This window comes from Neolamprologus brichardi, chromosome 8, assembly GCF_056152115.1.
Source record: "Neolamprologus brichardi isolate AB-2024 chromosome 8, ASM5615211v1, whole genome shotgun sequence".
NCBI classification, from domain to species: domain Eukaryota; kingdom Metazoa; phylum Chordata; class Actinopteri; order Cichliformes; family Cichlidae; genus Neolamprologus; species Neolamprologus brichardi.
Genome location: NC_142111.1, coordinates 5,934,950 through 6,079,128, shown reverse-complemented (window position 1 = coordinate 6,079,128; position 144,179 = coordinate 5,934,950). Strand labels below are relative to the sequence as shown.

The window sequence follows — 144,179 nt, the reverse complement described above, 5'->3', positions numbered from 1 at the left end:
AAGATTTGGTTTGATGAAATATTATTATAGGAAATGAAAAGTGAAAAATGAACAATTTAAATACAATTGAAGGTGTTGAACATCTGGGTGTGCCACTGTTGTTATAGAAAAGCTCAAACTTGGTTTAATCAGGTTACAAAGTGAAAATGGGATGATCTGACATGAATGTTGCAAATTTGCTGTGTTTTGAATCTGCACAATGATTTTGGTCTATGCTTATGTCTTGACTGACAAGTTCAGGATTTCACATGAGAAACTGACAGTAGTTAACACAATGTACCACTGAAACACAGCAGGTATTATTGCTGAAACTGGGCCTCTGTATACCTATGTAGATATTCCACTGAACCTCATTCATCAACTGTGATCAATGTCACTTTTAAACATTCATATTTCTTGACATTTTTGATTAATTTAACAAAAGTATGAACATGTTTTTCAGTGTTTTTAGAAAATCAGATTTTTCTGATGCACTTCAAACTTTTGAGCTGTAGTGTAGATGCAATGATAGTGTATGGCTCTTGATTATAGCAGATGATATAGGAGCATGAGGACAGGGAGAGACTGTTAAAACGTTATGAGCTGTCTTGCTGCAGAGAAAGTGGAGTCTGTCATCCTTGAAATGCTACCAAGATAGGCAGCTGGCAGGATTGAATGATGCTCTGCCTCTGTGGTCCAGTACAGACATAGGCTTTAAGCAACCATGAGCCACTGATAAGTGTGACAGATTAGGAAGCATGCAGAAAGTGGACTAGTACCTATGAGCCACTGATAGGAGAGAATAAATGAGCACGCAATAAAGTGGACTTGTTAGGGAGAGTTTCCCATCAGCCTTGAAACACTTGAAGTCACTTTTTAAAGAAGGATACAGTTTAAAAATGTAGCCTTGGATTGGAAGTGAGGAGAAAATCCTGATCAGATACAGACAGATACATGCATACAATACACACTACTGCTCAACAGTTTGAAAAGTCCTTGTTTAAAATACAAATTTCCGTTGGTTTCCATGTAATATTACATGAGGTTTGACAGAAATGTTTGCACAGATGTTGTTTTTTACATAAATCAGTTATGTTGTTTTAGAAAATCTCTACACAGTAATACAGGGGCCCACTTTTCAGTAACAATGACTCCTGTATTTAAAGGTCACTTGGTGGTACTTAATGCAAATGTATCAGGTCAGATGGTTAATATATGATTCGAATCATCTTACTGACAAGCAGAGCTGAAAACTACTCTGCAGCTTAAAAAATACTAAATTTGGTTAGTTGGGGTCTGGAAATTCAACTTTATGGGTTCAATCAGTCTGAAAGTGAACGAAAGAAAAAAATTTTTTTTAAAAATTTGGTTCGATGAATTATAAGAAATGAAAAGTGAAAAAAACAGTTGAAGGTGTTGAACATCTGGGTGTGCCACTGTTGTTATAGAAAAGCTCAAACTTGGTTTAATCAGGTTACAAAGTGAAAATGGGATGATCTGACATGAACGTTGCAAATTCTGCTGTTTTTAATCTGCACAATGATTTTGGTCTATGCTTATGTCTTGACTGACAAGTTCAGGATTTCACATGAGAAACTGACAGTAGTTAACACAATGTACCACTGAAACACAGCAGGTATTATTGCTGAAACTGGGCCTCTGTATACCTATGTAGATATTCCACTGAACCTCATTCATCAGCTGTGATCAATGTCACTTTTAAACATTCATATTTCTTGACATTTCTGATTAATTTAACAAAAACATGAATACGAATTTCAGTGTTTTTAGAAAATCAGATGTTTCTGATGCACTTCAAACTTTTGAGCTGTAGTGTAGATGCAATGATAGTGTATGGCTCTTGATTATAGCAGATGATATAGGAGCATGAGGACAGGGAGAGACTGTTAAAATGTTATGAGCTGTCTTGCTGCAGAGAAAGTGGAGTCTGTCATCCTTGAAATGCTACCAAGATAGGCAGCTGACAGGATTGAATGATGCTCTGCCTCTGTGGTCCAGTACAGACATAGGCTTTAAGCAACCATGAGCCACTGATAAGCGTGACAGATTAGGAAGCATGCAGAAAGTGAACTAGTACCTATGAGCCACTGATAGGAGAGAATAAACGAGCACGCAATAAAGTGGACTTGTTAGGGAGAGTTTCCCATCAGCCTTGAAGTCACTTTTTAAAGAAGGACACAGTTTAAAAATGTAGCCTTGGATTGGAAGTGAGGAGAAAATCCTGATCAGATACAGACAGATACATGCATACAATACACACTACTGCTCAACAGTTTGAAAAGTCCTTGTTTAAAAGACAAATTTCCGTTGGTTTCCATGTAATATTACATGAGGTTTAACAGTAATGTTGTTTTTTTTTTTTACATAAATCAGTTATGTTGTTTTAGAAAATCTCTACACAGTAATACTGGGGCCCACTTTTCAGTAACAATGACTCCTGTATTTACAGGTCACATGGTGGTACTTAATGCAAATGTATCAGGTCAGATGGTTAATATATGATTCGAATCATCGTACTGACAAGCAGAGCTGAAAACTACTCTGCAGCTTAAAAAACACTAAATTTGGTTAGTTGGGGTCTGGAAATTCAACTTTATGGGTTCAATCAGTCTGAAAGTGAACGAAAGAAAAAACTTTGTTTTTAAGATTTGGTTTGATGAATTATAAGAAATGAAAAGTGAAAAAACAGTTGAAGGTGTTGAACATCTGGGTGTGCCACTGTTGTTATAGAAAAGCTCAAACTTGGTTTAATCAGGTTACAAAGTGAAAATGGGATGATCTGACATGAACGTTGCAAATTCTTCTGTGTTTTGAATCTGCACAATGATTTTGGTCTATGCTTATGTCTTGATTGACAAGTTCAGGATTTCACATGAGAAACTGACAGTAGTTAACGCAATGTACCACTGAAACACAGCAGGTATTATTGCTGAAACTGGGTATCTGTATACCTATGTAGATATTCCACTGAACCGCATTCATCAACTGTGATCAATGTCACTTTTAAACATTCATATTTCTTGACATTTCTGATTAATTTAACAAAAGTATGAACATGTTTTTCAGTGTTTTTAGAAAATCAGATTTTTCTGATGCACTTCAAACTTTTGAGCTGTAGTGTAGATGCAATGATAGTGTATGGCTCTTGATTATAGCAGATGATATAGGAGCATGAGGACAGGGAGAGACTGTTAAAACGTTATGAGCTGTCTTGCTGCAGAGAAAGTGGAGTCTGTCATCCTTGAAATGCTACCAAGATAGGCAGCTGACAGAATTGAATGATGCTCTGCCTCTGTGGTCCAGTACAGACATAGGCTTTAAGCAACCATGAGCCACTGATAAGTGTGACAGATTAGGAAGCATGCAGAAAGTGGACTAGTACCTATGAGCCACTGATAGGAGAGAATAAATGAGCACGCAATAAAGTGGACTTGTTAGGGAGAGTTTCCCATCAGCCTTGAAGTCACTTTTTAAAGTAGGACACAGTTTAAAAATGTAACCTTGGATTGGAAGTGAGGAGAAAATCCTGATCAGATACAGACAGATACATGCATACAATACACACTACTGCTCAACAGTTTGAAAAGTCCTTGTTTCAAAGACAAATTTCCGTTGGTTTCCATGTAATATTACATGAGGTTTAACAGTAATGTTTGCACAGATGTTGTTTTTAACATAAATCAGTTATGTTGTTTTAGAAAATCTCTACACAGTAATACAGGGGCCCAATTTTCAGTAACAATGACTCCTGTATTTACAGGTCACATGGTGGTACTTAATGCAAATGTATCAGGTCAGATGGTTAATATATGATTCGAATCATCTTACTGACAAGCAGAGCTGAAAACTACTCTGCAGCTTAAAAAACACTAAATTTGGTTAGTTGGGGTCTGGAAATTCAACTTTATGGGTTCAATCAGTCTGAAAGTGAACGAAAGAAAAAAATTTTTTTTAAAAATTTGGTTCGATGAATTATAAGAAATGAAAAGTGAAAAAAACAGTTGAAGGTGTTGAACATCTGGGTGTGCCACTGTTGTTATAGAAAAGCTCAAACTTGGTTTAATCAGGTTACAAAGTGAAAATGGGATGATCTGACATGAACGTTGCAAATTCTGCTGTTTTTAATCTGCACAATGATTTTGGTCTATGCTTATGTCTTGACTGACAAGTTCAGGATTTCACATGAGAAACTGACAGTAGTTAACACAATGTACCACTGAAACACAGCAGGTATTATTGCTGAAACTGGGCCTCTGTATACCTATGTAGATATTCCACTGAACCTCATTCATCAGCTGTGATCAATGTCACTTTTAAACATTCATATTTCTTGACATTTCTGATTAATTTAACAAAAACATGAATACGAATTTCAGTGTTTTTAGAAAATCAGATGTTTCTGATGCACTTCAAACTTTTGAGCTGTAGTGTAGATGCAATGATAGTGTATGGCTCTTGATTATAGCAGATGATATAGGAGCATGAGGACAGGGAGAGACTGTTAAAATGTTATGAGCTGTCTTGCTGCAGAGAAAGTGGAGTCTGTCATCCTTGAAATGCTACCAAGATAGGCAGCTGACAGGATTGAATGATGCTCTGCCTCTGTGGTCCAGTACAGACATAGGCTTTAAGCAACCATGAGCCACTGATAAGCGTGACAGATTAGGAAGCATGCAGAAAGTGAACTAGTACCTATGAGCCACTGATAGGAGAGAATAAACGAGCACGCAATAAAGTGGACTTGTTAGGGAGAGTTTCCCATCAGCCTTGAAGTCACTTTTTAAAGAAGGACACAGTTTAAAAATGTAGCCTTGGATTGGAAGTGAGGAGAAAATCCTGATCAGATACAGACAGATACATGCATACAATACACACTACTGCTCAAAAGTTTGAAAAGTCCTTGTTTAAAATACAAATTTCCATTGGTTTCCATGTAATATTACATGAGGTTTAACAGTAATGTTTGCACAGATGTTGTTTTTTACATAAATCAGTTATGTTGTTTTAGAAAATCTCTACACAGTAATACAGGGGCCCACTTTTCAGTAACAATGACTCCTGTATTTACAGGTCACATGGTGGTACTTAATGCAAATGTATCAGGTCAGATGGTTAATATATGATTCGAATCATCTTACTGACAAGCAGAGCTGAAAACTACTCTGCAGCTTAAAAAACACTAAATTTGGTTAGTTGGGGTCTGGAAATTCAACTTTATGGGTTCAATCAATCTGAAAGTGAACGAAAGAAAAAAATGTTGTTTTTAAGATTTGGTTTGATGAAATATTATTATAGGAAATGAAAAGTGAAAAAACAATTGAAGGAGTTGAACATCTGGGTGTGCCACTGTTGTTATAGAAAAGCTCAAACTTGGTTTAATCAGGTTACAAAGTGAAAATGGGATGATCTGACATGAATGTTGCAAATTCTGCTGTGTTTTGAATCTGCACAATGATTTTGGTCTATGCTTATGTCTTGATTGACAAGTTCAGGATTTCACATGAGAAACTGACAGTAGTTAACACAATGTACCACTGAAACACAGCAGGTATTATTGCTGAAACTGGGCCTCTGTATACCTATGTAGATATTCCACTGAACCTCATTCATCAACTGTGATCAATGTCACTTTTAAACATTCATATTTCTTGACATTTCTGATTAATTTAACAAAAATATGAACATGAATTTCAGTGTTTTTAGAAAATCAGATGTTTCTGATGCACTTCAAACTTTTGAGCTGTAGTGTAGATGCAATGATAGTGTATGGCTCTTGATTATAGCAGATGATATAGGAGCATGAGGACAGGGAGAGACTGTTAAAACGTTATGAGCTGTCTTGCTGCAGAGAAAGTGGAGTCTGTCATCCTTGAAATGCTACCAAGATAGGCAGCTGGCAGGATTGAATGATGCTCTGCCTCTGTGGTCCAGTACAGACATAGGCTTTAAGCAACCATGAGCCACTGATAAGTGTGACAGATTAGGAAGCATGCAGAAAGTGGACTAGTACCTATGAGCCACTTATAGGAGAGAATAAATGAGCACGCAATAAAGTGGACTTGTTAGCGAGAGTTTCCCATCAGCCTTGAAACACTTGAAGTCAATTTTTAAAGAAGGACACAGTTTAAAAATGTAGCCTTGGATTGGAAGTGAGGAGAAAATCCTGATCAGATACAGACAGATACATGCATACAATACACACTACTGCTCAACAGTTTGAAAAGTCCTTGTTTAAAAGACAAATTTCCGTTGGTTTCCATGTAATATTACATGAGGTTTAACAGTAATGTTGTTTTTTTTTTTACATAAATCAGTTATGTTGTTTTAGAAAATCTCTACACAGTAATACAGGGGCCCACTTTTCAGTAACAATGACTCCTGTATTTACAGGTCACATGGTGGTACTTAATGCAAATGTATCAGGTCAGATGGTTAATATATGATTCGAATCATCGTACTGACAAGCAGAGCTGAAAACTACTCTGCAGCTTAAAAAACACTAAATTTGGTTAGTTGGGGTCTGGAAATTCAACTTTATGGGTTCAATCAGTCTGAAAGTGAACGAAAGAAAAAACTTTTTTTTAAAGATTTGGTTTGATGAATTATAAGAAATGAAAAGTGAAAAAACAGTTGAAGGTGTTGAACATCTGGGTGTGCCACTGTTGTTATAGAAAAGCTCAAACTTGGTTTAATCAGGTTACAAAGTGAAAATGGGATGATCTGACATGAATGTTGCAAATTTGCTGTGTTTTGAATCTGCACAATGATTTTGGTCTATGCTTATGTCTTGACTGACAAGTTCAGGATTTCACATGAGAAACTGACAGTAGTTAACACAATGTACCACTGAAACACAGCAGTTATTATTGCTGAAACTGGGCCTCTGTATACCTATGTAGATATTCCACTGAACCTCATTCATCAACTGTGATCAATGTCACTTTTAAACATTCATATTTCTTGACATTTTTGATTAATTTAACAAAAGTATGAACATGTTTTTCAGTGTTTTTAGAAAATCAGATTTTTCTGATGCACTTCAAACTTTTGAGCTGTAGTGTAGATGCAATGATAGTGTATGGCTCTTGATTGTAGCAGATGATATAGGAGCATGAGGACAGGGAGAGACTGTTAAAACGTTATGAGCTGTCTTGCTGCAGAGAAAGTGGAGTCTGTCATCCTTGAAATGCTACCAAGATAGGCAGCTGACAGGATTGAATGATGCTCTGCCTCTGTGGTCCAGTACAGACATAGGCTTTAAGCAACCATGAGCCACTGACAAGCGTGACAAATTAGGAAGCATGCAGAAAGTGAACTAGTACCTATGAGCCACTGATAGGAGAGAATAAATGAGCACGCAATAAAGTGGACTTGTTAGGGAGAGTTTCCCATCAGCCTTGAAGTCACTTTTTAAAGAAGGATACAGTTTAAAAATGTAGCCTTGGATTGGAAGTGAGGAGAAAATCCTGATCAGATACAGACAGATACATGCATACAATACACACTACTGCTCAACAGTTTGAAAAGTCCTTGTTTAAAATACAAATTTCCGTTGGTTTCCATGTAATATTACATGAGGTTTGACAGAAATGTTTGCACAGATGTTGTTTTTTACATAAATCATTTATGTTGTTTTAGAAAATCTCTACACAGTAATACAGGGGCCCACTTTTCAGTAACAATGACTCCTGTATTTACAGGTCACATGGTGGTACTTAATGCAAATGTATCAGGTCAGATGGTTAATATATGATTCGAATCATCTTACTGACAAGCAGAGCTGAAAACTACTCTGCAGCTTAAAAAATACTAAATTTGGTTAGTTGGGGTCTGGAAATTCAACTTTATGGGTTCAATCAGTCTGAAAGTGAGCGAAAGAAAAAATTTTTTTTTAAAAATTTGGTTCGATGAATTATAAGAAATGAAAAGTGAAAAAAACAGTTGAAGGTGTTGAACATCTGGGTGTGCCACTGTTGTTATAGAAAAGCTCAAACTTGGTTTAATCAGGTTACAAAGTGAAAATGGGATGATCTGACATGAACGTTGCAAATTCTGCTGTTTTTAATCTGCACAATGATTTTGGTCTATGCTTATGTCTTGACTGACAAGTTCAGGATTTCACATGAGAAACTGACAGTAGTTAACACAATGTACCACTGAAACACAGCAGGTATTATTGCTGAAACTGGGCCTCTGTATACCTATGTAGATATTCCACTGAACCTCATTCATCAGCTGTGATCAATGTCACTTTTAAACATTCATATTTCTTGACATTTCTGATTAATTTAACAAAAACATGAATACGAATTTCAGTGTTTTTAGAAAATCAGATGTTTCTGATGCACTTCAAACTTTTGAGCTGTAGTGTAGATGCAATGATAGTGTATGGCTCTTGATTATAGCAGATGATATAGGAGCATGAGGACAGGGAGAGACTGTTAAAATGTTATGAGCTGTCTTGCTGCAGAGAAAGTGGAGTCTGTCATCCTTGAAATGCTACCAAGATAGGCAGCTGGCAGGATTGAATGATGCTCTGCCTCTGTGGTCCAGTACAGACATAGGCTTTAAGCAACCATGAGCCACTGACAAGCGTGACAAATTAGGAAGCATGCAGAAAGTGGACTAGTACATATGAGCCACTGATAGGAGAGAATAAATGAGCACGCAATAAAGTGGACTTGTTAGGGAGAGTTTCCCATCAGCCTTGAAGTCAGTTTTTAAAGAAGGATACAGTTTAAAAATGTAGCCTTGGATTGGAAGTGAGGAGAAAATCCCCATCAGATACAGACAGATACATGCATACAATACACACTACTGCTCAACAGTTTGAAAAGTCCTTGTTTAAAAGACAAATTTCCGTTGGTTTCCATGTAATATTACATGAGGTTTAGCAGTAATGTTTGCACAGATGTTGTTTTTTACATAAATCAGTTATGTTGCTTTAGAAAATCTCTACACAGTAATACAGGGGCCCACTTTTCAGTAACAATGACTCCTGTATTTACAGGTCACATGGTGGTACTTAATGCAAATGTATCAGGTCAGATGGTTAATATATGATTCGAATCATCTTACTGACAAGCAGAGCTGAAAACTACTCTGCAGCTTAAAAAACACTAAATTTGGTTAGTTGGGGTCTGGAAATTCAACTTTATGGGTTCAATCAATCTGAAAGTGAACGAAAGAAATTATTTTTTTTAAGATTTGGTTTGATGAAATATGATTATAGGAAATGAAAAGTGAAAAAACAATTGAAGATGTTGAACATCTGGATGTGCCACTGTTGTTATAGAAAAGCTCAAACTTGGATTAATCAGGTTACAAAGTGAAAATGGGATGATCTGACATGAATGTTGCAAATTCTGCTGTGTTTTGAATCTGCACAATGATTTTGGTCTATGCTTATGTCTTGACTGACAAGTTCAGGATTTCACATGAGAAACTGACAGTAGTTAACACAATGTACCACTGAAACACAACAGGTATTATTGCTGAAACTGGGCCTCTGTATACCTATGTAGATATTCCACTGAACCTCATTCATCAACTGTGATCAATGTCACTTTTAAACATTCATATTTCTTGACATTTCTGATTAATTTGACAAAAATATAAACAGTAATTTCAGTGTTTTTAGAAAATCAGATTTTTCTGATGCATTTCAAACTTTTGAGCTGTAGTGTAGATGCAATGATAGAGTATGGCTCTTGATTGTAGTAGATGATATAGGAGCATGAGGACAGGGAGAGACTGTTAAAACGTTATGAGCTGTCTTGCTGCAGAGAAAGTGGAGTCTGTCGTCCTTGAAATGCTACCAAGATAGGCAGCTGACAGGATTGAATGATGCTCTGCCTCTGTGGTCCAGTACAGACATAGGCTTTAAGCAACCATGAGCCACTGATAAGTGTGACAGATTAGGAAGCATGCAGAAAGTGGACTAGTACATATGAGCCACTTATAGGAGAGAATAAATGAGCACGCAATAAAGTGGACTTGTTAGGGAGAGTTTCCCATCAGCCTTGAAGTCAATTTTTAAAGAAGGACACAGTTTAAAAATGTAGCCTTGGATTGGAAGTCAGGGAGAAAATCCCGATCAGATACAGACAGATACATGCATACAATACACACTACTGCTCAACAGTTTGAAAAGTCCTTGTTTAAAAGACAAATTTCCGTTGGTTTCCATGTAATATTACATGAGGTTTAACAGTAATGTTGTTTTTTACATAAATCAGTTATGTTGTTTTAGAAAATCTCTACACAGTAATACAGGGGCCCACTTTTCAGTAACAATGACTCCTGTATTTACAGGTCACATGGTGGTACTTAATGCAAATGTATCAGGTCAGATGGTTAATATATGATTCGAATCATCTTACTGACAAGCAGAGCTGAAAACTACTCTGCAGCTTAGAAAACACTAAATTTGGTTAGTTGGGGTCTGGAAATTCAACTTTATGGGTTCAATCAGTCTGAAAGTGAACGAAAGAAAAAAACTTTGTTTTTAAGATTTGGTTTGATGAAATATTATTATAGGAAATGAAAAGTAAAAAAAGAACAATTTAAGAACAATTGAAGGTGTTGAACATCTGGGTGTGCCACTGTTGTTATAGAAAAGCTCAAACTTGGTTTAATCAGGTTACAAAGTGAAAATGGGATGATCTGACATGAATGTTGCAAATTCTGCTGTGTTTTGAATGTGCACAATGATTTTGGTCTATGCTTATGTCTTGACTGACAAGTTCAGGATTTCACATGAGAAACTGACAGTAGTTAACACAATGTACCACTGAAACACAGCAGGTATTATTGCTGAAACTGGGCCTCTGTATACCTATGTAGATATTCCACTGAACCTCATTCATCAACTGTGATCAATGTCACTTTTAAACATTCATATTTCTTGACATTTCTGATTAATTTAACAAAAACATGAATACGAATTTCAGTGTTTTTAGAAAATCAGATGTTTCTGATGCACTTCAAACTTTTGAGCTGTAGTGTAGATGCAATGATAGTGTATGGCTCTTGATTATAGCAGATGATGTAGGAGCATGAGGACAGGGAGAGACTGTTAAAACGTTATGAGCTGTCTTGCTGCAGAGAAAGTGGAGTCTGTCATCCTTGAAATGCTACCAAGATAGGCAGCTGGCAGGATTGAATGATGCTCTGCCTCTGTGGTCCAGTACAGACATAGGCTTTAAGCAACCATGAGCCACTGATAAGTGTGACAGATTAGGAAGCATGCAGAAAGTGAACTAGTACCTATGAGCCACTGATAGGAGAGAATAAATGAGCACGCAATAAAGTGGACTTGTTAGGGAGAGTTTCCCATCAGCCTTGAAACATTTGAAGTCACTTTTTAAAGAAGGACACAGTTTAAAAATGTAGCCTTGGATTGGAAGTGAGGAGAAAATCCTGATCAGATACAGACAGATACATGCATACAATACACACTACTGCTCAACAGTTTGAAAAGTCCTTGTTTAAAAGACAAATTTCCGTTGGTTTCCATGTAATATTACATGAGGTTTAACAGTAATGTTTGCACAGATGTTGTTTTTAACATAAATCAGTTATGTTGCTTTAGAAAATCTCTACACAGTAATACAGGGGCCCACTTTTCAGTAACAATGACTCCTGTATTTACAGGTCACATGGTGGTACTTAATGCAAATGTATCAGGTCAGATGGTTAATATATGATTCGAATCATCGTACTGACAAGCAGAGCTGAAAACTACTCTGCAGCTTAAAAAACACTAAATTTGATTAGTTGGGGTCTGGAAATTCAACTTTATGGGTTCAATCAGTCTGAAAGTGAACGAAAGAAAAAATGTTTTTTTTAAAGATTTGGTTTGATGAATTATAAGAAATGAAAAGTGAAAAAACAGTTGAAGGAGTTGAACATCTGGGTGTGCCACTGTTGTTATAGAAAAGCTCAAACTTGGTTTAATCAGGTTACAAAGTGAAAATGGGATGATCTGACATGAACGTTGCAAATTCTTCTGTGTTTTGAATCTGCACAATGATTTTGGTCTATGCTTATGTCTTGATTGACAAGTTCAGGATTTCACATGAGAAACTGACGGTAATTAACGCAATGTACCACTGAAACACAGCAGGTATTATTGCTGAAACTGGGTATCTGTATACCTATGTAGATATTCCACTGAACCGCATTCATCAACTGTGATCAATGTCACTTTTAAACATTCATATTTCTTGACATTTCTGATTAATTTAACAAAAGTATGAACATGTTTTTCAGTGTTTTTAGAAAATCAGATTTTTCTGATGCACTTCAAACTTTTGAGCTGTAGTGTAGATGCAATGATAGTGTATGGCTCTTGATTATAGCAGATGATATAGGAGCATGAGGACAGGGAGAGACTGTTAAAACGTTATGAGCTGTCTTGCTGCAGAGAAAGTGGAGTCTGTCATCCTTGAAATGCTACCAAGATAGGCAGCTGACAGAATTGAATGATGCTCTGCCTCTGTGGTCCAGTACAGACATAGGCTTTAAGCAACCATGAGCCACTGATAAGTGTGACAGATTAGGAAGCATGCAGAAAGTGAACTAGTACCTATGAGCCACTGATAGGAGAGAATAAATGAGCACGCAATAAAGTGGACTTGTTAGGGAGAGTTTCCCATCAGCCTTGAACCACTTGAAGTCACTTTTTAAAGTAGGACACAGTTTAAAAATGTAACCTTGGATTGGAAGTGAGGAGAAAATCCTGATCAGATACAGACAGATACATGCATACAATACACACTACTGCTCAACAGTTTGAAAAGTCCTTGTTTCAAAGACAAATTTCCGTTGGTTTCCATGTAATATTACATGAGGTTTAACAGTAATGTTTGCACAGATGTTGTTTTTTACATAAATCAGTTATGTTGTTTTAGAAAATCTCTACACAGTAATACAGGGGCCCACTTTTCAGTAACAATGACTCCTGTATTTACAGGTCACATGGTGGTACTTAATGCAAATGTATCAGGTCAGATGGTTAATATATGATTCGAATCATCTTACTGACAAGCAGAGCTGAAAACTACTCTGCAGCTTAAAAAACACTAAATTTGGTTAGTTGGGGTCTGGAAATTCAACTTTATGGGTTCAATCAGTCTGAAAGTGAACGAAAGAAAAAAATGTTGTTTTTAAGATTTGGTTTGATGAAATATTATTATAGGAAATGAAAAGTGAAAAATGAACAATTTAAATACAATTGAAGGTGTTGAACATCTGGGTGTGCCACTGTTGTTATAGAAAAGCTCAAACTTGGTTTAATCAGGTTACAAAGTGAAAATGGGATGATCTGACATGAATGTTGCAAATTTGCTGTGTTTTGAATCTGCACAATGATTTTGGTCTATGCTTATGTCTTGACTGACAAGTTCAGGATTTCACATGAGAAACTGACAGTAGTTAACACAATGTACCACTGAAACACAGCAGTTATTATTGCTGAAACTGGGCCTCTGTATACCTATGTAGATATTCCACTGAACCTCATTCATCAACTGTGATCAATGTCACTTTTAAACATTCATATTTCTTGACATTTTTGATTAATTTAACAAAAGTATGAACATGTTTTTCAGTGTTTTTAGAAAATCAGATTTTTCTGATGCACTTCAAACTTTTGAGCTGTAGTGTAGATGCAATGATAGTGTATGGCTCTTGATTGTAGCAGATGATATAGGAGCACGAGGACAGGGAGAGACTGTTAAAACGTTATGAGCTGTCTTGCTGCAGAGAAAGTGGAGTCTGTCATCCTTGAAATGCTACCAAGATAGGCAGCTGACAGGATTGAATGATGCTCTGCCTCTGTGGTCCAGTACAGACATAGGCTTTAAGCAACCATGAGCCACTGACAAGCGTGACAAATTAGGAAGCATGCAGAAAGTGAACTAGTACCTATGAGCCACTGATAGGAGAGAATAAATGAGCACGCAATAAAGTGGACTTGTTAGGGAGAGTTTCCCATCAGCCTTGAAGTCACTTTTTAAAGAAGGATACAGTTTAAAAATGTAGCCTTGGATTGGAAGTGAGGAGAAAATCCTGATCAGATACAGACAGATACATGCATACAATACACACTACTGCTCAACAGTTTGAAAAGTCCTTGTTTAAAATACAAATTTCCGTTGGTTTCCATGTAATATTACATGAGGTTTGACAGAAATGTTTGCACAGATGTTGTTTTTTACATAAATCATTTATGTTGTTTTAGAAAATCTCTACACAGTAATACAGGGGCCCACTTTTCAGTAACAATGACTCCTGTATTTACAGGTCACATGGTGGTACTTAATGCAAATGTATCAGGTCAGATGGTTAATATATGATTCGAATCATCTTACTGACAAGCAGAGCTGAAAACTACTCTGCAGCTTAAAAAATACTAAATTTGATTAGTTGGGGTCTGGAAATTCAACTTTATGGGTTCAATCAGTCTGAAAGTGAACGAAAGAAATTATTTTTTTTAAGATTTGGTTTGATGAAATATGATTATAGGAAATGAAAAGTGAAAAAACAATTGAAGATGTTGAACATCTGGGTGTGCCACTGTTGTTATAGAAAAGCTCAAACTTGGATTAATCAGGTTACAAAGTGAAAATGGGATGATCTGACATGAATGTTGCAAATTCTGCTGTGTTTTGAATCTGCACAATGATTTTGGTCTATGCTTATGTCTTGACTGACAAGTTCAGGATTTCACATGAGAAACTGACAGTAGTTAACACAATGTACCACTGAAACACAACAGGTATTATTGCTGAAACTGGGCCTCTGTATACCTATGTAGATATTCCACTGAACCTCATTCATCAACTGTGATCAATGTCACTTTTAAACATTCATATTTCTTGACATTTCTGATTAATTTGACAAAAATATAAACAGTAATTTCAGTGTTTTTAGAAAATCAGATTTTTCTGATGCATTTCAAACTTTTGAGCTGTAGTGTAGATGCAATGATAGAGTATGGCTCTTGATTGTAGTAGATGATATAGGAGCATGAGGACAGGGAGAGACTGTTAAAACGTTATGAGCTGTCTTGCTGCAGAGAAAGTGGAGTCTGTCGTCCTTGAAATGCTACCAAGATAGGCAGCTGACAGGATTGAATGATGCTCTGCCTCTGTGGTCCAGTACAGACATAGGCTTTAAGCAACCATGAGCCACTGATAAGTGTGACAGATTAGGAAGCATGCAGAAAGTGGACTAGTACATATGAGCCACTTATAGGAGAGAATAAATGAGCACGCAATAAAGTGGACTTGTTAGGGAGAGTTTCCCATCAGCCTTGAAGTCAATTTTTAAAGAAGGACACAGTTTAAAAATGTAGCCTTGGATTGGAAGTGAGGAGAAAATCCCGATCAGATACAGACAGATACATGCATACAATACACACTACTGCTCAACAGTTTGAAAAGTCCTTGTTTAAAAGACAAATTTCCGTTGGTTTCCATGTAATATTACATGAGGTTTAACAGTAATGTTGTTTTTTACATAAATCAGTTATGTTGTTTTAGAAAATCTCTACACAGTAATACAGGGGCCCACTTTTCAGTAACAATGACTCCTGTATTTACAGGTCACATGGTGGTACTTAATGCAAATGTATCAGGTCAGATGGTTAATATATGATTCGAATCATCTTACTGACAAGCAGAGCTGAAAACTACTCTGCAGCTTAGAAAACACTAAATTTGGTTAGTTGGGGTCTGGAAATTCAACTTTATGGGTTCAATCAGTCTGAAAGTGAACGAAAGAAAAAAACTTTGTTTTTAAGATTTGGTTTGATGAAATATTATTATAGGAAATGAAAAGTAAAAAAAGAACAATTTAAGAACAATTGAAGGTGTTGAACATCTGGGTGTGCCACTGTTGTTATAGAAAAGCTCAAACTTGGTTTAATCAGGTTACAAAGTGAAAATGGGATGATCTGACATGAATGTTGCAAATATGCTGTGTTTTGAATCTGCACAATGATTTTGGTCTATGCTTATGTCTTGACTGACAAGTTCAGGATTTCACATGAGAAACTGACAGTAGTTAACACAATGTACCACTGAAACACAGCAGGTATTATTGCTGAAACTGGGCCTCTGTATACCTATGTAGATATTCCACTGAACCTCATTCATCAGCTGTGATCAATGTCACTTTTAAACATTCATATTTCTTGACATTTCTGATTAATTTAACAAAAACATGAATACGAATTTCAGTGTTTTTAGAAAATCAGATGTTTCTGATGCACTTCAAACTTTTGAGCTGTAGTGTAGATGCAATGATAGTGTATGGCTCTTGATTATAGCAGATGATATAGGAGCATGAGGACAGGGAGAGACTGTTAAAACGTTATGAGCTGTCTTGCTGCAGAGAAAGTGGAGTCTGTCATCCTTGAAATGCTACCAAGATAGGCAGCTGACAGGATTGAATGATGCTCTGCCTCTGTGGTCCAGTACAGACATAGGCTTTAAGCAACCATGAGCCACTGATAAGTGTGACAGATTAGGAAGCATGCAGAAAGTGAACTAGTACCTATGAGTCACTTATAGGAGAGAATAAATGAGCACGCAATAAAGTGGACTTGTTAGGGAGAGTTTCCCATCAGCCTTGAAACACTTGAAGTCAATTTTTAAAGAAGGACACAGTTTAAAAATGTAGCCTTGGATTGGAAGTGAGGAGAAAATCCTGATCAGATACAGACAGATACATGCATACAATACACACTACTGCTCAACAGTTTGAAAAGTCCTTGTTTAAAAGACAAATTTCCGTTGGTTTACATGTAATATTACATGAGGTTTAACAGTAATGTTGTTTTTTTTTTACATAAATCAGTTATGTTGTTTTAGAAAATCTCTACACAGTAATACAGGGGCCCACTTTTCAGTAACAATGACTCCTGTATTTACAGGTCACATGGTGGTACTTAATGCAAATGTATCAGGTCAGATGGTTAATATATGATTCGAATCATCGTACTGACAAGCAGAGCTGAAAACTACTCTGCAGCTTAAAAAACACTAAATTTGGTTAGTTGGGGTCTGGAAATTCAACTTTATGGGTTCAATCAGTCTGAAAGTGAAAGAAAGAAAAAACTTTTTTTTAAAGATTTGGTTTGATGAATTATAAGAAATGAAAAGTGAAAAAACAGTTGAAGGTGTTGAACATCTGGGTGTGCCACTGTTGTTATAGAAAAGCTCAAACTTGGTTTAATCAGGTTACAAAGTGAAAATGGGATGATCTGACATGAATGTTGCAAATATGCTGTGTTTTGAATCTGCACAATGATTTTGGTCTATGCTTATGTCTTGACTGACAAGTTCAGGATTTCACATGAGAAACTGACAGTAGTTAACACAATGTACCACTGAAACACAGCAGGTATTATTGCTGAAACTGGGCCTCTGTATACCTATGTAGATATTCCACTGAACCTCATTCATCAACTGTGATCAATGTCACTTTTAAACATTCATATTTCTTGACATTTCTGATTAATTTGACAAAAATATGAACATGAATTTCAGTGTTTTCATAAAATCAGTTGTTTCTGATGCACTTCAAACTTTTGAGCTGTAGTGTAGATGCAATGATAGTGTATGGCTCTTGATTATAGCAGATGATATAGGAGCATGAGGACAGGGAGAGACTGTTAAAACGTTATGAGCTGTCTTGCTGCAGAGAAAGTGGAGTCTGTCATCCTTGAAATGCTACCAAGATAGGCAGCTGGCAGGATTGAATGATGCTCTGCCTCTGTGGTCCAGTACAGACATAGGCTTTAAGCAACCATGAGCCACTGATAAGTGTGACAGATTAGGAAGCATGCAGAAAGTGAACTAGTACCTATGAGCCACTGATAGGAGAGAATAAATGAGCACGCAATAAAGTGGACTTGTTAGGGAGAGTTTCCCATCAGCCTTGAAGTCACTTTTTAAAGAAGGACACAGTTTAAAAATGTAGCCTTGGATTGGAAGTGAGGAGAAAATCCTGATCAGATACAGAGAGATACATGCATACAATACACACTACTGCTCAACAGTTTGAAAAGTCCTTGTTTAAAAGACAAATTTCCGTTGGTTTACATGTAATATTACATGAGGTTTAACAGTAATGTTTGCACAGATGTTGTTTTTAACATAAATCAGTTATGTTGTTTTAGAAAATCTCTACACAGTAATACAGGGGCCCACTTTTCAGTAACAATGACTCCTGTATTTACAGGTCACATGGTGGTACTTAATGCAAATGTATCAGGTCAGATGGTTAATATATGATTCGAATCATCTTACTGACAAGCAGAGCTGAAAACTACTCTGCAGCTTAACAAACACTAAATTTGGTTAGTTGGGGTCTGGAAATTCAACTTTATGGGTTCAATCAGTCTGAAAGTGAACAAAAGAAAAAATGTTTTTAAGATTTGCTTTGATGAAATATGATTATAGGAAATGAAAAGTGAAAAAACAGTTGAAGGTGTTGAACATCTGGGTGTGCCACTGTTGTTATAGAAAAGCTCAAACTTGGATTAATCAGGTTACAAAGTGAAAATGGGATGATCTGACATGAATGTTTCAAATTTGCTGTGTTTTGAATCTGCACAATGATTTTGGTCTATGCTTATGTCTTGACTGACAAGTTCAGGATTTCACATGAGAAACTGACAGTAGTTAACACAATGTACCACTGAAACACAGCAGGTATTATTGCTGAAACTGGGCCTCTGTATACCTATGTAGATATTCCACTGAACCTCATTCATCAACTGTGATCAATTTCACTTTTAAACATTCATATTTCTTGACATTTCTGATTAATTTAACAGAAATATGAATACGAATTTCAGTGTTTTTAGAAAATCAGATTTTTCTGATGCATTTCAAACTTTTGAGCTGTAGTGTAGATGCAATGATAGTGTATGGCTCTTGATTACAGCAGATGATATAGGAGCATGAGGACAGGGAGAGACTGTTAAAACGTTATGAGCTGTCTTGCTGCAGAGAAAGTGGAGTCTGTCATCCTTGAAATGCTACCAAGATAGGCAGCTGGCAGGATTGAATGATGCTCTGCCTCTGTGGTCCAGTACAGACATAGGCTTTAAGCAACCATGAGCCACTGATAAGTGTGACAGATTAGGAAGCATGCAGAAAGTGGACTAGTACATATGAGCCACTGATAGGAGAGAATAAATGAGCACGCAATAAAGTGGACTTGTTAGGGAGAGTTTCCCATCAGCCTTGAAGTCAATTTTTAAAGAAGGACACAGTTTAAAAATGTAGCCTTGGATTGGAAGTGAGGAGAAAATCCTGATCAGATACAGAGAGATACATGCATACAATACACACTACTGCTCAACAGTTTGAAAAGTCCTTGTTTCAAAGACAAATTTCCGTTGGTTTACATGTAATATTACATGAGGTTTAACAGTAATGTTTGCACAGATGTTGTTTTTTACATAAATCAGTTATGTTGTTTTAGAAAATCTCTACACAGTACTACAGGGGCCCAATTTTCAGTAACAATGACTCCTGTATTTACAGGTCACATGGTGGTACTTAATGCAAATGTATCAGGTCAGATGGTTAATATATGATTCGAATCATCTTACTGACAAGCAGAGCTGAAAACTACTCTGCAGCTTAAAAAACACTAAATTTGGTTAGTTGGGGTCTGGAAATTCAACTTTATGGGTTCAATCAGTCTGAAAGTGAACGAAAGAAAAAAACTTTGTTTTTAAGATTTGGTTTGATGAAATATTATTATAGGAAATGAAAAGTAAAAAAAGAACAATTTAAGAACAATTGAAGGTGTTGAACATCTGGGTGTGCCACTGTTGTTATAGAAAAGCTCAAACTTGGTTTAATCAGGTTACAAAGTGAAAATGGGATGATCTGACATGAATGTTGCAAATTCTGCTGTGTTTTGAATCTGCACAATGATTTTGGTCTATGCTTATGTCTTGACTGACAAGTTCAGGATTTCACATGAGAAACTGACAGTAGTTAACACAATGTACCACTGAAACACAGCAGGTATTATTGCTGAAACTGGGCCTCTGTATACCTATGTAGATATTCCACTGAACCTCATTCATCAACTGTGATCAATGTCACTTTCAAACATTCATATTTCTTGACATTTCTGATTAATTTAACAAAAACATGAATACGAATTTCAGTGTTTTTAGAAAATCAGATGTTTCTGATGCACTTCAAACTTTTGAGCTGTAGTGTAGATGCAATGATAGTGTATGGCTCTTGATTATTGCAGATGATATAGGAGCATGAGGACAGGGAGAGACTGTTAAAACGTTATGAGCTGTCTTGCTGCAGAGAAAGTGGAGTCTGTCATCCTTGAAATGCTACCAAGATAGGCAGCTGGCAGGATTGAATGATGCTCTGCCTCTGTGGTCCAGTACAGACATAGGCTTTAAGCAACCATGAGCCACTGATAAGTGTGACAGATTAGGAAGCATGCAGAAAGTGGACTAGTACCTATGAGCCACTGATAGGAGAGAATAAATGAGCACGCAATAAAGTGGACTTGTTAGGGAGAGTTTCCCATCAGCCTTGAAGTCACTTTTTAAAGAAGGACACAGTTTAAAAATGTAGCCTTGGATTGGAAGTGAGGAGAAAATCCTGATCAGATACAGACAGATACATGCATACAATACACACTACTGCTCAACAGTTTGAAAAGTCCTTGTTTAAAAGACAAATTTCCGTTGGTTTACATGTAATATTACATGAGGTTTAACAGTAATGTTTGCACAGATGTTGTTTTTAACATAAATCAGTTATGTTGTTTTAGAAAATCTCTACACAGTAATACAGGGGCCCACTTTTCAGTAACAATGACTCCTGTATTTACAGGTCACATGGTGGTACTTAATGCAAATGTATCAGGTCAGATGGTTAATATATGATTCGAATCATCTTACTGACAAGCAGAGCTGAAAACTACTCTGCAGCTTAACAAACACTAAATTTGGTTAGTTGGGGTCTGGAAATTCAACTTTATGGGTTCAATCAGTCTGAAAGTGAACAAAAGAAAAAATGTTTTTAAGATTTGCTTTGATGAAATATGATTATAGGAAATGAAAAGTGAAAAAACAGTTGAAGGTGTTGAACATCTGGGTGTGCCACTGTTGTTATAGAAAAGCTCAAACTTGGATTAATCAGGTTACAAAGTGAAAATGGGATGATCTGACATGAATGTTTCAAATTTGCTGTGTTTTGAATCTGCACAATGATTTTGGTCTATGCTTATGTCTTGACTGACAAGTTCAGGATTTCACATGAGAAACTGACAGTAGTTAACACAATGTACCACTGAAACACAGCAGGTATTATTGCTGAAACTGGGCCTCTGTATACCTATGTAGATATTCCACTGAACCTCATTCATCAACTGTGATCAATTTCACTTTTAAACATTCATATTTCTTGACATTTCTGATTAATTTAACAGAAATATGAATACGAATTTCAGTGTTTTTAGAAAATCAGATTTTTCTGATGCATTTCAAACTTTTGAGCTGTAGTGTAGATGCAATGATAGTGTATGGCTCTTGATTACAGCAGATGATATAGGAGCATGAGGACAGGGAGAGACTGTTAAAACGTTATGAGCTGTCTTGCTGCAGAGAAAGTGGAGTCTGTCATCCTTGAAATGCTACCAAGATAGGCAGCTGGCAGGATTGAATGATGCTCTGCCTCTGTGGTCCAGTACAGACATAGGCTTTAAGCAACCATGAGCCACTGATAAGTGTGACAGATTAGGAAGCATGCAGAAAGTGGACTAGTACATATGAGCCACTGATAGGAGAGAATAAATGAGCACGCAATAAAGTGGACTTGTTAGGGAGAGTTTCCCATCAGCCTTGAAGTCAATTTTTAAAGAAGGACACAGTTTAAAAATGTAGCCTTGGATTGGAAGTGAGGAGAAAATCCTGATCAGATACAGAGAGATACATGCATACAATACACACTACTGCTCAACAGTTTGAAAAGTCCTTGTTTCAAAGACAAATTTCCGTTGGTTTACATGTAATATTACATGAGGTTTAACAGTAATGTTTGCACAGATGTTGTTTTTTACATAAATCAGTTATGTTGTTTTAGAAAATCTCTACACAGTAATACAGGGGCCCACTTTTCAGTAACAATGACTCCTGTATTTACAGGTCACATGGTGGTACTTAATGCAAATGTATCAGGTCAGATGGTTAATATATGATTCGAATCATCTTACTGACAAGCAGAGCTGAAAACTACTCTGCAGCTTAAAAAACACTAAATTTGGTTAGTTGGGGTCTGGAAATTCAACTTTATGGGTTCAATCAGTCTGAAAGTGAACGAAAGAAAAAAACTTTGTTTTTAAGATTTGGTTTGATGAAATATTATTATAGGAAATGAAAAGTAAAAAAAGAACAATTTAAGAACAATTGAAGGTGTTGAACATCTGGGTGTGCCACTGTTGTTATAGAAAAGCTCAAACTTGGTTTAATCAGGTTACAAAGTGAAAATGGGATGATCTGACATGAATGTTGCAAATTCTGCTGTGTTTTGAATCTGCACAATGATTTTGGTCTATGCTTATGTCTTGACTGACAAGTTCAGGATTTCACATGAGAAACTGACAGTAGTTAACACAATGTACCACTGAAACACAGCAGGTATTATTGCTGAAACTGGGCCTCTGTATACCTATGTAGATATTCCACTGAACCTCATTCATCAACTGTGATCAATGTCACTTTCAAACATTCATATTTCTTGACATTTCTGATTAATTTAACAAAAACATGAATACGAATTTCAGTGTTTTTAGAAAATCAGATGTTTCTGATGCACTTCAAACTTTTGAGCTGTAGTGTAGATGCAATGATAGTGTATGGCTCTTGATTATTGCAGATGATATAGGAGCATGAGGACAGGGAGAGACTGTTAAAACGTTATGAGCTGTCTTGCTGCAGAGAAAGTGGAGTCTGTCATCCTTGAAATGCTACCAAGATAGGCAGCTGGCAGGATTGAATGATGCTCTGCCTCTGTGGTCCAGTACAGACATAGGCTTTAAGCAACCATGAGCCACTGATAAGTGTGACAGATTAGGAAGCATGCAGAAAGTGGACTAGTACCTATGAGCCACTGATAGGAGAGAATAAATGAGCACGCAATAAAGTGGACTTGTTAGGGAGAGTTTCCCATCAGCCTTGAAACACTTGAAGTCACTTTTTAAAGAAGGACACAGTTTAAAAATGTAGCCTTGGATTGGAAGTGAGGAGAAAATCCTGATCAGATACAGACAGATACATGCATACAATACACACTACTGCTCAACAGTTTGAAAAGTCCTTGTTTCAAAGACAAATTTCCGTTGGTTTCCATGTAATATTACATGAGGTTTAACAGTAATGTTTGCACAGATGTTGTTTTTTACATAAATCAGTTATGTTGTTTTAGGAAATCTCTACACAGTAATACAGGGGCCCAATTTTCAGTAACAATGACTCCTGTATTTACAGGTCACATGGTGGTACTTAATGCAAATGTATCAGGTCAGATGGTTAATATATGATTCGAATCATCTTACTGACAAGCAGAGCTGAAAACTACTCTGCAGCTTAAAAAACACTAAATTTGGTTAGTTGGGGTCTGGAAATTCAACTTTATGTGTTCAATCAGTCTGAAAGTGAACGAATGAAAAAAATGTTTTAAAGATTTGGTTTGATGAAATATTATTATAGGAAATGAAAAGTGAAAAAAAAAATTGAAGGTGTTGAACATCTGGGTGTGCCACTGTTGTTATAGAAAAGCTCAAACTTGGTTTAATCAGGTTACAAAGTGAAAATGGGATGATCTGACATGAACGTTGCAAATTTGCTGTGTTTTGAATCTGCACAATGATTTTGGTCTATGCTTATGTCTTGACTGACAAGTTCAGGATTTCACATGAGAAACTGACAGTAGTTAACACAATGTACCACTGAAACACAGCAGGTATTATTGCTGAAACTGGGCCTCTGTATACCTATGTAGATATTCCACTGAACCTCATTCATCAACTGTGATCAATGTCACTTTTAAACATTCATATTTCTTGACATTTCTGATTAATTTGACAAAAATATGAACATGAATTTCAGTGTTTTCATAAAATCAGTTGTTTCTGATGCACTTCAAACTTTTGAACTGTAGTGTAGATGCAATGATAGTGTATGGCTCTTGATTATAGCAGATGATATAGGAGCATGAGGACAGGGAGAGACTGTTAAAACGTTATGAGCTGTCTTGCTGCAGAGAAAGTGGAGTCTGTCATCCTTGAAATGCTACCAAGATAGGCAGCTGGCAGGATTGAATGATGCTCTGCCTCTGTGGTCCAGTACAGACATAGGCTTTAAGCAACCATGAGCCACTGATAAGTGTGACAGATTAGGAAGCATGCAGAAAGTGAACTAGTACCTATGAGCCACTGATAGGAGAGAATAAATGAGCACGCAATAAAGTGGACTTGTTAGGGAGAGTTTCCCATCAGCCTTGAAACACTTGAAGTCACTTTTTAAAGAAGGACACAGTTTAAAAATGTAGCCTTGGATTGGAAGTGAGGAGAAAATCCTGATCAGATACAGACAGATACATGCATACAATACACACTACTGCTCAACAGTTTGAAAAGTCCTTGTTTAAAATACAAATTTCCGTTGGTTTCCATGTAATATTACATGAGGTTTAACAGTAATGTTTGCACAGATGTTGTTTTTAACATAAATCAGTTATGTTGTTTTAGAAAATCTCTACACAGTAATACAGGGGCCCACTTTTCAGTAACAATGACTCCTGTATTTACAGGTCACATGGTGGTACTTAATGCAAATGTATCAGGTCAGATGGTTAATATATGATTCGAATCATCTTACTGACAAGCAGAGCTGAAAACTACTCTGCAGCTTAAAAAACACTAAATTTGGTTTGTTGGGGTCTGGAAATTCAACTTTATGTGTTCAATCAGTCTGAAAGTGAACGAAAGAAAAAAATGTTTTTAAGATTTGGTTTGATGAAATATTATTATAGGAAATGAAAAGTAAAAAAAGAACAATTTAAGAACAATCGAAGGTGTTGAACATCTGGGTGTGCCACTGTTGTTATAGAAAAGCTCAAACTTGGTTTAATCAGGTTACAAAGTGAAAATGGGATGATCTGACATGAATGTTGCAAATTCTGCTGTGTTTTGAATCTGCACAATGATTTTGGTCTATGCTTATGTCTTGATTGACAAGTTCAGGATTTCACATGAGAAACTGACAGTAGTTAACACAATGTACCACTGAAACACAGCAGGTATTATTGCTGAAACTGGGCCTCTGTATACCTATGTAGATATTCCACTGAACCTCATTCATCAACTGTGATCAATGTCACTTTTAAACATTCATATTTCTTGACATTTCTGATTAATTTAACAAAAATATGAACATGAATTTCAGTGTTTTTATAAAATCAGATGTTTCTGATGCACTTCAAACTTTTGAGCTGTAGTGTAGATGCAATGATAGTGTATGGCTCTTGATTATAGCAGATGATATAGGAGCATGAGGACAGGGAGAGACTGTTAAAACGTTATGAGCTGTCTTGCTGCAGAGAAAGTGGAGTCTGTCATCCTTGAAATGCTACCAAGATAGGCAGCTGGCAGGATTGAATGATGCTCTGCCTCTGTGGTCCAGTACAGACATAGGCTTTAAGCAACCATGAGCCACTGATAAGTGTGACAGATTAGGAAGCATGCAGAAAGTGGACTAGTACATATGAGCCACTTATAGGAGAGAATAAATGAGCACGCAATAAAGTGGACTTGTTAGGGAGAGTTTCCCATCAGCCTTGAAGTCACTTTTTAAAGAAGGACACAGTTTAAAAATGTAGCCTTGGATTGGAAGTGAGGAGAAAATCCTGATCAGATACAGACAGATACATGCATACAATACACACTACTGCTCAACAGTTTGAAAAGTCCTTGTTTCAAAGACAAATTTCCGTTGGTTTCCATGTAATATTACATGAGGTTTAATAGTAATGTTTGCACAGATGTTGTTTTTTTACATAAATCAGTTATGTTGTTTTAGAAAATCTCTACACAGTAATACAGGGGCCCACTTTTCAGTAACAATGACTCCTGTATTTACAGGTCACATGGTGGTACTTAATGCAAATGTATCAGGTCAGATGGTTAATATATGATTCGAATCATCTTACTGACAAGCAGAGCTGAAAACTACTCTGTAGCTTAAAAAACACTAAATGTGGTTAGTTGGGGTCTGGAAATTCAACTTTATGGGTTCAATCAGTCTGAAAGTGAACGAAAGAAAAAAATGTTGTTTTTAAGATTTGGTTTGATGAAATATTATTATAGGAAATGAAAAGTGAAAAATGAACAATTTAAATACAATTGAAGGTGTTGAACATCTGGGTGTGCCACTGTTGTTATAGAAAAGCTCAAACTTGGTTTAATCAGGTTACAAAGTGAAAATGGGATGATCTGACATGAATGTTGCAAATTTGCTGTGTTTTGAATCTGCACAATGATTTTGGTCTATGCTTATGTCTTGACTGACAAGTTCAGGATTTCACATGAGAAACTGACAGTAGTTAACACAATGTACCACTGAAACACAGCAGGTATTATTGCTGAAACTGGGCCTCTGTATACCTATGTAGATATTCCACTGAACCTCATTCATCAGCTGTGATCAATGTCACTTTTAAACATTCATATTTCTTGACATTTCTGATTAATTTAACAAAAATATGAATACGAATTTCAGTGTTTTTAGAAAATCAGATGTTTCTGATGCACTTCAAACTTTTGAGCTGTAGTGTAGATGCAATGATAGTGTATGGCTCTTGATTATAGCAGATGATATAGGAGCATGAGGACAGGGAGAGACTGTTAAAACGTTATGAGCTGTCTTGCTGCAGAGAAAGTGGAGTCTGTCATCCTTGAAATGCTACCAAGATAGGCAGCTGACAGGATTGAATGATGCTCTGCCTCTGTGGTCCAGTACAGACATAGGCTTTAAGCAACCATGAGCCACTGATAAGTGTGACAGATTAGGAAGCATGCAGAAAGTGGACTAGTACCTATGAGCCACTTATAGGAGAGAATAAATGAGCACGCAATAAAGTGGACTTGTTAGGGAGAGTTTCCCATCAGCCTTGAAACACTTGAAGTCACTTTTTAAAGAAGGACACAGTTTAAAAATGTAGCCTTGGATTGGAAGTGAGGAGAAAATCCTGATCAGATACAGACAGATACATGCATACAATACACACTACTGCTCAACAGTTTGAAAAGTCCTTGTTTAAAAGACAAATTTCCGTTGGTTTACATGTAATATTACATGAGGTTTAACAGTAATGTTTGCACATATGTTGTTTTTTACATAAATCAGTTATGTTGTTTTAGAAAATCTCTACACAGTAATACAGGGGCCCACTTTTCAGTAACAATGACTCCTGTATTTACAGGTCACATGGTGGTACTTAATGCAAATGTATCAGGTCAGATGGTTAATATATGATTCGAATCATCTTACTGACAAGCAGAGCTGAAAACTACTCTGCAGCTTAAAAAACACTAAATTTGGTTAGTTGGGGTCTGGAAATTCAACTTTATGTGTTCAATCAGTCTGAAAGTGAACGAAAGAAAAAACTTTGTTTTTAAGATTTGGTTTGATGAAATATTATTATAGGAAATGAAAATTGAAAAAAGAACAATTTAAGAAGAATTGAAGGTGTTGAACACCTGGGTGTGCCACTGTTGTTATAGAAAAGCTCAAACTTGGTTTAATCAGGTTACAAAGTGAAAATGGGATGATCTGACATGAATGTTGCAAATTCTTCTGTGTTTTGAATCTGCACAATGATTTTGGTCTATGCTTATGTCTTGACTGACAAGTTCAGGATTTCACATGAGAAACTGACAGTAGTTAACACAATGTACCACTGAAACACAGCAGGTATTATTGCTGAAACTGGGCCTCTGTATACCTATGTAGATATTCCACTGAACCTCATTCATCAACTGTGATCAATGTCACTTTTAAACATTCATATTTCTTGACATTTCAGATTAATTTATCAAAAAATATGAACATGAATTTCAGTGTTTTTAGAAAATCAGATTTTTCTGATGCACTTCAAACTTTTGAGCTGTAGTGTAGATGCAATGATAGTGTATGGCTCTTGATTATAGCAGATGATATAGGAGCATGAGGACAGGGAGAGACTGTTAAAACGTTATGAGCTGTCTTGCTGCAGAGAAAGTGGAGTCTGTCATCCTTGAAATGCTACCAAGATAGGCAGCTGGCAGGATTGAATGATGCTCTGCCTCTGTGGTCCAGTACAGACATAGGCTTTAAGCAACCATGAGCCACTGATAAGTGTGACAGATTAGGAAGCATGCAGAAAGTGGACTAGTACATATGAGCCACTGATAGGAGAGAATAAATGAGCACGCAATAAAGTGGACTTGTTAGGGAGAGTTTCCCATCAGCCTTGAAGTCACTTTTTAAAGAAGGACACAGTTTAAAAATGTAGCCTTGGATTGGAAGTGAGGAGAAAATCCTGATCAGATACAGACAGATACATGCATACAATACACACTACTGCTCAACAGTTTGAAAAGTCCTTGTTTAAAAGACAAATTTCCGTTGGTTTCCATGTAATATTACATGAGGTTTAACAGTAATATTGTTTTTTACATAAATCAGTTATGTTGTTTTAGAAAATCTCTACACAGTAATACAGGGGCCCACTTTTCAGTAACAATGACTCCTGTATTTACAGGTCACATGGTGGTACTTAATGCAAATGTATCAGGTCAGATGGTTAATATATGATTCGAATCATCGTACTGACAAGCAGAGCTGAAAATTACTCTGCAGCTTAAAAAACACTAAATTTGGTTTGTTGGGGTCTGGAAATTCAACTTTATGGGTTCAATCAGTCTGAAAGTGAACGAAAGAAAAAACTTTTTTTTAAAGATTTGGTTTGATGAATTATAAGAAATGAAAAGTGAAAAAAACAGTTGAAGGTGTTGAACATCTGGGTGTGCCACTGTTGTTATAGAAAAGCTCAAACTTGGTTTAATCAGGTTACAAAGTGAAAATGGGATGATCTGACATGAACGTTGCAAATTTGCTGTGTTTTGAATCTGCACAATGATTTTGGTCTATGCTTATGTCTTGACTGACAAGTTCAGGATTTCACATGAGAAACTGACAGTAGTTAACACAATGTACCACTGAAACACAGCAGGTATTATTGCTGAAACTGGGCCTCTGTATACCTATGTAGATATTCCACTGAACCTCATTCATCAACTGTGATCAATGTCACTTTTAAACATTCATATTTCTTGACATTTCTGATTAATTTAACAAAAACATGAATACGAATTTCAGTGTTTTTAGAAAATCAGATGTTTCTGATGCACTTCAAACTTTTGAGCTGTAGTGTAGATGCAATGATAGTGTATGGCTCTTGATTATAGCAGATGATATAGGAGCATGAGGACAGGGAGAGACTGTTAAAACGTTATGAGCTGTCTTGCTGCAGAGAAAGTGGAGTCTGTCATCCTTGAAATGCTACCAAGATAGGCAGCTGGCAGGATTGAATGATGCTCTGCCTCTGTGGTCCAGTACAGACATAGGCTTTAAGCAACCATGAGCCACTGATAAGTGTGACAGATTAGGAAGCATGCAGAAAGTGAACTAGTACCTATGAGCCACTGATAGGAGAGAATAAATGAGCACGCAATAAAGTGGACTTGTTAGGGAGAGTTTCCCATCAGCCTTGAAACACTTGAAGTCAATTTTTAAAGAAGGACACAGTTTAAAAATGTAGCCTTGGATTGGAAGTGAGGAGAAAATCCTGATCAGATACAGACAGATACATGCATACAATACACACTACTGCTCAACAGTTTGAAAAGTCCTTGTTTAAAAGACAAATTTCCGTTGGTTTCCATGTAATATTACATGAGGTTTAACAGTAATGTTGTTTTTTTTTTTACATAAATCAGTTATGTTGTTTTAGAAAATCTCTACACAGTAATACAGGGGCCCACTTTTCAGTAACAATGACTCCTGTATTTACAGGTCACATGGTGGTACTTAATGCAAATGTATCAGGTCAGATGGTTAATATATGATTCGAATCATCGTACTGACAAGCAGAGCTGAAAACTACTCTGCAGCTTAAAAAACACTAAATTTGATTAGTTGGGGTCTGGAAATTCAACTTTATGGGTTCAATCAGTCTTAAAGTGAACGAAAGAAAAAAACTTTGTTTTTAAGATTTGGTTTGATGAAATATTATTATAGGAAATGAAAAGTAAAAAAAGAACAATTTAAGAACAATTGAAGGTGTTGAACATCTGGGTGTGCCACTGTTGTTATAGAAAAGCTCAAACTTGGTTTAATCAGGTTACAAAGTGAAAATGGGATGATCTGACATGAACGTTGCAAATTCTTCTGTGTTTTGAATCTGCACAATGATTTTGGTCTATGCTTATGTCTTGATTGACAAGTTCAGGATTTCACATGAGAAACTGACAGTAGTTAACACAATGTACCACTGAAACACAGCAGGTATTATTGCTGAAACTGGGTATCTGTATACCTATGTAGATATTCCACTGAACCGCATTCATCAACTGTGATCAATGTCACTTTTAAACATTCATATTTCTTGACATTTCTGATTAATTTAACAAAAGTATGAACATGTTTTTCAGTGTTTTTAGAAAATCAGATTTTTCTGATGCACTTCAAACTTTTGAGCTGTAGTGTAGATGCAATGATAGTGTATGGCTCTTGATTATAGCAGATGATATAGGAGCATGAGGACAGGGAGAGACTGTTAAAACGTTATGAGCTGTCTTGCTGCAGAGAAAGTGGAGTCTGTCATCCTTGAAATGCTACCAAGATAGGCAGCTGGCAGGATTGAATGATGCTCTGCCTCTGTGGTCCAGTACAGACATAGGCTTTAAGCAACCATGAGCCACTGATAAGTGTGACAGATTAGGAAGCATGCAGAAAGTGGACTAGTACCTATGAGCCACTGATAGGAGAGAATAAATGAGCACGCAATAAAGTGGACTTGTTAGGGAGAGTTTCCCATCAGCCTTGAAACACTTGAAGTCACTTTTTAAAGAAGGACACAGTTTAAAAATGTAACCTTGGATTGGAAGTGAGGAGAAAATCCTGATCAGATACAGACAGATACATGCATACAATACACACTACTGCTCAACAGTTTGAAAAGTCCTTGTTTCAAAGACAAATTTCCGTTGGTTTCCATGTAATATTACATGAGGTTTAACAGTAATGTTTGCACAGATGTTGTTTTTAACATAAATCAGTTATGTTGTTTTAGAAAATCTCTACACAGTAATACAGGGGCCCACTTTTCAGTAACAATGACTCCTGTATTTACAGGTCACATGGTGGTACTTAATGCAAATGTATCAGGTCAGATGGTTAATATATGATTCGAATCATCTTACTGACAAGCAGAGCTGAAAACTACTCTGCAGCTTAAAAAACACTAAATTTGGTTATTTGGGGTCTGGAAATTCAACTTTATGGGTTCAATCAGTCTGAAAGTGAACGAAAGAAAAAAAATGTTGTTTTTAAGATTTGGTTTGATGAAATATTATTATAGGAAATGAAAAGTGAAAAATGAACAATTTAAATACAGTTGAAGGTGTTGAACATCTGGGTGTGCCACTGTTGTTATAGAAAAGCTCAAACTTGGTTTAATCAGGTTACAAAGTGAAAATGGGATGATCTGACATGAATGTTGCAAATTTGCTGTGTTTTGAATCTGCACAATGATTTTGGTCTATGCTTATGTCTTGACTGACAAGTTCAGGATTTCACATGAGAAACTGACAGTAGTTAACACAATGTACCACTGAAACACAGCAGTTATTATTGCTGAAACTGGGTATCTGTATACCTATGTAGATATTCCACTGAACCTCATTCATCAACTGTGATCAATGTCACTTTTAAACATTCATATTTCTTGACATTTTTGATTAATTTAACAAAAATATGAACATGAATTTCAGTGTTTTTAGAAAATCAGATGTTTCTGATGCACTTCAAACTTTTGAGCTGTAGTGTAGATGCAATGATAGTGTATGGCTCTTGATTGTAGCAGATGATATAGGAGCATGAGGACAGGGAGAGACTGTTAAAACGTTATGAGCTGTCTTGCTGCAGAGAAAGTGGAGTCTGTCATCCTTGAAATGCTACCAAGATAGGCAGCTGACAGGATTGAATGATGCTCTGCCTCTGTGGTCCAGTACAGACATAGGCTTTAAGCAACCATGAGCCACTGACAAGCGTGACAAATTAGGAAGCATGCAGAAAGTGAACTAGTACCTATGAGCCACTGATAGGAGAGAATAAATGAGCACGCAATAAAGTGGACTTGTTAGGGAGAGTTTCCCATCAGCCTTGAAGTCACTTTTTAAAGAAGGATACAGTTTAAAAATGTAGCCTTGGATTGGAAGTGAGGAGAAAATCCTGATCAGATACAGACAGATACATGCATACAATACACACTACTGCTCAACAGTTTGAAAAGTCCTTGTTTAAAAGACAAATTTCCGTTGGTTTACATGTAATATTACATGAGGTTTGACAGAAATGTTTGCACAGATGTTGTTTTTTACATAAATCATTTATGTTGTTTTAGAAAATCTCTACACAGTAATACAGGGGCCCACTTTTCAGTAACAATGACTCCCGTATTTACAGGTCACATGGTGGTACTTAATGCAAATGTATCAGGTCAGATGGTTAATATATGATTCGAATCATCTTACTGACAAGCAGAGCTGAAAACTACTCTGCAGCTTAAAAAACACTAAATTTGGTTAGTTGGGGTCTGGAAATTCAACTTTATGGGTTCAATCAATCTGAAAGTGAACGAAAGAAAAAACTTTGTTTTTAAGATTTGGTTTGATGAAATATTATTATAGGAAATGAAAAGTGAAAAAACAGTTGAAGGTTTTGAACATCTGGGTGTGCCACTGTTGTTATAGAAAAGCTCAAACTTGGTTTAATCAGGTTACAAAGTGAAAATGGGATGATCTGACATGAATGTTGCAAATTCTGCTGTGTTTTGAATCTGCACAATGATTTTGGTCTATGCTTATGTCTTGACTGACAAGTTCAGGATTTCACATGAGAAACTGACAGTAGTTAACACAATGTACCACTGAAACACAGCAGGTATTATTGCTGAAACTGGGCCTCTGTATACCTATGTAGATATTCCACTGAACCTCATTCATCAACTGTGATCAATGTCACTTTTAAACATTCATATTTCTTGACATTTCTGATTAATTTAACAAAAACATGAATACGAATTTCAGTGTTTTTATAAAATCAGATGTTTCTGATGCACTTCAAACTTTTGAACTGTAGTGTAGATGCAATGATAGTGTATGGCTCTTGATTATAGCAGATGATATAGGAGCATGAGGACAGGGAGAGACTGTTAAAACGTTATGAGCTGTCTTGCTGCAGAGAAAGTGGAGTCTGTCATCCTTGAAATGCTACCAAGATAGGCAGCTGGCAGGATTGAATGATGCTCTGCCTCTGTGGTCCAGTACAGACATAGGCTTTAAGCAACCATGAGCCACTGATAAGTGTGACAGATTAGGAAGCATGCAGAAAGTGGACTAGTACCTATGAGCCACTTATAGGAAGGAATAAATGAGCACGCAATAAAGTGGACTTGTTAGGGAGAGTTTCCCATCAGCCTTGAAGTCACTTTTTAAAGAAGGACACAGTTTAAAAATGTAGCCTTGGATTGGAAGTGAGGAGAAAATCCTGATCAGATACAGACAGATACATGCATACAATACACACTACTGCTCAACAGTTTGAAAAGTCCTTGTTTAAAAGACAAATTTCCGTTGGTTTCCATGTAATATTACATGAGGTTTAACAGTAATATTGTTTTTTACATAAATCAGTTATGTTGTTTTAGAAAATCTCTACACAGTAATACAGGGGCCCACTTTTCAGTAACAATGACTCCCGTATTTACAGGTCACATGGTGGTACTTAATGCAAATGTATCAGGTCAGATGGTTAATATATGATTCGAATCATCTTACTGACAAGCAGAGCTGAAAACTACTCTGCAGCTTAAAAAACACTAAATTTGGTTAGTTGGGGTCTGGAAATTCAACTTTATGGGTTCAATCAATCTGAAAGTGAACGAAAGAAAAAACTTTGTTTTTAAGATTTGGTTTGATGAAAAATTATTATAGGAAATGAAAATTATTCCATACATAAAAGTGAAAAAAACAATTGAAGGTGTTGAACATCTGGGTGTGCCACTGCTGTTACAGAAAAGTGCAAACTTGGTTTAATCAGGTTACAAAGTGAAAATGGGATGATCTGACATGAATGTTGCAAATTCTGCTGTGTTTTGAATCTGCACAATGATTTTGGTCTATGCTTATGTCTTGACTGACAAGTTCAGGATTTCACATGAGAAACTGACAGTAGTTAACACAATGTACCACTGAAACACAGCAGGTATTATTGCTGAAACTGGGCCTCTGTATACCTATGTAGATATTCCACTGAACCTCATTCATCAACTGTGATCAATGTCACTTTTAAACATTCATATTTCTTGACATTTCTGATTAATTTAACAAAAATATGAATTTCAGTGTTTTTAGAAAATCAGATGTTTCTGATGCACTTCAAACTTTTGAGCTGTAGTGTAGATGCAATGATAGTGTATGGCTCTTGATTATAGCAGATGATATAGGAGCATGAGGACAGGGAGAGACTGTTAAAACGTTATGAGCTGTCTTGCTGCAGAGAAAGTGGAGTCTGTCATCCTTGAAATGCTACCAAGATAGGCAGCTGGCAGGATTGAATGATGCTCTGCCTCTGTGGTCCAGTACAGACATAGGCTTTAAGCAACCATGAGCCACTGATAAGTGTGACAGATTAGGAAGCATGCAGAAAGTGAACTAGTACCTATGAGTAACTGATAGGAGAGAATAACTGAGCACGCAATAAAGTGGACTTGTTAGGGAGAGTTTCCCATCAGCCTTGAAACACTTGAAGTCACTTTTTAAAGAAGGACACAGTTTAAAAATGTAGCCTTGGATTGGAAGTGAGGAGAAAATCCTGATCAGATACAGACAGATACATGCATACAATACACACTACTGCTCAACAGTTTGAAAAGTCCTTGTTTAAAAGACAAATTTCCGTTGGTTTCCATGTAATATTACATGAGGTTTAACAGTAATGTTGTTTTTTTTTTTACATAAATCAGTTATGTTGTTTTAGAAAATCTCTACACAGTAATACAGGGGCCCACTTTTCAGTAACAATGACTCCTGTATTTACAGGTCACATGGTGGTACTTAATGCAAATGTATCAGGTCAGATGGTTAATATATGATTCGAATCATCGTACTGACAAGCAGAGCTGAAAACTACTCTGCAGCTTAAAAAACACTAAATTTGGTTAGTTGGGGTCTGGAAATTCAACTTTATGGGTTCAATCAGTCTGAAAGTGAACAAAAGAAAAAATGTTTTTAAGATTTGGTTTGATGAATTATGATTATAGGAAATGAAAAGTGAAAAAACAGTTGAAGGTGTTGAACATCTGGGTGTGCCACTGTTGTTATAGAAAAGCTCAAACTTGGTTTAATCAGGTTACAAAGTGAAAATGGGATAATCTGACATGAATGTTGCAAATTTGCTGTGTTTTGAATCTGCACAATGATTTTGGTCTATGCTTATGTCTTGACTGACAAGTTCAGGATTTCACATGAGAAACTGACAGTAGTTAACACAATGTACCACTGAAACACAGCAGATACCTGTCAGGAGACCCAGGGCTCATGTGTCGTTTTTGGGGTAACGAATATTATACATTTTTTGGTCTTTCTGGATTGCTTTGTATGCCTGTTATTGGCTCTTTGCCCCTCGTGTGTGTGTGCGTGTTTGTGTGAGATGTGGTGTGAGAGATTTTATGCCACATCAGGCCTGGAGAGTCTCCCGCCTTTGAGCCAGACTTAGCTGAGGATCGTCACTCATCTGTTGCTGATCTGCATAGTCACGAAGTCCTACTTAAGAGATCAGTGGAGCGGCAGTTGGCGTGCGTTCTTTACACCAGGACTTCAGTTGGTTCTCTGGCTCAAAAGAGAACTAACATGGCACCGAATCACGGCACCGGGGATTGGGAACGCACACGCTGTGGATCGTTGGCACTGTTTGATACTTTTTAAGTGCAAATAAACGCACTTTCTCCAACCAGAGATTTTATGGGTTCAATCAGTGTGAACGTGTCCTTTCTTGTGAGTGGGCCAAAAGAAAGGATCCTGGAGAGTCTCCCAGGGTGTGATTCAGTGGTTCACATCCAAGTGTGTCATGTTTGTCACTGTGGTGTCCTGTTCTTACTTTCATTCATTTTTCAAGATCATCAAGATTTTTAAGCTGTAAGTATCAGGTTTGTTGTGGCTGGCCTCATATTGAAACTGTTCTGGTGTTTGAAATCTCCAGTGCTGTTTGCCGCAGTATTCGTTTATAAATAGTACTTGGTACCCATGCCACAATCTGAGACATAATCTGGTGTTTCGCCCTGAGTGTATAGCAAGAATAAAGCTTTTAAACGTTTTAGACTCAGGATTTTGCTTTTTAAAATTTCAATAGAGACATTTTTACTTTAGTTAAAGTCTTTAAATTTAAAGGTTACCGAAGGTCTGTCCACAGAGCCTAGCAGCCACTCCACGCTGTTCGCAGACAGGGCAACAGTAAGAGTGAACTCGAATGAGACACTGGTGCTGCTAGGAAGCTCAGCTCACTAAGCAGACCCCTGCTGGCTGCATAAACACGCAACACACTGGCAATATGCTAGACAGGGCTCCGTTGCTGGTTGGAGAACTTTCACTTGCTGGCTGACGTATCAGACACAGCAAGGTATGACTGGCGTGTAAACCAGTGAACAGCCTGCAGCAGCTTGGCCACTGAACCTGACTCAAAAGGAAGTCAGGAGGGAGGAGGGAGATGTGCGGCTGGACGATGGCTGAGTCTTGGCTCCACGTCCTGCCCATCTTTCCTGTGTATGGCCACCACATCTGTGAAAGGCCAGCTGGGGCCGAAGATCCGGAGCAGGTTGTGGCACAGAAGTTCTGGGTCTCCCCACTCAGTTGTTCAGTTGCCGAAAGCCTGAGCAGGCCCCGTGACATCTCCTGAGCAATACATCGATTGTCTCCAGCTCACTGCAGAAGCCAGGGCTGCAGGGTCGACCGGCAGCCTCATCAGGTACGCCTGGTCGTCTTGCCGGAGCTGGGACTAGGACAGCCAGAGGTGGTGGTGCGACATCCAGATTGAGGCTTAGGAGCTATCCGTAGCTATGGCATGCTCCTCCATGCTGGCGGAGGCAGCCAGCACCCCTTCAGCACCGTCCGGTTCCATGGAACATGCCTGCAACTGGCGGGCCAGGTGCCGCAAATGAAGCAACAAATGGCTGTCGAGTTAGACAGACAGGCCTGGGAAGCCATGGACCCGTGCAGCCCAACACCCTAGCGTCCCTGCCAGGGCCCATGGCTCTCCTCAGAAGGGAACCCAAGGAGCGGTCAGCGGGGCCAGGTTTGGCTCCACCGCGAGGAAGTGGGCCGTAGGCAATTTGCTCCCAGCCATGCATGGCAGCAAACCATCTCCAGGTGGGGGACCATCAATGCAGGGACCCCCTGTGTCCATCCCCCTTTAATGATACTCTCCGTAAACCAGTGAAGGGTTTGGAAGCGTGATGATGCCCAGTTGGAGATGGGAAATTAGTAGTTCCCATAATCCTCTCCTGTTTGATGAATGACTGTGATGTTTATATAACCATGGCAAAGATTGCTAAGGCTTTACAGTGACATAGTGACATGGACATATATCTTTACACACTAGTCAGGTTGCACTGTGGGTAATACAAATTCTAGATGTGAAATATAAAAATACGAGAGACTTTCAGGTTTTAATCCAGATGCAAGAAAACTTTATTCAGATTCCACAAAAAGCCAGAGAAGGTGGAGCGAAAAGGTCGGCAGTAAAATTTACTTACATCGTCATATTTACATGGCTTGATCTTTATAAAGACACCAAGAAGTTTTAAAAATATATTTAAAAAATGTTTGTGTGATAATTCAGAAGAAAGCAGTGTGACGCACAGCACATATGCTCACACATCCACCTGTACACTGACTAACACAACATTCACAATGTTTCTCTGCAGAAAACAATCTTAGTCTTTCCTCTGTCTGGGTCGTGGGGTTTCTCAGCATCTGTAAGTTATATACACGAAAACCAAAATGGCGACAACAATAGCTGATGCAAAAAGTGAGACAAACAGTTTCTTGGCGGTCGTGTTGACTACGATGACCTGGATGACTGAGAACCTTCACAGACATATTGGCGGTCGTGTCTTCAGACTTCTTGTCCTGCGCAGTTCTAGCTGATGCTACAAAGGAAATTAGAGTCATTTCAACAGGCGCACTGAATACAGTGTTAACTGTATGTCTGAATAAAACACACACTCATTCACACACACATGCTTTCTGTTGATGAAAGATACTTACCAGGGAGTAATTGTATCGGATGTGATTTAGCCATACCACAGTTTGACATGATTTCAACTGTGAGATTTTCCTCTTTTTGGACATTTTGGATGGTCAGAGATACATATTTCAGAGGATCCCATTCACAGATGTATTTAATCAAGTTGCTGCTACATGTTATGGCTCCATTTGTGTTCCTCCAGGTATACTTTAGAATTCTACAGCCTGAGCCATCTTTCCAATTTATTGTACAATATAGAGCCACACTTTGTCTAACTCCTGCAGTCTTGTTGCAGTTCAGTGACACAGCTGAAAGACAAAACATCAACATATGGTATTATTCAATTTGTTACTCTCCCTAATGTTTTTGCAGTGACCAGTTTAACAGTAATTATTACAAGCAGTATAGACATACCTTGACCTGATGAGACACTGCTTTGTAGTGCATAGAACAGACTCAGACATACCCACAGATGGAACATGCTGGAAGCTTCACTGTGTTTGGAAACTAGAGGAAAGAAGAAAAGATATGAGGATCATTCTGAGAGCATCTTTAAAAAAAAATGAAGAAACATACTGGTTGGTTTATTGAAACCTAGTGTTTAATTTCAGCAGGGGAAAGTGCAGTGATTTGTGCCAGCGGGTAAGTTGTGCCACCCCTTGTTTCTAGGGAACCATAGAAGAAATTGGTCATGAGACCGGACATTTTTGAAGATGTAAATCTTTTTTTTTTCTTTTTTTTTTTGCCTGTCCCATTTGGTTCTTTAGCCGTCAGAATTGTTGTCTGAAGACCAACAAGGATACCCAATGGATTTATTTTGCCAAATGGATCATCATGGCATTGCTGTATTGGTCCATTTGATCAACCTTTGTTTTTATTATTTATTTTATTTTATTTTCAGTTGTTACAGACGGGACAGACATGAGTGAGGGATAGGAAAAGGAGAAAGAAAGAGGAAGGAAAAGAAAAACAGAAGGGGAGAGGGACAGTGAGAAAGGGGGGGGGGGGGGGGAAATATCTCCGGGATCCCCTGTTGAGAGAAAAAGAATAGAAATCAAGCAAAAAAAACCAAAACAAAGCAACATACTAAACACAACACCATCGCATTAATCTAGCTAAGTGTAAACAGCAGTAAATACTAAATATTGAATGTTGTTGTGCAGCACGCAGGACAGACAGCGCACAATGTGCTTTGAAGTAGCAGCCAAGAAAGGTGTGATTTAAGTCTACGAACAGTGAACACCCGTGTGCACACCTGTGTGGATCAGCGCGCTTGTATTCAAATGGTTTCCCCATGTAATGGTCTGCAAGAGGATGTAGAGAGCCATAGCCCTGTCCCCCAGGGCATGAAGCAGGCATGGAGGAGATCCAGGCCCCAGACATCCAGAGGCCCCAGAGTCCGAGAGCCCAAGGAGGACCACCGGAGGGGCATCCGTGCCACCTTTATGGGAAGGGCTGAGGATCCCCAGACGAGGGGTCACCCAGTAGCCACCAGGCAGAAGCTAGAGGGGGCTGCACCGGCGTGCCCGCTGGCTCCGCCGGCAGCCAGCTGTGCCAGAGTGAACCGAGCCACAGGCACAGAGAAGATGTAAATCTGAAAGTAGTTGTGATTGTCATTGTGAAGTTCGCATCAAAACCAAATCCTACACCTACGTTGGATTGGTTGATGGTGCTGACACTGGTGCAAAGTTTTTAAGGTGAAGTAGTAATAGGTGTGTGAATTTAAAGCCCATCTTCACTGAAATGTCATCCCTAGAGTAGATGTGCATAAAAACAGCCATCCACACCACACAAACTTGGTGATACTGCCAGAAGAGAGCAGTGGGTAGCATCAACGAGTTCAAGTGTTGTTAGGCGTCGTTTAAGAAAGCTGACTTTTGATGTGCTCATATGGCAGAATTGGCTTATGTAAAATTGGCCTTTGAGGTTTTAAAATAAGTTTAAATAAACCTTAGATAATTAATTTTGTGTTAAATTTGTCCAGCTGTTATATAGCATTACAATTTCTGAGATCAAAGTCTACTGTTTTACTTTCATAATCAATGGCACCCAAGGTATTCTCTCCAAAGGCACAACTTACCCTGCACCAGGGGCAAGTTGTGCCACAAGACCACTTTTTTCAGAAAGCTACATTTCTTAAATACTATATGTGTGATTGTTCCCAGGGATGCACGACATCCTGAAATATATTTACATATTTTATTTGGAAGCATTACAGTCATGGTTTTAAGTAAAACCTGGCACAACCCACCCCATCGCCCCCTCCTACTGTTTTGTTCATAAATTATAGTCACATCAAGTTTTGAGAAAAAGCTGTTATTAAAACCTGCATTTCAACAAAGAGCTGTCAAAGGAGATCAAGGACGAGACTGTAGAGAAAGTGCTGCTCAGATAAAACCTAAATCGAGGAGTATGACCCAAAGAACACCATCGCCACAGTTAAGCATGGAGGTGGAAACATTATGCTATGGGGCTGTTTTTCTGCCAAGGGTAGGGGACGACCTCCAGCACGACAATGACCTAAAACATACCACCAAGGCAACAAAGGTGCGACTAAAGAAGAAGCACATTAAGGTCATGGAGTTGACTAACCAGACCTGAATGCTTGAGGATTTCATTGAACTATTTCATCTTTATGTGTTTTTTGAGTTTAAAGCTGCTGTGTGTATTGTTTCTACATCTCAACCGTAGTTGTCACAATTGGTGACAAATACTTGTGATATTGTGTGATGTCACGGCAATATTATACAGAACCATGCCACGCTGTATTGTACTGTTACTCTTACCAATCATAAGTTTTCTGAGGTAATACAAGCAGTTATAAGGGTGACAAATCTCTCAAGCGGTGAGTAGTTTAAAATAGGGAGGTACAAATACATATCAGCAGATCTCTGAGTTTATTGCTTAACAGAAACTAAATGAAAAACCCACAAGACAGATTACAAATGCTATTTCTGTGTCTCTGCTTATCTTCATCTCCAAGTCCTTACTGCACTAAAGACAGTGTTAACTTTGTGAGAATACTTCATGTAGATCATGAACTGTTGTCATGTGTCCATTCACTTACATTTACACACACATTAAAGTAGAATGACTCAATATAAGTAGGTGTATGAGTTGATGAGGCGTGTACTCAAAGTGATCACATCTGTAATGTTGAACTGGTAAATTGTACAGTGTGTGATAACTGCTGTGTTAACATGCTCAGAACAGCAGCTAATGAAAAACGCTATGGGCGGTTTAGATGTAACAACCTTTCTTGTTCAGTATTGCCCTTTAAGGATGTGGACTGTGATACATGCACAACAAACTAATAGATTAAGATAAGGAAAAGTGATCAAATCCTGAGAAAGTTATGGAATAACTTAAGTCCATATTAAAATCCAACAGGAGTCAATAATGGTCTAAACCAGCGGTCCCCAACCTTTTTTGCGCCACGGACCGGTTTATGCCCGACAATATTTTCATGGACCGGCCTTTAAGGTGTCGCAGATAAATACAACAAAATAAAACTAGTACCGGTACCAAAAAAAAAGAAAATTTATTCATAACACAGGTGAAAAGACCCAGGAAAACAGAGTAAACGATAAAAATGATAACAAAATAACACTGAAAACTGATAAAAACCCTGAAAACTATACATTTCACACCTGAGCCTCAACTCTCGCGGCCCGGTACCGGTCCGAGGCCCGGGGGTTGGGGACCGCTGGTCTAAACAGTCAGATCAAACTAATTCAAATAGGATTTAAATAGGCTGGCTGAAAGGAAAATGCTTGACGTAATAATCAATTTCACTTTTTAGACTCAACGTTTTGCTTTTGTAAATTTGGATCAGCAGGTCTCAGTTACCCTCATGCATGTCTATCATTTGTTAAAATATGAAGAAGCAGCAGCACGCACCTGTTAGAGAGCTTGTTGCTTTAAGAGCATCTGGGGACGACTCAGAGTAACACCACTGATTATAAATACCGTTTTTTTTGGGGGGGGTTTAACCACACACCAGCGCTGCCGGAGAAACATGGTGCTGATGTGAAACTCTTACAAACTTTTTGAAGATTAAAAACACCCCACAAGTGTTTTTTAGATGATTCTAAGAAATGGTATTCATCTGAATTATGCTACTGATGCTGACTGAAAACAAGGGGGATTAAAAATCAAAGGCACGTTTGGCTTTTTGTTGTGATAATTAACTATGTTAATATCTTTCCTTCTTTGAAGCTTGCAATATTGACTTTTTGACTGAGTGAAAACGGATTTGTTTCCTTGTACAAATCAAAAACATGTCCACCAAATGTGTTTTTCTCCCTCCAAGAAAACAATAAATCTCATATTTTGCTTTAATTTGATGCGACTACAGACTGAACAACTTGGCAGGTGTTGGTGAGAAAACGTCAGATGAGCCATTTCCCTTTGACTCAGAGACAACCTGGATCTAAATAATAAGCAATAATAAGTGTGAATATGCATGTTATTTCAACAGTGTCATAACCTTTTTCTTTAAATTGCCAGTTTTAATATTTATTTTGAAGAAATTCAAAGATTAATCCATTTGTTCGCTTAATGACAACACAGAAAATCTAAATATTTTCAGCCATCAATCATCAGTGATGCCTCCTCTTTAGAGCTCCCTCTCGTCTGTGGAGTTCCTAAGGCTCAAATTTTGGTCCCTTCTTGTTCTCTAGTTCTTCTATGCTTCCACTAAGACTATACACATTTCTCCTGTGACCTGTAGTACTGTTTTTCTATCTAGATTATTTGGTGATCAGCCTGGTTTGGAGAGATCAGCATCTTTTGGTTCTCAAAGGACCAAAAAAAAAAAAGTTTAAAAGTTTCCAGAGTGACGTCTCTTTATGTTATGACCAGGTCCCAAGACCAAAACAAAAAACCATCAGCACCAGAATGAGACAAGTCACTTATTTGTGAGAAGCATTTTTCTTTTTGTGCTTCAGATAGGACATGAATGTTTGATCTTGTAAAACAATATGCATAACTTAATAAAAATACTAGTTTGTGAAACTGGAGCAGTGACACAAATGAAACCCTCTTGCAGCCTTAAATAGAAGGAGTGTCTTTCCTCTGGGACGGATAATCTGAATAATGCATCAGACTTACTGTGACTGATTCAATAGGACACTGTTGCATAGTTATCACTGTGTTAGAGAACACGCAGTCTTTCAGCTAGGAACAGTGGAGATGACTTTAGCATGGAAAACTGCATGATTCATACTGGACAACTAAGATTCAAACTCATCAAATATACATTCAGCATCCACAGGTTCGGTTCATGAGTTCCAGTTGTGATAAAAGCTTCTGTTTTCTCAAGGGGTTATTGCTCTGTGACTCGACAGACTGATGGTTCAGACTTGCTACAGATGTCACTTATTAGAACAGCTGGCACAGCAGCTGATCTTGTTTTTTGCCAGTTTAAGAACACCTCACTGCATTCACTGATTCACTCTGTATCATTTCTAAGTGTTTGTTTTTCTGCCCCTCACATATCATCAGGCTCGGCACAATAGATTTAACCACCCCCCTGTGGTTAAATGGAAGAATGATCTATTGAGACGTCAGTCACTGGTCCGTCATTCTGCGTCATCCACAGTTTTTTAGAATATGTGATGGTCCAGGCAGAAGCACAATCGAATAGCTGTCCATTCATGTCTTCAAAGGAAGACGCTCCCTTTCTTCTCACCACTGCATGTGTGGGGGCTGTGCGTGGCCGTGACTCTGATCTCTGTACTCTGTGTGCAGCAACTTTCTGGCCTGTGACGAGTCCTGACCCTCCAGCCAGTCCTGATAGAGGGTGTGCAGGGTAGGGTTGAATTCTGGGAGCCGGACTGGAAGGCTGCTGTAGATCTCCTCCATCTGGTTGACCAAGGCTTTGTCCAGCCGGCCTGCACCTCCCTCACTCTCAGCCTGACCGCGGCCGCTCAAGCACCCTGAAGGGAAACATAGGAGGAATGTTAAGGGTCATAAATCTTAAAGAGCTGGCAGCAGCATGTCTGAGCTCATGGGCCGTGATGGGCGTTACCTCCGGGGCAGGACAGCACCTCCACCAGCTGATAAGGCACGCGTCCCTTTCTCATACGGTGAACCAGAGTCTGGATGTTCCTGAAACCATAGACAGCAGCAAACTGCAGAAGTGTTTCACCATCCCGCTCTAGTGTCACTTCCTGGAAGTCCCGATTCCTGTAAAGTCACCAGCAAAGGGATGATACACAGATAATCAAAGAAAAGGGATCTTTAACTAATCCCAGCCACTGCCGTGTTTTAAACACCCACATCACACTGCTAAGCTGTTTAAACTGGTTTTTCACCTTTACACAGACAAACTAGCAGCTCTTAAGTACAGGTTGACACAGCAATGTGGGGAGTGTAGGATCACAGGGTCAGTCTTAGTTCAAAGTTAGCTCACAGTGAAGTTGGTGTGACAACAAATTTTGCATTGCTCATTGTTAATAATTGAATTGAAAGGAAATTAAAAGCAGCAGATGTGCATAAAGTTGACAATGAAGAAGGAAAAAAAACACCTTCGGCGCATCAACAGATGCGCCAAACGTACAAACAACCACAGTAGTGTCATAATTTTACATTAACAGATGGACAAATGGATTAAAACCCTAACACCATCTCCAGAATGACACAACCGTGAGGTATTAGAACAACTATGCCGACTGGGCCGTCTCTCACCTGAGGGTCTTATATGTGATCTCCTGGACATCCACACCAAAGAGTTCTTTAGCAGCGTGTTTGAACACGTGTTCCAGGAAACCTTCAGAGCCTCTGCCGTCATGTCTCACCAGCGCCACGTCTCCACCGTCTCCCAGCCTACAGTCACAGTCAAAGCTGCATTGACACAGGCTCAGAGGTTTTATCCGGTCACGTAAACATTACACATTGAAGTAGAATCTTACACGTAAACAGCAAATTAACTCATTCAAAATAATCTAGAATTTATTAACACTCCAACTACATAGCACTGACGTCATCGTTTACATGATTAAAAACAATGATCCCAGCTACTCACACTTGGTCCAGTGGAACTGAGTCCAGCTCCTCCACCGACACCTTCCTCTGCTCCATCAGGTAATAAATCTGCCCTGGAACATGAAACATGACTCTTACTTTGACAGTGCTCTTTCATTATCAACTACAACACTCACTGGCCACTTTATTAGCTACACCTGTTTAAAGGCTTATGTACGACCTGCTGAAGTTCAAAGTGAGCATCTGAATGTGGGAGAAAGGTTCTTTAAGTAATTTAACAGCATTTTTGTTGATCTGAGTATTTCAGAAACTGCAGATTAAAGTTTTTCCACCCAACCATCTCTAGGTTTTAAAAGCTGGAAAGTGTAGTGGTAAGACTACACACTTCTGGAGTGGTGGTCGCAAGTTCAATTCCCACCCGGTATCCAGTAAGGGTCCTGTCATGGCACGGCTATGTCTGTAGCCTGTTTGCAGTTCAGGACACAAGCATTTCACTGCATGTTCACTATATGTTGAACTGTGTATGTGACAAATAAAATTTGTATTTGTAAAAAAGAAAACACAATGGCTTGTTCGTGTGAGAGGAAAATGAACGGAATATTATGAGCTGACAAGAAGGCAACAGTAACTCGAATATGTCATTTTCTGCTGTGACATTCAGCTGGTTTGGCATAAACAACATGCTGCCTAGTATGAACTATTGCTGTTGTGGGGTTACTGGTGATATTTTCTTGGCACACTTTGGACTGCAGCTGAGCACTGTTTAAAAACCACAGTACAGTTGCTCATCATATCCATGCCTGACCACAGTGTACCCATCTTCTGGTGGCTGTTTCCAGCAGGATAATGCACACAGTTGCACTGATGTCAAAATGGTTTCTTGAACATAACAATGAGTTCACTGTACTCAAATGACCTCAACAGTCATCAGATCTTAATCCAGAAGAGCACTTGATGATGTGGTACATCATAGATGTGCAGCAGCTGTGTAACACTATCATACTAGTATGAACCTAAACCTCAGAGGAATGCCTCCAGCACTTTGTTGAATCTGTCCATCTATGCCACTAAGGCTTTTCTGAAGGTAAGTGGGGTTCAACCAAGTATTAGCAAGGTATACCTAATAAAGCGGCCAGTAAGTGCACATTTTACAATGATACATGCAGTGATACTCTGGTTGAAACAAAGAAAGTGAAGAAGAGGAAACATGGTTGGTTAGTTGGTACATGCAGGTGCATCAAATGAGTGCGAGTGCAGATTTCTTTTTTAGCCACAGCTGCAGCTCTCCCACAGTTGCTCACTCTGACATGCTCTGTCATACTTGGGTCAGCTGCTCTTAATCTTAAATAGATCTAGAGACAAATGGCTGAATCTCAAGAAAACAAAAGAAAACAGATCAGCATCCTGCTGGCATAATTACAGTGATTATATTTGAGTATCCATTATGACCTTTCTGCAGAACATTGTAGCTGTTTAAAGCAACTTGACGAGACTCTTGGAGGAAACCTTTTAAGGATATCAAGTAATTCAGCCTTTCCACTGCACAAACAATCCTCAGGTTTCACATTCACCTCTAGACAGTAAATGTGTTCTGCTGAAACCAGAGAGAGGGGTCTAACAAACTCTATTATGGTTGCAAATATGGTCTTTTTAGAAATCTTACCTGAGGTAAGTACACAGTCTACATCCCTGGTCTCCAGCATACTGTTGTAGAACTCTTCTCTGACAGCTTCTAGCTTTTTATCAAAGCAGGGAGCCACCACCACATGGTAGAGTTTCTCTGGACTCAACTTCTGCTAGTACAGAAAACACAACAAAGACATAATAAGAGAGATTCTCTCTCATAAAATACAGAACTGAGTCTGACATTAACCTTGGATTGTTCAGGTTTGAGACATCATTATCTCCCTCGAAAAATTTGCACAGTACAAACACTGACTCAGATGGAACGTGTAGTTTGGGACGACGTAGTCTCATTAGGTGATCAAATACTGAACATTTAGAACAGCCTTTTGGCTCACAGTGATTTTTACACGTTTGGTAAATTTATTCTTTTTAGTATAATTTAAAATGACAGTTATCATTAAAAAGAATAAATAAAAAAAATTGTAATGGCATAGATCCACTCTGTATGTGTTCTCACTGCACCTATTGGTTGGATGCCACACACCCACTGCCCAAAGGTTGAAGCCCAGGAACATGTTGACCACAGCAAAATAACAAGAAAATGTAGCAATGGAGACAAGTGCCAGGGTCATCTGCCTGCATTGTTATGGCTTATTTTAGTGGGTCGCAAGTCATTTAAAAGGATGATCTTTGTATGTATAAATGGAGTTATATCTGGTTGCATTTACAAGTGCTACTGGCACTACTGAATATGCCAACAAAACATCCCAGCTAGCAATCATGAATAACTAAGCATGTTCTTTTTAACCTTCTGCTTTTTCCTCAATGACAGTTTAATAAAAGAGCTTTAATGCGAGGTGTTACACATTTGTCGGGCTTCATTTCTGTTGCAGGATATTTTGGCTGAGCTGCTGTTAAGATTTTAGGAGCGGTTCATTAACATTAGCTCATTTGATGCATTCCGTTTCTGCATTTTGTGACAGCTTAAATTAGAGGTAATTTAACACAGGGCCTCGGAAGTGGTGAAACTTGTTTTGGTAAAGCACTTCCTGAACTACAACAAGTCCTAGAACCACATGTTGGGTGAGCAAAGTTCCCGGTCTTAACCTATTAGAGACTTTTCTAATAGAAAAAAGATTTAGAGCAGCATGAAGACCTTTTAGCCAATCAATGTTAGCCATCAGTCCCCATCAGGCTGATCACCTCTTACCTCTATTATATTTAACTCTTACGCCTATACAACAGATCAGTTTTCATTTATTTACCCTTCCTTATTTGTCAACAGACACTTAAACAAGTGGTAGAAAGACCTCCAATTACCCTGAGACCTTTGACTGTGAGTTGTCACAGTGGATCAATGCTTACCTGCTGTTTAGAGAAGTAGTCTTTGACCAGACACCCCATGATCTGTTGGGGAGACCTGGCTGTGCAGATATGAGGAGTGACCAGGCTGCCCAGAACACGCTCTGAATAGCGGATCCACCCTGTAAACACACAATGTTAAAATAACCCTTAGCCTACTGTGCATGAATTGAAGTTGTTTATTTTAGAAACACACACCAAGAGATAAGAGGAAAAAATCCACATAGTCCAATACATTTCTTTCATGATGATAAGCCAGCTTTCTATACCGAACGTAACAAGTATTACTGGTCGTTCCTCACCTGGAGGCGAGCAAAGCCCTCCTCCATGGCCAGTGTTAGACCCCACAGGATGAATGCCTGGGTGTCTGCATGCACGTGTATAGCCGCAATTAAAGACCAAAAAAGTTCTAGCGTCCTATCTCTGATAAAGGGAGTGGTGCAGGAAGACTTTCCTATCTTTCCCCAGCAGCTCTCTGCTATCTGCACCTCTAAAACCCCAGGTTCAGCACACGCACAAAAATTCACTCAAGAAAGAGCCCGGGGACTTGCAGAACAAAGAAATCTTAAAACTGAGGCAAACACCAGCACAGATGACAATCACACTGACAGGAAAACCAGTACGATGGGGTGGGGGTTTGGAAAAAAGAGGAGAAGAAGAAGAAGCAGTAAAGAGTGGGGGGAGTATGAGGAAGGGAAAGAAGAGAGGACGGTTTACCTGGACAGGAGGAGGTGAACATGGGCAGGGCGTGGGAGTCATGGTGCCTCCTGCGATATCGCTGAATAAACTCCTTTTGACTCTCTAGGATGCTGAAGCCAGCTGCCAGAGTGGTGTCAAACACATATTGCACTCCTGCAGGGAAAACCCAGAGTGACGAAACAGAATGCACACAACAAACAGGGAAATGTTGAACATGTATGATAAATACCAGGGCGTACGGGTAATCCGTGCACACCTGCTTGCAGAAAGGTAAACTTAAGTCTGTTTAGCAGAAAAGTGGGAAGTAAGGCCAAAAAAAAAAGAAGTAGCTTTTTTTTTTAAAATAACAAAACAAGCTAACAACAGACAGAAACAAAATGGAGAGAGTAGGAAACTTATGGTGAAGTCTACTTCGTATTTCATAACAGAAAAAAACTCAAATCACCGATGTGCTTGAGGAAGCCGCAGAGCTTGTGGGCCGCTTCAGTGACGTCCACACCGAACTTGACAGCAAAGAAAGGCAGAGACTGCGGACACACTGACGCCACCAGCACCTTGTGCTTCGACACATCACACTTCTGACAGGGACAGAGGAAGGTGTTGTTTAGCAAGCGCAACAAGGCAACGCAGAAACACTCCCTGGTTTCAAAGGAAGTGTACCTTATTCAGCGCCAGAACTCGCTCCACTTCCTCCAGACCCTGCTGAGAGATCTTCAAGGTGTCCTCGTCTGACAGACAGCCGTCACAGGACAGGCATGCGCTCAACAAAAGCTGGGAGCCTTCATTCACCTGAAAAAATTATATTTTTTTCACCCCAACAACCTTTGAAGTGGGCTACGTTTCATCTTCCTGTACTAGTTATTACCTGCCTTAAGCCTACTATCTGCTAAAAGCATCTTAACCTGAATCATGCTGAAATAAAGAACTGTAACTTTTTAGACTTTATCCTCCCTGTGAACTCCAAACATGAAATGCACATGCATGAAAACTGCTTAACATGGGAACATGATGAGGACTGATTCATGTAGAGCAATTAATGACTAGAGTGCACTGGGTAAGCAGATACTACCTGCCCATTGACTTCTTCGCTTTCCTGGTTTGAGTTGGCCCCATCTTCGCTTTGCTTCTTATTGCACTGTGTGTAGAAAGATTGATAAACTCAGCTCAGAACTGAGAGCAAGAAAGAGGCAGTCAACCAACCCATTTATGAGACAGCGTAGTGCTACAGAGCCATCATCATACCTGTTTGGTGCAGTTCTCGCACTTCTCCTTGCGCTTGGCTATGTTGACCTCTGACATTTTCCTCAGCAGTTATATCTTTAAATTAAGAGAGACACACAGAGATTAACATCCCAGCTCCACACAGCCTAAGGTTTCCTGTAATGAAGGCAGAGGCGACTACTCTTTGCTGTTTAATTAACTCCACCCTCCACTGACTGCTTCCAGCGTCCTATCACAGGCGGGCGTTTTATCATAAACAAAACAGCTTTATAATGGTGGGAAACTGAGTGCAAGCACAAACTAGTCTTCTGTCATTACATCGCAAATTGCCCAGGTTAATTATATAAACAGAGCCAACAGAAACCGCCACGAAGTCCATTACATCAGATTGCGTGCGCGTGAGGGGAAGCGCGAGAAGTATGGGCTGGAAGCTACCGTGCCTCTAGAGAGTTAGCTTGTTGTATAGAAACAGTCTTACTTTCATATAATACAAAAACACTTTTAAAAAAAATCTAGTTTGGGGTGAATATATTTATATCTTTAAATAAGAGTAGCCAAATCCTTAAGCATGCCTCACGTTAACAAGCTACCTGGTATTTTAGTTTTGCTGCCCTTAAATATACCACTTGAAAACAGGCTATTTCGGTCCAGGCCTTTCTACATTAATTCCTGTGTGGGACCGAAGCGTGTATGCTGGTTTAACGGCGCGGCAGACGCAGTGTTAACGCTGCAAGGTCGAATTTTAAGGTAACTCACCGGACGGTTTATTTCACTGCTCTTTCGGACAAAGACATTGGAAAAATGTAGAAGAGCAGCCAGTGCTAAAGAAGACTACATACAGGTGAACTCGACAGTTACTCAGCACCCTTCGTTTTCCGATAAACTCGTCTGTGGACGGCGTTACCGCCACTGTTGGCCGCCAGGCTCGAACCTCTGCGGTTATTTCATAATACTCTAACTGCCGCTTACAAAAGCAAAGAGACTCCTCTAGTGTCCAAGCCAGTCGTCCGACTCCATTGTGTACCCCGGCGACCTCTGAGCGCATGCGCAACCTGGGTACGAGTTGCTCCGGAAGCTCGTGTGTAGAAAGATGTCTTCTTACCTCACTTCACACTAAATTCAATTGTGATAGAAACAGCTTTGATAAAAACTCAGTTTAGGTATTTCTGAAAAGAAAACCTGTGTGGTTATTATCGAGTTATGAACGCCTTTTCAAATTGTTACTATGTTTGAAACATTTAAGTACACAATCATATATACTACTTGCTTGCTTATGGTAGGCGTATGCAGGCAAATTTAATGTTTAAATGTAAAATTTAAAGTAAGCTTTTATTTTGAAGGCGTGATGAAGTTAAGCTCGCCCTGTTCCTGGAAGGAAGTGTTCCCCCTTCGGGACTGTTTTGTTGCAATAATATGAATAGAACTTCCTTATAATTTCAGCGGTTGCGTTTCCTTGCACACATTCTTCTTTCCTAAATCTACAAGGCAAAAATTTATAAGAAAAAAGGCGATTTTAAGGTAAGCAATACAGATTTCATATTACTGTGTCTTTACCTCTTCTGCAGAGATTGTTGGTATACGTCACGCTGAGTGATCGTGGTCAGCAGCAGCAGCAGGGGCATCTTTCTTGTCTCGTGTTTTCAGATCCAGTTAAAAAGAACCCCGTATGTCTGATCAGAAACATATATGGAACAAATATGTAGATCAAGCCACGAGAACAGTTTGAGTTTTATTTTGCCATCACCCCTGTACAGCAGTACAGCAGCAGGTAGGTCTATGCCACTCAGAGGACTGAAACATGTTAAAACATCAATGTGTGACCATGAAACACATTTCAGCTTTGATATTTCTTCAGTTAGAAAACAAACAAACAAACAAACAAACAAAAGATCCACTGCTTACAGCAACATGTCTGGATTATTTTTGAGAAACCATCTTGGTTTATTTTGAGGTAATCCAAATCGTAGCTTGTCTGATTTGCAAGGGAGGCTCTGGGGTAAAAAAGTGAAGACTTGGTCCCTATTGAACAGCTATTACTTTGCTGTCTGGGCATTGTATTGAAGCAGAGCACGGGTCTGGTATAGCTCCTTTTGGGGTTTTGATTTGATTAATTTTAACTTAAAGATACGAAATATAAAAGCTGAAACTGAAAAAAGTGCAGAAAATACATAGGGTGATTCACGAGTTGTTTACATTTCACTGAGCTCTGGCCCTATCAGATTTATTATAATGGCGATTTGAAAATGAACACAGACGTGAATGTTTTACAGTGGCTCTTTAAAACATTGAGTTCACCTAAAACAGTCACTTCCTTTAAAGGAAAAGTCTGTGAAATTATGGAGTAAAGCAGGTTTTGCAAGTTTTTGCACTTTTTCTTTTTCATGTAGGAATCCTTTTTACGCTTGTGAAATTATCAGCTTGACCTTGCAAAGTTAAATTCCAGCTATAGAAAAAAACATTACTGTTAGTAATCTTAACTGATCTAATCAATCTCAGAGGTAGATATTACTTTATTCTACTCATAGCAAAGTGCAAACTTATGTATTTTTAATATATTTCTTTTTAAGATTGATAACAAATACTTTATTTTTACCATATTATAAATAAATACTTGTCATGTAATTTGGGTAAACTGGCCTTTTTAATTGAGTGTTATTACAGGAAATTTGGCTTTTAGTGTTTCTAAACTGCTGGGTTCTTGTCTTTGTTTAGATGGGATACATGACAGTAGAAGACCAGAGCTCCACCCTGCTCCACCTAAAGAGATCCCCGGGGATCCGTTCGTGGTCTCTTCTTGTTGGTAAGTTTGTTTTTTGTGCAAATGTTGTTCCCATACTCAAATATGACACGCGCTCTCACACTTCAGTGATGGAATATTCCCTTGAACTGCTCCAAAACCATAAGCCTCTTATTTTCCCTGCAGGTATAGCATCTGTTGGCTTAACAGCTGCATATTACAGCTCAGGTATGCAAGCTAAAATTTATATGATATGTCATCTTAACTTCCAACACTTGAGTACAGCTTTCTTTTCTTTCCGTGTGTTGCGTCGATCCCGCAGACAGCATCCCGTGGAAGCTCTTCTACGTGGCCGGCTGTCTGTTTGTGGCCATGCAGAACATGGAGGAATGGGAGGAGGCTGTGTTTGATAAAACCAAGAATCTGATTGAGCTTAAGACCTTCAGTTTATACACTTTAGTCCTGACTCTGTGGAGGAAGGGCCAAGAAAAAGGTGAGTAAAACCACAGAGCGGGTTGGTCACTACAGCTCCATTAGTGAGCTAAGAGGCCACAATAATGGATCTTACCATTGTGTTTTTTCTCTCCATCTCCCAGTTGTGCTGGATCTGGACCAGCTGTGCGATATCTGCGTACAGGAGGAAAGGGTGCGTTATTTGGGAAAAGGTTATCTGCTGATGCTGAAGCTGGCTGCAGGCTTCTCCTACCCCCTCACTCAGAGTGCCACGCTTGGGGGACGCAGGTAGGTCACCGGTAGTTGACAGTTCAGCACAGGATCTGATTTAGTATGAAGTTGTTGCTAGATGAAAGATAAAATAGAGGTTTGATGTTCAGATTTTCAGTATATTAAGCCCATAAAATTAAAACTTGCAGTTAATACATAATTAGCTAGCAGTTTATTAAGGGGCTCGCAGCTAAAACACAACAACTGTATAAGAGATTCTTCCTGCATTGATTTATTTTGCGGCCAGTCTAGAGGCTAGAATTTATGCTGCTGTTAAACTGTGCTGACTTCTACAGATAGATGTTTGTTATTCAGCCTGCCCTCATCAATAAATAAATTAATAGCTCTCTTACACAGTTCAAACAAAAACCAAAGAACACAGAATTGACTCCAAAACAGTTCTATTAGATTTTAATTATTTTAGCTAAGAAACCATCAAGTAAATGTGTGTGTCAAGTGTTATATAAACATTAAATGAGTCGCCTGTCTTCACCGTTTAAATCAGTTCAAATCAATTATATCTCTACAGCGCCAAATCACAACAATGGTCGCCTCAAGGCGCTTTATATTTTAAAGTAAAGACCCTATAATGACACTGAGAAAGCCCCAACAATCAGGTGACCCCCTATGAGCAGGCACTTGACGACAGTGGGAAGGAAAAACTCCCTTTTAACAGAAAGAAACCTGCAGCAGAACCAGGCTCGGCCATCTGCCGGTTGGTGGTGAGGTGTGGGAGACAGGACAGAAAAGACACACTGTTTGCTTTCTGGTGTTCACTTTAAGATTGCTAACAGGAATTGTTGTTGCATGCTAATTAGCTATCAAGACGTGATGGCTAATAATACCCTGCACAAAAAGTACCACAACACTTTGATTACTACGATTTGAGATGAACATTTATTTATGAATACACTGTATTAATATTTGGATTTATTTGGATCTGTTTCCTGCTCTCCGGTTACTCCTCAGTGATGTGGAGGCAGTGGCTGCTCTGCTCAAGCGCTTCCTGGCACTGGAGGAACTGCAGAAACGTCGGCAGCAGGAGTATGAGGCTGAGTACGGGGACGCAGAGGATGAAGATTCTCTAGACAATAGCACCGACTCAGATGAAGCAGACAAGCTGTGATCTGCCTGAAGTGTAGTGTTACTCTAATGTAAGGGAGATTTAGTTAGGGGCATTGCAGCAATGCAGAGGCATTACAGAGGGTGAGGTTTGTGCAAGGCCCTTAATATATAGCAAACTCTAAGCATGTGCATGCACGTGGAACAGCAGGGAAAATAACCCCTCCCTTACAGTCTTCCTTGTTTGTATTTTTACTGGTAATACAACCATTCAGTTATATGTTGTCCTGCAAATGTTCACAATTTAGGAAATCTTGGAACAGACCTTTTTAATTTCCCTTTTGTTACATTCTAAGTGGAGTCTTCTTTAAGCGAGTATTATTTCATCATCTTTGAGCTAATTACTGTTTGAGAGCACACTCCAGATTACAGATTTCCCGTGCCTTCCTACTGAATTTGAGTGTTTGTGTATGTGAGCCTCAGGAAAGTGCTTTTCCCACAGTTTTCTGGACCACCCCGCTCATAATTGTCTTTTTGCGTGTTTATTTGAACCCAGTAGACAATCCAGATGAATGCATGTGCAAACTGTAATTGAGCATGAAGGATCTTCTGAGCTTAGTCAAGGGTGAATTATGTGTCAAATGCTTTGACGTCATGCTTGTCTATCTTGTAACCTTTACCTGTTGTTGTTGTTGGGTTTTTTTTTTAAAGTGAACCAAAGACTGAATCTCAGGAAAAGACTTTTGTGCTTTTGTCAAACTTTGTCTCATTCCAAGTTCAAATGTGTGCTGCTTTAAGGGAATAAACACTTTGTTTTTTTTAAACTAGGGTTTGATTTTATTGTCATTGTTACATGTAGATCAATTTACATATAGCAGTTTACTCTCACATAAGCGTAGAACCCTATATAAAATCACTCCTTTGAACTTTAGTGCCAGTGTGTGGCAGAAATTAGGAAGGCTTTATGTGAATTAATCAGCAATGTCAAAGACGGAAAAGGGATTCTATGGCACCATCTCCTTCAAACAGGCTGCAAGATCCTCTGTTATCCTCTGAAGAGGAGCTGTTACAGGGCTGACGTGTTCCTCTATCCACTCCTGGACTGTTGAATCTGGGTAGAGACTGGCCATCTCCTCTCTCACTGCCTCCACCTTCTGCTGTAATGTAGCCAAATACCTGCAATGTGACCGGAAGAGAGTTTAAAGCCATACAGACTAAGGTTAAGACTTATCACGATGCTAGCTCACAGCTGAGCTAAGTGCTAAAACGATTTAAATGACTGTTCTATTCTGCACATGTTTAGCACTTATAAATGGAACCACAAAATATGAGTTTCATGGCAGCACTTACTTACAGGGGCCCTTTTTAACTATAGCCCAAAAACAAGTAACTTGTAGAGGTAAAAGAAATTTTCTGTCTGTTTTCTTTGTGGTTTCTGAAGAAGATATCAGTAAAGCAGATGTAGTTTCATCTCTAGGTTTTTCTCACAGAGCTGTAACTGCTGTAAAACATATTCGTTCTTGCATTAAGGACTTCAAGCCTATCTGGCACCACAGCAAGCTCCTTTTTGTACATGTTTTTCCCAACATCTGTTGCATTTATTATCAGGAAACTGGTGCCATTAAGCCAGTCCTGTTAGATTTTATGGGTAAAAGAGCATCATAAGGACATTAGAATTGCGTCACTTCATATCTTCTGAGCATCCCTTTGAGAATTTCAGGAAATAAAGACATTCTCTGTAGACTGGCTCTGGTAACTAGTTACCTAGAAAGGTGTGTTGCTACCACTGTCACACGAAATCATGTCAGAAATGATCTCTCTATGGTTTATTGACAGCATAAAAGATGCTCCAAACTTGTGGGTCTGAAAAGTGAAGCTGTTGTGAAGTGCCCTAAACCTGAATTCTTCTCATTGGTCACCATGGAGCGATCCCATTAGCTGCACAGAGTCTACGAAAAATTGCTCTTGGCTCTGACCTCAGCATACATGTAGGATTACAAAGTGCTTGTTGGCCAAACAGGGTCACACCGCTTCTTCATTTTGGCTTAGCTTTTGTTAAATATCACAACACATATATCATATAGTTTAATTGAGGTTCTAGTTGCCTAATTTTAAGGATTTTTAAATATATCCTGTACTTTCTTTTTACTATGACTGCATATTCTGTGTATTTTTAATTTTCCACATTTTGGTAAAACATAAGGAAGGTGTGCTCACAGGGATGCTTGGTTGTGAATCTGCATGGTGATTAGCGGGGTAACAGTTTTCCTCTGCCGCTGGTATGGGCTGAACCATCCTCTCACAAACCTGCAGAAACACAAGCATACAGTTAAATCTCTACACTGGAAAAAAATAACTCTCGACAAATCTCTAATAAAAATATATTTGGCACCTGTTAGCTTCACATTTCTAAGTTATACATAGCGCTAATGTTAGCTTGTTAGCTAAAAGCGGGCTCTAACTAAAGTAAAAAAAATAAATAAATCAAACAAAGAATGAAAAAATTGTAGTATAACCTTTAAAGCTAATTGTCCAAAACCTAAAATGTAAAAATGAAATTTGTTTTACGATGGCTTCATATTTAGACTTCATTTTAGAAACTTAGCAGCATAGCTTACATCACTGCTAACAGGTAGCCCGTGCGCTATACCAAAAATATAACATATCTGGCTTTCTTGTAGTAATTGCCAAAGTAGCTACACATATAAATATTTTTTAATAACATTTTTAGAATGTTTTAAAATCTGTCTAAAGACTTAATCCATTCCCACATCTCACTGAAACTAACTGTTGTTCAATAACACATGACTGACTAAATTTTAGTTCATGTTCGCAGCACACAAATATCCTTAATAAAGTGGTACACTGTGCACAAATCGTAGATGCTAGTCTACAGACGTGAGTCTGAATTGGCATTCAATTCCATTTAAAATGAAATGTTATGATCATTTCCCATAACTTACATGCTGTTTTCAAAAAATCTTATATCTTCTGAATTGAGGAGTGCACTGAGCTCCACGATTAACTCAGCCAGCCTCCTTCCTGGGAACACTGTGTCAGCTACACATGTCCTGAGAGCCGTGGGGAATAAAATCCTGTTAACTTGGAGATGCATACATAGATACAGTGATGGTGTTGTTTATTACAACGGTGTTACATCTCACATCTCCATGGTCTCCACCTCCACTGATGAGATCCCCAGCTTCCCGGTTACTTTGCTCTGGGCCTCAGCACTGAACTGTCCGTGAAGGAGAGTCTGGAGACAGACTGCTAGTGATGGAATAGCCACTGGGATCAGCTCACACAGCACTGACAGATGGTCATACCTGATAAAGGGTAAATAATGGCCCACATAAACATCTTATTTTCCTTTTACTCCGTGGAGAACATCCTCTGCTTCTTACCTTTGCCAGCCTGTGATGGCAATACCCTTTATATTTACAGCAGGAGACAAAGAAGCAGCCACCTTCAGCCACTGCAGGTGATTATCCAGGTGTCTCTGCGTGCTGGTCACACAGGTGTAAACACTAGTGGAGCCTTTAAAGGAGCTGGCTGCCCAAAGATCTGCCATACCGGCACTACAGTACTTCTCCAGCAGAGACACTGAAAAACAGTTTGAGAATATTCAGTGTTTATTCTACTTACAAATGTAACTTAATGAATAAAGCGCACATATAGGTTGAATTTTTCCCAAGTCTTTAAAATGTAAAAATGGCCATTCAGAATTTCAACTTAAATTAGCAAAACAAGCTCAGTCAATTTAAGATAACATGTTGAATCATCATTAGGTCACAAATTTTTGGTTGTATTGACTCTGTTCATTTTACCCCTCACTAATATCAAGTTCTTAAAGCTTCTGCATTTGAAAACATTCTGTACTAGCAAAAAGAAAACCTACAGAAGATGAATTATTAGTCTGAAGTCAATAGTTTTGCAGTGCACTGTTTGATAATGTACATCTGTGTACTTTACCTACCAGTTTGGGACACATCCAGGTTTGGGGTGTAGTCCCACAACATAGGCTGGACGAGTCCCACTAAACCACTGGCTTCCATATGGATTAAAAAAACAGTAATTAAGAATATTTTATCATAAATAAATACAAATCATTTATACTGTACAGTTTTAGCACAAGAGTCTGAAATGTTTTTTTGTACTAACTTTATTGCAAAGTGGTTTTAGACAGTATTTAGACCCGTACACGTACAAGAACTTCAAACTACCCTGAATATCGCCTCACCTTTCAGTGTGTCCAGGCTCATGCCTCTCATCATATCATCCCACATTATGATGGTCATATGAGGCCACGCCTCCTTGACAGCCCTGGCCACCTTGGTCACATGACTTAAGAACAGTTGCTCCACTGTACGCCCAGGTGAAGCCAGCCACAACTTGGACTCCTCGCCCTCACCCAGCATGTACACCTTGAGGACGCGAAGACGAATGTAAGAGATTCAGTTATACAAAAACAACTAGTTTCCCCCTGAAGACCGACCCCTCACCTCATCTGCTCCAATGTGGAGCGTGCTGAGCCCCGGATGCAACTCCACTACCTGCCTCAGCATCTCCATCACCACCTTCACCCCCTCCTCTCTGTGGGGGTTCAGGGTTCCCACACAGTGTGCCACCTCTCTTAGGTGCCACATGGATCGGTGCTTTAACACAAACTATAACAGAGATGAGATGAGCGCAGGGGCGACACAGAACTCCCATCTTAAAATTGAGCCACATGCGACACACCTCACCTCCATGTGACCAAATGTCTGCACGAGTGGGATCACCTCCATCCCCTTGGATCTGGCGAATTCCTGCATAGACAGCACCTCATCTCGGCTGAAAGTACAGCACGCAAAAATCAGACAGTGTGATAAACCAAAGCATTTCTACAGCAAGTCTGCACTTAAAATATCTCTATCAAACACAGGGAGGGTTGTGATTTTATTAGAGGCTCTTTTATTATGAAAAGAGATTAAAAATCCACACACAGTAAAAAACTATTTAAGAAGCACTAGATCCCCAAACTGCACCTGTAAGCAGGTTGTGCTGTTGCCTGGAGCAGCTTCAGCTCCCCATCATAAGGAAACACATCCTCATACTCCACCAGCAGGCCATCCACTCCCAGCTCAGAGAAGAGCTCGATCAGCTGAGGATGTTAGCACACATGGGGAACTAAAAAGTGACAGAGCTGTAAATACTGTTCATGTTGCAGCAAGACCCGAGTGGAAGCTTACCCTGTGCAGGTATTCAACTCGTGGAGGAGCACCTTTTAAGTCCAGGTGCACCACTTTCTTCCCTTTAGGCCAAGGTGGACAGCTCATTCTGCATGCATACACAGAGCCCCACTCACTTGTACACTTTAATCACAGATGAAATGTCCTTTATTGGTGTTCTTAATATTGTGGCGTAAGCCCGTTCTCTTACTGTTTACTATCAAAATGATGATAACAGCCGAGCTACCTACACTGTAGCCTAGCTATGTTTTCGCAGCTATGCTCTGTAAGTGCAACTCAAAGAGACCCGAACGTGGTCCAATAGAAAAAAGGCTTTCCCTTCCCCGGAGCCAATAGGATTGGATTATACGGGGCAAGCAGGAAGTAGAGAGTTTCGGGAGCTTGTACAAGCTGTTGGCGGGGTGAGCGGTATGGTTTAGTGGAAGAAGGCAAGAGACTGCGGCCGTGTGTGACTGTATGCGTTTCTAAATGCTACGTAGTAGATGTTTTAAGGTGGAATGGCTCCAGTACGGCAAAGAAACGCGAAGGGTGCGAATGCAGCCGAGATAGAGAAGAAAATTAAAAGGTGAGCTTAAAAAAACAAACAAAAAAAACGTGCTAATGTGCTCACCTGTGCACAGCTGTACGGTGTGAAAGGGGAGTGTGTGCCAGTCAGGTGCTGTCACCGTGTTTGACCGCGGTGAAACGTCAGCTGGCTAAATGCTAAGCTAATGTTAAAATAACACAGGTATAGAGTGTTCAGGTGAACCAAATACTTTTAAGTTGTGCTTTCCTGTGCACAGTTTTCTCATAAGTGAATCAATAATATGCACATAATATTTGCATTTCACATAATTATGTAGTGACATATATTGACTGAGTATTAATGCCCGGTTCAACAATGATCCAGCCCCAACTAAAAACTTCGTCATTAAGCATGTATTATATGTATATGTACACTGCATATATACTGCTTAAAAAATAAATTGAGGAACACTTTGAAAACACATCAGAACTCACTGGGGGAAATAAAATCATGTCATAACACTGATATGGACTGGGTAATGTGTTAGGAGTGAAAGGATGCAAGCTGTTTGAAAGAAATGAAAATGATCAACCTACAGAGATCAAAGAAACCCCAAAAAATCTAAGTGGGGAAAAAACGCAGCAGGCTAGTTCACTTTGACAAAATTTCATTGCAGGAACACAAAATAGTACTCAGTAGTTTGTGTGGCCCCCCATGCGCTTGTATGCATGGTCCTAATGACATGATGAATTGTAACCTGGGAGATCTCGTTCCACATCTGGACCAGGGCATCACTGAGCTCCTGCACAATCTGAGGTGTGAACTGGCAGCAAGGATTGAACCGAAGATAACGTCCCAGAGGTGTTCTACTGGATTTAGACCAATAGACCTAAATCCCTCCATGGATTTGCCTCCTCAGACTGTCACTGACCCACCCCCAAACCGGTCATTCTGAAAAACGTTACAGGCAGCGTAATGTTTTCCACCGAAGTCTTTCACGCATGTCACATGGGCTCTGGGGGAACCTGCTCTCATCTGTGGACCTTCTATGGCTCTGTCTAGAGTTCCTACCTGTCTCCATGCAGTTTCCTTCATGCTCTTGAAGCTGTGTGGAATGCAAAACTAGTAAAAAAAAGAAAAAAAAAAAACAGCCAGAAAAGATAAGATGGGGAAAAATGTCAGTGGCCTCTACCTGTAAAACCTGTGGTTCCTCTAATGAACCAGTTGTAACTAATTAACTGACCAGATCAATATCCCAGAATGTTGATGTTATTAGTGTTATTTAGTTTCCACTGATAGATTTCACTACTTCAACTATTTGTTCATCAATTTAAGGTGGTTTTTCATTTATAGCCACATAATTATGTATTTCACTGTTATTGCAAGCTAATATTTCTTTAGCCATGACATTTAATGAAGAATGTCATTTGTTTTGAATTTGCTATGCAGTTTCTGTGCATTAGAAATGGAAACAAGTATGAAACAATACAATCTTGGATTTTCCTATTATACACACAAATGTCAAATAATTACTCAGTACATCCCTCTAACTGTTACCTGAGAGAGAAATGGCTTTAGTTCATCTAAACATGTTATGGAAGTTCTCTCAGAATTCAACTTCAGCTGATTATCTGGAGCTTTTCTCTGTCTTGGTCAGAGGTAATGCGCTGAGGCAGGGATCGTCATGGCGGGGGTCCCGTTTGCTTGTGGCCTTGCTGCTGGTCGCTTTGTCTGCATGTGGGGCGGCAACGTGGCTGTACATGACCTCTTTGGACAGTGACGTCACAGAAACTCTGGTCAGCCAAGGGGAGCTGGTCGCACCTCAGCCCAGAGTCTACAGCGTCCAGTGCTCTGAAGACTATGACAACTACAAACGCTACCCAGGTAAGGCTCCTGTTCTTACTGCATAATGTCAGCTAATCAGCTGACACTCCTGTGCTGAGTAAACATGGCAGGGTTGAGGCTCTGTCTAGTTAATGAATACCATTTTAATCCAGCAGCACATTTTTGGCTTTAAAATCAAACTGGAACTGTTATTATTAGTTTTTCACAATTGCTTTTTTTTTTAAATTTCTCAAATGGTTTGATTTTAAAACAGCATAAGTTTCATCCACTAGATGGCAGCATAGTACAGTATCTCTTGCACATCTCTTTACAAGGCTCTACAAAGCTACAGTGCGTAAGGTGAAGCCCCAAATTTATGTACTTGTACCCAAATATGCTAATTGCGTCCATCGGTGTGTTTGTGGTTTGTATCGCTGCATCTGTGCTCAGGCCTTTATCACGGTAAAAAGAATACAGCTAAGAGTCAACATCGCCATGTTTTGGAATAAGTGGCAGACTTTTTGGAAATCTGCTGCTGCTTGGATTGTGAGTAATGTGGCAATAAGTGATTTCTTTTAATATTTATAGCACTGATCACTCTATTAAAAAAGAATCTATTATGCTTTTTCTTTATTTTCTGGCATATATCTACTGTTATATGATGAAGTTAAAAACTTTTGTCAACATGTGTGTAAGTAATCCCTGTAAGCGAAAACTCGAAATGCTCAGTTTTAGAAAGTTTTTTTTGTTTTCTTTTACGTTTTTCTTTGTATGATGTTGGTGGAAATCTGACCTATTCTAGTTTTTATTTTGACTTTCTTTTTAATTCAGTTTAGCTTCTAGAGTGGATTTTCTAGTTTCACTTCAGTATTTATTGTTGTAACCCTGCTGCTTGGGCAGGCAGAGGACACCTAAGTTTGTGAAGGGGATAGCTGGAGAACGAGGTGACAGAAGAGCTTCAAATTGATACCAAAATCTCAGACGAGTTCGAATCTCAGCGACCTCAAGGTCAGAGGTTAAGTTTTGAGGGGTAGTACTGGCAGTTGCTAGTATTTTTATGGTGTTAAGTGTTAGTTTAGGTTTTATTATTAGTTTCAGTATTGTTTTTAAAAAAAATATTATTCTTCGTAGGGATGCGGAGGAGGAGCCTGATGATGTTTAATCTATTCTAGCAAAATAGTCAATCTAGCTGCTAAGCATTTCAGCAAATCAAATATCTTGACAGCAAATAATTTTGTCTGTTATTCCAAGAGTATAAGTTCAAAGACTTTCTATACATTTGCATTTTTTTAAACAAACAATATTAAATAAAATGACAAAAGTCCATCTAACCTCATTAGGCAGTGCTCCGTTCCATCACTAAGGGTTTAGCAGTCATAGTCAAGGTTCAGGTTTCTTTGTGATATATAATACTGTCTTAATGATATACACTCAAACTGGGAGATATAGAGCCTGCTGTCCTGTCCAGTTGTGTACTAAAGTGGTACTGTACTGGTGTGTTGTAGAACAGAAGTTGAGCATATCATGTGCCACTTTTGAAGAACTGTTAATAATCTGCATTCCCAGAAGTCATGGATAATTGATTGAGGCTTGCATCTGTATTTGTTCTCTCTTAAACATGAGGGCTGCCCACAGCTCAAACTGTGCCTCTCCAGTGCCTAAAGATAATGAAGTGAGAAGCTTTAAGCAAGAAACTGTTGTTTTGGCAGTACTGCTTTTATTATTACCCACTTTCCCTGTCTACTGACAATTATTTTTATGCTTCTGTTGTTTTTGAAAACCTCTCCTGGCCGTCCTCTCCTCAGGATGCACCCCTCAGAAGTGTGGCCGTGCTGTCACAGACGGCGTGGTGACGAGGGAGGAGGCTCAGACACTCAGGAGGTAAACAATGTCATTCTGAGAGCGCTGTGTCTCAGTTTCCTCCCTTCCCTGCTACCTTTGTGCTTTTCCCCTTCATCATCTTCTGTGTTTTGCGGTGCAGCTGAATTATTCTCTGTGCTTTTGTCTCTGGCACACAGGTTGGCTGAGAGGGGACTGGCTCTGGCTGGGTCAGAGGGAGGAGTGAGTATATCCCCAAATAATGCTGTTGGAATAACATGACAGTGAAGCAGGGATAACCCGGCTATCTCTGAGACAGCAAGCTTTCAACAAGTGCATTTATACAGGATTAAATGGGTGGTTTGTGTTTTTAATACTAATAAAGCATGAAATATATTAACAAACAGCCTTTGAAGTTAAAACTAACATGAGAAATATGGACGTCACTCCAAAACATCCACTCCCACCTTGTTTACTCAGCTTGAGTGTTGATTGTATGTTGCATTAGAGTTTTTGTATCATGGCTGGTATATTTTTATAGCCAGTTTGATATTTACACATGTGTCCTATAACTTGTAATGAGAGGGCATTCATGTGCAGTGTTGTGAAATTCATCCTATCATGGTAAAGTTTCATTTTATAGACATTTCAGTCTCTTTATAGATACAGAAGTATTAGAGGAACATGACAGAATCATTTTTTTATTAGTAGTGACAGAAACTTTACCCAGTTAGTAAGATGGGATCCTCTCATACTGTCATGTTGAAACTGATACATTAGTAGGTTCAGTCTAGTAAGACTGTCACACCTGGATCAAAGTGACAAAAATGTTATACAGGTATGTGGATGCTTATATGCAACCCAATCTCAGACCACACAGTTTTATCTTATCTTATCTTATCTTATCTTATCTTATCTTATCTTATCTTATCTTATCTTATCTTATCTTATCTTATCTTATCTTATCTTATTTTGAAAGAGGGACAATGCATATTAATGAACATTTTAACAAATGCAAATGATTATAGCCTATACCCTTAATTTCCATCTGCAGACCCTCTGGCAGGTTGATGTTACACACAAGTTAGTAAAAACATACAGATACACTATTTACAGACAAAAAGGACAAAAACAGTGATGACATCATATTAGAACACAACTATTTTGTTGTGATTTGGCGCTATATAAATGAAATTGAATTGAATTGAATTTTATTATTTGCTTCGAGCCCTGTGTACAGGAGCTGCATGCTAAAAGATCTTTTGTTAAAAGGGTTGGCGTAATAAGCAAATGCTTCAGCCAATACCTTTTGATTAGCCTTGTCTCATGCTTTCTTGCTTTGTGGTAAATCTTTGTTCTGTCTTCACTGAGATATTTGAATGCTAATCAATCAATAAACATAAACAAACAAACAAGAAACTAGAACAAACAATGACAAGAAGAGTGGACAGCAGAGGACAATATAGAGAACAATAATGGAAACAAGAAAAATGTAAACATTTGTTTTAAGAGACACATTTTTCTTTCTTTTGCCAGGAAAACGAGAACTGGGCTCAGGGATTTATTGAAATGTGCAAATATAGATGGAAATACAGTTTATAAGGCAAAAACAATTCTTTAAAGCTTAAAAGTCAGTATTTGTTTGACTGCTTTATTGTGGGTTTTGTTGCAAAGCAGCAATCTGCAGAGGGCAAACTTTAATACAACAAGGTAAATGAACACTGAGGGTGACTATGAGCCATCTCCCTTCAACTTTGTATTCTACGTCAAAATGATCCCTCACTGTTCGGATGATTAATGTATGCATTTGTCTACATCCATCTGGGAGTGTGAGCAGAGCTTTTGAATAACCCATCCGTCTTTAAAAAAAAGAAAAAGCTGACAGGGGAACAGAAGGAAATCCAGCTGTTTTTTTTGTTTTTCTTTAAATAAAAAAATAATTGAATCTGTCATGGGCTATGTGATATGTAAATGAATCGGTATGTAATGGCTTCTTTTGAGAAAGTTCAAACAGTTCTCTTAAACACCCGGGCACTGTCGTTTTTAGAAAACTAATTGGTATGTGGCACATGTATTAGGAATTAGTGTCTGATGAAGTTTTATCAGCAGTTTTAGTAAGTCTGTTCAACAACAGGAATGTGTATGTGCTGTCTGTGTTTTTGTTGGATGTGAATGAAATAATACTCCAGTATAAACCTAGAAACCACCACTGCTGTAATGGGCCCTCTCAGCACTTGAGGGCAGGCTTGATCAATAACTAGAGCTTTGGCTCTTTTGCTGTGGAAGATAAAACTGGGACTGCCTGGATGTTCCGGGCACTCTCCAGTAATGCTTTCCGCTCCCCCCAGGCCTGGTCCACAGCCAATAAAGGAGCTGTTTATGGAGTGTTAAGACACTCACATGAACCGAGGGGAAGCCACAGAGAGACTTCTTTGAAAATGACTTATTTTCAGATCAGTGTCCCCGAGGAGTTGATAAGCAATAACAAGTAAAGGGCAGAGGGAGAACGCCACAAAAAGGCCACTGAGGGATCAGTGTTGACCCTTGAAACGGTCACTGTGTCATGCTTGTACCAGTGCACATCAACACTTTGGAATTATTTGTTCAGCTGACTTGTTTTTTGTTGTTATTTGCACACATTCCAGTTTTTTTTGTTTGTACCCTGCAGGCCTCCATACTGGACCTGCACTCTGGAGCCTTGTCGATGGGAAAACAGTTTGTTAACGTATACAGGTGGGAAAGTACATCAGTTTTTTTATTTGTTCTTTTATAGATCAACACAGAAACTGTGTAACAAACAGAGACTGTTCGTTTTTATGAATGGGGAAACTATCCATAGAGGCCAAACTGTGTTACATACCAGGCTGAAAACATTTTAACATGCTAATTTATGGGGACTGACTCCGTTTTGGAACTGCAGATTTTGGCGCTTGTGCATTGGCTTCATTTTACAGCCCTAGACACTCGGTGCTTATGTCTACAAGGTTTTTCCAGTTTGTTCCCCAGCAGGAACTGCCTACAACATCATGTGCAGATCGTACATACAACATCGTACTATCGAGTTGACAATCAATCTTAATGATGATGGACTCTGTGAGCTGAACTCTACAGGTTCAGCGACCCGCACGAATCTCATTCATCACCGCTGGTACAATCAGTTTTCTGCCTCAGTTTCCTTCCGTCGCTCTCTAGTCACATAGCGTAGGTGGCTGACACGAGATCCTCAGGGACCATCTGGCTGACTTTAATCAGGAAACGGTGACGGTGGTACTCCCAGCTCACTTCCCACCCTGTTAGCCTCCCCTCAGCTGGGGACTTCCTCATGTGAAACGTTGTTCAGAATCTGTTGCGTTTGGACGGTTGGGTGGGAATACCTGTCTGGATAATAGTGCACTGTGCTGTGAAATATTAATTTCTCCTAACAGATCCCATCTCCTCTGCTCTGCTCCCCCCCCCCCGTCCTCCTCTCTGTGTTTGTGTCTCTGATCGGCTGTGTCTGGACCTGCCTGTGGTTGTGCGGTGGGGATGTGACTGCAGGTATTTTGGGGAACGGCTCAAGGATGTATTCACACAAGAGGATTTCCAGCTTTACAGGTGACGAAGGAACCGTTATTAAAAATCTTTCTGTATATTTTTAGAGTTTAAACCAAAAAGAGACACCTGAATTTTTAAAATGGTGACATACGCAATGTTAGTTGTTAATACATGTCCTGTTTTATTTGCATCGATAATACACAACTATTACATCATTTAGATGTCCACATATTTAGGTTTTGTTGTTCCCAATGTGCACATACAACCTTTCTATTATTAAAAAGTAACATAGAACTAAAATGACTGAACATTGTCACAAACCTTTTGCTAATAGCAGTTTTAGTTCAGTTCAGTTCATTTTTATTTCAATCATTTCAAAATATCATTCCATTATTTGTTTGAAAAGGAGTAGGCAGAAGTATTTAATTATTTGTCCCTACCCCCTCAAGTTTTACTTCATTTAATTAATTTAATTTTCTTTTAGTCTTAAATTAAACAAACAACATATGAAACAAAAGTAAAGCAAAACAAAACAAAACATAAATCAAAATCAAGAAATTAGCAAGCCCCCCACAGTATAGTTTCTTTCATATGAAAAATACAGAATGTGTATATTTGCAGATACACAAGTTATGGAAAAACAAACAAACCAAAACAAAAAAAACCCCAAAAAGAACCACAACACCATTACCAGCAACATTACCGTCCTGGGTTAACCCCGTTTTCTTCATTCTTATAAATTAGGTTTTTATATTTTACTTTAAACTGTTTTATGTTTTTACTTTCTTTTATTTCTTCTGTTAGACTGTTCCATAATTTCACTCCTGCAATTGAGATAGACATAGTTCTTAAAGTTGTTCTAGCACTTTGTATTTTTAAATTCCATTTCCTTAAGTTATACCCACCTTCTCTTTCTATGAACAATTTACAGATTTCTTTTGGAAGCAATTTATTTCTTACTTTATACATTATTTGCGCTGTTTTAAGCTTCACCGAGTCTTGGAATTTAATAGCTTGCATTTTGACAAAGAGTACATTTGTATGGTCCCTGTACCCCACATTATTTATTAATCTAATGGCCCTTTTCTGTATTATAGTTATTGTTTGTGTGTTACTTTTGTATGTGTTTCCCCAGACCTCTACACAGTAGCTCATATATGGCAGTACTAAAGCACAGTATAAAATGTGCAGTGCTTTCTGATCCAACATATGCTTTGCTTTCCCCAGGACGGCAATGCCCCGTGCCAATTTCCCCTGAACATAAGTAATGTGTGGCTTCCAACAGAGCTTGTGGTCAATGATCACCCCAAGAAATTTTATTTCATTTACTCTTTCTAAATATACATTGTCAACACATATTTCTACTTTGATGTTTTTCTTTTGGTTTCCAAACAACATAAATTTGGTTTTATCTAGATTCAATGAGAATTTATTTATATCAAACCACTTCTTTAATATCGTTAATTCCTGTGTGATCATCTCCAAAACCTGTGGCAATTCCACACCTGAACACAGTATATTTGTGTCATCTGCAAATATTATAAACTTTAAAATCTCCGATACTCTGCAGATATCATTTAAGTACATAATAAACATTTTTGGACCCAGTACTGAACCTTGAGGTACTCCACAAGCTATATCCATCAAATTAGATTTCTATTCATTTATTTGTACATATTGTCTGTGAAGGTTCTCAGTCATCCAGGTCATCGTAGTCAAAGGAGCTTGCAAAGAAAAGCGTCTGGACTTCTTTAAGTTGCTTGAAGACGTTTCACCTCTCATCCGAGAAGCTTCTTCAGTTCTAAGGTCAAATGGTGGGGAGTCCCAGATATAAACCTAGTGGGAGTTTCCCCCCACAGAGGGACAAAAGGACCCCCTGATGATCCTCTAATCGCCTGAGCCAAGGTGTGAAACTGGGTGTGGGTCCCAATCAGCCAGGGTTTCGGGTGAGCTCATTGTGAAACCTGGCCCCACCTTATCATGCGAATTCCTGAGGTCAGATGGCCCAGGATGAGAGTGGGCGTTAAGGCGTCTGGGGAGGGAACTCAAAACTGGATTATAGATGGCAGACAGTTGGTGTCGTAAACCACCGCCTCTGTTCAAAGATGGTCGCTTACAGTGGACATAGATGCTTCTTTCACTCCTCTTTCAAACCATCTGTCCTCTCTGTCCAAAATGTGAACATTGGCATCCTTGAAAGAGTGTCCTTTTGTATTATATTTGTACATATTGTTGCCTATTCCCTACATAGCTTTTTAACCATTCCAAAACCACTCCCCTAAACCCATACTTTTCCAGTTTTTTTAATAGAATTTCATGATTAACAGTATTAAATGCCTTCTTTAGATCTAAGAAAACGCCGAGCGCATACCTCTTATTATCCATACATTCCGTTATCTTTTCCATTAAATCTATCAGTGCCAAAGCTGTTGATCTGTTGCTTCTGAACCCATACTGACTCTCTGTCATTAATTCATATTTTTCCACAAAACTGTCAAATCTTTTTATGAAAAGTTTTTTCCAGTATCTTAGAGAACTGGGAGAGTGTTGACACTGGTCTATAGTTTGTAAAATGATGCCTTTCACCGGTTTTGTAAATGGGGATAACTTTAGCAACTTTCATTTTTTGTGGAAAAACTCCTTTTTGAAACGACAAGTTGAATCTATATTTTAATGGTTTTACAATACCATCAATAACTGTCTTTACTGTTACCATATCAATATCATTCCAGTCTGTACTGGTTTTGTTCTTAAGTCCTCTAACTATGTCATAAATCTCTTTCTCTTCCAATGCTCTTAAAAACATTGAGCTACTATTCCTTTCAATATTTTCACCAGTGTCTCTTTCTATTCTATCAACCTTTATTTCTTCTGCCAGTTTTGGCCCTATGTTTACGAAGAATTCATTAAAGCCATTTACTATCTCTTCCATGTCATTAATACTTCTTGTCCCTTTTCTAAAGTACCCAGGGTAATCATTATTCCTTGATTCATTTTTGATTATACTGTTTAATACATTCCATATATCTCTTGTGTTATCTTTATTGTCTTCTAACCTTTTAATGTAATACTCTCTTTTACAGGATCTCATTATACTAGTTAATTTATTTTTGTAAGTTTTATACTTCCTTTCAGTTTCTATTGTTCTCTTTTTTATGAATTCTCGATATAGGGTATTCTTTTTTTTGCTGGCATTTTGTAGTCCTTTAGTCATCCATGGTCTTCCTGCATAGTTGTGTTTCCTATTGATTTCAATTACTGGGCAGTTTTTATCAAGTAATGTGTTAAATGTTCTTAAAAATCCTTCGTAAGCTTTATTAACTTCTGTTTGTTCATATACAATATTCCAATCTTGCTTTAAAAGTTCATTTCTAAGACAATTTAATGTCTTCTCTGTTCTTATTCTTTTGTATATGATTTGGATAGTGCTAGTGCTCGAGCGTTTGTGTAAATATCAGTGCTTGTTGAGCCCTGCAGAGCTTTATTTGGGATATTTTTTTAAAAGCTCGAGCAGCGCTGCCTGACGGTGTCATAAATCATTCTGTTTGAAGAAATAAAGTCGGAGCTTTCAACTTGTCATATTCTGTCTGTTTTTCCCCGGTAGAGATGTGCGTGGGCGAATCCAGGAAGTTATCGCTCAGACGTTTGGTTTGGACCCAGCTTTGATGTACCTCACCAAGCCCACCTTCTTCTCCAGGATCAACAGCACGGCAGCCAAGACCCAACACGACGAGTACTGGCACCCGCACATTGATAAGGTAAAGCACAAAAACCGGATCCTCGTCTGTTTTTCAGAACAAGCAAGAAAAACTAAAAGAACCAGTCCGACATTATGTGTTGTTGTCAGCGACGTTACCTTGTTAAGTTTAAAGACCTCCACAAGGTAGGTTTCATAAGGTAGGCTAATTAATTAATCATTAAATTAACAGAATAAGGAAATAAAAATGAATTTTCACTAATGTTAGTGAGTTATCTCTGTCCGTATCAGTAGTCTGTGCAATAGAGGCAATTAATGAATTTTATATTGTGGTATACACTCACTGGAAACCTCATTAGGTGCATCTGTTCAGCTGCTTATTAATGCAGATATCTAATAAGTCAATCACAAGGCAGTAGCCTAATATATTCAGGCATGTAGTCATGGTGACAGCAACATGCTAAAGTTCAAATTGAGCATCGGGATGAGGACGAACGGTGACGTGAGTGACTTGGAACGCGGCATGATTGTGAACTTGTTTGGGTATTTCAGAAACTATTTATGAACTGTGGATTTTTTTCCCCAATCAATCATCTCCAGGATTAAAAATAATTTTTAAAATAAAAGAAAATATCCAATGAGTGAATCCAGTTTGTGACAATGTCTGATGCCAGAAATCAGAGGGGAATGGGCAGACTGATAGGAAGGTAACATTAACTCAAATAACCACTTGACCTGTGACTTTGACATGTACTGTCAGAATTAGGTAGAAATGACATGAAAGCATGGATCCTTCCTGCTTTCTATCAGTGGTTCAGACTGGTGGTGGTGTAGTGGTGTGGTTGATATTTTCTTGGCACAGTCTGGGCCTTTAATACCATCTGAGCATCATTTTAAAACCACGGCTTAGCTGAGAATCGTTGCTGACAGTGTCCATCCCTTTATGGCTACAGCGCACTGATTGTTGCTTCACCATATCAAGAAGCTAAGATCATCTCAAACTAGTTTGGATAATGATCAGTGTATCTGGAAATGATTGTGACGCAAGCTGCTGTTGGTTTGTTCAGATTAGTAAACGCAGCATTGTTAAACTCAGCTAAATCTGCTCATTTTACCCCACTCGTCATTTAAACATGTTTATATGTTATACAAACCAGGGCCAAAATGTAATCATCTGCTGTTAAATGGTTCTGCTGGGAATCATGTTCGGTGATATCTTCAGAGGATTGGCTGAACTGTAAACAAAGTCCTCTGGTGTACCAGTCAGTCTACCTTCCAACACTCACCGTGTCCTTGAGGTTTAGGTGGTGACAGGAAGAATTTGATTTCACATACAAGCCGCTGAAATGAGTTTCCACGGGGGAGCTGTTCTCATCTATACATACAGTGTGAGAAGAGGGTGGAGGTAGGGGGCGGGGGGATGCCTTGACACAGTGGTGCATTTCTCCAGGATTCACTGAAAAATGCTGCACTTGTACATTTGTTTTAGTTGGTATTGATGTAAAATTGAAAAAACTCACTCGCCTCAGCTTTGGTTTGTAATAAGATGCTAATGGCTGCAATCACAGCCTCAGGGCCTGAATTATCAAGACTGTTTATAGACGCAAAACTCCGAACGAATATTAACAGGACAATTTCAGTGCCGAATTGCTGAATTATCGAGATAGCAGCTAAGTGCAAAAAAGCAAATGGTTTCTTATTGAAGGCTAAAGTCAATTATCTGGCAGAGAGACCCCCATAGAGGCTGAAGATCAAGTGAGATTAGAAAACAGTGGCCCCATGGATTTTGTGTCTCCAGTGATTCCATTCAGGTTAGTAAAAGGGTGTATCTCATTATCTCCAGGCTTGTTGAACTGGGTGGGAACCTTTTTGCAACATCAAAGCAACAACAAAGCAATGATCTCAAGGCCTCTCCACCCACATCTTGTTCTCACTTAAAATGTATTGTAGACTTTTCTGAAATCCAATCCAATCCAATTTTATTTATAAAGCACTTTAAAATACCCAGCACAGGAACAAAGTGCTATACAGAAAATAAGTTAAAACAATAGAATAACAGAAAACAGCAAAATAAATAAATAAAACACATCTCACGTGGTGTCAAAGGCCAGGGTAAAGAGGTCGGTTTTCAAGAGTGACTTAAAAACAGATAAAGAAGTGGCCTGTCTAATCTCTAAAGGAAGCTCGTTCCACAGTTTTGGAGCTGCTACAGCAAAAGCACGATCTCCTCTAAGTTTACGCCCAGTCCTGGGTATCTTCAGGAGCAGCTGATCAGCTGACCTGAGAGAGCGGGTGGGTGTATAAGGCTGTAGCAGCTCAGAGAGATAAGATGGAGGTAGGCCATGGAGCGCTTTAAAAGTAAATAAAAGAATTTTAAAATGAATCCTAAAAGAAATGGGCAGCCAGTGAAGTGAAGCTAAAACAGGGGTAATGTGCTCAAACTTTCGAGTGCCAGTTAAAAGACGAGCTGCGGCATTTTGCACCCTCTGTAGATGACTAATATATGATGCGCTGACCCCAATATAAAGTACATTACAGTAATCCAGCCGAGTGCTAACAAAGGCGTGGATCACTGTCTCAAAGTGCTGCCACGAAAGAATTGGGTTTATTTTTGCCAGCTGCCTGAGGTGAAAGAAGCTAGATTTTACCACTGCCTTAATTTGATTATCAAACTTCAGATCACAGTCCACTTTGACCCCCAGGAAATGAACAAAGATCTGAATTTCTGTTAAGCTCAGTTTGTTTGCTACTAGGTCACTTTCAAAGAAGAGAAAGTTGTCAGTACTGGAAGACTTTTCCTTTTACCTTTAAGCGAGGTTGCAAACATGTAGTGCCAAGCCCACTCCGGTCTGTATCTGCCACATATGTGAAAGGGATGGGAATTCCGGCTCTCTTTAGAGAGCCGGCTCTTTCGGCTCCCAACCGGCTCTTCAGGTTGTTTTGTTGCTTTAATTAATTTATTATTAACAACAATATAAAATTATGCACAAAAGGAATTACTAATGTAAAAAAAAAAGTGGTTTTATTTATATATATTTGTATATAAATATATACGGTGGCCCCTAGAGACAAAGCACGTACAAACTCCAAAAAGCACGTACCCCCAAACCCAGGTTGATTTTCAGAAAAATTAAAGGATTGATTTTAAGTGTGCCGTATTTTCCCAAAAAACACGGTATTAACGGCGGCCCGCTAGCATGCTCTACCAAAAATAGTGCTTTGTTGCGTATCTGACGGACGAAAGCTAAACCAGTTCCACACCACTGAAGTTGCAGCATTTTTACAAACCAATTCTGGTTCATCCGTTTCATTCAACGATCCGCTTTCGCCCTTCTCATTCTCCGTCGTCACCATGCTTTTTCCGCCATGTGTGTATGAAAACAACGGCACTGCGCATGCACGCTTTACCCATATTCTATCGCGATATTTCATTTTCTTATCGTTGCCCAACATTATACCGGTATTACCATCAACGGTATGATATGGCCCATCACACCAAACACTTTGGTCCTTCAAATGAACAGGTACAAAAAAGAAACCAAACACATCAGATATCGCAATAAAGCTATTGCCAAATAAAGGTAACCTGAAGTACAGTGAAATTGAGATGATTTAATAATTAATATCTAATAATATTTTTTGATCATCCCTTATACCATCAGCTCAGCAGTTCTAAAACAGCTGCTGTTTCACATTTAGACATGGTTTTACATAGATCATGGCTTCAAATAGGTGACATTGCCCTGCAAGGCAGGTTGTTAATTTCCTGTAGCCCATGTCTCTGTTATGTAAACTCTTCACATCCTACATCATTCAGTCATAATTTCTATTCATGAGGTGCAGCTTTAAAGCTCGCTGCTTTAATCTCGCTCTTTCATTTTACACTTTGGTCATTGTCATGAGACATTTTCTGCTCTGCGTTTGAAAGAAGACCTTGAGGCAACTTGAGTTAGATGTGTTTTGATAGGAAAAGACCAACAAACTTTTCATGGCTTACAAATTATGTTATTAAGAGTGAAAAATGTGTTAGTAAGTAAATTCTGAAATGAGTTTTCTTATTGTAAGAATTTATTATTGTATTTTTTTAATGTGTTACTGAAGAGCTGGTGAAAGAAAAACACTTTAAAATTTAAGAGCTGTCCCTGAATGCTGCTTTTGCAATAGTGTTTAAACTGCACGTCAGTCGGAATATTATTCTGTGGTTCTCTTGCTACACGAAGCAGAAACGACATGTTTCTGTTACGTGTTCACTTTGCTTGTGACGATCGTGCTATCTTTCTAAGATTATTCTTGTTTGCTTTCGCTTCATCCTTGGTGTATACTTAACACCTAATGTGAGGCCTGTGGCCATATTAATATTTGCCACCTTATCGTCTCCTGCTGGCCTTTGACAGCTGGTAAAACTTAATCAGAAAGAGACACTTTTTCCCCTCCATCTGTCTCTGCTGCTATTTTGGGCTAATTGGCCAACCCAACTCTCATTTAAATGTAAATGGCCCTTTGCTGTCTTGGGTGGTCGATTTTTCTTCCCATCGATCATAGCACTGATACGGTGTCATAGCAGCAGTTGGGGTGTGACAGCACAGAGAGTGTGTTTTATCTCATATCTGGAGTTGTAATGAAATGGAATTGAAGGTGAAGACACGAGTGTCAAGTAGCTTGTTCGTTCCTGACCCTTCCTTGCCTTTTGCTGGAGTAAAGCTGCACATCAACTTACTAACACGGTATTCACCCTGGATTTACCCTGAAGTACAACCGCTCTCATGCACCCACCAAGGATAATTGCACTCACTTCAGACAATGTTTGCAACTCCACCAAACAAACGTATTTTCACCAAACACTCAGATCTTTTCACAGCCTCAAATAGCACCTGGTCCATTTTTTACAAAGGCTGTGTCACACTGTATCACACGAAGATGGCGTCTTGCATACACTCATTATTTGACACTGACAATGGGTCAGATGAATGTGTGTTGTGACAAACATATAAAATGGTGCAGTTCTGATCAGCCCCACATCAGTTGAAGGGACATTGTTGTGTGTTTGACTCATCCATGACCCACCAGTGTTCTTAGTTATGAAGTTTATCTGTTAAGATTGCTTGGTACGTGTAATGCAGTCATTCTGTACCCTTAGTAGGAAAAACAGGCTTAAAGCATAACGTTTCCACCTCTGTGCTTGACTGTGGAGATGGCCTACTTTGGATCCCAACTAGGGAGGATCAGAAAGATGAATGTAACAACATTTTCATCCCCTATGTAGCCGGTGTATCGGAAAAAAACTCAGGAGAGTCTTCTCCAAGCATGACATCCCGGTGTACTTCAGGCCAAGCAACGAACTCGGACAAAAACTGGTTCAACCCAAAGACAAAAATCCTAAACACAAACTTAACAATGTGGTGTATGCTGTACAGCATAGCGAGGAATGCCCAGACCTCTACATTGGAGAGACCAAACAGCCACTTCATAAACGCATGGCACAATGTAGAAGAGCCACCTCCACGGGACAAGACTCGGCTGTCCATCTGCATCTAAAGGACAAAGGTCACTCTTTTGAGGATGCCAATGTTCACATTTTGGACAGAGAGGACAGATGGTTTGAAGGAGGAGTGAAAAGAGCCATCTATGTCCACTGTGAACGACCATCTTTGAACAGAGGTGGTGGTTTACGACACCAACTGTCTGCCATCTATAATCCAGTGTTGAGATCCTTCCCAGACGCCTTAACGCCCACTCACATCCTGAGTCATGTGACCTCAGGAAATCACATAATAGGCTGGGGCTAGGTTTCACAATGAGCTCACCCGAAACCTTGGCTGATTGTGACCTACACCCGTTTTCACACCTTGGCTCGTGTGATTAGGTAGAGGATCATTAGGGGGTCCTTTTGTCTCTCTTGGGGGGCACTTCCACAGGGTTTAAATCTGGGACTCTCCACCATTTGACCTAAGAACCGAAGAAGCTTCTTGGATGAGAGGTGAAACGTCTTTAAGCAACATAACGAAGTCCAGATGCTTTTCTTTCCAAGCTCCTTAGACTACTTTGGATCATGGAACATTTCTCTTTCTCCAAACGTGGCGGGTCAAGTTGTTGCCAAACAGCTCGATTTTGGTGCATTAGTGCATGAATTCTAACTGCAGCACTTTCTCCATAACTCCTGTAAATTATTTAGAAGTCAGCAAACTTGTGCCTTCTTGAGCAGGAGACCCTGCAGGTGTGTTACCAGTTGTGGACCACCTGCCTTCAGATTGTTAACAAGCTCCCATCGTGTAGTTTTGAGCTAATTTACCTCCTTTCTCATGATCATCCTCACCCCATCAAGGAAGATCGATGGTCATTTTGTTTCTTAAAGTTTTTGAATAATCGCAGCAACAGCTCTCACCTTGTTTTTTTTCTTTCAAAAATGACCTCTGACAAGAAAGTCTCATTTCTGCTGTTCAATACAGAAGAAATTTAAACTTTTAAAATTCTGCCAAATTGCAAAATGCTTGGCTGTGTCTCTAAAACCTCTGTAACATTACTCTGCTTCACTTCAGCAGTATCAGGTAATGTTCATATGTTGATTCATGGTTTTCCACGTTAGCCAAAAATAACATCTTACATAACATGATTCTAACTTCAGGCAGCTTCTCAGTCCCCATGGTTACACTATATTTTTATTTCACACTCTTCTCTAATTGGAGAACACAGGCGTTCGGGCACACGCACACAAAGAGGCAAATGTTCATGAATTGTTAAAGTTTCCTATTGTACAACTCGATTGGAAACACTTATGAGCGCTTTGTGAACGATGCCGGTTTGACGTCGTTTCAGGGATTCATAAAACTCTTAGCAGCTAACTTTTGTTCTCTCTTTGAAGTGAGAGCACTCTTGCTGTGAAATAAGAGAGGCAGCCGTTTCTTGTTCCCTCTCAGCTTATTTTCAGATGATATATTAAGGTTTTGAGATCAGGCGCTTTCACGTTAACACTGTTATTAGTTGTTCTGCAGAAACAGGCAACAGTTCATTTCCCATGAATAAAGCTTGCTGCTGCTCAAAGCGGCATCATTTTGACTTGTATTTGAGTGATTACAGATACGATGGGGGGAGTGGGAGGGAGGACCTGGCAGCTGGTAATCTTTGAGAGACGTAAAGACAAAGCTCTTCTTTTTCCATATGAGCCGCTGACACAGTGGGCACAAACAGGTGGCTGCCATCCTGCTGTGGGAGAAGCTGTGTGGTGTATACACAAAGGAACTTCACAATGAGAAAATAACCAATCCGCCTGCCTGTAAAGAACAAGCAGGTGGGATATTTTACCTGATGCTTTATGTGTGAAACTGCAGTGAGTAGATCCAAGCTGTGCCTCAGAGCCTGGGGACCTCATGTGGAGCCAAAATGTACAGAAAGAGAGCTGCTGCTGCTTCTTTTACAGTGTGATGGATAAAACCTTCAGGGATATGATTCATGAAGTGATATGCATTGAATGCATGCGTGAACGGTTCCACAGCTGTTAATGCTTTTTGGAGCTTTTAAAATCAGTGTTGAGTAAGAATCCATACAATAACTTTGGGAATCCACGGAGTGACGCTCCATAGGCAGACTCTACCGGAGCCTTAGGTTAGTGCTTTTCAAACGTTTTGTCACGGAGGTACAACAAAGAAAAAGCCAAAGGCACGCTGTCTGTTCTTTTTGTTGTATTGTGAAGGTATTGTGGGAACACATTTGTGACAATGTATTATAATAATAATAATAATAATAATAATAATAATAATGGATTGTATTCATATAGCGCTTTTCAGGACCCCTCAAAGCACTTTACAATTCCACTATTCATTCACTCTCACATTCACACACACTGGTGAAGGCAAGCTACAGTTGTAGCCACAGCTGCCCTGGGGCAGGCTGACAGAGGCGAGGCTGCTATATCGCGCCATTGGCCCTCTGACAGTAGGCGGTAGGTGAAGTGTCTTGCCCAAGGACACAACAACCGAGACTGTCTGAGCCGGGGCTCGAACCGGCAACCTTCCGATTAGAAGACGAAGACCCAACTCTTGAGCCACGATCGCCCATTATTACTTCCAGTGCAGAATTGGCCTCTGCACTGGGAGTAATAATGTCTGTGTGTTACAGAATCAGGAGCCACACCATTTAGGAACAATTGTGTTTGAAAACCTTCTGATGTGCATATAAAAACTGTAATGCACTCGCGGCAAGCTCCAAAAACACTAGTTTGTACCTCCTTACCGTCGCCATTAAAATGAAACCAAACTGACATAACTGATCCTTTTTTTTGTCATATTGATAAATTAATTTTTTCACACAGGCTGCTGGTCAGTTTGTAGTCCTCTGTTGGGGCGAGGATCAGAATCAGAATATAATTTATTAATCTTAGATTGACTGATAGGTCTACAGTGCTGTTTCTCAAGGACAAACAAAGGAGAAAAAATGTTTTACTAAGCGCAGTGTCACTCCTCCTTTCTTCTTTTTCTTTCTAGCTGCTCCCTTTAGGAGTTGCCATAGTGAACACTGCACTAGCTCCAATTCAAAAATCAAGCCAGCAGTCCGAAATATTCTGCTTGTCTTTTTTACCCATCAGCTCATGATGATGGAGCGGTGCTGCTGCTCCACGTGAACACATTAAATTTTAAAGCGTACAGAAGTTTGGGAATGAACTTGTGACACGTGTGTGTTGTAAGTGTTGGTTGAATATGGAGATGAGACATGAAATTATAGCGGGGCAGATTCGATTGACTCTGAGTCTTATTATAATGTTAATATAATTGTGATGCATCAGTGGAAAAATGAGCTAACAGTGTGATCGCTGATGCCCAACACCATCATCCATCAACACAACCTTGATTGGACTACTAGCGCAGGGTTCAGCTCTCAACTCGTGCTTTCCTCCTCTCTCACTGTCTGCCAGGTGACCTATGGCTCTTTCGACTACACCTCCCTCCTGTACCTGTCTGACTACGGCTCTGACTTCACTGGAGGTAGATTTGTCTTCATGGACCAGAATGGCAACCGGACTGTGGAACCACGGGCAGGTATTAGAAGCTGAATCTACCTAACATACGTTCTTCTTTAGCTTTAAGCCTTTTTTTAATGCTTGACCTGCTTAAAGACAGGATGGTGTAAACGCAGGCTGTCGACGTTAACACCTGATAGCTGCTTTTGTTCTCATACGCATAAAAGTTAAAGTAAATGATGTGAGACAGATAAATTATTTCATTATCACAGCAGAGTTAAAAATTATAATTGCTGAGCTGCATTAGGGAGCCTGGAGGTGGTTTTAGCACACTAATATGTGCAGCAAAGTGGGCGTAATCCTCTGTAAGTGGGTAATCAGCGGCACAGACTGTAGCACAGTGCGCATGCAGGGGATTTGGTTTTTTATTGAGCTTTTAGGACCTAAAAAGTAACTACACGTGGTCTTTTTTAGAAGTAACGTGATCTGTCAGTATGATCTGTCTGTGTCTACACTTCACATTAAGGAAAAAAATGGGCAACACTATAAGCAAATGAACACCTTGAAGACTGAAGCAGAAAAGCCTAGAGGGGCATCTGCTTTTCAGACATTTTAAAGCGGAGGAGTTGAATCCGTCCTCAGGGGGAGCATGCAGGAAATCGTAAAAGTTTCCAAGCTGGTCACTTTAAAGGAATGTGACACAGCATGTAAACCTGTTTTATTTATATGGTAAATGGTCTGTATTTGTATAGCGCTTTACTAGTCCCTAAGGACCCCAAAGCGCTTTGCACTATACACAATCATCCACACATTCACACACTGGTGATGGCAAGCTACAGTGTAGCCACAGCCACCCTGGAGCGCACTGACAGAGGCGAGGCTGCTGGACACTGGCGCCACCGGGCCCTCTGACCACCACCAGTAGGGCAACGGGTGAAGTGTCTTGCCCAAGGACACAACGACCGAGACTGTCGGAGCCGGGGCTCGAACCGGCAACCTTCCGATTACAAGACAAACGCCCAACTCTTGAGCAACGATCGCCCCATATACTGAATTGGATGATATTGAAAGTGAGCAATAAATTGTTCTTCCTGTTTAACATATGGCACGCCATACTTTATAAAGAGTGATTGGATTATTTTTCTAGTTATAGATCTAACATGGCTTTTTAAAAAAAATCACATTTATTTAATTATTTCTGTTGTCCATTAAGTCTAAATGTAATGTCTGCGCTTTCTTGGATGAAATACTGGTTACTTCACATTTTACTCTACTTTGTCTTCTGTAATATATGCACTGTTGCACAGCCAGCAGACATGGAGCCCTGTTAAATGATCCTTTTTTGGTTTCTTTATCGGAAAAAGTTTGGCTTAAAGGCAGAGGAGCTGAAACGGCTCATTTCAGGGGATGGATCAACTGAGGGGCCATCTATCATATTAATAAAATGATTATGATTAAGTTATGTGGAGTCCAGGGATAAAAATATGAAGCTTTAGGAAGAATAATAGGACCACGTCAATCATTTATTATCCACAAATCTGTCCACATGATTCGTAACGAAGTGTAACGAAGTGTAACGAAGCGTAACTAAGCGTAACTAAGCGTAACTAAGCACTCCATCAGGACTAAAACGTGTGTAAATAAGAAAAACTGAACAGATGACAGCAGCAGTTTGTTTTCTTAAACTGAACTAAGAAGAGGAAAAAAATATGAGAACACTTTGCTGACGTTTTTGGTAATAAAAAGCAGCAAGTCAAAATATTAGGGATATCCACTCTCACTGGGGAGCTCATATGGTGACTTCATGTTTTAAACTTTGTAGGTTAAGCATTCATCACTGTAACAGTAGATATATCACAGAAAATAAAGAAAACTATAATAGCTCCCCTTCAGTGTAAAAAGGTCGTCACTAGGGATGGGTATCGTTTAGGTTTTATCCGATACCGGTGCCAAACCGGTACTTTTGAAACGGTGCCGGTGCTTAAACGGTGCTCGAACCAGTGCTCGAACCGGTGCTTAAAGAATGGAGAACACAAAATTGGTCCAAAAACCTCTCATGTTCAGCTGATAACAATGTTAGCCTTTTCTGCAGCTATGGGGCATATATGGTATCACTCTTGGCTGGAAGCAGTGCTTAAACAATGGAAAAAACACAAACTTTGTACAAAAATCTCTCATGTTTAACTGTTTTCCACTTTTTCTTTGGTCATTTTAGCCTTTTTGGCCAGGGTGAAGGGAGTATCTGCCATCAAACAAGAAGACAGCCGCATGTAACTATGACGGTGTTTGCTAGTTCACCTTACATGCATTAATGTAATAACGTGGTTAGCCTACTCAACGTAAATTACACACGAACAACATTAAGCTACTCACTCAGAGAAGAACGGCTGCTGCTGCATCATCATCCGTCATCATTTCTGCTACACTGGCAGGGCTAGGGGCCAGAACTCTACTCTTCGGGTTTTTGGGGGATGTTGCTAACTCCGGGACCGATAACAGGCACCACACCCGCAGTAGATGCGCTCGGTGTGAGGTCTTGCAGCAAGCTATCAAATACGGCACATTTCTCGGCTTTTAAAAAAAACGCTATGCGTCGCCAGGTGATTCATCAGATTTGAGGAGTTACCTCCTTTGCACAGTATCACAGTATCAGCTTAAAGCGCTTGTTGCAGGCTGCTGAGTTTGCATATTTTGCTGTGAAGTACAGCCAGACTTTTGACCGCTTCGCCTTGAGCATTTTTAATCTGTAGCTCTGCTCTAAAAGAACGTACGTACCTGGGCCCGCCTACTATCCTCGGAAACGTAAAATGATTGGCTAGAATCTAAAGTGTATCACAGCTCAGGATAAAAAAGCACCAAAATAAAGCACCGAAATGTGCGCTGCTTTTCGGTCTGGTTACTACCGTTTATGTCAGAACCGGTGCCATCATGGCACCGGATACCGGTACCCATCCCTAGTCGTCACTGAAGAAAATTTGAAAGATGAACTCAAAAGCTTTGTGTGTCGTATAGTCTGATGATCGTGGAGGCCTCACTGTGGGGGAAGAAAAGAGGTGACGCTCCAAAGGGTCATGGTTTGTAATATTTGTGTGACCTAGCTTTTGTGCAAAAAGTGTGATAAGAACTCGGGGCAGCTTCCTTCTCGGCTCATATTCCCCCGCGTACGGCGTCACTCCTGAACGATTCTGTATGGGAAACATCGCCTGAGGCGTTTTCCTTCTTCCTCAAAGTAAAACTTCCTCTCGATTACTTCTGACAGCAAACCATCCCAGACTGCCTCCGCTCACCTTGTCCCTTCTTGAACTTCTTTCTTCACCGCTTTTCGCTCTCTCCCTTTATCTCCCCCACTGTCCATCATCTTGTGCCATTTACACCAAGTCTTCTGCCACTTTTAATCAAAAGCAATTCAGAAATATGATATTTTACTACTTCTCTTACCTTAAATGCTTTTTTTTGCCTTTTTTTCACCTCCATTTAATCTCTGCTACCACTCTCGCTCATGCGTCATACTCTGTGAGCTGCAGTGAAGGATCCTGGGCTGCTGACACTGTCTTGGACATCGACTGAAGGACGTATGATAATAAAGAGTGACTGCAGCGTGTCTGCCTTCTAGTCTCCTGTGACGGGTTTTGGTGAATAGCTCAGCCGTCTTGTATCGGCGAGATGAGAATAACCTCCAGACAGCAAAGAGGGCAGCATGAGCAGGATTTTTAAACCCAGTGAACATTGCAGGAGGAAGAGGAAGGTGGAGAAGAGGGTCATGGAACAGTGAACTAGGAAAAGTACAGTCTGTCCCCTTGATAGATTTTTAAATGCTTGAATCTGTAAAGCTGGTAAATCCTAACCTGCTATGTGTGTGCGTCGAGTAGTAGACTTGATACAGGCTCATTCATAATGCATCACTATCCCATCATTTTATTTTCTCCACTAAAATCCACCATCGCCTCATCAAGAAACTGTTTGGGATGGATCCCAGGTAGCTCACTGACATGTTTTGACTTGATAAGAGTCTGATCCTCATATCTGGATGGATGATTAGTTTGCCGAGATAATCATGTCTCTTCGAGGCGACTGCAATGAACAAGGTGTAATTATAACACCAGGAAGACAATCAGGACTTTGTCAGAGAGCACAACAGTCAAGGATGTAATGACAACGAGCAGTAGGGGGACAGAGGTGGTGTTCAGACTGCAGAGGAAAAAGTGGAGGATTAGACGAGATGATGGATAGATTTGTGGAATGTGAAAAGCATCCCCGATAGGGCGAGAAGGTAGGTCAGACACAGAAAATGGCTGGGAGACAGATAAAGAGTAAATACAGTGTGTGATAGTGTGAGAGAGATGGTGTTTGGCTGGGAATGGCAGATACAAACAGGGTAATAAAAGGACAGAGCGAAAAAGACACGTCTACCAGTTAGAGGAGCCAGCAGCAGTTAACCTGACTGCTTGGATAACCACGGGGGAAGTAGATAACCTCAGCTGGGCAGACACCTTAAAACGGCCGGTCTGACCTTGCCCGCTGTGCTTGTACAGACACACAGTGTATGGAGTGAAAATATGCGCATTAATCTCTCACTCTGAGAAGGTGTGTTGTTTTAAAGATGCTGCTAGTGAGTGTGGGCGAAATCATACGATCGATACGATGCCTTCAATGTTAGTCAGAAATGACCGTATGTGGAAGATCAGCTTGCAGTGTTACAGGAAATTGTAGGATTCTGCAGGTAGTTTAATTAAAGGCACAGGAAGCACAGAGTGAGGAGGGGCCTAGCAGACGCCGACTGGCTACTTAAATGTACTTACTACTAGGGCTGTTCGATATGACGATATAAAAACGTCTATCGTTTCATTTTACGCTATCGTTTGTTTCGTGGTGTCGCAAAATAATCTGTTTACGGCAATATTTGTTCATCGTCAAAGGAGCTTGCAAAGAAAAGCGTCTGGACTTCTTTAAGTTACTTGAAGACGTTTCACCTCTCATCCGAGAGGCTTCTTCAGTTCTAAGGTCAAATGGTGGAGAGTCCCAGATATAACCCTAGTGGGAGTGTCCCCCCACAGAGGGACAAAAGGACCCCCTGATGATCCTCTAATCGCCTGAGCCAAGGTGGGAAACTGGGTGTGGGTCCCAATCAGCCAGGGTTTCAGGTGAGCTCATTGAGAAACCTGGCCCCACCTTATCATGCGAATTCCTGAGATCACATGGCCCAGGATGTGAGTGGGCGTTAAGGCGTCTGGGGAGTGAACTGATGTGAACATTGGCATCCTCGAAAGCCAATGTTCACATTTTGGACAGAGAGGACAGATGGTTTGAAAGAGGAGTGAAAGAAGCCATCTATGTCCACTGTGAGCGACCATCTTTGAACAGAGGCGGTGGTTTACGACACCAACTCTCTGCCATCTATAATCCAGTTTTGAGATCCCTTCCCAGACGCCTTAACGCCCACTCACACCCTGGGCCATCTGACCTCAGGAATTCGCATGATAAGGTGGGGCCAGGTTTCACAATGAGCTCACCCGAAACTCTGGCTGATTGGGACCCACACCCAGTTCCACACCTTGGCTCAGGCGATTAGAGGATCATCAGGGGGTCCTTTTGTCCCTCTGTGGGGGGAAACTCCCACCAGGTTTATATCTGGGACTCTCCACCATTTGACCTTAGAACTGAAGAAGCCTCTCGGATGAGAGGTGAAACGTCTTCAAGTAACTTAAAGAAGTCCAGACGCTTTTCTTTGCAAGCTCCTTTGACTACGATGACCTGGATGACTGAGAACCTTCACAGACAATATTTGTTCATGGTTTTGATGGTCACTGTAGTGGCTATATTAATTTCTTAAAGTTCTCTCTTTCTCTTATATTTAATATAACCACACTACAGACAGACAAGCGCCTGTTTTTATGCGTAGTCGTTAGCAACAACAACGGTAAAACCACCGCGTGTCTGCTTGATTATTTTCCATGTAAACCTTTCACAATAAAGCTCAAGATCCTGTTGAGACTTTTCAAAATAAACTGAATCACGTGAAAGATTATGCAGAGTACTTACGAATGAGAAGCAAAAAAGATCCGTCAGGTGCTAAAAAATAAACCTTAGACTCAAAACGTTAGAACAGGCTTTTCCCCGCAGCACGCCGTGTCATAAATACTCACAAAGAAAACGGCGGCCGTTACAACTTATGTCTAAAAATGTATAGTTTCATGCATCAGTTAAAACACTCGACTCCAGGTACACAACGCCCAGCTGGAAACACTTCACACAAGTCGAGCTGTCTGAGATTCACAGAATTTACAGAAAATGTTACATTTTTGTGATTTATATCGTTATCGGACGATAGATGTCTTATATCGGGATATGAGATTTTGGTCATATCGCACAGCCCTACCTACTACACAACTGCCATAAAGGGAAAGGACACCAAAACCATTTTTTTTGCCAGGGTCTAAACATATATTTCATAGCTGGGCACTTGGGGATCAACTTCCTTTTGTATACAGCCTCAAGTGGCCACTGGAACTTAATTTAAAATCCTTCTAACATTCAAGGTCTTTAATATACAGGCCTCATCTTACTTTAATGACCTCACAGTACCGTGTCATCCCAGTAGAGAAGTTCGCTCTCATACGGTTGGCTTACTTGTGGTTCCGAGGATATTTAAAAGTCGAATGGGAGGCAGAGCCCCTCTTCTGTGCTGCCAGTTTGGATTCGGGAGACAGACACCCTCTGTACGTTTAAGATTAGGCTTCGAACTTTCCGTGTCGATAAAGCTTATAGTTAGGGCGACACTAAATCCTCCCTTTGTTATGCTGCAATAGGCGTAGGCTGCTGGGAGCTTCACTAAGCGTTTCTTCTTCACCCACATTTTTTTTTCTCCATCCACTGTGCGTTTACGCACCACTCTGCATTTAATCATTAGTTATTATTAATCTCTGGCTCTATACCAGAGCATGTCTTTTGTCCAGTCTTCCTCCCCTCACTCCCAGCGGGTCGCAGCAGATGACTGCCCGTCCCTGAGTCTGGGTTCATCGGAAGTTTCTTCCTGTTCAAAAGGGAGTTTTTCCTTTTCACTATCACCAAGTGCTTGTTCATAGCGAGTCTTTGATTGTTGTATTATTGTAAGGTTTTTATCTTACAATATAAAGCGACTGTTGTTGTGAATTGGCGATATATAACTATTACTGAATTGAATTGAACTGAACTGAAGAAACTGTAGACTTTTAGCATGTCTGCACTCGTTGATTTTTCATCTCTGGAGGCTGCCACTTGGTTAAAGTGAGAATTATTTATAGAATTAAGAGGTAAAAGAGTCCTTGAATTTTGTATAAAATGTGGTTCCTCATGTTTCATCACAGATCACAGATTAACATCAACGTAACGGTGGCTGGATCCCACACGTTTGTTAGACTCCTGTCTAATGCTCATTTCTTTTCAATGACAAATAGATTTTGTGTTAAGATGCTTTCATGCCTGCAGCGCTGCCCTAAAGTTTTCTACAGGTGGATGTGAGAAAGCAAGTTAGCTTTTAGCCTCCCAGCTCTGGAATCCAAAGTCTGTGTGGATTAAGACTGCAGAGATGTGAGAATAGCACAACTAACTGACCAGAGAATTCATAGTAATTGTTTGTGCATTGTGCGTCATGCGTCCTGCTGCATGCCCTCCACTTGTCTAGTCAGAGCTCGCCTGAAGAGGATTTTCTCCTTCTTGTTCTACAAATGACGGGAAACAGCTTTGGATGACATCCGTACTTGATTCTTGTAAAATCATTTATGACTTTAGTGTCGAGTGTAAGCCTGTATAAATGTATTGAGAGCTCGACAGAGTTTCATGCATTTTCTTCCCATTTAGCTTTGCGGTGCGTTGAAACCTATCCTGGGCTCCTGTCACTGGATGGGAGCTGAAGTGAAGCCTGGACAGGTTGTCAGTCTATCACACAGCTAACACACACCGACAGACAGCCAGCGGTGAGACGCCCAAATGCTACTGAAAATGTCCAGAATAATTTCACAGTGAATAAAACAAGAACATTTTGCAGCTCAGTTCTTGTCTGAAGCTCACGGTGCTAACACTCTCAGAGTCATAATGCTAATAAGGTGATGTTTAGCAGATATACATTTTCCAGCACTCGCCATCTTAAGCTGTATCCAGTTATCGTTAAAAGAAAAGAGTGAAACGGATCCGCTTAAGCTGCTCTTTAGACTGACGCATGGTGACAAATGGAAAGCGACTACACTCCTTTCAGCCTTCTCAAGGGTTTTAAATTGAAGTCAGTCACAATGTAATCCAGGTAATTGCATCTGGAAGCACATTTTTCTGTCCTGTCTGCTCAAGCTTAGCGTGATCTATCTTTATCTTACTTTTATCCCTTTCATCTCTGGTTACACCAAACACCCTCTTTAATTCTTCCCCAGCTGATTAATTAATGCTGTGGGAGTAATAAATTGACTGGACATTGTGTCAATGTGCCGCACACCTTGTGACTGTGCCGGCAGTCTAAAGAGCCGTTTCGCTCCAGCAGGCGATTTTGTTATTGGCACTGGATGAGTCACGCGTCGTTTAGCATCTTGTTAGAATTGTGCACTCATCCCGGTTGGGTCTGTGAAGTTCAAGAGCTTATTAAGTGCTAATCAGCAGCATGTGACTGTTTTTTATTATTAAAAACAAAAACGGTCTGGTGGCGTTACTTGAAGCATTTTGTGCTGATCACTATTACGCATCGTAGTACCTCTGTGATGGTATTAATTGGATCTTCTTTTTTTTTTAAGTCTCTTATTAGCAGGTCCAAGAGAGACGGTTTCTGCAGGTTTATTCTCCTACTGTCTCAAGTGTTATAACATACTTTTTTTTCTGTTCACTTCCCACTGATGGCGTTTACATTTATCTAGAAGACATTTTTGTACGTGGTCGTTGTTTCTCTGAATGTTTAACCGTGTTTGATTCTCAAGGCAAATTCGTTCATTTGAATAATGCACTACAAAAGAAAAAAAATCATCATGGTGCACATAATCACTTTATGAGACTCCAAATGGCAGATTTCACCGTGATGTTAAAAAATAAACGTGTATTCAGGGAAAATTTTTGACTTTGCATGCCCTTATATAGCATCAAACTTTTGATCCTAATGATCGGATACCCACAGATAACGGAGAATTTCCTAAACACAGTCAAAGTAAGAATCACCTAAAAAAAAACATTTTACAAACTATTAGTAGAACTAAATCTTATGTGGAAATTTTAACTGTATTTTTAGGGGTGGGTTTCAATAATCGATTTATCGATTAAAATCGGTTTTAGTTTGAATAAAGCGATATCGATTCATTAAAATCCTGAATCGATTTTTAAATATAAATGTATTTTGCCAGAAACCAAAAATCTCAGGTTAAACCTCACAAAACTATTTCACCACCCACCAAACAACTAAAACAGCAAACGAGAGCAGGTAAACGGATTCCGCAAAAAGAAATAAACACAAAGCGCGGACTCGACGCATCAGAATCAGTGAGATGTCGGCTTTCTCACACCACCGGGGCTGAAAGCCGACAGCTCACTGATTCTGATGCGGCCGATCAGCGCTTTGTTTTTACGTTTTTTTTTTGCACTAGATTCTGAAGCTGCAGGTTTAATCACACTCCAACCAAAATTGACTGAACCAGCAGCAAAAGAAGATCAAATCTAAGCTTCTCATTTCACTTCACATAAACATCGTCATGAATTCTCTTTTACTTTTGCTGTTTTACTTCCACCACGATAAGAAGCTCTCACACAGCTCTCACAAGTGTCAGTACTGATAAATGATCAGAATTCTAATATTTTGACAAAATTTCCCCGATTCGAATCGAATCGAATTTAAATCGTGGATCGAATCAAATCAATTCTAGAAATCAGGGACGATACCCAGCCCCGTGTCTTTTAGAAGCACAAGTAGTAGCGCTTATACTGCCTGTTTAAAATCAATCAAAAGCACTTCAGTGGGATTCAGATGTTTAAGATATAATAAGGATCTGATTATTTCAAGTGTTCTGATACATAAAAGCTTGGAATTTAAAGGTCTGCTTTTTTAAAATTTAACTAACCAATGGTAGATGCCAAACCTTGAACTTACCACTACTACATTATGTCGGCTATCTGCCAAACACAGAGCCCACGCACTGCTTCATCTACATATTGAAAATAACTCACTTTAGCTTTACTACTTAAGTCTTTTTCTTTCTTGTCCTAAAAAGATGAGCATGTCTTGTTTCACACATTCCTGCTTCAAAAAGCACACATCACCAGGGAAAAGTGCGCTAACATTAGTTTGAAGGCTAGATGCCTAGTTTGCTGCTTGGTTGCAGCGCATTAAACTCCATGTAAACAAAGCTGCAGCTCTCACTGAGGTCTAGTTGGAGGCGTGTGGTCCTTATTTTCTCACTCCATCCATCAAAAATTAATCACAGTTTCTCTCGCTCTGCTACCGGACCGCAGCCTGCTGTCAGTCAAACACTGACACACTGACACACATGACAAACTTGTTCCCAAACCACTTTTCTTCCTTTCTGTGAAAAAAGAAAATTCCATGAAATAATAAAAAAACTCTTTTTTTCACTTGACTTTAAAATTATATACATTGGACTTTTCTATTATATAAAATTAAAGAATTAAAAAAAATCATACAGTGTACTACAAAATATCAATGCTATACATTATTAAGTACATATTATATTCACCAATGGGGGTGTCTGGCCCATTGCTACGGGCCATTCAGTCCTTATATGGTTGCAAGAGCTTGGTCCGCATAGCCGGCAATAAGTCGGACTTGTTCCTGGTGGGTGATGGGCTCCGCCAGGGCTGCCCTTTGCCACGATTCTGTTCATAATTTTTATGGACAGGATTTCTAGGCGTAGCCAAGTGGCTGAAGGCTTTCACTTTGGTGGTCTCAGGATCTCATCTCTGCTTTTTGCAGATGATGTGGTCCTGTTGGCTTCATCTGGTGATGGCCTCCAGCTCGCCTTGGAACGGTTTGCAGCCGAGTGTGAAGCTGTGGGAATGAGAGTCAGCACCTCCATATCTGAGGCCATGGTCCTCAGCTGGAAAAGGGTGGAGTGCCCACTCTGGGTCAGCGATGAGACCCTGCCCCAAGTGGAGGAGCTTAAGTATCTCGGGGTCTTGTTCACGAGTGATGGGAGAAGGGAGCGGGAGCTCGACAGACGGATTGGTGCAGCGGCTGCAGTGATGCGGACGCTGCACCGGTCTGTTGTGGTGAAGAGGGAGCTGAGTGTAAAAGCGAAGCTCTCAATTTACCGGTCGATCTACGTCCCTACCTCACATATGGTCACGAGCTGTGGGTAGTGACCAAAAGACGAGATCGCGAATACAAGCGGCGGAAATGGGCTTCCTCCGAAGGGTGGCTGGCCTCTCCCTTAGAGATAGGGTGAGAAGTTCAGCCATTCAGGAGGGGCTCAGAGTAGAGCCGCTGCTCCTCCACACCGAAAGGAGCCAGCTGAGGTGGTTCGGGCATCTGACAGGGATGCCCCCTGGGCGCCTACTGGGCGAGGTTTTCCGGGCATGTCCGACAGGGAGGAGGCCCCGGGGCAGATCCAGGACACGCTGGAGAGATTATATCTTTCGGCTGGCCTGGGAACGCCTTGGTGTTCCCCCGGATAAGCTGGAGGAGGTGGCTGGGGAGAGGGAGGTCTGGGGTTCTCTGCTTGGGCTGCTGTCCCCGCGACCCGGCCCCGGATAAGTGGAAGAAAATGGATGGATGGATATTATATTCAAGAACCAGTGATAAACTAAAACAGGAAATAATAAAGGAAGCTGAGATCAAAATAAATTTTACAACAGGGTATTTAAAGAGAGGCAAATCTGTAGATACGCAAGTTAAAATATTTAGCTCCTGTCATGCTGTGTCACAAAAATCTATCAGCTTCTGACACAATCGGAAATAGAGGACAAGCTTATTAAAGCCATTTGATGGCAGTTGAAGCTCTATGGTTCAGCTTTACTGTTAGACCTGTACTCTTGCTCATCCCGTTGGTGATTATGGGCAAATATTCATGGGTTAATGGCATGTCACATGAGTAGCATGAGGCAAAACTTCCCCTATACATTTAATGACGACAATGTTAAGTGTCACGTCAGAGGTTTAGCAGTGCTGCGTATCCTATAAATGGTAGCATATTCAAGCTAAACCCAGAATACTCTCAATCTTTAGGAAGTACTATCACTTAAGCGTTAGCTTTGGAGGATAAATTTCCTCCATAGAACTGATTGTTGACCCAGGTGCTTCAAGAATAAGCTCAGGAAGTGGAATTGTTTCTCTAAAGTTTTGTTTCATGGGAAAATTTCTATTTAAATCCTTAAATGAGAGAAATGCTTTACTCCTTTTCATGACACCGCAAAGTGCTAAAATACTATTGGGAAAGACTGCAGGTAAAGCAATAATTACAACATATAGCTTTTCTGTTTTTAAGAAGTAGCAGTTTTGCCTTTTTTCTGCTAATAAACATGTTGCATTTATTATGAAGACCTTTCTAGTTGTGCTTTTAATGAAGAAAGTACTATTTAGACTCTAGCAGACAAGATGATGTGGCTGATATTGTAAGGTAGTTATTAGGTAATTATAGAAGTGGATGTTTGATGTTACATAATTTTAAAAAATGCATTACTCATTGGTCATCAGTATTTTATAGGCTAGAGCAGGAGTGGGCAACTCCAGGCCTTAAGGACCGGTGTCCCTGCAGGTTTTAGATGTGTCCTTGATTCAACACAGCTGATTTAAATGGCTAAATTACCTCCTCAACATGTTTTGAAGTTCTCCAGAGGCCTGGTAATGAACTAATCATTTGATTCATGTGTGTTGACCAAGAGTGATATCTAAAACCTGCAGGACAACGGCCTTTGAGGCCTGGAGTTGCGCACTCCTGCCCTAGAGTAAATACAAAATTTAGTTTTTAAATGATAATTTTATTGTAGAAAAAAGCATGAAGTGAAGCAGGCTAAAAGAAAAAGAAAACAAAAAGAAACAAAGTCAGTAATATCTATCACTGTGGAAAGAGTTACAAAACCATTTCTAAGGCTTTGGGACTCCACTGAACCACAAAGAGCCATTATCCACACAACGACATCTGAAGAACTCCACGGCTAACTTGTCAAAGTTCGTAATTCAACAGTAAGAAAGAGGCTGGGCAAAAATGGCCTCCATGTGAGAGATCCAAGGAGAAACCCTGTCTGACATTTGCCACAAAACATCATTGGAAGGTTTGAGTCCCGTTCCATCTGGTGTAAAACTAACTAAAAAGATCATAGCAACAGTCAAACATGGTGGTGGAAGTTATGTGGCTGCTTTGCTTCTTCAGGACCTGGATGACTTGCTGTAACTGACTGAACCTGACTTCTATCAGAAAACCCTGAAAGATAATGTCCAGCTATCAGCTTGTACCCTTCAACTGAAGCAAAATTGGGTTATGCAGCGGGACAATGATCTGAGACACAGCAGCAAGGCCATCTCTGAATGGCTCTAAATGACAAACTGTTGGTTTTGAAGTGGCCCAGTCACAGTCCGGTCTCCAATCTGATTGAGATTCTTCGACATTACCTTCATCAAGCCGTACATGCTCAAACAACCCCCTCAAGGGTGGCTGAATTCAAACAAAGAAGAGTGGGCTTGAGTTTTTCACCTCTTCCACAGTGAGGTGAAAAACTCATTGCCAGATATCTTAAGTGCTCAATTTCAGTTCATGCTGCCAAGGATGGCACTACCAGTTATTAGGTGTAGGGGGCAATTATTTTTTCTCAAAATGCTTTTTCCCTGCATTTTGAATTACTATTATTATCTTATCTACACTAGAGTATTTATTTAGTTCACGCTTTTTTGTTTAATTCCTTCTCCTTTTTCCCTTATTCTCAGAGTTTGCAGCATAAATTCTGTTGTTATACAGCGAGCACCTTTGATGTCGTCAGCTAATGCTATCCAGAGAGATTCAAACTCTCTTACACAGACACACAAAGACACACAAATGTATAAAGCGCCTGTAAGGGAAATTATAGCAGCAGAATGGGGGCTCAGTGATTCCAGCTGTTTATTCATGGCATAAGATAATGAGATATTCTCTTCAAAACGTTTGAGACACTGTAAGTTTATAAGCAAACCAAGAGTCTGAAAAAATTTTGAATAAAAATCTACAACTGCGGGCTTGCTGCTTAAACTTTCCAAACTGAATGGAAATGTCTTATCTAACACAGAGCACAGGTAAAACAACACTGGTTAGTAACTGGTAGTAGTTCATGAGATGACCTGGTGACGCAGAGCTTCTGATAAATGAAGAAAATTTATCCCGAGGAAACCTCACCAGACTCAGACTGTTTGTTTATTTAATGAAAAAAACAACAACTTTTCAGTCAAAGGAAATGCATTTCAGTCCAATAAAGTGAAACCCTAGAATAAGTAAATTGCTTCCAACTGCTTGTCTTTGTGTTTGCTTCCCTTATCAATGGTTTTTGACTCCACCATCATTGCATATACTTTTTAAAAAATAATAATAATAATAGCTTCACCTTATTTACTTTCTTTTTGCAAATGAAAGGAAAATATTACAACCAGACAGAGGGAGCACATGGTTTACCTTGCTTTACATAATAACTACAAAACAGCAAGTTTGGCTCGAAATAAACATCCAGCTTTTGTGATTGTAGTGAGAGTTTTAGGGGGAGTGTTTGAACCGTTTTAAGGCTTATAAGCTATATTAGTCTAAACCTGGAAGCAAGGTATAATCTGTCGAAAGGTTAAAATAATAACATCCATCCATCCATTCGCTTCCGCTTATCAGGGTCGCGGGGGGCGCTGGAGCCTATCCCAGCTGTCATAGGGCGAGAGGCAGGGTACACCCTGGACAGGTCGCCAGTCTGTCGCAGGGCCAACACACAGGGACAGACAACCATTCGCGCTCACATTCACACCTAATGGCAATTTGGATTTTCCAATTAACCTATCCCCACAAGCTGCATGTCTTTGGACGGTGGGAGGAAGCCGGAGTACCCGGAGGGAACCCACGCAAACACGGGGAGAACATGCAAACTCCACACAGAAAGACCCCGGCCTGATGTTGGAATTGAACTCAGGACCTTCTTGCTGTGCGGCAACAGTGCTAACCACCGTGCCACCGTGCTGCCGAAAAATAATAACAATAATTTTTAAAAAGTGCATACCAACGCTTTCAAATTGGATGTTATAGCAGTTTCTCTATGAACAGCATAGCCGTTTAGTAAGCTATCATCAAGTCAATTAAACAACAAAATTGCACTTTTAATTTTTTTTTTTAAGTTTGGCTTTTGTTGGTTTTGAGTGGAAGCGGTGTGTATGAGTGCGCACTTGGTCTGAAAACTGGAAAGCTTTATTGAGTATTTTTGGTGTTGATATGGTGTTAGAGTTGTCTCGAGACCCTTACCATTTTACCAGCGAGTTAATATTATTGGCTTATATTAACATTTTGCTGAAATATCGACATTGGAATTTGTTAAAACGATCAGCCGTTATTTCAGAATGCCAGATTTTAAAATCACCAAATATCAGTGTTAAAAATGTCTGGTCGGGCTCTGCCAGGGACGACTGTGTTCTCAGTGAACAGGTTAAACCAATTGTTTGCAAACTACTTCCACTATGTCCCACTTTAGAAGTCAATAATAGTTCACATGCCTCATATTTTAAACATTTTTTATAAATCAACAATATAAAAGAAAATTTCCATATGCACAAAAGTATCAGCAATTTAATTTTTTATCATATTCATTCAATACAGTTTGACTCCGGGTTTTTAGCCTGGTCACCCAAGCCCAAACTGACGTTTTTCTGTCCCCACCCCCACAGTTTGACAACAACTTTGTTAAACTGATGAGAAGTGTTTAACCAGACTAACTGCTTATGCTGCCTCTGGTGTGTATACCAAGCTTCGCTAGCTGCGTCCTTTCTTGACGTCTTGCCACTTGATACTCCCTTTAGGCATTTATTTTGGGTTAAGACCAGATACGTATCTGAAGGAAGGTTAGGGAGACCATAACTTTATATACATGATCAGTAATTCATAAAAACTGAATGTTTGCAGCCAGTTAAATCTCATAAGAATCATTTAAAACGTTTGCTGACTTTTCACCAGAAAGGTTTTAAAAATCTTTTTTCCCCACACGTTTATTTCTAGTACACATGCCCCAGGTTTCATCTACACCTCTACCCAGATTTCTGATACAATCACTTCTCTTACCCTGGCATTGCTCTGTAATGAATGTTAATATGCTAATCATGTGAATGATCAGCCATTAAAAACAAGCAGACGTACCATCATCATCTTTACTATGACAGTTTAAACCAGTCAACTCGTTTATATGTTTCCTAGGTTGACTGTTGAGATGAGATGTGATCATAATTAGAAAATTTAACATTTTTTGCTAATATTACTTTGACTTTAAAGTCATCTTCTCATACGCCTTTGAACAGCTTCCAGTGCTGCTGATATAAATCCCTGGAAACGACATTGTGCGTTCTGTGATTTCACCATGATCCAAGTTCAGGGACTCAAGTGTGCACAGAAAGCAAACCTCAGCTTGTGTCAAACTGAAAACACTTTCTTGAAGAGGATCATTGTTGTATTGAATTATGATACAGGGACTACATGTTCTTTTCCCCCTCTCTTTCTCTTGTTGAAATGTCCAGTTTCCAGCACAGCACATCACCTAAGTTTTGTAAACAGGAGCATACCTGCTGGGGGGTTTTGGGCGGGGCTTGAGCTGTCAGCACAGAGTTCTCATTTAAAGCTATGAAGTATCTGTGAGAGAATATTGAGCTGCACTGCCGTGTGTGTCTGTGAGCCCCCACGGCTCATGAAAAATGCTACAGGTTTGTGGCCACGACAGCATAATCGTTTCTCACCACCTGCCTCACTGCCAGATTTATCTTCCTGCAGCTTCCCCCACTTTCATACAATTTAATTCAGGGGTGTCAAACTCAAATACACAGTGGGCCAAAATTCAAAACTGGAACAAAGTCGCGGGCTAACGTTAATATTTATTGAAATATATTTATTCCTCCAGATATAAGAATGAATCCTTTCTTATGGACTCAAACACGTTTTGCTGAAAAACTGAATATGGAACAAGCAAAGCTTAATACTAAACAATATATATATTAGCTGTATAATACCAGTAGGCCAGCTCTAATAGTAATTTGGTGTGGCTTCGTGGGCCAAATGTAATTAGGCTGTGGGCCAAATTTGGCCCGCAGGCCAGAGTTTGACACCTATGATTTAATTCAAGTTGATCGTCATTTTGACACAGCGGAGGATCCAGCGTGCGCACAGAGGCACTTAAATTAGTCCAGAGATATACGAGAAGATGCCCTTGAAGGACAGATCATCTAAATTTAAATCTAATGCTGTTTTTGATTTGTAGAAGTGTAATCCCAGAACTTTGTGATCGCGTCTTGTAATGGTTGGCAGCTTCTATAGTTGGGTTTACAGCATTCTCCAATAGATTTCGCTTCAAGATTTCTATTCGTCAAGTGCCGTATCTCTGCCTTGCCAATACCTCTGATGTAACAAGCAACCTTCAGATTAATAGAGGTTTTCTCTGACTTTAAAAACCTTGTTCAACACATGGTAACACCAGCTGTGTGTGTGTTGGATCTGAATCGGTAAATATTGAACAGCTTTTACATTTCCTCTCTCCTAAAGAGTTCCTCTTGTTCCTTTTGTCCCCACCCTTAGGGAGAGTTTCTTTCTTCTCTTCTGGCTCTGAGAACCTCCACCGCGTGGAGAAGGTGATGTGGGGGACACGCTACGCCATCACTGTGTCCTTCACCTGCGACCCTGCACACGCCATCTCTGACCCTGCCCTGCCATGAGGCAACCACGGATGATGGATGACGGCACTGCCCACTGGTTCCGATAGGCCCTGCAACAAAGAGGCGGAATAGGCAGGAATTAAGAACAAGGGGAAGGAAAAAGAGCTTTTACATGGATTTTTACATTGGTATTTTGTAGCTGCTCGGTCAATATCTTCAATTTTCTCCGTTTATTTTTCAAGTATTGACTTGCTGATGGTGCAACAGGGAAAAAAGAGCCACATGTGGTCTACTCTGTGCTTTCCTGTTTGTTACACACTCTTGTGTTTTTATCCTGTTTTCTACAGAAATGTCTTTTTTTCCTGCACCATCTTAATCGCTGGTTTTAAGGGTTTTTCAGTTCCCCTCCAGGCTTTCTGCCAAAGCAAGATTGTTTTCTGCCTTTCTGTTTATTATTTTAAGAGAGCTGCTGATTCCCTGAAGAAGAGATCTGAAACTTATGAACTGCCAACTGAATAATCAACATTTCATCACCAAGTACCACTCATACCCCGTCCTATGACCCGTTGAGCTATTTTCTTCTAAGAAGAACCGTCTCTCTGTCCTGTTCGTTTGGTTTTTCCTGCCTTATGCTTCTGTGCAGTCTTGAGGATGTTTTGAAATAAAATGACATCAAAAGTTTTCCTGGTTTTGTTAGTCATACATCTGTACTTTTCTATTTTAAAAGCCTGGAATATTAAACCTTTATGTATTACTACTTTTTAAATTCAATTAACCAGTGTTATACCCGTCTCTGCTCCTGCTGATTGCTACTAGAGTCTTATCCGCCCTTCCTTTGTGAGCCAGCCACTTGAGGAATCTCTCGATTGATCTGAGACTATCATGTGGTTGGGAAGTCATCATCCTTGCCTTTCTTATTTTTCACACAGCTGCACCGAACCACCCACCGTTTCCATTCTCATTTTTTCTTTATCAATTCTGGAGTTTTTTGATTTTAGGATCCATAATTTTGTGTTTATTTTATATGGCAACACCCATTTCAGTTTTTATGCTCTGATGTGATTTTAAATGTTAATGCGTTAATGTGTTTGGGGCTTTTTCTTTTCTTTTTTTCTTTTAAAGGTAGAATCAGAAACAAAATGTCAGCCAGCCATCAAAGAAAGAAAGAAAGAGAAAGTCAAAATATTATTACGTGGTGCCATTTTCCATTAAAAAAAAAAGCAAAACAAAAAAACGGCTCTTCATGTCATTTAAAATAACAGCAGGTTTTTTACACTTAATAAATGCAAACAGATGTTTACTTCTGTTAATGTCAACACACTAGGACAATCTTTTAGCGTATATTTAAAATCAGCTGTGCAATTCTGCATTTTTTGGCATTTGAAAGTAAAAGTTTTATAAATCGCCTGCACTAACAGATCCATTCATTTTTTGGCACTAGGTTCACTTGTATATAGTTGACTCATTAACATAAATATGCTAGTAAACTGCTGCTTCTGTGCACTTCTCTTTGTGTGCAACAGTCTGATGCATGTCCAATATTTGCTCTTTTTTAGCTCTTTTTGTTTCTGTTCCAACTCCTACTAAAAATATCAAGCTGTGTAGATAGATTCTGAAAAACCCCAAACTAATTTTGTCTGGGTGTTGTTGGTTGTGTACGTTGCACATTGGACTAACACAGATTTTTATTTTTAAATTAAAAATACCTGCACGATAAAGCAGAATAAATGAATAGATGAATGGTAAATGAAGAATGCTCGTAAAGGTCATGAAAAACTGAAGCGAGGTGATGCTTCCCTGTTAGTTTGTTGCTAAGAATTGCAACTTTCGTGCTACAGAAAGACGTGCCAGTTGCACACTGGTTCTCAAAAATGTAAGTATACATTTATAATGTTTCATTAGTGAGCACACGTATTCAAAAGCTGCGACTGAAACATTTTTTCTCACACTTTTCTCACCTTGCTGCGCAGCTGTTAGCACATTCACTGGTGATATAAAGAACAGAGGTAAGTCTTTCTATGCTGTGCAGGGCTGTGTGGGAGTTTATTTGAAATGAGCATGGTGTTGGGTTACTGTGCAATAGCACATATATATACATTGCATATTTATATGTATTTATGCTCTGATGTGACAAGATCACACAGCTGTAAATGGCAGCACTTAGTTTATAACTGATCTAATAAAGATGTCCACGTATGAATTTACTAATAAAGAAGCCATTAATCACCTCTAACCTTATAAATAATGGTTCCAGTCACTGTACTCTTCATCTATTACTGTTGTGACATTTCCACATGGAACTGTTAATAAATATAAACATAAATGAAATGGTCAAATATATATATTGTAGCTGCTTCCGCGTAATCAGCTTTAGCTAGCAAACTAATTCAGCACACTTCACAAACTTCTAAGACAAAGTTTTGCAAAAGAATCTTCCAACTCGTACTTATCTGGCTAATGATGCTGAAAGATGCCAAAGCTTTATTTAAAAACAAAACAAAAAAAACAGATAAGAAATTGCGTTGTCCTTGTACTGCAGGTTGGGAGGCTTTGCTGTGGTTGGAATGTAAATTTGATCAGACAATTATGAATTGATTATTCATGATTGATTATGAATAAAACTGAACTGAATTGATGTCAGCTTTTTTCCCTCTAAAGTGACATACTTTGATCACTTGCTAGCTGATTACGTTAAGGTTGTACTAGCCCAGTGGTTCCCAAACTTTTTTTGCTGGGCCCCCCTTTGTTTTACAAGAAAAATGTTCGCGCCCCCCCCACCTCGCGCGCACACGCGCGCACACGCATACGCACAAACACATCCTCCAACCACGCACACCCATATTTTGCCCATATTTTGCTCCATTGCGGTTTATTTTACACCTCAAACATTTCGTAGACAATTTAGCAAATACAAGTAATCTGCAATAAATTACAGGTAGTAAGAAAATACACTACTAACTCTTTTACGCTACGTCCGCACCTACCGAAAACGGCAATTTTTTAAAACTCCTTTTTTGCGTTCGTCACACAATGTCAAAGATATGTGCCTTTTTTCACGTCACGCTGTGCACCACGTTATTGTTTACATGAGATGAATTGCAGAATGGCAGATAGAGACAAAATACTGTTAATCTGACTATCTTCAGGTTTTACAGGCTTACATACACACACGCAGTTACTGTCCCTCCATTTAGAAAGGCAGAGGCGTCACGGTGTACATTTTACATGTAGTTGTTTTTTTTCCCTGTGCAATAATATTCAACATTGCTATCAATACATTTTTCAACAAATGCCTCTCTGTGCAAAATGGGTTGAATAGCATAAACAACTGTGAGATACTGTTTAGACAGGGGGAACAAATTGTGGCAGAATCAGCCTGATATTATTTGTATCCCGCTGTAACTTTACTGTATAAAGAGCTAACATCTCCAAAATGTCTGGAGTAGTTATTTATTACAACAAGTGTTTGAACTAAAAATCAAGAATGTGGGATACTGTTTGTCCGTGATTTGAAGAGCCCAGCACGTGTTCCAGATGAAGGGAAAACCTCGGCACTTGTGCAGGTGAAACCAAAGGGCAGATATGCTTCACCATATTTTCTAGTCTTTGGCTTAGAATGAAGTTGGTTTGGAAACATATTCAGCGATGCTTCATCTCCTGCTTTGCATTTGTGTGGGAGCCCCGTGCTAGCAGTGTCCAAGCCTTGGTTTTTTTTTTTGTTTTTTTTTTCACTTTTCATACCGTGCCCCCCCCCCCCGCAATGGCTCTGCGCCCCAACTAGGGGGCGGGCCCCACACTTTGGGAAGGTCTGTACTAGCCTATATTAAAGCAGACACACACAGTTTTTTCATTTCCTTATATCTTTCTTGTTGGTTTGAACAGACTGGAAAAACAAACACTGCCTTCTGATCTCTTTAAATATCAAGGGCACTGCTTCTAAGTGTGATTTATTTTAGTTGTTGATACTGTGTGGGAATGGAATTGAGCCAATAGTTGATTGTAAATGACCCGTCTGGTCTTGCCTGACAATAACACAGTAAATACTTCTACTTACCAATAACTATTATCATGCATGTCAGGATAAATTTCTGCAGGAGTGGGTGTAATTGATTTGGACTGCAAATAAATGTATGGTGCAGACTGTGCCAAGTATTATTTTTAAGGTTTTGACAGCTGTAGGCATTGATGCAGGATCAGTTGAGGCCTATTTAAGGTAATTTAAACAAAGAACAGACTCTCTGTAGAACATATTGCCCTCAGCAGTGTTTTATCATGATATGGGTTGTGTAATTAATAGTCTAGATGTGACTGATTATTACAGGTGTTATCATTGGCTTGTGCCAACTGGCGCCATTAGATAGTCTCTGCAAGGCTTAAACAGGACGCAGACTCTAGTGAGCTGTCTAAATTCCACTTTAATGAAATGCAGGGAAACAGCCGCCAATATAAACAGCCCACACAGAGCTGTAAACCGCTGGAAGTTAATGTAATGTTTAATGTAATGTAATATTCTGCAGACACAGACAGCAGTATTATCTGTACCACGTTACAGTAAAGAAAGAATCTAGCACTGTGTGCTTTAGGAGGGATTTTCTCCCTTTTTTCTTTCATCCACAAGCTCAAAAACCTGCTGAGCTTTACATGGAGGTTAGACACTGAATTATGGCTTTATTTATAGGAATTTTGGATACCTTACTGCTGATGCTTGTCTGCTAAGATGTAAGATGAAAAAATAACCCGGGGTTGTGTTCATAACCTGGTTAGTGGCTCTGGTCGCTCTTAGAGGTTGTTCTCTTTGTGGCTGCGGGCTGGAGGATGGTCTGTGCTGGCGGACGTAGGTTACTGGCCTGGTGGCCTGGCTGCCCCTGAGTGGATCCGGGGCAGGCGTGGGGGTTTGGGGTTCGGGGGTGCTTCACCTCCGTGCTGGGGCTCTGGCCAGGCCTTGGGGGCTTCGGTCCTCGTCGGTGTGTCGCCGAGGTTGTGGGCGGGTGGGTGCACGGGGGCTCAGCCCTGGCGCAGGGGGCCTCTTGTGCATCGGCCTAACTGTGGGGCTCTTCAACTGGCAGGGAGGTTGTTCCATCCTTGCAGGAGTCCACTCTGCAGGTGGGGGAGAGACATAGGAGAGGTGGAGAATAAACTTAACCTGGGTGTCTGTTGTCTTGTGTAGTCTGGGAGATGATTGAATGTTGGGGTGGGTACAGTTTCCTCTGCGGTGGGGTAGGGTGGGCTGCCCCGGGTCCTGTGGGGCTTGGCGGTGCTGCTGCCGTAGGCCCCGGTCTGGATGGGCCTGGGCTCCCTTGCCTTGGTGGGTACCAGAGGACGGGGGTGCCTACTGGGGTCAGCGGGGGAGCTGGCCCTAGGGAGGGGCATCCTCCCCTCCCTTCTTTTCCTCCCCATCCCTGGCTACCTCCCTCTTCCCGCTCCACCACACCCACCCACACAGGTAGGGCCTTGGGGTGCGGGTGTGTCACCAGGGTGCAGGGGAGACATTTTTTCCCCCTCTGTCCCCTTCTGGCCACCTGTGCCTCAATTTTATCTCACAACTTAGACATCCACATTACTTACACTCTCATAACACACACATATGTATAGGGCCTTGAGGGTGGGCACGTTAACGGCGTCCAGTAGACGGTCTGTGTATTCAAACCTACCTCTGGCGCCGGTGCCCACCTCTCAATTTTAAATCCATGTAGACATTGAGGGTTCTCGGGAGGGGCCGTGCTAACACCTGCTGCTCTCTGGCAGCAGCACCATGCTCTCCCTTGTTTTAAATGCACTTTAGAGCAACACGCAGCAACACTACACATGAGCGGGAGGAGGGAGGTATGGGGTCTTAACACACCCCCGTTCTCTACTAGCCATCGGGGCGGGGGGGTGGGAGGAGATGTTGGCTGTCCGATTGGCCTCCCTGCTGCTGCGGAGCCTGGGACGGTCTGCTTGCCTCCCCCCCCGGGGGAAGGGTAATATCTCTTGGGTCTGGGTGCTGTTTCCCCCTCTGGGGACGAGGGTACCTGGACCCGGGGTATAGAGTATGTTTGGGGAGTGTGATTGTGTGTACATGTCCATTTATGTCAATCCTTACGTTGGGTGAGTGCTGAGTATTTGTATATGTGTGCATGAGGGTGGGAATGCATGTTTGTGTCTGTGTCTATATGTCAGGTCAGGTCTTAGACTCCACCTCTCTGGGAACTCCCAGGCCCTCCAAGTGTGGCGGCCTATCTCCCCTCACCACACTCCCTGCCGGTGACTGATGCCCTCAGGGGTCGGTGCATTGTTGGTTCTTGGTGTGCGGGGCTAGGCACTCAGGTATGTACCAGCTCACTCCCGGTGGCTACTTGGCGGGGCCTGGCGCCTGTTGCTCGGTCAGGCCTCTTCCGGGGCGCGGGGGGCCCTCGAGCCTCCGGCCTCTGGGCCTGTGGCTCAGTTCACTCTGGCACGGCTGCCGGCAGAGCCGGCGGGCACGCCGGTGCAGCCCCTCTAGCTGGTCGGGGGCTACTGGGTGACCCCTCATCTGGGGATCCTCAGCCCTTCCCATGAAGGTGGCACGGATGCCCCTCCGGTGGTCCTCCTTGGGCTCTTGGACTCTGGGGCCTCTGGATGTCTGGGGCCTGGATCTCCTCCACGCCTGCTTCATGCCCTGGGGGACAGGGCTATGGCTCTCTACATCCTCTTGCAGACCATTACATGGGGAAACCATTTGAATACAAGCGCGCCGATCCACACAGGTGTGCACACGGGCGTTCACTGTTCATAGACTTAAATCACACCTTTCTTGGCTGCTACTTCAAAGCACATTGTGCGCTGTCTGTCCTGCGTGCTGCACAACAACATTCAATATTTAGTATTTACTGCTGTTTACACTTAGCTAGATTAATGCGATGGTGTTGTGTATAGTATGTTGCATTGTTGTTGTTTTTTTGCTTGTTTTCTATTCTTTTTCTCTCAACAGGTGATCCAGGAGATATTTTTTTTTCCCCCTTTCTCACTGTCCCTCTCCCCTTCTGTTTTTCTTTTCCTTCCTCTTTCTTTCTCCCTTTCCTATCCCTCACTCATGTCTGTCCCGTCTGTAACAACTGAAAATAAAATAAAATAAATAATAAAAACAAAGGTTGATCAAATGGACCAATACGGCAATGCCATGATGATCCATTTGGCAAAATAAATCCATTGGGTATCCTTGTTGGTCTTCAGACAACAATTCTGACGGCTAAAGAACCAAATGGGACAGGCAAAAAAAAAAAAAAATGATTACACACCAAAAAAGTGTGCTTGCACCTCTGCTGAAACTAAACAGAATCAAATGGCACAAATTTCTTCAAGACCTTTAACGTCCATTGTTCTAATTTCTCTTTTGGGATTAACGTATTACATTGCAGGAAACCCAAAAGTGGCTCTCAAGCTAACGCTTAGAAGAAATCTACAAATCCAGGCTGAACTTCTCAGCTCGAATGTATGCAGATTTAAGCTGCTAAATCCCACACGGACCTGGTCTTATCCAGAATTTTCAAACTTCTGCAAAGTTTTGTCAGTCAATATGTGGAGAAAGGAAGAAAAAGAAAGAAAGGGTGGTGGATTTCCATATCTGTGATGTGGCATGATGTAGCTGTAATGAATTTATGCATGAGTTTGGACAATTCGACGTGCAAACACAAAAAGGTCAGTGTACCAAAGTGCCCAGTCCCACCTGGGACATGATTTTCAAAATGTCACACTTCTAGATATTCAGATATGTTTTAGAATGACAGAAAATCTGTCACTAATGCCATTTTACTTTTACTGCCTAGACGTGCGTAATATTTCCACCACTCTTGGTCTGTAACAGTCTTTTTTTCCATGCTTTTTATGAATCTAAGAAGACAGTGGCTTTACAGCTGAAGGCTGCATGAGCTGGAAACAACATGCCAGATTAGAGTGAAGAGCTGCCTTAATTAAAGACTGTGAACTCTTCATAAAACACAGGCACTTTATGCATCTGTTGTTAGCATGCTTGCCACTGAGGCCTTCCAACCTCTAAACTTTTGCAGTAATTGTTAATGGGTGCAGGTGCTATGCTATTAACTGTGTTATTACCTCACAAACACTACGGCATGAAAGGAAGTCCTGTTTGTCCATTCAGGTAAGTGGGCCCCAGTTCAGCCTAGTAAACAGAGCGTACAAAGCCTGGATGCGAGCACGCTGAGGAGTAGGAGTTTTGGCTCAGGTTTTACCACAGCAGCAGAAGTGTGTTTGTCTCTGCGGGTGGATGCATGCAAATTCAATGTGTGTGTTTCCTTTTCTCTTCTTTTTTCATTTCCTGCCAAAATTCAGGATTCCAATTAAATATTCAGAAAATTATCTCTGTTGCTAATCACTTTTCCTTGATGGTGATGGGGAACGTCTTAAAGTAAGACGGAACGGAGAATTTATAAGGACTTAGGAAAAGATAATTATAGTGCTCAGAGGCTTCAGCTCATACTTGTTTGCTTAATAATGTGATGGCTCTGCAGTTAAAATCAGTAAACTGTATATAAAAGATGAACCAAGTTTCCTGGCATTTGAAATTCACTGAACCTGCATTCTTTCTAATGACCAGCAGGAGGTGCATTTCTGATTGGGATAAGAAGAAGTCAGAAAATATAAAATTTTTGATGTTGATATTTAGTTTTCGATTTTGTGTCTTTCAGACACAAAACAAACACATCTTCCTAACATTTGTTACGTGTAGTTATTCATGACTCCCTTCTAGGAAAATATGACTATGTATCTTAAACATAAACTGGTTTTATTGGAACAACAAATTGTACCTTGCTTATTTACACTCGGAATAATTCTGCTCATATTAACTGATTATCACGTTTGAGGCATTTTAAACGGGTGTGCTGGTCCTGGTGAACAAACTATACAACATCAACAGTCATTACATAATCACTGAAGGGTGTTTCTTCCATCTGTTCTTTTTCAATTTTCTTTAAAAAATTTTTAAAGTTACTCTCTGAGACTAATATATTGACAAATAGCTCCAGACTCATATATCACTCAAACCTACCCTCAACTGTGTTCGTGAGTGATTTCAGTAAACTCTTTGCCTATTAGCTTATATTATCTGTAGTTTTAAGTCCTCTTGCAACATGATCATGCAACAATCTTCTAATTTTCAGTTCTACTTTGGGCCAGATTTACTAAAACGGGACAAAGTAGCGTGTGAGGGCATGATTGTCACTCTTTGTAAATACCAACAGTAGTTTTTAAAATTTACACCAAAACCCAGTTTATGCTGGGGCAGTGCGTTAGTAAATTAGAGCACTCTTAGAGTCAAAAAGGATGATGAAAATGCTTAGCTCAATTGAGTGATGTCATTGTGGCCATCTTTTTTATACAGTCTATGGTTTAAACTAGCATTAGATACACACTCCTCCATTTGTGTTCTCAGAGTGTTTCTTCATGTAGGCTTGCATAATTGTGTACAAGTAATGATAGTAAATTATCATTACTTGTTACTTGTTACAAATTAAATAGCTGTTTTAACAGATACTCGTGCTGCTATCCAATCAGATGTTTTTTTTCCCCACTAAAGAGATGATCCCCTTATTTTCACTTTTCCTTTATTAAGGTTTTTAGCATCTCTGAAGTAAAATCAATTAATGAGTTCTAAAAGCTGATAATACAGCAACTCAGAATGAGGACACAATTAACACAAATTAGGTCCACTTTAGCTTGATTGTTTTAATGTGGGTAATTATATTCATTTGAAGAACACTTTTTGATAATCCACTTTACAAAGTGCTTCACACAAGGGAACAAATTCAAATCAAGCAGCTTTTAGTAGAGTAGTGCAATACTCCTCGTTCACCTGTGGGTTAAAACTGGAAAAAAGCAGCATTTTACAATGTGAAACATGTCGCTTATCAGTTATGTTGATCTGCTGTTTCAGTGACTTCTTCTTGAAGAAGAAGTTATCTCCTTTCCTCTCATAAGGGATGTTCCAGTGTCTTCTACTAAAGGAGGTAAGAAAGGAACTACTAAAGCACCTTTCTTTGTTTTCAGAGAATTTGACCAGCTCTTATTATGGCTGTCACACAACGCATCGAGGTCAATTCACCTGTTTAGATGTAGGCTCATCACCCCTCCACCAACATACTTGGTGAGATGTTTGTGCTGATATGCCGTATTTGGTTTTCATCAAACATGGTTCTGTAAATTATGGTCAAACGTCACCACTCTGGTCTCATCTGTCCAAAGGACATTGTTCTAGAAGTCTTGCTGTTTGTTCAGATACAACTTTGTAAACCTGGACTGTGCTGCAATGTTGTTTTTTTTTAGAAAGAAGAGACTTTATCCTGACAATCCTTCCATGTAAGCCGTAATTATTGAGTCTTTTTTTAAATATTGTGCTGTCTTTAACTTTAACATTTAACATGCTAACTGAGGCTTTTAGAGTTGGAGATGTAGCTCTTTGTTCTTTGGATTTCCTGGGACCACCACTCTGAAGATTAGCAGCTGTCTTGAGTGTTTTCGACTTTCCACAGATAGATGGGCAACAGTTGCTTCTTTAAGATTGTTGCTGGTGTGTTTTGTTTTCTGCTTGATATTGTGTTAACACACCTCAATATTCCAGATCACCAAACTGCCCCAAATTCTGCTTTTATAGAGGCACTCACACTTGCTGATGATCAGTTAGTCAAGTGTATTTAATTAGCAGCACCTGCCTGCTGCAGTACTGACCCTCTTTATTCCTATGACAGCAGTGAGGGTGTACTTAGCTTTTCCACACACTGTTTCTGCATTTTGGGTTAAAAAAATATGATGCAGTGTAATATTTCATGTTTCGTTTTTCATCTGAGGTTGTATTTACCTGGTTTTAAGACCTGCTAAGGATCAGATCAGCTCATAGTGACCTGACATATTGTATGTCTATAAATTAGTTTTTTATTTATTTTTTATCCCTAGACCAAAGCGCTAGACCTTGTTGTGGTATAGGGCCACTTGTATGTGACTGTTTGTGTGGTGGAGACAACAGATCACTTAGTTGTGATTATTTGTTGCTACTTTTGGTTTTGTGTTGTAGCAGATCAGGTAATCATTTTGGGTTTGTGACTGTGCTCCTTTGTGTTGGTCACATGTTACTTTTTGGTGTGTGTTCAGTGTGGCAACTTCAGATCCTCATGTAGGGGCATCCATGCTTAAAGATGCCAACTAACAAAATGTGAGTATTTAGTACTGAGGAGAGCTGGTAATAAAGTGCTCAAGCTTATTTTTGAGGGATGAAGGCTTCAGAGGGGCTTTTAATAAATGTAGGGGTCCTAGAGGAACCCTTTTGAGGGAGGAGGTGTTACGTCCCTCTGCAGCCCCTAATCTCCTCAATGTTTTCAGCTGGTGCTAATTGGCCACACCTAGTCAGGTGTGGATAAAAGCATACCTGAGGCAAGCTTCCTGGAGAGCTCACTTGTCTTTGCCTTGGTGACATCAGCCATTTTAGCCAACCTGGTTTTCCATCTTAAGATAAAACCTCTTCTCACCCATACTCTGGTATTCGTCTCCTTTTTTATGTTGCAGCTTTTCAGCCGGGTCGTAAGATCAGATAACTGCAAATGTGAAACATTTATTATCCTTAAATGGAGGGTAATTAAGGATGGCTTTAACTCAGCTGTTTATGATCCTTTTGTCACTATCTGCAGCGCATGCAGCAGAGCAGCATCATAGCTGAGCAGCAATGAGTTTAAGTCCTTGACCAGTTTGTGAGATGCAATGCTATAAACTAAAAACAAAAGAAATAAACAACAACAACAAAAATCAGTTTTTCCATTCTCTCTGTGTATATGCAAATATAATATTGGATGTCAGATGTAGTAGTGGTGAGAGTATATACTTAAAGCAGTCCAGTACCTCTATGAAGGAATAACACAGCAACATCTATATCAGTTACTTCAAACAAGAAAAGCTTGAAGAAATATGACGACCAACTTTACATGTGCTCAGCATAAACCAATATAGAGCTTGTAAACTTCTGGTCCTTCTAAAAGTTAATATTCTGCTACAGTGGTGCATATTATTGAGACGTGTATGTATCAGTAATATGGAGTGAAAGTGGGGCTTTGGAATCCCATCTACCTACAGGTGCACTACATGTTTTCCTCAGTGAAACATAACCTTTGCAGAAGGTGGGACAAAAAAAAATCTATGCCCTAATCAGATTATTTTTGTTGTTATTAGTTTTTTTTTTAATTTACTGTGTGGGAATTTGACTACATGTGAATGTATTTCGGGACTATGAGGTTACTTTAAGGCATCAGAACTCCGCTGACTTATTCCGTTTGTAAAATGGGTCCTTGGTAGGGGCTGTTTTATTTTGTGGTTTACAGAGGTTCAGATTACCAAATCAAATGATCCTAAAATAATCCCAACGCACAGACCTGTAAACTCGGGCACGTCCCTGGTTTGTAGTGTAGGCGTGTCAGTAGGAGGTTAATCCAGCAATAGCATAAATTCTGACTGCCCCATTTATTTAACTGCACTAATACAATAATGTAATGTCAGATTAAAACACCCTTAAATTAAACATTCAAATGTGCTTCTTAAAGTCACTTCTGCGTTTAAGAGGTGCTTCAGCTTCTCTAATTACCGCCGCGGCCTTGTACTGCAACACAACAACACCGCAGGAAGAGTTCTTCCACTGAGGCTGAGCTGCAGGAGCGCAGCATAGAGAGAGAGGGAGAGTGGCTCAGTGGGCTGTCCATCATGGACAGAATAAAATAACAAACAACATATGTGTGACTAAAGAACAGCCGCACTTTAAAATGACAGAAAACAAACTTTGACTGCTTCCTGCTTTATGCGGAGCTGCTCTGACTCCAGCCCGTGCGTAACGGAGACATCACCGCCTACCTGTCGCTGCTCCGGCTCCAGACGCTTTCTCCTCACTTCAGTGACCCCATGACCAGCGTCTCGGAGTTGAACTCGAACTGATTGCTGGAGGACGCCGACTTGCCCCACGAGTAGAGGCTGGGCGGCCGCTTCTTAAACGACGACGTGTACTTGTAGAAGCTCCTGTGCCTGTTCTTCAGGTACTCCCTGTAGTTCTTGGTGAGCAGCGTATAGAGGAAAGGGTTGATGCAGCTGTTGCTGTATGTGAGGCTCGCGACCAGGTAGTTGATGCACGTGTGCGTCTGCAAGGCCAGGCTCAGCGGCTTGGTGTGGTACAGAGGCAGCAGCTGCCAGATCCAGAAAGGCAGGAAGCACGCCCAGAACACCAGCACGATGGTGAAAATCATGATCAGCACTTTCTGCTTCGGTGACCTTTTGCCGCCTTTGCTGATCACAGAGTTGCGCTGGGACTCTAAATAAGTGCGGGCTAACTTGACGTACAGGTACCCGATGATGAGCCCCGGGGCCATGATGCTGGTGCCAAACAGGACCGTTACGTAAACTTTATAAGCCAGTGGAGCCCATGTGGGCGCGCACATCCTCTTCACACCCCCGTCCGGCGTGCTTTTAGTTGTCTGAGCGACCATTACCATCATGGGCACGGTGAGCACCAGCGACAGCAGCCACACGCCCCACGCCAGAGCTTTGCGGTAACTCTTAGAGCGCCTGACCGTGTCCAGCGGCTTGGTGACGGCCAGATAGCGCTCCGTGCACATTACGGTCAGGGTGAAGATGCTGGCGTGCATGGTGAGAAGGTCCAAGCTGAGCAGGATGCGGCAGCCCACGTCTCCGAAGTACCAGTCCTTCAGGAAGTAGGTGGACACCACGAAAGGGATGGTGGAGAGGTAGAGCAGGTCCGCGAGAGCCAGGTTGATGATGGAGATGTACATGGAGGTGGCGAACCGGATCGAGTGGCACATCACCACCAGCGTGTACACGTTCCCCGAGACCCCGATGATGTACACAACGGAGAGGAGAGTCCCGAAAGTGGAAGTGATGACGAGTTCGTGGTCCACGGTGCCGCCAGCCCGAGGCGGGCTGGTGTTCAGGTTTAAAGACTTGTTACTCATGGCGCGTTCGGATCCGTTCCCTGCTCTTTGACAGCTCCGGACAAGTTTTGGAAAAGATGCGCACTGGCACAGGTTGCGTCTCGCTCCCTCCCCCCTCCCTCCTCTCTCTCCGCTCTCCGCCTGCTGCTCTTTGCTCCTGACGTCACCAACGTTACTTCCATATACATCTGACAGTCAGCTGTCTCACCGGTAAACAATGCTCAGATGGACGAAGAGGAAAGGATCGGGTTCTTTTTTCTCCCTTGAAGAGCGGGTGGATTTCTCGGCGCAACGATGTGAGACTGGAATGTATTATTAAAAGTTTAGTCAGCACTGAGCGCGCACCTGATGCCAAAAGCAGGACCGAGCCTGCTAAAATGTCATATGAAAAGCTAGGACACAGGTAATGTCACGCATAGATACTTTCTAGAGTAACTGGTGTTAAAACAACCACCCACCCCCCCAAAAAGAAATAAAAAGAATAAATCCCCTGCAGTTAATTTCAGTGTGCCATTTTCTTGAGACTCACGAGAGCAGAAAGCGAACTTTCTCTTTCACTGACCGCAGCGCAGTCGGAGCCCCTGACGCGCTTGTTTTGTGCCAGCATTTCCTTTGTGCAGCTCGGTGTTTGTGTAGAGTTATGCAAATAGTTTATTATAGGTCACGGAAAAAATAAATACATCTCCAATTGTTATAATAAATAAAACTTATTATCATCTCAAGATTAAATAAATAGGTTTTATTGCTCTTATCTACAATCACAGTCATCTGTTTTTCTCTCTTAAGTTCGAAGTTATTTTTATTTTTTCCCACAGGCTGTGAACAAAGATGATGTGCCAGTATTGTGTGTGTGTGTGTGTGTGTGTGTGTGTGTGGGGGGGGTGTCTTTGTCTGCAAAAGATGAAATCCTGTTGTAAAGAAATGTGTGGAAAACCAGCTCTCTTGAACTCTGACCTAATTAAACACTTTGGTGATGAGTTTATTATCCCAGCTGCTATTTTCAGGTCTTATTTATTTGGTTTATTCTGTTCATCACAGCCCCAATTAGTGACCAGAAGGACAACGAAGCAGCTTATATTTTGGGCAGATCTGACAAGGTGAAATAGGCTAAACAAACATGGACCCATTGGTTTGTGGTCTCTGGCATTTTGGGCTGTTGTCATCTTGTTATGTTGTTTTTTTGTTGCCAGAATTTACAACATACGTCTGAATCTCGCTGACAAACACTGAATGCTCATATGTTAGCAACGTGTGGAAAGGTAGCCGCCAGTGTTGGTCAAGTTACTTGAAAATAGTAATTAGTTACTAACAGAGATGGGCAGTAACGTTTAACGCGTTACTGTAATCCGATTACTTTTTTCAAGTAATGAGTAAAGTAATGGGATTACTTTAGAAGTAATCAGTAATTAGTAACCAATTTCTATTTTCAAGAAACTTGACAAACACTGGTTACTAATTACTAATTACTTCTCCAAGAAAGTAATCCTGTTACTTTACTAATTACCTGTTTTCAAAAGTAATTAGTTAATTTATTACTTAGAGTACTTTTTAAAAAAAAAATGACACACAATCTGAATACGTAATAAAGACCAATTCAATTTTTCTGCATAATCCCTCATATAAAATTGAATCAAATGTCTCTTTTTAAAAATTGTTTTATGAATTTTAATGTTTTAACTTTATGCACATTGCATCAAGCGAAACTTAAATTGTATGCAACAGTCTTTGACTTGAAGAAATTTGTTTAACATTTAAATGTATTTTCTGCATATTCCAGCATATAAAATAAAATATTTTTTTGTGTTTACACTCTTTCAAATAGACAGAAGTAAAACACAACAAAAAATAAATAAAATCAAAGATTCAGCGGCACTAAGTCCTGTCGCTCTTAAAACTATTTTCACATGTTTAGCAGGAGTGGGGCCTGTGGAGGTTTGCCAGGTGCTACAGCAGTCATGTCAGTGGGGGGATCCGGGGGTTTCTCTGTGAGTTTCACAGTCCCATGGTGGATTGGTAGGTGCTTGCCAGATTTGAAGTTTAATTTTTCACTGTAGAAAGAAGTTTTCTTCCCATGTGTGGAATCAAACTCAAAGTAATGTCAGTACTTCCAAGCTTTAAACACTGCATGGTAGTACTCTCTCCCGCACTCCATATTATCTATTTTTGATCTACACACGTCTGTTACTGCCACGGATGTCACACGCTCATACATCCTTGTCATGAGACACTCTCACAAACAAAATCAAAGTTTAGTAATGCAGCGTGCTTATGAGAAAGTAACAGTAATCTAATTACTGTTTTGCAATAGTAATCCCTAACTTTACTCGTTACTTGAAAAGAGTAATCAGATTACCCATCTCTGGTACCCACACCCTAAAGCATGCTCTGTTTTTTTGTCTGTTTTATACGGTGGCATGAGAGGCTAAACGGACTGCAACTTAAGAAAACAACAGCAATAAGAAAAACGCTGCAAAAGCACACAAAGCACAACGGAAATAGGACAAAACAGAAATAAGAAAAATGAAAACAGAAAAAACAGATTTCCAAAAGCACAAGGGAAGTGTTTCTGGGGGGACAATAACCCGACGGACCAGTTGCAGGAACCAAAATATGCTAAGAATTGCGCTGGGAGACACTTAAAGGAAGTGGAGGATTGATCGGTTTTGTGAGGAAAGAAAAGATGAGAGGTAAGCGTGTTAGCCTAACTATTAGCCTAAAAATCTGTCATCAGTATTATATGAATTATGATAAAACATCATTGGGTTATTGTCTCCCGAGAAACACTTCCCTTGTGTTGTTTCCTATTTCTTTTGTGTTTTGTTTGCTTTTCCAGCGTTTTTCGTATTGCTGGTGTTTTCTTAAGTTGCAGTCTTTTTGGCCTTTCAGGGCCACCATAGTTTTACCCTGAATGGATCAATGTATCAATAAAATGAACATCAAGTATTATATATCACTGTGCAAAAGTGTCAAACCACTCTCACTACTTCACATTTTTCCTTCCAAGTACACAGACTTTCTTAATTTCTAAAGTGAGCCTGAGAATAGTTCTTTAGTTCTTTAGGTCTTTCAAAGGTTTCCGTTGGTCAGCGGCTGATTTTAATTCATTTTCATTCAACTTTTGCACTTGACTATTGTCAGATGAATATTTTATGTTTGTTAAGACTCTAAACACTGACATATGAAACAATTGCATATTAGGATAAAAAACACTCATAGATTAGCCTCCCCGGAGCCCGAACCTCAACATTACTGAAGAAGTGTGAGATCATCATAACAGAGATTTTACAAATGAGATAAGTCAGTGGAGTTCTAATAATTTTAGGCACATAACCTCCTACATAATTAATATTTAATCAATAAAAATAAGAAAAAAATCTATAATAAATCAGGCCCCTGTGCAAACAAAGTTCCTACCTGAAACAAGTTTTGTATTTTTTAGTTTTGTAAAACTTGCTTTGTAACTGGGTCAGGATTTCTTGAAAGAGGTATCGCTGTTTATTTTTTCAATTGTATTTTTAAGCACCAGAAGACGCGTTTCATCTGGTCCCATTGTATTCAAGACAAGAAAAACAGACTCACTACAGAGGATGTCTCCAAAACTAAATGTATTAAACCGCACTACGCACCGGTGAAAAAACAAACAAACAAAAAAACAAGCATATTCGATTTGTGGATTAACTGCTTTTTGAAGCTTTTCTCTTCTCGCAATTCCCGCTCATCTTTTATTTTCATGGAGCACCCACAGATGAACTGTTTATTGCAGAGATGAATTTGTCTGGGATTTTAAGCATCACTGCACTCAGTAGAGCCTTGTAAGTAACATGTTGAATAGCATCCCTCGGTACAATGCTCGTTATTATTCATGAAGCTGTCCTTTTATTGTCGTCACTTTGCTATTGGGCTTTTCTCTCTTGCAGCCCCTGTCTTTCCAGATTGATGAGTGTGTCCTGAGCCAGCAATCATGAGCCAATAATCTTCCCCAGACAGCGTAGGTGTCCTCACACTCATTCATCCACAAGTGATAGAGCTCTGTGGCCAACTCTGATACTGTACCATCCATCCTCAAAGCCAAAAAAGAGCAGCCCTGAGCCAGAGATATTACAGTCATTAGCTGGGTAACGCGGGGCTCCAAGTGCAGCTGAAGAGGCAAAGAGGTGGTGGCAGTTAACTCAGTCACAGCCATTTTTCAATTCTTCGCCCTGGTTACAGCAGAAACACCACAGAAACACTGTCGTTCATTTAAAATAGCATATATCAGTCAGCATTTTGGTGAATGGACCTTACTGTTTTGACTCAGGGTCATCAAACTGAAAAAGAAAAAGACTGAAAAAGATTCAGAAACATATTCTTCTCAAGGCCACCATTAAAACAGGGGAACAAGCAGTACACTTACTGGACACTTTATTATGTACATCATGTTAGTCTCAAGTTGGACCCACGTTTGCTTCCAGAACCTGCCCTAAATCTTCGCAAGGTGCTGGAAAAATTCAGAGATTTTGACCAGATGGCATTGTGCAGTTCAATTCAATTCAATTCAGTTTTATTTATATAGCGCCAAATCACAACAAAAGTCGCCTCAAGGTGCTTCATAGATACAGAGAAAAACCCAACAATCATATGACCCCCTATGAGCAAGCACTTTGGCGACAGTGGGAAGGAAAAACTCCCTTTTAACAGGAAGAAACCTCCGGCAGAACCAGGCTCAGGGAGGGGCGGGGCCATCTGCTGCGACCGGTTGGGGTGAGAGAAGGAAGACAGGATAAAGACATGCTGTGGAAGAGAGACAGAGATTAATAACAGATATGATTCAATGCAGAGAAGTCTATTAACACATAGTGAGCGAGAAAGGTGACTGGAAAGGAAAAACTCAATGCATCATGGGAATCCCCCGGCAGCCTACATCTATTGCAGCATAACTAAGGGAGGATTCAGGGTCACCTGGTCCAGCCCTAACTATATGCTTTAGCAAAAAGGAAAGTTTTAAGCCTAATCTTAAAAGTAGAGATAGTGTCTGTCTCCCGAATCCAAACTGGAAGCTGGTTCCACAGAAGAGGGGCCTGAAAACTGAAGGCTCTCCCTCCCATTCTACTTTTAAATACTCTAGGAACAATAAGTAGGCCTGCAGAGCGAGAGCGAAGTGCTCTGATAGGGTGATATGGTACTACAAGGTCATTAAGATAAGATGGGGCCTGATTATTTAAGACCTTGTATGTGAGGAGCAGGATTTTGAATTCAATTCTGGATTTAACAGGAAGCCAATGAAGGGAAGCCAAAACAGGAGAAATATGCTCTCTCTTTCTAGTCCCTGTCAGTACTCTTGCTGCAGCATTTTGGATTAACTGAAGGCTTTTCAGTGAGTTTTTTGGACATCCTGATAATAATGAATTGCAGTAGTCCAGCCTGGAAGTAATAAATGCATGAACTAGTTTTTCAGCATCACTTTGAGACAGGATATTTCTAATTTTAGAGATGTTGCGCAAATGGAAGAACGCAGTCTTACATATTTGTTCCTGCGATTTCTCAGGTGCACATCTTTCACATGTATTTACTGTTCCTCAAAGATTGAGATCTGGTGACTGCGGAGGCTATTTAAGCACAATGAAGCTTCAAGGTTCTTTATTTGTCACATGCATAGTTATACAAGTATAACACACAGTGAAATGTCACCAATGAACTCATCGTTGTTTTCAGGAAAACAGCTTGAAATGATCTGAGCCTTGTGACATGATGCTTTTCCTGCTGGAACCAAGATGGGTACACCGTGGGTAAAACGATGGACTTTAGTAATAGGCTGAAGCATTTATACGATGGTATACTAAAGGGCTCAGAGTGTGCCAAGAAAATGTCCCCACACATCACTGTAGCACCACCGACAACCAGAACTGTTGATACGAGGCTGGATGGATCTGTGCGTTCATGTTGTTTATGCCAAATTCTGACCAGTGATGCTCTTGGTTTTAATGAATGGCAGAGTTACTGTTGGAGTCCTATCAGCTGGAGGCAGGCTGACCATTGCATCAGGTGGTCTTGATCATCATGTCTAAATTAAGTTGCTGCCAGATGATTGGCTGATTAGAGATTTGTTGTTGTTGAACAGGTGCACCTTATAACATGTCCAGAGTGTATTTTAGCATTGATGGTTTGGTGAAGACCAAAAAACATGACTCCGAATGAGTTTCTGCTAATTTAATCTGAGTCATTTTTAAATGCTAACAGACAAGGCTTCACCGATGCAGCTTTAAACAAAGTAATATTTATGTATTTATGTATCATGTAAGTATAAGAAAGGTGTCTGAAAAAACAGAATGCTCCTTGTTTTAAAACTGGAAGGAAGATCGTGTATGTTGATTCCATGAGAAATTAAGGTACTCAGGTACTTTAGGGAGTTATAATTTATGACCTGTCAAAGACTGAGTGAATAGACACCCAGACAATAAAGAGACAGGAGAAAAGAACAAAGGAAGGAGGTAAAAACACCCAAAGCTACTAATCTTCAAAATAAAACAAAAAGTAACCTGACATAGAGACCAAGAAAAACACTCACAATGAAATGAGGCACAAATACAAAGGAAGAGGAAAAAATAACAGAAACCACATGGCAGTAGCAGTCGTTTTCTTCTTCCTCTTGAAACATTAACACAGTCTACTGTCACATAGGTTTTTTGGCAGGACCTGTATGCATGTGGAAAGAAATGATGTGTGGAGCAGCTTCTGACAATATCCCAGTGTAGCCAAACAACTGGTCTAAACTAGCCTGTTCAGCCTCAGAATCATACATCATCACACAATCATCCACAACCACTTAGAGCTCTGTAATGAGTGCCAGAAAATGGTGACTGAAAAAAAATTGCTGCTCGCAAAAATAATGAAAACTGGATCAAACTGGAGTTTGTGACTCCTCCCCTGGATGATAGGCATTTCCTACTATGCAACTATGTATGTGAGAGGTTATAGAGGTTTTAATTTAGTTGGAGCAATACTCAGAGAGAAGTAACATGTCTACTTAAGTTAGGGTTAATTTTCAAGTATAAATAGGGGCAAAAATAATCGAACGCAGTTCAAAATGTTTCAGCATGATTTGATCGATACATTTAAAAATGCAAATGTTAGCAGTAAAGCTTTTTCATATATAATCATAAGAAAATCTCCAAACCTCATCTGGGTCTTGTCTCATCCTACACAAGTACAAATACTGACCAATATAAGCCAGTTCACAGATTTTTCCTTAAGTAGGTGAGACTTAAACATGTTTTTGCTCTCAGGGTTTCTTGACTTTGGCATTATCTGCCTAATAATGTAAGGCTTGGAGAATCACTCATCTCCTTTAAATCACTTTTTAGCACACATTTTTATAGACTTGCTTTTATGTGAATCCATAACATGAAGTTTCTTTTTAAACTGTCTAATTATTGCCTTATTTAATTTTCCAAGTTCCCTTGCTTTTACTGTTTCTTTGGCATTTATTAGTCATCGTTTTCTGCACCTCTCAGTTTTATCTTACGGCTGCTTTAACTCTATGCCAACTTAAGCTTAATTATTTGTCACATTTGGCTTGAATTTACTCTCAGAGTTTTCTGTTCTGTCAAAGCACTTTGTTACCTTTGTTTTTGAAGGTACTTTAAAATAGGCATCTTCTTCCCTCTAATTGAAAAAAACAACAACCCTCCTTAGAGCCTGCTGTTTTAGATAATTATAGGCTCCTTTCCAAACTGCCATTGATTTCAAAAGTACTTAGAGCTGTCACACATCACTCTTTTAGCTGCTTTAGGAAAACAATATGTTTGATAAATTCCAATCTGATTACAGACACTAGAACAGCATTATGGAAATTTACTAATGATATTCTTATGTGCTCAGATAAGGGTGAATTTTCCACTTTAGTACTATTAGACTTAATTCTTTAACAGCACTGAAAGACACTTCTGAATTTATATTGACAACTGTATGTCCGCATCTCCACCCCTTATATGTGGAATCCCCCAGGGCTCAATCCTTGGACCAATTCTATTTTCATTATATATGTTACCTCTGGTCCATCTGTGTAACAGCGTGAAAGGTATTTTCATTGCTTTGCTGACAATACACAGCTGTATTTTTCTGTTAAGCCCATCAACGTCAACAGTGTTTCCTGCCTAATGAGCAGTATCACGTCTGCAAAGAACCTTGGTATTATTTGACAGCATCTAAAATTTGATCCTCATCTTTCAAAACTCATCCAATCTGGTTTCTTTCATCTAAGAAATACTGAAGCAATCAAACCTCTACTGTTATCTAATAATTTGGAACTTTTAGTACAAACTTAAATTTTCTCCCACCGTGACTATTGTAACTCACCTTTCACATGCAACTCTTGGCCCTTAGCCTTTCTGTAGCTAGGCTACAACAATGAAAGAGCTCGTACATCACCTCTGTTCGTGCTGGCCTTCATTGGCTTCCAGCGAAATTCAGAATTAATTTGAAAACTTTTTAATAACATATGGAGCTCTATGTGGCCAAGCTCCTGCATACAGGGGGTGGCTGTAGCTCAGGAGGTAGAGCAGGTAGAGAAGGTCATCTGCTGATGGGAAAGTTTGATTCCTGACTCCCCCAGTGTAACTCTCCTCCAGTCTTTCTCTCTGATGCATCCATCGGAGTAGGAATGTGTATGAGTGTATGTTAGTTAAAAAGCACTGACAAAGCATAGAGTGCTTGTGTAAATGGGTGTGTATGGGTGAATGCGGAGTGTTGTATAGAACTCCAGGAGAGAGCGCGATATAAGAACCAGTCCATTTACCGTATCAGAGCTACTAAGACATTATAACACCACTGTGGTGGAGGTGTGGTGTCTGGCCTGCTGCAGAGGAGCGGTGGCAAAGCAGGAGGACGTGTGTGTGGCAGCAGCCTTGCAGTGACTGCTTCCACCGTGTAGAGCACTGAAGCAAGTATCTGGTGCCCACAGACAATAAAAGATACCTGAACAAACTGTCAACTGTGTGTGTGCGTGGGGTCCTTGCCACAACCACTCAGCCTCAGCCAACTGTTGCAGTCTCTGACTATAAATGCAGCCATGTGTTTGATTTTGAAGCACCCAAACTTTGGAACAGCCTTCTGCAGCTCATCATGTCGGCTGATCTGTGGTTTGTTGTAAACGACTTCTGAAAACAAATTTTTATAGATGATCAATTCTTTAATCTTTCTTCCATTGTTTTAGATAGTTATAGTTCACATTTAACATATACATGGAAATATGTACATTGGAGTATTTGTAATATTGTATGTTTGACTGCACGTCTGCATGCTATAACATGTCTACTTAAGTTTAATAGTGGTTTTATTCAAACTTTGAAGTACTTTGTAACTGTGTGTTTTAAAAAGTTACAAATAAAGCTGTTTTTGCCACATGAATAAAGATTATTATTATGGTGAATATGATTTTTATAACTTAGTTAGCTTTCCTTTTTACTTGGCATACCTATTTCAGAATATTTCATCCCACTGCTGAGGATTGTGTTGATAAAAGCAACTTTTAGATCTAGAAAAAGCAGCAAGAGTCAGAAAAAAACATAGATTTAGTAACGTTTCAAAAATAGGCCTTTTATGTCCGTATAGTAGAGCACAGAGATCATATATATTTATTTTTTTTCCATTTACAGACTTTATAAACAGACAACTGAATGCATTTTAAGTTCAGTTTCAATGGAATGAGGCATCCTGATTAAGGGAACATACAGAGGAAAAAAAAAAGGATAGAGAGTATCAGGCAAGTAGGAAGAAATTGGATTTTTACTTTTTCATTTTTGTGGTGAGAAAGAAGTAGAAATGTCATCTCTATCTTTGTGAATGAGAAGCGGGAGAAAAATAAGACTTTCTGTTTACAGTTGGTACACAGATTGGTTTGCACAGCAAAGGCCAGGATCTATTTTCAGACATTATAAGCTAAAAAAAATCCCACATAAGCAAAACATTCTGCAAGTTATACATGAAGGGAGGGGGAATAAACATGAAAAAAAGAGGTTCACTGTGCAGGAAGAACACGCTAGCATCACCAGCTGACTGGCAGATGCTGCAGAAACTGTGGGCGAACATTAAATGACATGACGCTTTGGCTAGAAAGAGAAACAACATCAACTGTTTATGTTTTTCCAGCACCTGCCACAGATGGAAATGAGATGAGGTGTTTGATATGTTATTTACGAGGTCCTTTAAATCCAAATTACTGGAACACACAAGTGTACAAATCTGGGAAGGTCAGAGTTGCTCATTTTGTTGCTCTAAATCTTGCGCTGTGCATCGTCCTTGTCCTGAAAAGGGGATTTTTACTGTGTATTTGTGGATAATACAAACTCTCAGACTTAACTTTGTGCCAGGATTGTTGTGTTACATAACCTCAGAATTACGTTATTTCAGAGAAACTGCAAGTGTCGTCTTTGCCTGTTCATCTTCAGTTCACACTGAATGTGCATGCTTAGTTTCCATAGTGATCTTCGGGGATGTGTGTAAACAGCTTATAGGGACAGATAAAGGAAATGTGGTGTGTATGTGACATGATGTATGGAAGAGGTGGTGGAGGTTTATTTTTGCTGATTGCACTCAGACACAAATCAGTGCTCTCATCTCCACGATTATTAGTAATTTGGCTTCTCGACCTGATTTCAAATTGACTTGCAAGTTAGTAAATGCACAAATAACTTTTTGAATGCCCCATAGGGTTACATTTTGTAGTGCAGCTAATAAGTGATTTAAAGGAAGGGAAAACACATAACGTATTAATTTTACACGAGATTAGTCTGAAAACAGCTAACCCCAATGAAAGCTTTACTCATAAGAGGCCACATTTGATTGCAGATTCTAATGCAACTGTTCCACCAGACGCTGATCTTAATTGTTGTTTATATTAATTAACTTTCTGCTTCTTAATTCAGATCAAACTGAGTTATTTTACTCGGCCCTGAAAATCTTAGAAATATGGTATCTAAGCAGATTCTTACTCTGGATGGCATTACCTCGGCCTCCAGTAACACTGTGAGGAACCTTGGAGTCATTTTTGACCAGGACATGTCCTTCAACGCACATATTAAACAAATATGTAAGACTGCGTTCTTCCATTTGCGCAAAATCTCTAAAATTAGAAATATCGTGTCTCAGAGTGACGCTGAAAAACTAGTTCATGCATTTATTACTTCCAGGCTGGACTACTGCAATTCATTATTATCAGGATGTCCAAAAAACTCACTGAAAAGCCTTCAGCTAATCGAAAATGCTGCAGCAAGAGTACTGACAGGGACTAGAAAGAGAAAGCATATTTCTCCTGTTTTGGCTTCCCTTCATTGGCTTCCTGTTAAATCCAGAATTGAATTCAAAATCCTGCTCCTCACATACAAGGTCTTAAATAATCAGACCCCATCTTATCTTAATGACCTTGTAGTACCATATCACCCTATTAGAGCACTTCACTCCCGCTCTGCAGGCCTACTTGTTGTTCCTAGAGTATTTAAAAGTAGAATGGGAGGGAGAGCCTTCAGTTTTCAGGCCCCTCTTCTGTGGAACCAGCTTCCAGTTTGGATTCAGGAGACAGACACTATCTCTACTTTTAAGATTAGGCTTAAAACTTTCCTTTTTGCTAAAGCATATAGTTAGGGCTGGACCAGGTGACCCTGAATCCTCCCTTAGTTATGCTGCAATAGATGTAGGCTGCCGGGGATTCCCATGATGCATTGAGTTTTTCTTTTCCAGTCACCTTTCTCACTCACTATGTATTAACAGACCTCTCTGCATTGAATCATATCTGTTATTAACCTCTGTCTCTCTTCCACAGCATGTCTTTATCCTGTCTTCCTTCTCTCACCCCAACCGGTCGCAGCAGATGGCCGCCCCTGCCTGAGCCTGGTTCTGCTGGAGGTTTCTTCCTGTTAAAAGGGAGTTTTTCCTTCCCACTGTCGCCAAAGTGCTTGCTCATAGGGGGTCATATGATTGTTGGGTTTTTCTCTGTATCTATGAAGCGCCTTGAGGCGACTTTTGTTGTGATTTGGCGCTATATAAATAAAATTGAATTGAAAATTAATGAGTTTATCTACCAGACTATAAACATGTAGGGAATTATTGTAAAGGAGAATTAAGTTTTTATTCAGCACAGTGTGTAATTAGCTGTTGATTAAAGCCATCTGTTCCACTTTACCTTTTCTAGTATTGTTCATCAATGCATGTCCCAATGATGGTTGGTGCATTATTTTGCATTATTCTGCATTATTTTGCATCATTTTACCTATCAACAACAAGCAGGTGATTTTGTGATTTTCTGTGTGTCACATAAAACAGAATATGTCACTTGGATTAATTATGTCAAATTATCTCTAAGAGCCCAAAGTGAAGAAAATATTCCCCACACCATCACACCACCATCAGCTTGAGCTCTTGATACAATGAATGAGACCATGTTTTTCCAATCTTCTCTTGTTTTGGTGAGTCCTTGTGAATTGTAGCCACAGCTTCCTGTTATTAGCTGATATGAGTGGCCCATGGTGGGGTATTCTGCATCTGCTTCAAGGTTTGATGTGTGCTAGTTTCAGAAATGCTTGGTTGTAACTAATGGTTACTTGAGTAAATGTTAACATCTCCTCTCATCTGTCCTTGGGCCTTAACAGAGGATTTTTGCACAAAGAATTGCCTCTCAGTGGATGTTTTTATATTCTCTGACCATTCTCTGTAATCATCTGGGCATTCATAGATGTTATCACTATGTCAGAGTACAATTGGGTTGTTTTTGTGACTTGAAATAGAAGGAAATTGCTTAATAACAAAAAGTACAAAACCGATGAGGTACTGCAGGAAACTCGTGTATATATCTGGCACTAGCTTGCACAGTTAGTGTCAATAAATACAAAACCTTTCCAGGACATTTTGATCCGTAAAATTACTGCATGAGTCATTTGACATAGGACTGTTAAACATGATGCATTTAATTGTGTTTGCAATACTTAGAGAACCTGCAAAACTAACATGTAAATAAAGATAATTATTTTGTCTATTCATTAAGCCTATAAGCACCCATATGCTGTACATAAAAAATGCTTTTAGTTCTTCTGTGTTGGTGCCTGGTGCCATTACCAATGGTAGTATTAGTGTTGAAGGAAAAAGAAAAATCAATAGAAGCTTAATTCTGCTTTTACTTGAAATTTACACGAAATTCATGCACTGAAAAAACAGACGGTTAGACTTGGGCGAGTTAAAATATAATGCTGTACAACATTAAACCTACATTTTGAAAAATGACACTTTGCCAATGCGTCAGAATGTAAGCCCAATGGATATAATTTTGACTTAGCCTGATGTGTCAGGCAATAATTGCAAAAAGAAATGTTGCGTGTGTTTGTGAGATAATACTGGATTTGAAAAAGTTGTCAGTATCTGATGTAGATCTAATCTATTTCCTTCAGTTTTCATGCTCAGCGAAAGCTAATCACCTGTTAGCCCTAGGTCAATATTTCGTACACAGAGTTGAACCCCCTTCAATCATTTTATCTTACCTGCGGCAAAAAAGCAAGCAAGTACATTTCTCAATATGCCGGTATTTCGTAAAGCCCTCTCTGCTCTTATCCTAGCATTAAAAAAGTCTTCTAGAACTCACAGCCTTTGTTCTGTTACATTTTAAATTCCTGATGTCGGCTCGCAGAAAGAAACGTGTTCGCTGAACTTCATTATCATAATCTTGCACCTTTATCTATTGCTTTCTATGCACTCAATCTTGCTCCTGTCTATCACGATGGCCTTTTGAGTGGTTCATTCCAGTTTTAGTTTCCCCTCTAACTCTTTGCCTTCGTTCTCCCTTGTCAGCTTCTTGATAGACCACCCTCTTAGAACACAAATTCAATGCTTCTTCTTCCCGCTGTGGGACTTAATCTGATTAACAAAGGCTCAAATCGATGTGCAGCTGCTGACATAAGGATCCCTTACTTCATTGATGTACTTTTTGCTTTTGTAGAGCAGGTACTTCCTGATAACCATGTGCATAAGAATACAAATGGACTTCTAATTTCACCCTGAATTTCACTGTTTATTGTGTATCCAAGATAGGTTTCAACCACAGACTCCACCCACACAAATGATAGATGTAGCATTGGTAATCTCATCCACTGGCTCGTGGACTACTGTGGCTTGTTTAGGAAGATGGATCCATAATTTATCGTCATATGCAAATTTTAAACATTGTACTTACTAGAGAAACTAAACAGCCAACTCGAGTGTCGTTTTTTAGGACATCCATTCCACTGCATATTAAAATCCACAGTAGAAAGTGGCTGCTGTTCAGTGATTTGCCTTAAGTGAATACTGAGTGGATGGAGCTGATGATGTTTCGTCACTCACCTCTTTTCATTCTCTATGTATTCATACACCACTCTGCATTTAATTATAAGTCATTATTAAGCACTGGCTCTCTTCCACAGTGCCTTTTTTCCTGTCACCCACCCCCGCAGCTCATGGCTGCCCCTCCCTGAGCCTGGTTCTGCTGGAGGCATCTTCCTGTTAAAAGAGCATTTTTCCTTCCCACTATTGCTAGGTGCTTGCTCATAGGGGTCATCTGATTTTGGGGATTTCTCTGTCCTTTTCTTATACTAAAGCCTATTTTGTTTATAAAATGCTAGTATACTGCTAATAAAATGATAGTTGTTACTTTAAGGATTCAGGACAGGTCGAACTTGTCAGGGTCCTGGGTCTGAGCGACCCAGGGACCCTGAGCAGTTATGGACTAATATTATAATGTATGTATTTTGTATTGCTGTCCCTCGTTCTCCCTGCTTGTAGACATATGTGCATGTAGATGTGCGGGTGTGGCCCTGGCAGGTGATTGGCCACACCTGAAGACCTTGACACACCTGCAGCTGATCAGGCCTGTCGGAGGAGCTACATGAGAGTGTGGTGGAGCGCTCTCCGACGCTGGATCATTGCGTGGCTTCACGTCAGTCTCTCAACCAGTTCCTAGTTTGTGTCTGCTGCATTATTGTGTGTCTGACGGCTTCCTCTCTCTTATGTCCCCAGGAGTTACGGGGAGACGAGAGGACAGCGAGCACAGGGGTGCTCATCACGGAGAAGCGGAGACAGGAGCACTAGCACTGGGAAGAGGACACGTCACGGGAGTCGGGAGAGCACGGGATTTATTGTCATGTCTGTCCATCACTGTAAATAAACGCACTGCTTGTACATAGAGCACCGCGTCTGGGTCCTCCTTCCCTACACCCCCCACGGTCTGCCAGCCAGACCGTGACAGAACTCCCTTTATGGCACCAGAAGCTTTCCACTCAGGAGCAGAATCAGAATCTTTACTGGGTTAGAGTGGGATGATATGATCACTGGTCCAACTATGTGAATGACAAACGGTCAGATTTGGTTCATCAGTTCGTTTTATCAGATTATTAAAAGCCAGATGATATTCCCTGAATCTAAAGTCCTGCTGGTCAGTGTAAAACGAAAACTTGTTCTCTCAAACTAACTTCAGCCTGTTTTTTCAGAAACTCCAAAAAATGCTGCTGTGCTGAATTAATGCAAACTCAACAGAAGAGAATAAATGTGTTTTCTTGGCTGTATGAAGTACCATCACCGTTTGCCTCCCCCTGAGGCTTCATGGACCTCATTCTGTATATCATAAAAATGTTATTATGTCTTCAGGCATTGGAGAATGGACTTTTAATATTAGACCACGTGCACCATCTCTACTATAAAATGCTACAGGAAACCTAAAGTAACCTGTAGAAAATTAACATATTTATCTCCTCCATGTTATTTAGAATTAATTAATATTTAAAGCTAAAAACTTTTTATACAATTTGCCAGCAGATAAACTTACCAGCATTTACTTTTAAATATCTGAATAGTGCCATTTTTTCATTACGAGCTGTCAAAGCGAGCATGTAAAGAAGAATTATTGCTGTTATTCCTGTGATGTTATCAACCCTGAAACTTGCAACAAATGGCACAAATTAAGTTCTGGCCTCAACGGCAAACGCACACATGGACACCAGTGCACACCGTGGACGACTAGTTGTTCTTATTATACTATATTTGGACATATACAACTCCAATTCAAAATAAGTTGGGATGATGTGTAAAATGTAAATGGAAAAAATAATGCAATGATTTGCAAATCACATAAACTCAGATTTAAGAACAATCAGAACAACATTAGCTCAGTTTTAATTTGTAGCAAATCTCAAACAAATTGGGATAGAGACAGAAAAAGGGTGGAAAAGTAAGTGGTACTAAAAAGAAAGAGCTGGAGGAACGTTTTAATGTGGTTAACTGAGAACGGGTCAGTAACAGGATCTCTTCTTACAGAGACGGGCTTCTCACACGCAAAGATGGGGAGAGTTTCATCAATCGTCAAAAGACTGTCTCTGAAAGTTGTGGAGCAGTTTCACAATATTGTTCCTCGGTGTAAAATTGTGACCACTTTGAATGTCTCATCATTTTCACTACATAATATAATCAGCAGATCAAATGATCTGGAGAAATCTGTGTGTGCAATCGTTACTGGTGCCCGTGATCCTCGGTCCCTCAAACCAAGCATGGTAATAAATAAATAAATAATCACTGCATGGGCTCAGGAACACTTCCAGAAATCATCACCAGTGCTTATGGAATTGGAAGCTTGCACATCTGGAAAGTCACCTTCAATGCTGAAATGTCTATACAGGTTTTGGAGAAAGAAATGCTCCCAACCAGACAATGACCTTTTCAGGGAAACTCTTGCTTATTTCAGCAAGACAATTCTAAACTGCAAACTCAGACCGTTCTCACTCCTGAGGCCTAATATACCAACAATTTGCCACATCCTGAGGCATTTCATGGGAATGCAAAAGCCGACCTTTCACGTTCCTATGCTACACCCCGGGTTGTAGATGAAATCTAGTAGAACGACGGTCCTGCGGTAATACACGTTCCAGCCATATATTCCAGCCTTATCCCTAACCTTATTTCTAACCTTAACCAGCACTTTAATGACGTTAGTTAGTGTTTTCCAAAGCGATTTAAGTAAAATAAATGTACATGTGTAGATTCATTCCAAACGGTTCTCATGTTTTCTTGTAATATACATGTTGGGTGCCTGGAAGCGTAATATACCAATGATTTGTCACCTACCGTAAAATGTTACGCTTACGGAGCAGTGTTGGTCAAGTTACTTGAAAAAAGTAATCAGTAACTGATTACTGATTACTTTCCCCAAAAAGTAATCCTGTTACTTTACTGATTACATATTTTCAAGTAATTAGTTACTTAGTTACTTTAAAAAAATACTACCTGAATAGGTAATAAAGCGATAGCTCTTTCAGCCCAATTCTACTTTTTCTGCATAATCTATCATATAAATGTAAAAAAAAGTCTCTTTTTAAAATTTGTTTTATTAGTTTTAATCTTTTAACTTTATGCATCAAGCAAACATTAAATTATATGCAAATTTCTCAAATTTGTTTAACATTTAAACCTATTTTCTGCATATTCCAGCACATAAAATAAAATATTTTTTGTGTTTACACTCACTCTTTCAAATAAATGCAAGTAAAACACAGCAGAAAATAAATAAAATCAAAGACTCAGCTGTCCTGTTGGTCTATTTTCACCTGTATAGCAGGAGTGGGGCAAGGTGGAGGTTTGCCCTGGTGCAGGTGTGCCGCAGCGGTCAGTGGAAGAATCCTCTGTGAAGTTTCTCTGTGAATTTCACATTCCGTGGCAGCGTACTGTCGGTGCTTGCTCGGACGTTTAGGGGTTTCTTTCGCTGTAAAAAGAAGTTTTTCTTCCTGTCATGGTCCTGGGTCGGTGACCCAGCGCTTTCAGTTGATTATTATCGCTTTTCTAGTTTATTCTGATCTTGTATTGGTTGTTGGGGTTTGGTTGTAGTGTTTATTTTCCCTACCTGCGTCTGTCCTCGGTGCTCTGTTCATGTCCCCGTGTTGTTATGTAAAACAGTCTGTGTGTTTCCTGTTTTACTTTGTAGGGTTGTCTCGTTATGTCCATTAGTTCCAGCTGTGTCCCCGCCTGTCTGCCATTACCCGTTTACCATCCATCCATCCATCCATCTTCATCCGCTTTATCCGGGGCCGGGTCGCGGGGGCAGCAGCCTAAGCAAAGAGGCCCAGACCTCCCTCTCCCCAGCCACCTCCTCCAGCTCATCCGGGGGAACACCAAGGCGTTCCCAGGCCAGCCGAGAGATATAATCTCTCCAGCGTGTCCTGGGTCTGCCCCGGGGCCTCCTCCCGGTGGGACATGCCTGGAACACCTCACCCAGGAGGCGCCCAGGGGGCATCCTTACCAGATGCCCAAACCACCTCAGCTGGCTCCTTTCGATGTGGAGAAGCAGCGGCTCTACTCTGAGCCCCTCCCGGATGGCCGAACTTCTCACCCTATCTCTAAGGGAGATGCCAGCCACCCTTCGGAGGAAGCTCATTTCCGCCGCTTGTATCCGCGATCTCGTCCTTTCGGTCACTACCCACAGCTCGTGGCCATAGGTGAGGGTAGGGACGTAGATCGACCGGTAAATTGAGAGCTTCGCTTTTACACTCAGCTCCCTCTTCACCACGACAGACCGGTGCAGCGTCTGCATTACTGCAGCTGCAGCCCCAATCCGTCTGTCGATCTCCGGCTCCCTTCTCCCATCACTCGCGAACAAGACCCCGAGATACTTGAACTCCTCCACTTGGGGCAGGACCTCATCCCCGACCCGGAGTGGGCACTCCACCCTTTTCCGGCTGAGAACCATGGCCTCAGATTTGGAGGACCCGTTTACCGTGTGTGTGTATATATAGTGGGTGTCGGTCTGTGTTCGTTGTCGGCTCGTCTGTGTTTCATGGTGTCCTGTTCCTCGTCTGCGTCTCTCTGCCTCCCACCCCATTCGTATGATCTCAGGTTTGTTATTTAGCTCACCCAGTTTAGGTTTATGTTCTGTCCTGCCTTCAGTTCTGTTATTTGTGCACTGTAAATAAAACCCACTTGCACCTCCGCCACTGCCTGCATTTTGGGTCCTCCTTCCTCACCTCCACACGACTGCCGCCCCAGCCGTGACAGTACGAGCCGACCAAACATGGACCCAGCAGCATCCGCACCTTCCCAGGAGTTTCGGGAGGAATTGATTGACTCTGTTTCGAGGTTGGTTAATCTGTGGCTTGAGCATGAGGGAGAGGAATTTCACCGCGCTGTAGAAGCCAGGCTACAGCAGCTTATTTCTGCTCACCCCTGGTTACTGGACTCTCTTTACCCGCTCGCACAGGATTTCATTCTGCACGAACTTCACCTTCACCCTCCAGCTGCTACCGCTTCCCGACCCAGCCCGCCGGGGAATCTGCGGCCCGGCCCGCCGGATGAGGCGTTACCCGGCCGGTCGGAGCTATCCCCGAGAAGGAAGCGACGTTCACGCCGCCGACGCCCATCGCCACAGCCGGGCCCCGAGAGTTCTGAGTTGCCGGCTGTGGTGAGTGGAAAAGACACTCTGTCTGTTTCGCCAGACCGTGTGACTGTTTGTACCGGGGCTGTGTTTTTTGAGTCAGCTGCCCAGCCGGTAGCCCAGTTAGCTGCCCAGCAGCCACTAGCTCAGTTAGCCGCTCAGTCGTCACCTCCCTCACATTCAGCCTCACGACCCATAGCCCAGTCATTACCACAGCCAGACCGACTACAAACTACGTTGCAGTCCATAGCCCGGTCAATAGCTCAGTTGGTAGAAGACTCATCAGCTCAGCCACCTATTCAGCCATCATCTTCACCAACTCCTCTGGTACAGCAAGCCATAACAGTTCAACCCATAAAGGACAGTTCAACAACTTCTTATTCCAAGCAGAGAGACAAACCTAATGACTATAAAAACGTTCCTCAAGAGCTGGCCAGTTCTGAGCCTGAGACGCACTCCAGGGCCTCCCCAGAGGCTGGGTTTCAGCCCCCAGCAGACTCTGGACCCCTGGAGGTAAAGAAGCCAGCTGAGGACTGCACCCGGCTGTCGCTGCCTGAGCTGAGTCAATGCTCGGTGCAGCTGCAGTCAGCTTTGTGTTTGCCAGAGGCCACCGTGCCTGCTGGTTCTGATCTGCGCCCGCCAGAGGCCCGTGCGCCTGCTGGTTCTGATCTGCACCCGCCAGAGGCCCGTGCGCCTGCTGGTTCTGTTCTGCGCCCGCCAGAGGTCCCCGCGCCTGCTGGTTCTGTTCTGCGCCCGCCAGAGGTCCCCGCGCCTGCTGGTTCTGTTCTGTGCCTGCCAGGGGCCCCTGTGCCCGCTGGTCCTGAGACTGTTCTCGCTGGAGGGCCCGAGGAGCCCGTCCAGCCCCAAGACTCGTCAGCTGGAGGTTCAGGTCAGCCTGAGGAGCCCGTCCAGCCGCCAGCTGCAGCCTCATCATCCTCGCCGGCTGCCGCTCCATCCACGCCGCCGGCAGCAACAGCAGCTTCATCCACACCGCCGGCAGCAGCAGCGGCTTCATCCTCGCCGGCAGCAGCCTCCGTGTCTTCACCCTCGCCAGCTGCAGCCTCCGTGTCTTCACCCTCGCCAGCTGCAGCCTCCGTGTCTTCACCCACGCCGTCGCCTGGTCCAGCTCCGGCTTCACCCACGCCGTCGCCTGGTTCAGCTCCGGCTTCATCGTTGCCTGGTCCAGCCTCTGCATCAGCTTCCGCCTCGTCTGGTGCTGCGGGGGCCACGCCACCTTCAGGTCCCAAACTGCCGCCTCGACATCAGCGGTCATCTGCCAGGCTGCTTGTTGGGCGTCATCGTCGATATGGATGACCTCCCAAACGCCGCCGCTACCTTCCACACGGCCGGCCTCCGGACTTGTGTCGCCGCCGTTGCTGTCCGCACGGTCGGCCGCCTGACCTGTTTCCCCGTCGCCGCTGTTGCTGTCCGCATGGTCGGCCGCCTGACCTGTTTCCCCGTCGCCGCCGCTGCCGTGTGCACGGTCGGCCCCCTGAACTGTTTCCACTTCGCCACCGCTGCCTTCCGCGCGGTCGGCTTTTGGATCTGAGTTGTCAGCCTCCGGGCTGGCCTCCTGAACTATGTTTTGGGACCCTGTTTGGGAACTCCAGTCTGTGTTGTGTTTTGGACAATTTGTTTGGCCCACTGGAGCTTGTTTTTTTTGTTTGGTTGTGGTCCCTCCGTCCTGGACCCCCCGCCGCCCGCCCTGGATTGGTCGTCTGTTTTTGTTTTGGGCTGTCTGGAGCCAGCCCTTGGAGGGGGGGGTACTGTCATGGTCCTGGGTCGGTGACCCAGCGCTTTCAGTTGATTATTATCGCTTTTCTAGTTTATTCTGATCTTGTATTGGTTGTTGGGGTTTGGTTGTAGTGTTTATTTTCCCTACCTGTGTCTGTCCTCGGTGCTCTGTTCATGTCCCCGTGTTGTTATGTAAAACAGTCTGTGTGTTTCCTGTTTTACTTTGTAGGGTTGTCTCGTTATGTCCATTAGTTCCAGCTGTGTCCCCGCCTGTCTGCCATTACCCGTTTACCGTGTGTGTGTATATATAGTGGGTGTCGGTCTGTGTTCGTTGTCGGCTCGTCTGTGTTTCATGGTGTCCTGTTCCTCGTCTCTCTGCCTCCCACCCCATTCGTATGATCTCAGGTTTGTTATTTAGCTCACCCAGTTTAGGTTTATGTTCTGTCCTGCCTTCAGTTCTGTTATTTGTGCACTGTAAATAAAACCCACTTGCACCTCCGCCACTGCCTGCATTTTGGGTCCTCCTTCCTCACCTCCACACGACTGCCGCCCCAGCCGTGACACTTCCCATGCAGTGAGCAGTGGACGCTAATGTTTTTGTCCCTTTTTACAGAATCAAATTCAAAGTAAGGTCAGTACTTCCACTCTTTAAACGCTGCACGCTCATACTCTCTCCCGCACTCGATATATTATCCATTGTCGATCTGCACACAGCTGTTGTCACAAACGTTGCACTCGCTTACGTCATTGTCATGAGACACTCTAGCAAAAAAAAAATCACAGTTTTAGTAACGCAGTAACGCAGCATGCTTACGGGAAAGTAACAGTAATCTAATTACCTTTTTTGCAATAGTAATTCCTTACTTTACTTGTTACTTGAAAAAAGTAATTGGATTACAGTAATGCGTTACTTGTAAAGCGTTACTGCCCATCTCTGTTTGGGAGCGAGAACATGTTGGCATATTGCAGTTATTATTACATCACTGTAGTGCTTCCTAGTAGAAGAGTCTGTGTGCTAAACAGAACTAAAGTCCAGGCTTTTCACTAACTGAAAACATGTGGGTGGATCACGAAACAAGAAATACAATAAAAAAAGAACCAACACTGCCGACCAGCTAGAATCCCATATCATACCACAACAGGACACCACTCCTCTCCCAAAAGTCCAACAGCTGGTCTTTTTACTTCACAGCTAATTACAGTCTAAAAGAAAATGTGATGCCACACAGCGGTAAACACGGCTCTGCCCCTGCCTTTTTGAGTCATGTTCCTTTCATAAAATTCAAAATGAGCAAATACTTTTCTTTAAAGCTACATTTTCTCAGTCTAAACATCTGATATGTTTCTTTTTCTATTGCAAATAAATGATTGGATTAAGAAAAATGTTACATTTCACTTTTATTTACATTTTACACAGCGTCCAAACTTTTTAGGGATGTGTTTTGTAATACACTGAGGTCACGGAAAATTAGATATATATCTATATCTATATCTACATTCACCCTCTGATGATGAAATTCACTACAAACTACAATACTGGCATTAGCCTCTGATGGCAGTGGTCAGTGTTTCAGGGCTTCCAGTGTAGCCACCAGATATCTGGCTCAACTGCTTATCCTGTTCAGGGTTGCTGGAGCCTGAACCACACAGTTGCCAGTCTTGCAGGGCTAACCTAGAGAGACAGACAGCCACTAAAATACACACTCCCCATTTAAGGCCGTTTTGGGACGAATTAACAAGCCCGTCTTTGGCCTGTAGGAGGAAGCTGGAGTATCCTGAGAGAGCAGAGTCAGGCACAGTGAGAACATGCAGAGTGCACAGATTCAAACCCCAAACTTCCTTGCTGCTAATCACTGTGTCAGCCAAATCAGTATGTATATCTATCTATCTATCTATCTATCTATCTATGTGCCTCAGAACACCTCTAGACCATGTAATACATACCAGAACATATCAGTTGTCTCCAGGAATCTAAACATGCTGTCTGGATCCTTTAAATTGTAATTTTTATTAACATTATGCTCTGTTAAAGCCTCCTAAACACACACAAAGAAATCCTTTTTTCCCAGCAACTAAGCATGATCCACAACTGTCAATCCAAAAGCAGAAAACTGTCACCCCGATTCTATTTTAAATGTAAACAAATAATCCAAGAGACATCTAGACAAGTGCCAGAAGGCCCAGGGAGCTCTTTTAAACAAAGTAAAGTTATAACCAAAGGTAACTCATTGTTGTACATCATCCCCAGCAGGAAGACAGGTGGTGCTCTGGGGATATTCATCTGCAGAACGATCTGAAAGGCTCATGAATGTACAAGGGGAGCATAAATGTCCCTCGCTGCTATCTGCTACTGCCACTTGATACATGATTTGTCTTTTAGCAAGATGACAACCCAGAACATAAAACTACAGCTGCATGAACATTACTACTCTGTTAGTATGCATACTTATAAATCTGTCTTGGTGTCCCATTATGTAATAAAAACCTTGTGTTTTCAGTCATGTTTAATGCCCTTCTTTTTTATGTCATAATTCTTCTGTAGATCACAAACATCTGAATCAAATTTTATGTCCATCCAACGGTTCCTGAAATAAAATGTAGAAATATTCTACTTAGATCAAAGGTCTGGATCCTTAAAGCTGTTTTCACCAGCACAACTCAAAAGGCTGAAACACATTCAGGGTGCATCATCATTTCAAAACCCTGCAAATATTCCAGAAAAGGCTTTCATTTTATTTCTCAGAGAAAAGAAAGCAGTGTGCAGAACACATTGGAATTTTTACCTCGTTTGAAGGATTCGGCTATAAGGATGCAGAGATACTGTAATCAGTCTGGTTGAACTGAAAGGTCAGAGACTCAGCAGACAGGCCTGGATTTACGGATTTAGAAAGCATTGTGTTTGAAACAAGAACTGGCAAATTCTAACGCAGAGTATAACATGGGGATCAGTTTCAAAGTTTATTAGCAAGACTTGGAATATGAAGAGGTGATCCAAGAGATGAGGTAAGGCTGCGGAGTCAGGTGAGCAATGAGCTGAGGCAGAGAGGAGCTAAGCTGTGTGGTGCATGATACAGTACAGGGAAATACAAATTAGGAGCTCAGAAGCACAACTGGTAAACTAAGACCCCGAGCATTTCTACTGCAGTGACTGACAGAGGAAAATGGAGGAGCTTGGGAAGGAGAACCCCACCTTGAGTAGTGCAGCTTGATGGTTAATCGATAATGAACAGGTGTAGCAGGAAGGAAACCAGCACCTTTACGAGTTTCTTCAGGATTATTAAAAACAACTCCAAAAGAGTTTTTCAGTGCAGCCATTGCTAAAAACGACAGCCTCAACATGGCATTTAATCTGTTATTAGACTCAATTGGCTTCTCTCAAAATGTAAAAGAACCCACCCACCACTTTAATCACACTCTAGATCTTGTTTTAACATATGGCATAGAAACTGAACATTTAACAGTGTTTCCTGAAAACCCTCTCCTGTTTGATCATTTCCTGATAACATTTAAATTTACAATAATTGATTACACAGCAGTGGAGAGTAGACTTTATCACAGTAGATGTCTTTCTGAAAGCGCTGTAACTATTATTACTATAACTAACTATTACTATATTGATTACAAGAAGGCCTATGACTCAATGCCCCACACCTGGATCCTGGAATGCCTAGAACTATATAAGATCAACAGGACCCTAAGAGCCTTCATCAGGAACTCAATGGGGATGTGGCGGACAACACTGGAGGCCAACCTCAAGCCCATAGCACAAGTCACCATCAAGTGCAGGATCTACCAAGGAGATGCTCTGTCCCCACTGCTGTTCTGCATAGGCCTTAACCCCCTCAGTGAGATAATTGACAAGACTGGCTACGGATACCGACTACGGAATGGAGCAGTTGTCAGCCACCTCCTGTACATGGATGACATCAAGCTGTATGCCAAGAGTGAACGAGACATCAATTCACTGATCCACACTACCAGGATATACAGCAATGACATTGGAATGTCGTTCGGGCTGGAGAAGTGTAGTCGGATGGTAACAAAGAGAGGGAAGGTAGTCAGAACGGAGGGGATTGAACTACCAGAAGGCAACATTGCAGACATAGAGGACAGTTACAAGTACCTGGGGTTCCCACAAGCGAATGGGAACCATGAAGCGGCCGCTAGGAAAGCTGCAACCACCAAGTACCTGCAGAGGGTCAGGCAAGTCCTGAGGAGTCAGCTGAACGGTAAGAACAAGATCTGGGCTATCAACATCTACGCCCTGCCCGTGATCAGGTACCCTGCTGGGGTAATAGGCTGGCCAAAGGAGGAGATAGAAGCCACTGACATCAAGACAAGAAAGCTCCTTAGCCTAAGCGGAAGGAAGGGGGCCGGGGACTGGTGAGTGTCAGCACCACAGTCCAGGATGAGACATCAACGAATACATCACGAAGATTGGCCCAACTGACAGCGTGCTCAGTGAATACCTCAGGCAGCAGAAACCCAAGAAAGTGGAGGAAGGCGAGCAACCATCATGGAAGGACAGGCCCCTGCACGGTATGTACCACTGGCAGATAGAGGAGGTGGCTGATATCCAGAAATCCTACCAGTGGCTGCACAAAGCTGGACTGAAAGACAGCACGGAAGCACTAATCATGGCAGCACAGGAACAAGCACTAAGCACAAGATCCATTGAGGCTGGGGTCTATCACACCAGGCAAGACCCCAGGTGCAGGCTGTGTAAAGATGCTCCAGAGACAATCCAGCACATAACAGCAGGGTGCAAGATGCTAGCAGGCAAGGCATACATGGAACGCCATAACCAAGTGGCCGGCATAGTGTACAGGAACATCTGTGCCGAATATGGCCTGGAAGTTCCGAGGTCAAAATATGGCCCATAAGATGCCCCCAAGGGTGGTGGAGAATGACCGAGCTAAGATCCTGTGGGACTTCCAGATACAGACGGAAAAAATGGTGGTGGCTAACCAACCGGACATAGTGGTGGTAGACAAACAGAGGAAAACGGCTGTAGTGATCGATGTAGCAGTTCCGAATGACAGCAACATCAGAAAGAAGGAACACGAGAAGCTCGAGAAATACCAAGGGCTCAGAGAAGAGCTCGAGAGGATGTGGAGGGTGAAGGTAACGGTGGTCCCCGTGGTAATCGGAGCATTAGGTGCGGTGACTCCCAAGCTAGGCGAGTAGCTCCAGCAGATCCCGGGAACAACATCGGAGATCTCTGTCTAGAAGAGCGCAGTCCTGGGAACAGCTAAGATACTGTGCAGGAACCTCAAGCTCCCAGGCCTCTGGTAGAGGACCCGAGCTTGAAGGATAAACCGCCCGCAGGGGCGAGCTGGGTGTTTTATATATATCGCATTTCTTAAATTCCTGTATCCTTTTTAACAGGATGAGCTCCACAGTGGTCGACTTCATGTAATGTATACATTACCTGAGCTCTATGGGACAAGAGACTTCCTTTGCCCCACTGAAGAAGAACATGTTGAAATGTGTAAAACTGAGTGTGTTTTTCGGCTGAAAAAAAAACCATGTGATCCCGATGTATATGAACTGTGCAATATCCTCATGACTGAGTCCCATCTGACTCCACCAGCAGACCCATATCAGGCTGTGAACTTGTACATGCATCTAAGAGAGAACATTATGGCATTAGTGTAAATTACATGCACTGCAGCAGAGAACGTTTCTCAAAATTGACCTGTGCTATAAGTGAGAAAGCTAATTTCTGGATATTAAACAGACTTTAAACTGTAAGGTTTGTAGTACACAGTCATTTATGAGAATATGTTATATAGAAATATTTATTGTTGTGTTCGAGGAGGGTCAGTCAGGGTCTCTGCCTGTTAATGATATTCTGAGTGTTCTTTAGCACAAAACACTGTAATGTTCTGTCAAATGTTATCAAGTTCTATGTGTATTACTTTGAATTACTTTAGCTTTCTATTTGGCTTGATACATGGATCAAAACATAAGACACGAGTCTTAATTTAATGTGTTAGGAGTTTTAATGTACAGTGTTTACTCAGATAATGGTGGTTTATGTATTTTGTAATAATTTTTAAACTGTGAGTTGGCATTTATTTACACCATCTGCATTTGTTAATGACGGGAATATTTAGTTGTTGATGTTGGCTCGAATACAGTTTAAAATCGAAGAGATAATCTATTATGCTTTGTTGCTTTTATATATATTATAACGCCAACTGTCACACTGGCAGGCTATATGAAATGGTGCTAAGGGGTATCATAATCTGAGGGGGGGCACCATGGCATTTTTCTAAACTCAAGTTTATCAGTGTAAAAATATAATTATTTCATGTCATTTTTGTTATTTTTAAAAATATTTATTCTGATTCCAGATGAGCTTTCCTTTTTTAATGTTGGTTAAACAAAACAGAAAAAATAAAGAACTAAACAGAGACCTTTTGAACTCTTAGAATTTCAAATAGATATAAACATTCTTTTTTGGTCACTGAAATTATCTGAAGCTTATTTTATCAGCCGAATATTTAAATTCTTTGCACCCACCTGTCCCATTGATAAACAGCAATTTCATTCGAATGCTATTTTGGCAAAACTCGCCACTTCTGTAAGGATGATATGTGTTTTTGAAGTACAGGACAAATAAACTGTGAAATCAAAGTTCAGTACAGATAACTAAAAAATTGCTGATGACAAAAGCAAAGTGATAACATCTGTGTATGGACTGCCTGTGTTCCCAAGCATTTTTAATTCAGAGAAGGGTAGACCTAAGTGCATAATCTGTCAAAAATGTAGCAATATTTTATAATTAACCATATATACTATTCAATCCAATTTGAAATCCTGGCCTACAATCTTGATTACTCAAGAAAGTCTTAAATCTGATAATCGTTGCTTGGTAATTTGTAATTATATAAGACAGTATAAAGAATTGTGGATCATCTGTATGTCACATTATGGCAAAGTCCTTTCAAAAAAGACAACTTGTGATGGCAATATGCTTTTTAACAAAACAACTAGTAAACATTTTGGAAGCTAATCAAGGGGAATAGGACTTATTGTTACAAGATGATGTTTACAGGCCACATTTAACACAGGCCACATCAGCTTTAAGAATTTGTAAACAGGATCTTATCATTAACTTTCAATAACTTTTTTCTCTACCATAAAGTGACATTCTTTACTAATTTTAATGGACCTTTCACCCTAAAATCAAATTTACACATTTTTCTGTTTGCTAGCTGTAATATTCATTAATCCACATTGTTTTAGTGTGAGTTGCCCAATTTTAGAGATTGTTATTGACTGTACAAGCCTACCTTTCTCTTGTTTCACATGGAACTTAATGCTTAGTAGCAATGTCTTTATGTAGACTTTATGTAGCTTCATGTAGTTTTTTGACAAGGAAGAGATCTCTACAGCTAATATCTCCCAAAACTAGGCAACTCACGACAAAACATTCTAGATGGATAAACAGCAGGCCAATGTGTGTCACGGCGGGGTACGACGGTGTGTTGAGAGAACGTACCCAAAGGCAGACAAGGAGAACTTTAAACAAAAGCGAGCCTTTATTCTGGCTGATGGCAGGAGTAAAAACAAAACAATGACAATGTGTACAGCAGATTTTGATGTGATCTGTCCCTTTAACGCTAAACTCAAACCTTGTTTTCAACAGAAGTGAAACATGCAGTCATTTTTAAAGCATTTGAAACAATAAAGAGTCCTTGTGAAATCTGAGGTAACATACAACTAAACCTTCAGAAAATCCAATTGGTGACTGCTTACTATACAGCTGAATATATCAAATGCTTCAATGACAAATGAAAAAAGACAGAATTTATGAACTCAAGGATAATCATACATATAACAATTACAGCTGTAACCATTAGTACACTCATCAAGTTCAAATGATGTCCATTTCAAAGTAATTGCTGGAAAGGACATTGTCGAACTCGGTGCAAAATTGAGGATAAGAACTGTAAGTGCATGGCACTTCAAGGGTATCTCCACAGGTGTGAGCAACAGGCCTTCTGTTGAGCCCAGTTTCAGCATTAAAGCACACCAAAATTTTGTCAACACACATCACAGAAGATCCTGTGCAGAAGTGCAGGATTTTTTCAGCTTTGGTTTCATCAGCGTTTTTGACGTAACGCTGAAGATGGTTAAAGGTTGTCTGTTGTTTCAAATAGCTGCACTAGTCTTTTGCCTGTGGCCTTCTTTGTCTCATACAGAGACAACACACTTTCCTTGTCTGACAGTTTCAGCTGCAGACGTGCCATGGGTGTGGAGAAGCAATCCATTATATAGTTTGGCTCTTGGAGAATGGCCTTATGAGCCATTGTTTCAATGGCAGGCTGCATGTTGTTCTTAGGTGGTAGGAAGTGGGAACCCATCCTTGTAAAAAGGTCAAGCAGGTCCTCTTTATCATTTTCATTCATTGTGCCTTGGAGAGCCTTCTCAACAGCTGATCTCTCAACAGGAGGGAGATAGTTGAGAAACGATGTAATCAGAATGTCTACATCAACTGAGTCCAATCCGTGGATGCAGGCTAAAATGAAAGCCTTTGACAGCCTCACTGGAAAGACACCATGGTCTAGTAAGCCTCTCACCCATATCTGCCCAACTGCTTGCCATTCAGCCTCACTAAAGTCTGGCCTCAGCCTTGGAACTCGTTCATTTTCACCTTCACACTGTTCCAAAAATTGCTCCCAAAATGCAGTGTAAACCTCCCTTGACAAAACTTTTGCGAGATCCCGAGTTACTTTTGCGAGATCTCGCAAAAGTTTGTCTTAATTTTTTTTTCTCCCATGTCCCTTGCAGGGCTCCGTATAATTCATTACTATCAGGATGTCCTAAAAACTTGCTGAAAAGCCTTCAGCTAATCCAAAATACTGCAGCAAGAGTCCTGACAGGGACTAGAAAGAGAGAGCATATTTCTCCTGTTTTGGCTTCCCTTCATTGGCTTCCTGTTAAATCCAGAATTGAATTCAAAATCCTGCTCCTCACATACAAGGTCTTAAATAATCAGGCCCCATCTTATCTTAATGACCTTGTAGTACCATATCACCCTATTAGAGCACTTTGCTCTCGCTCTGCAGGCCTACTTGTTGTTCCTAGAGTATTTAAAAGTAGAATGGGAGGCAGAGCCTTCAGTTTTCAGGCCTCTCTTCTGTGGAACCAGCTTTCAGTTTGGATTCGGGAGACAGACACTATCTCTACTTTCAAGATTAGGCTTAAAACTTTCCTTTTTGCTAAAGCATATAGTTAGGGCTGGACCAGGTGACCCTGAATCCTCCCTTAGTTATGCTGCAATAGACGTAGGCTGCCGGGGGATTCCCATGATGATGAGTTTTTTCTTTCCAGTCACCTTTCTCACTCACTATGTGTTAAGAGACTTCTCTGCATTGAATCATATCTGTTATTAACCTCTGTCTCTCTTCCACAGCATGTCTTTATCCTGTCTTCCTTCTCTCACCCCAACCGGTCGCAGCAGATGGCCCCGCCCCTGCCTGAGCCTGGTTCTGCCGGAGGTTTCTTCCTGTTAAAAGGGAGCTTTTCCTTCCCACTGTTGCCAAAGTGCTTGCTCATAGGGGGTCATATGATTGTTGGGTTTTTCTCTGTATCTATTATTGATACTACTGTACAATATAAAGCGCCTTGAGCCGACTGTTGTTGTGATTTGGCGCTATATAAATAAAATTGAATTGAACTGAATTAAATGGACTGTTTTTCTAATCTGAGCACTCAAAGCGCTCTACACAACTTGTCTCATTCACCCATACTCACACAAGCATTTTTTGCTGTGTTTTTTCTAGCTACCATTCAAAGACATTCATACGCCAATGGACGCACTGCAGAGCAACTTGGGGTTGGTATCTTGCCCAAGGATATTTGTCGACTGGAGCAGCCAGGAATCAAACCACCAGCCTTCAAATTAGCAGATGACCTGCTCTACCTGAGCTACAGTCACCCCAGAGATAATCCCTAAAATGTAAGCCATGCAGAGACCAATTAAACTTTTAAGTAGAAACTCAGAAACTTAGGCACATTCAACTTTGTGGTGCTTGGCTCGACTGTTTAAGCTTAGTATCTTAAACCGTAACTATCTATTTTAAAAAAAAAAAGAAAAAAAAGAAGGTACTTTTCTATTGCAACTTTCTGCTCCTCCCTTATTCACAAGGGGTTGCCAAGTGAAGCCCAAGTGAAGGAGTCCAAGGCAGGGTCATAACATCACAAGTAAGGGTTAATGGGTACATGTGGTTTGGAGCCCTATTGTGAACAGGGTGAGGAGCTCAAAGTAGAACCACTGCTTACTTATTATGTTTACTATGAAAGTACTGTAGCGGACCAATTTCAGCAGCAGCATTACTGCAGCAGCGTGTGTGTGTGGGCAGCAAATAGAAACAAATTGCACAGGTCTATTTTTACATCACCTCTCTGTGTTTCCATTCATCATCATAGACTCGTTTAAAAGAACTGCAGGTAGGGACTTAATGACTGATGACTTGTTTGTAGTTTGCAGATTTCTGCTGCTTTTAGAGATGTGATGACTCACTAGCTAAAATGCTAAATTCTGGATGTTGACCAGAATTCTGGATGTTGTTCCTGATCAGCTTTTTTAGTTGCAGTCAGTTTGGTAATTTAGCA

At 40.4% G+C, this 144,179-nt stretch overlaps 6 protein-coding genes and 1 pseudogene across 10 annotated transcripts; 3 read left to right on the top strand and 4 right to left on the bottom strand.

Moving 5' to 3' along the window:
- Nucleotides 1-40,846: 40,846 nt before the first annotated feature.
- Nucleotides 40,847-52,194, bottom strand: narf (nuclear prelamin A recognition factor). 4 transcript variants are annotated; one of them, XM_006797016.3, is made up of 12 exons: nt 52,139-52,194; nt 50,606-50,680; nt 50,433-50,498; nt 50,024-50,152; nt 49,809-49,941; nt 49,382-49,516; nt 48,668-48,786; nt 47,340-47,472; nt 45,717-45,789; nt 45,380-45,517; nt 44,721-44,878; nt 40,847-44,628 (listed from the first exon to the last, which is right to left on the bottom strand). In XM_006797016.3, the coding sequence occupies exons 2-12, from the start codon at nt 50,660-50,662 to the stop codon at nt 44,378-44,380; spliced, it is 1,392 nt and encodes a 463-aa protein (XP_006797079.2). In that variant the 5' UTR covers nt 50,663-50,680; nt 52,139-52,194; the 3' UTR covers nt 40,847-44,377. The 4 variants fall into 4 exon arrangements, with proteins under 4 accessions (XP_006797079.2, XP_006797078.2, XP_006797077.2 ...); XM_006797015.2 differs by lacking the exon at nt 52,139-52,194 and adding an exon at nt 51,554-51,622; XM_006797014.3 differs by lacking the exon at nt 52,139-52,194 and adding an exon at nt 51,341-51,614.
- cybc1 (cytochrome b-245 chaperone 1) lies at nt 51,342-55,930 on the top strand. 2 transcript variants are annotated; one of them, XM_006797020.3, is made up of 6 exons: nt 51,342-51,425; nt 53,297-53,384; nt 53,508-53,549; nt 53,644-53,814; nt 53,918-54,062; nt 55,014-55,930. In XM_006797020.3, exons 2-6 carry the CDS (start codon nt 53,297-53,299, stop codon nt 55,168-55,170), a joined length of 603 nt encoding a protein of 200 aa, XP_006797083.1. In that variant the 5' UTR covers nt 51,342-51,425; the 3' UTR covers nt 55,171-55,930. The 2 variants fall into 2 exon arrangements, with proteins under 2 accessions (XP_006797083.1, XP_006797082.1); XM_006797019.3 differs by lacking the exon at nt 51,342-51,425 and adding an exon at nt 51,811-52,102.
- Nucleotides 55,794-60,617, bottom strand: hexd (hexosaminidase d). Its single transcript, XM_006797013.2, has 11 exons — nt 60,338-60,617; nt 60,134-60,249; nt 59,852-59,939; nt 59,609-59,773; nt 59,347-59,530; nt 59,083-59,154; nt 58,511-58,709; nt 58,271-58,432; nt 58,070-58,177; nt 57,324-57,413; nt 55,794-56,282 (listed from the first exon to the last, which is right to left on the bottom strand). Exons 1-11 carry the CDS (start codon nt 60,422-60,424, stop codon nt 56,111-56,113), a joined length of 1,443 nt encoding a protein of 480 aa, XP_006797076.2. The 5' UTR covers nt 60,425-60,617; the 3' UTR covers nt 55,794-56,110.
- A 95-nt stretch (nt 60,618-60,712) lies between these two features.
- ogfod3 (2-oxoglutarate and iron dependent oxygenase domain containing 3) lies at nt 60,713-99,143 on the top strand. The gene is made up of 9 exons (XM_006797012.3): nt 60,713-60,902; nt 62,500-62,726; nt 64,472-64,547; nt 64,685-64,727; nt 67,153-67,217; nt 68,022-68,078; nt 71,623-71,776; nt 80,621-80,744; nt 98,386-99,143. The coding sequence occupies exons 1-9, from the start codon at nt 60,835-60,837 to the stop codon at nt 98,520-98,522; spliced, it is 951 nt and encodes a 316-aa protein (XP_006797075.1). The 5' UTR covers nt 60,713-60,834; the 3' UTR covers nt 98,523-99,143.
- A 12,126-nt stretch (nt 99,144-111,269) lies between these two features.
- Nucleotides 111,270-112,520, bottom strand: LOC102781085 (urotensin-2 receptor). Its single transcript, XM_006797011.3, has one exon. It carries the CDS (start codon nt 112,430-112,432, stop codon nt 111,356-111,358), a length of 1,077 nt encoding a protein of 358 aa, XP_006797074.2. The 5' UTR covers nt 112,433-112,520; the 3' UTR covers nt 111,270-111,355.
- Nucleotides 112,521-131,456: 18,936 nt separating this feature from the next.
- On the top strand, nt 131,457-136,107 carry LOC148101717 (uncharacterized). Its single transcript, XM_087845174.1, has 3 exons — nt 131,457-132,480; nt 132,652-132,782; nt 136,093-136,107. Exons 1-3 carry the CDS (start codon nt 131,457-131,459, stop codon nt 136,105-136,107), a joined length of 1,170 nt encoding a protein of 389 aa, XP_087701300.1.
- A 5,328-nt stretch (nt 136,108-141,435) lies between these two features.
- The window catches only part of LOC148101716 (uncharacterized), a 7,396-nt pseudogene continuing 4,652 nt past the window's right edge, over nt 141,436-144,179 (bottom strand).

Bases quoted from the DNA above. Each gene is read 5' to 3' on its own strand.
- LOC102781085 (XM_006797011.3), bottom strand. From the start codon at position 112,432: ATGAGTAACAAGTCTTTAAACCTGAACACCAGCCCGCCTCGGGCTGGC.
- ogfod3 (XM_006797012.3), top strand. From the start codon at position 60,835: ATGGCTCCAGTACGGCAAAGAAACGCGAAGGGTGCGAATGCAGCCGAG. The intron at 62,727-64,471 runs GTAAGGCTCCTG...TCCTCTCCTCAG, and splicing joins CAACTACAAACGCTACCCAG to GATGCACCCCTCAGAAGTGT. The intron at 64,548-64,684 runs GTAAACAATGTC...TCTGGCACACAG, and splicing joins GAGGCTCAGACACTCAGGAG to GTTGGCTGAGAGGGGACTGG.
- narf (XM_006797016.3), bottom strand. From the start codon at position 50,662: ATGTCAGAGGTCAACATAGCCAAGCGCAAGGAGAAGTGCGAGAACTGC. The intron at 49,942-50,023 runs GTACACTTCCTT...TGTCCCTGTCAG, and splicing joins GAGTTCTGGCGCTGAATAAG to AAGTGTGATGTGTCGAAGCA. The intron at 44,879-45,379 runs GTGAGAGACGGC...GTGACTTTACAG, and splicing joins ATCACATATAAGACCCTCAG to GAATCGGGACTTCCAGGAAG.
- hexd (XM_006797013.2), bottom strand. From the start codon at position 60,424: ATGAGCTGTCCACCTTGGCCTAAAGGGAAGAAAGTGGTGCACCTGGAC. The intron at 60,250-60,337 runs GTAAGCTTCCAC...TAACATCCTCAG, and splicing joins GAGTTGAATACCTGCACAGG to CTGATCGAGCTCTTCTCTGA. The intron at 58,710-59,082 runs GTAGGTAAAGTA...ACTGTTTTTCAG, and splicing joins CCTGGATGTGTCCCAAACTG to TGTCTCTGCTGGAGAAGTAC.
- LOC148101717 (XM_087845174.1), top strand. From the start codon at position 131,457: ATGGACCCAGCAGCATCCGCACCTTCCCAGGAGTTTCGGGAGGAATTG. The intron at 132,481-132,651 runs CTGATCTGCACC...AGACTGTTCTCG, and splicing joins GGCCCGTGCGCCTGCTGGTT to CTGGAGGGCCCGAGGAGCCC.
- cybc1 (XM_006797020.3), top strand. From the start codon at position 53,297: ATGGGATACATGACAGTAGAAGACCAGAGCTCCACCCTGCTCCACCTA. The intron at 53,815-53,917 runs GTGAGTAAAACC...TCCATCTCCCAG, and splicing joins GAGGAAGGGCCAAGAAAAAG to TTGTGCTGGATCTGGACCAG. The intron at 54,063-55,013 runs GTAGGTCACCGG...GTTACTCCTCAG, and splicing joins GCCACGCTTGGGGGACGCAG to TGATGTGGAGGCAGTGGCTG.